Source organism: Pararge aegeria, chromosome 16, assembly GCF_905163445.1.
Source record: "Pararge aegeria chromosome 16, ilParAegt1.1, whole genome shotgun sequence".
Classification (NCBI taxonomy): Eukaryota; Metazoa; Arthropoda; class Insecta; order Lepidoptera; family Nymphalidae; genus Pararge; species Pararge aegeria.
Genome location: NC_053195.1, coordinates 1,572,242 through 1,716,420, shown reverse-complemented (window position 1 = coordinate 1,716,420; position 144,179 = coordinate 1,572,242). Strand labels below are relative to the sequence as shown.

At 35.2% G+C, this 144,179-nt stretch overlaps 1 protein-coding gene across 1 annotated transcript; it reads right to left on the bottom strand.

Moving 5' to 3' along the window:
• Positions 1-45,343: 45,343 nt before the first annotated feature.
• LOC120630548 (protein embryonic gonad-like) lies at positions 45,344-118,028 on the bottom strand. Its single transcript, XM_039899801.1, has 2 exons — positions 117,951-118,028; positions 45,344-46,267 (listed from the first exon to the last, which is right to left on the bottom strand). Exons 1-2 carry the CDS (start codon positions 118,026-118,028, stop codon positions 45,344-45,346), a joined length of 1,002 nt encoding a protein of 333 aa, XP_039755735.1.
• Between the last annotated feature and the right edge of the window lie 26,151 nt (positions 118,029-144,179).

The window sequence follows — 144,179 nt, the reverse complement described above, 5'->3', positions numbered from 1 at the left end:
TCAAACAAGTGGACGGATACATTGTGGTGTGCGGAATTCTGTCCAAAACTTTATCTATAAGCAGTAGACGTTCATTGGTTGGAAATTTATAATCTCTGAATTTTCTCTGATCTGGTCTGGTGGGAAGCTTTGTCCGTGGCTGTCCCTACCGACAAAGACGAGAGGCTAAGCAATTTAGTGTTCCGGTGCGATATTGTGTAGAAACCGATTATGGGTATGACTACCATACTCCTTAACAGGTTAGTCCGCTACCATCTCAGATTGATCTATCACTTACTATTAGGTGAAATTGCAGTCAAGGGCTAACTTGTAGTGGAATAAAAAAAAACGATGAGAGTTATTTTAATAATTATGTGATTTAAATTGACAATATATTATATAGCTAAGTAAAGAGCAATAATAAGTACATTTAAGATTTCTTTTTAAACACTTCGGTTTCTTACAACTTAAAAGATTTAATTTACATAGTATATTTTATTTAAAAGTTGTAGCAGGTAATTTGAAGTAAAGTCTGATATTATTAAATTTCTTGATTACTTTAAAATAAAACGCACATCATACAAAAAAATAACATCTTTATTACGTCGTTTTAATGCAATTATTACGAATTAATGACTTAACAAGAAATATAAACGCCATATGAGGCGATAACATAATTTTATTTATCCACCATTTTATTTACGATATTACTTTTAGGACGTGAAAATTTAAGCTTTTAAAAATACATAAACCGTTTTGTTTTAATATATTCATTTAAAGTAATCGCAGCCATTAATTTGGTGTCTTCTTCAGTTCAGACCACCAGGAGATTTCGAAATTACAATTGCTGTGCAAAGTTACGATATTAATTATTTGGGAGAAAGTTTTAATATTGCAGAATAATTTCCGATAATTTATCATAAAAACATATAATTTAGTAAAAACTTCCGGGAAAATAAATTAAAAAAGACTTTGTAATTTATTTTCATTATTTTGATTTGGTGTTGATAGATATGATTAATTATTAACTACTAAGATAGATTAACATTATGTAGATCTATCAGGAAAATGTTTGTATACTCATTACCTACCAAGTATGCTTAAAAAATACTATTTGTCTGTGTTTTGTAAGTAGGGATAGAAATGACGTGGAAGTAAGATGTTGATCCTTGTACACGATTCATTCCTATACCTACCCTCGAAGTGACAATAGTGTTATTAAAACATTACACGCTAAAATCATAGGTATAAAATTACCTTCGGTATTCTATTATCATTTCAACATGGGGTGCTGCTTCAAAAACAAAGTTTCTAGAAGTTGAAAGAGGTCAAAGGTCTTTACTAAAAGTTATGTTTTTCAAACCATACAGATTTTCAACTGTAGACCTATATAACCATTGTGAGTTACTAACGGTTAGAAAATTATATTTACTTTCATCATTACTAAGAGTACATAAAAATTTACCTTACAATACTGGCAAACTTAAAACGAGGAGAAGAAATATGGTTTTACATTCAACTCCAAGTAGGACTAAATTTGCTTCCCAACAATTTACCAGGAAATCGACTTATCTCTACAACATAATTAACAGTAAGTTAAATATTTATCCATTAGCACTTCATAATTGCAAAAAAGTGCTTACTGAGTGGTTGCATAAATTGAACTATTATGAAACGGAGGATTTGATGCAACAAATGTACGTATGAATTTTGCATCCCATACATTGTCATGAAAAGACACACAAGCACACGTTTATAACTTATACATCCATTCGTTTACACATACACTCACTTACACACAAACACACACAAACACACGCACACGACCACATACACACACACACACACACACACACACACACACACACACACTAACGCACCTCGTGCTAGTAGTCTACACTACAAACTACTAACTTACTACGATGACCCCAATTTCAATGTATTATTTTGCTGTACGAAACGAAATAAATATTTTTAATTTTAATTTTTAATTTAATTTAATTAATGCTTATAATATTGTAACCATTTTGTTAACATTACAGGAATTTATGATATGTCAACACAAACTCATCGGATTTAGGACAACATTTTGTTAGGACAACAAGGAACCTATTTTGTAACTACTCATTGAAGGTAAAATAATATCTCAATCATAGATTTCTTGACTGATTTAGCAACGCACGAAATCGAGAATCGATATTGATGTTCCAAAATATAACTGTGAGGATTCTTCGAAAATGTTGTATTGTTTTTTTTATTTTAATTTATTTTCGTACCATCCGTTTACAGCTACATTTAAAACGTTTCCTTTTACAGTAATAGTAACAAAAAAAAACAAAGCAACGGCCACGGATGAATTGAATTGGAACGAGACAAATTGCGCACAACAATTTCGAAAATCGCAAGCGCCGACAGACCGGCAGAGAGCTGTTTCTTGAGAAACTATAAATTTTCATGAGCCCGGTGTTGCTCCAGTTTTTTGCCGAACAAAACCCGATCCAGTCTGCGGGGCGGCAGTTTTGATCCCCATAAAGTTTTATAGCTCGAGGAACCTTCAGTTCCGCTCGGTAACAATCTTCAACACCCGAAAAGTTAATTACCATTCACTCAAAAACATATCCTATTCAAACTCTGCAAGAGTACGTAAATCGCTTGCATTAACTTCGTTCCCAACTCGTTGGAGGTTGTAAATAATAATAGATGTGTCCACATTAAGGATCGTGAGCAATGCTTTACTTAATGAAAATTGACTGAAAATACTATATCAATTGCCATCAATCACAATTATTAGGTTCAGTTCGAAGAATAAAAGGTATAATTTAAGATGATTAAAATCGTCGTAAAACGGGGGTGGCCTATTTGCGACATTGTATCTTAAATTAATTACATTAATTATTAATACAATTTGGCAATAAAAATGAACTCGATGAAGGTCAGAATTTTTCGGAAAAAAATCTTAAGCGTTTTGCTTGAAAGCCATGCGGCTTTCATTAAAAACGGATAACATTTTTTCCATCATTTGCAGGATAACGCTCAGAGGGTAATCAAAAGAACTGCCTCTGTTGTATTTTATCGGCTTCACAGCAACACGATTTGGGTGAAATTTGTCTAAAGATAGCTTGACGTAGGATAATTTTATCCCATTATTGTGAAATATAATAAATGCAAACGATATTGAGGGCAACAGCAAGTTTTAGATATAGAATCTCAAGGAACGAAAAGTTTAACACAACGAACTAATCGGATTGACAGTGTTTGCTCAAAATCATTATAGGCGTCATCTTAGCAAAAATATTGACGGCCTTTTTACAGTTATTGCACAGTTATTTTTCCTGCCAGAAACAGGGCTTTTTCTTTCTTGTTTTTTTACACTTTTGGTAAGTTTGATCCCTTATTCTTTATCTCTCGAACTTCCTGAACGTGCATTTTACACTACATATTTATCACCAAAGTTTCTGTTAATTATTTTCTACACTATAAAAATACTGTTACTTATGTTATAATTTATAAGCCACAAAAAGAGCGAAGCGGAAATATTTCAACCTATAGACCAATGCTTTAAGCATTACAACACAAAGATGGTATATAGAGATGATGCCAACGGCCCTTATTACTGAATCGAATTTCAGCTAAAAACAGGTTCTCAGGTCAAGTATTTCTCAATCTAAACTTAAGACCAAATTTGAGCTTCAGGTTTATTAATACGGACCAAAAGTAAACCACGATTAAAACAATCGTGGTACATTACAAACCTATACGCATTTTGTTTGAAGATTATTATAAATCCATATTTGCCATGAGATATCAATTACGTTTTGGTGTATAATATGCCTTGACTTCGATATTTAAACAGAGACAATTTATTGTTTTAATTTATTTTTTCTATAGTTACAATTAATGTAAAACAAGGGAAAAAAATATCTTTGATAATGTGAATGTAAGTGAGGTGCTTGTGTTTAAAAATAATCTGAGAAAATACAACCAATTATATCAACTGGACCAGTTACGCCCCCGATTCGGACAAATTGTTTTAAACGCGGCTTCGTAAAAAGCAAATCATCCGGCAATTTGCTGATTAATTGTTTAATTAATTGCACCCTCTGTGGCGACATCGCGACCAAGTCGCGGCAGGTTTTTGTCAAGATTTTGGTATTACAGTTATAATGGTGCAATTTAAAAGCAATTGCGTTTTACATCAGATAGTTGGGTGATAATATTTAATCAATCTGTGAAACCATAATTTTTGCCCACAATTCAAAAACAGCGTGTTATATTATGAAAATTAAGCTTAATTTGCACTCCGCGAAAAGCAGGATAATCTATATGTTGTAATTTATAATTTCTTCAATCCTTATACTCCCCACAAAACTTTACAATGAATAAGCTTAATTTTCATAATATATCATGGATTTCCGCAAAGTAACGCCTGCTTCTATCCAACAGCGTGTTATTTGTTGGACACATTATCTGTATGTATGTCTGTATATAGATATATAGGTATACTTTAAAAAAAAATTGAGAGTTCAGAACGCGCCCTTTTGTCTGATATGAAGCCTATTATAAACTTAGACTGGTATTATTCTTAGCACCACCATCAAACAATCCATTTTCCATTATGTGCTGATAGTCAGTCTTGATTTTCTGCACTCAAAATGTCTGTAATCTTGTCTTTCAAGATATCAGCGCTAGATATCAGCGTAGAATTTAAATAGTGAAAATAAATAACATTTACTGTTTCCTGTGTGAAGAAGTGGTCTTAAATTAGCTAAGTTTTTTTATAATCTTTCTTTATTCCAACTTTGTAAATCATTCCCATAGTTTTTAGTATAAGGGAATGCTTCCTGCACTCTTATACTTGCGTGATAAAGTCCTTCAAAATCAAATGTGCTCTGAATCGAGCAATGGGAAATTAGGTTAAAAATGAATGATGACTCTTGTCTGACTTTCTTCACTTAACCTTTTTTCATATGATATAATTGGATCGCCACTCTCTAGCATTTATATTGCCACATAAAATTAGGCACGACGATGCTCGACTCCGGTACACTGACCGCGGAACGCACCCAAAAGCATGCAGAAATCCCAAAGTTCACAAAGTCAAAGTACAAATACATAAAACTAGACCAAATTAATAAAATGGGGCACGGCAAAATAAACTTTAACACGAATGACGACGTACCAGAATTGTATCGCAGTGTTTTGTGTAACATGGCGTCATCAAGCTACATCCTTGAGGAGTGATCAAGCGTATCTCACGTGCAAATCAGCTACTGCTTGTTAGTGGTATCAGATGACTGGGGGTCATCAATTTTGCTTGATTTGCAAAGAAAAAATGACAGCAGATAAGTACATCTTCCGTTGACGAGATGCCCAGGTCAGACGGTGAATTTCAATTTATATAATACGTCTTTCTATGTCAAGCGGTTCGCTGGAAGCTGACAAAGAGATCACGTATTTGGATTTCTGGCAGGCAAAGGGTTTCTTGAGTGGCCATCAACGTATTTGCTTGTTTTTTTATAAGGAAACCGCGGTTCTAAGTTTTATTGAATGAGTTTGCACTTAGTCCCTCCACATATCTGTATGTCAGTCATAATCCAATGTTTACTTAAGCAGGGGAAATAAAAAGTGGTTCACGATAACTAAACGTTCCTGCTAGTCGTTCATTGGCGTATGGCAATTCTTTTACGGTAAAGGTGGTTAATTTATGGAATGAGCTGCCGAGGGATATAAGACAGTCCAAATCATTAAATATCTTTAAATCGCGGTTAAAAGACTATTTCCTGTCTAGTAGCAAAATATCTATGTATTTTATGTGTATGATATTTATATACATATATATAAATATATTTAAGTTTTTTAACATATAAATAAAAATATTTAAGTTTTGCACTATCCCGTTTTCTCTAATATGTTTCTTCAACCAAAGGTTGTCTGGAGGAGATCGCTTCAAGCGATAAGGCCGCCTTTGTTCATATGTATACTATCATTTTTTTTTAACCTGGTTTTATTTTTTTATGTACAATAAAGACTTTTTCTTCTTCTTCTTCTTCTTCTAAACAGTTTATGTGAACCACTTTTTTGACTATGTATCATCATATTTATTAATCTAAATTTTTCATCAATGCGAAAGTGTATTTTATTGTTTTGGCGCTGCATCGGAGCAACGGATCGACGTACTTACTGTCATGACTTAATTTTTTAAGAGTGTAAAAGCTATTGACTACTTGGGTGCAGGTGTAATTATAGCCACATGAGGCTTGACACCTACGTCCCAGATTGATGCACAAAAGGCGGCACGTTGTAGGACGTGATCCTTGCATATCCTGCGAAGTGTTACGTTTTATAGGCGTTGGTTTTTCACTAACCGTCCAGTTATTATTATAAAAAAAGCGCAGGGTTATTACATATCGTCACACGATAAACAAAAATGTAAAAAAAACCGACTTTCTCATAAAACTAAAAAGCAAGAAATTAATATTATCTACATCATTTTTAAGTCGGTGTCAAGTTAAATGTAGAATGTGTTTATATAGAGACCAGAATAGTACTGGTAGTTTCTACATTTCACTTGGTACCGACTTAAGATATTGTAGGAAATATTTTTTTTTGCTTTTTAGTTGTACAACAAAGTCCGTTCTTCTTTTCACAAAATTTGTTTTGACGCGTGTGAGTGGGTTAGGTTAGCAATCATAATATCTACGTAATTATAGCCAAACGTCAACTGCTCATAACCTTCTAGAAAATATTGCTTTTCCAGAAACCAGGCTTAAGAAGTTCTAAAAAAACATACAACCGAATTAAGAACCTCCTCCTTTTTTGTAAGTCGGTTAAAAATACAAAATTGATGTTCGACAGCAGTTATCGCGAGATTTACGCCTGTCACAAGCCTGTCGTGAAATACGTAACCAACCTGCCGGTCCGATTTGTAAAAATTATAAATCGTGTAACCTCGATCAATGGTCACAAAATGTACAAAGATATCGAAAAAGTTATGACTTAAGTACAATACGGATGTTTCTTTTAATAGAGTTCTCTATTTCCAAGTTGTTGTTCGGTAGCCCTTCGCGGAATAAACATTTATTCCGATCTAAGGAGCGTAAATTCATAATAATAAAGCAATGTTTTAAAGCTGTTAATAGTGATAGAAACGGTTCGGCTACCGTATTGCGTGTTCACCGTGAATCGTGAAAATTAAGTCGACGCTCACGAACTCAGGGGTCGGAAACCTTTTCGATACTCTATTTATAATCATTTTAGATCTTAATTAGGTTCGTTTACTCATTATCATTCAAGAATTTTAATAAATATTAATGAAATTACTCTCACACCTCGTCATCTTATTACATCTACGTGGTTGATCTGATACGTATCGTTTTGACTACGGGTTGGATCCAATTTTGCAGCTGTGTAAAAAAATTATTAGGAAATAGATTTTTTATTGTACAATTCTGGGACTTGTCAGGAGTGAGGTAATTGGTACTGAATACCCCCGTGCCATGGAGCTGACATTCGTTGTTGCTATCACTAAAATGAGTGATGATAGCCCAGGGTAGGACTTCGGCTTCATATTGGTTGGGCTGAGTTCATATCCCTGAACGCATCTTTAACTTTTCTCTGTTTTAAGCAATTAATATATCACTTGCTTCAACTTTGAAGGAAAACATCGTGAGGAAACCGGCATGCCTGAGAGAGTTCTTCATAATGTTTTCAAAGGTTTGTGTAGTCCACGAATCCATTTTGGGCCAGCGTGGTAGACTACGGCCGTAACCCTTCCAATTGTGGGGGGAGAAGACTAGCAGGAATCCACCATTCAGTTCTTATTTATTTCTTGTCACTGTAATGCGTTAATACGCGGATAATATATGACGCAAAATCACATCTTTAAGTCGGCTACCTATTCGTCTTTGCCTACTTAGTTTGCGCCCTCTGACCTAAGTTCACGTAAACTTTATGTTTTGAGCAAATTATATAAATTATCCAAGCTAGATAACTTATGTCTTTATCTTACTTTAAAGATAGGCTAATAATTATAACTCATTGCGTGTAATTTCTAACTAGCTGACGCAATTTCGCGTAAAGCTTCGGTACTTATATATTTCGTAAGAATTATTTTACCTAGATTATGCACGAAGATAATAAAACCAGTCTACAAACGACTTAAAAGTACTTAAAATATAATTTTAATTAGTCTTCTAGTAAGATGCATATCTAACTTTACGAGCGTTTCACCTTTCTTAACCTAACCCGCTAATGGTTGTTGCATTATTTTCCACTCTCGATCCCAAAGTTACTCTCATCGTGAAATACCCCAAATACGTCTTTAACGACCAGGACCTGGCCGGTCCTGCGGAGATTTTTGACTTCATTTTTATGAAAGTTTTATCTATGGTCACAATTCAATACCTTCTAAACCCGAATCCGACAAACCCTTACCGTCCGTACGTCACCCTAAGTCTAGGTCCAAGTATTACAGATTGCGACCGAGTTGACGTTTTGTTTTTAACCCTGGAACGTCAGTCTGGCAAGCTTTGCACTTACCCCTACTCTCCCATGACACTTTTAAAACCTTCAAGGTAGATATCAAATATGTTGGAAGTTAGGGTATCCCTACAAAAAAAAACATTGATTAAAATTAAGAAGACATAAGTTCAAAATACTTCCGTACTTTTGAACTCTGATATCGTAAAGTCCTGGAGCTCAACCTTGGCAAGATTTGCGCTCATCCCGACTTTCCGATGATTATGTGATTATACTAATGAACTAAATACGATATTGTGTTTTTTTATGCATCAATAACGCAGCAACAGAGCAACTGATTGATGTGAATTTGCATAGAGATTGTTTATGGGCCGGAGAGTGACATAAGCTGCTTTTTAACGCGGAAAAAAGCAAAGTTTCTATGGACAAATAAACAAACAAACAACAAGTAGTTGAGAGAACGTAACATGAGTTACTTTTGGTTCTGGAAAAATATGAAAAATCTTCCTTCATTCCGTCCTAACTAAGTAACCAAACGACTTTATTTTTAGCATAGAAATGGTTGAAAGGACGCAGATAAAGGAGACACAAGCGTCCTTAAATAGTGCACTGTTCTGTATTCATGACCGGTGTCCTATTCCTCCTGGAAAAGTGTTCCAAATTACCAAGCGAGCGAAGTCGCGGGTAAAAGCTAGTGTGGTTATAAAACATGTAAAAATATAAAATATTAAAAAAAATGTATCCATAAAAAAAAAACATTTTATTGGTTGAAGGAGGATACTCGATTATAAGAAAGTGTGATGTATATTAACTAAGTAATATAATGGTAGGTATTGTTGTCAAAAAAAATGACATAATAAATGAAGCGTAATTTATAAAAGTTTGCGATCGCTGGCTCAGGTGCGGCGCTCGAAAAAGGCCAACTTTATCACATTAAGAAATACCCGCGACCAATGTTTTGTTTACGTATTGAATAACAGGTAATAAATGCACTTTCTTATTGAAGTCTTCGACGAATAAGATTCTCATATTTTATTGTCGGTGAGTTATAAATTATATGCAATTATAATTTTGTTGTTATAACAATAAAATTCTCATCAGGTGCTGGCAAATACGTTGTATACATTAATTATTTTTGTAACAGGCGTATGTGGTTTATTTTAACCGTCTTAATATCGTCGCTTTAAACCATTATTATTTTAATGCTGTTTTTGATTTTTTTTTTTAATTAATTTCATCTTTACTTTTAAGATGGCAAGGTATATCAAGGTAGGGTTTATACTGCACTACTGGGGTAAAAGCCAAGGCAGTAAGAGTGGTGGACTACGGTCTTAACCCGTTCTCATAGTGGGAGGAGACCCGCGCCCTGTAGAGTGCCGGTAATGGGTTGATATGATGATGATGATGCTTAACTGTAAATAATATATCATTCTTACACATTTGCTACCTAGATCATTAAGCACGCTGTTTAATCCTTAAAAAGTGTTTCTATTAAACCATATCAATCATAATAGTTCCAAGAACCGCACAATCTAACATACTAGAAAATGACGTCCGAGTTTCCCACGAAGTCCACAGTAAATGGCATAGCGCATTAGTATTGAATGCACCTATTCGCCTTTTGATATAAGCAATATTAGCCTGGGAGCTCGTGGATTTTATGAGGCGATACTTAAAGGAAACGTTAGCGACCACGTTTTTTTTTACTCCGCCACAAATTAGCCTTTGACTGCAATTTTGACAGCCGATTGGCACAGTTTGCGGCGATCCTGCTTTCTGAGTCCAATGCCGTGGGTTCGATTCCCACAACCGGGAAATGTTTGTGTGATGAACACGAATGTTTTTCAGTGTCAGGGTGTTTATCTTTATTTAATAGTTATTTATGTATATTATTCATAAAATTATTCAGCAGTCATGTTAGTACCCATAACACAAGCTACGCTTACTTTTGGACTAGATGGCGATGTGTGTATTGTCGTAGTATATTTATTTATTTATATATTTCTTTACTCAAATAGGAACATTGATGGCACTTTTAATGCGTTCATTACATACTAAATGTCTACATAGTAGTAAGGTGATGGCGATAACTTCGTAAACTTAAATCTAAAGCTACGAGGGTTCCAAACGCGTCCTTTTCCAAGAAAAAGCTATTATTTAAAATGATTAGAAGAAGAACCTGGTTAGAGCAATAATTGAGACACAAGCTTTTTATCGTTCATGTTATCCTTTATACTACATAATAGGAATTTTCAATAAGCTTACTTTTAATACAAACTTTGAATTTTTATATAGATCCACTATCCATGATTTCCCATAGTCTTATGAAGTCAGAGCAAAATAGACTGAAAGTGGTAAATTCCAGGGTCGTTCATACATCCCTTCCAGAAATATTACCATTGCACAGAATTTAAATCTTACAAAGAATAAATCAATTTTAATATAATGCTGGGAATATCGAAAATCGTTGAAACTTTCGAGTCGTTTTGCACTAGAAGGAGTATTCGAATAATTCAAAAATAACGCCTCAGGGTATCTCTCGCACTATTCATATTTTCCCCCCATCTCTCCGGCTATATTCGCCTTTTGCTATAAGCAATCCGGACTAATTCCAACGGAACATCAAAGTACAGTCATCAGTCAACTTAAGGTAATGAAGATATAAGAGTGTCGACAGAATTGTAATTAGTTGCTTTATTGAGCTTAGATGGCTGTGATTGGTTTGGCATAGAGTATAAATAATAGTGTAATACACATAGCAGGAGAAGTTTTTGCCTACCCAAGGTTTGACTCTGAGAGGTCTTCGATCGTGTCTTGTTTTGTCTGGGCAACTTACCATTAAGAATATTAGCTAGATTTTGATAAGGACCGCTAAATTGACTTTCTTCGTCTTGTGTTGGCTTTTCGGCATTAAATTTTGAATGGCTTTATTTAAGGCTAACCTTTGTAGAGCAGCAGTTTGTAGAGGAGTGCATTGCACAAATTTGTAATGGAAGTACATAAGAGGTTAAATGCATGGAACCGCACTATTTAGTAAAGCCCAGTTATTGTAAATTCGTTAAAAGGTCGAGCAATCGAGTACGTAACTCTTTAAAAATTATTATAAATAACTGTCCTTTTTGGATTGGCGATATTTGTTTAAATAATATAATTGATGATTTAAGTCTTATCTCAGTAGGCAGGTAATTATGTTGGTATACGATAGTTATAGTCATTAATACTGGTATATATTTAATTGTTAAAATATTATAATAATATTTAAATTGTTAAAAGATATAATAATGTTTTTTTTATTACTATTAATAAACTAAAAGCATAAAATAAGCTCACTACACGTACACGTGAAATATAAATTGTGACAAATACATTAACCTGCATTACACACAGTTATTATAATAAGCAACTGTTATGAAAACACTGAACTTTGAGATAAACTATAAACTGCATTTTAACAATATGTATTTCACAGTTTATTTAAATAAAGACCATCCAACCATCATAGTTAGTACACAGATGCTCTTTCCGCGGGTGAATAATAAACTATGTTATGTGAGGCGAACGACAATAACATTTAAATGTTACCTACTTGTTTTATCTGATAGCAAACTAATCTGTGGTCGGTTAATTAATCGTTGTGCCACGGTTCTACACTTCCGTGGTTCGGAACGGGTTTCCAGTAGAAGATCTGGAATATTTGTGTATAACGCTTTTATGATAAAATATGATACTAATGACTTATGAGCTTCTATGGAAAACCCATGTTTTATGGATGCGCATGACTTCATTCTTAATTTCGTTCAATACGTAATTCCGTAACGATAATAGTTATATTGTATCAGCATGTCTGCTTCATAAAGAGTACATTATTTATAGTACCGTTACAGTTTTCTTTTTTTCTTTTAATAATATTCTTAAACACTTTATAAGCCACACCTCGATGAATGATCTGAACAAACCATATTTTTCAAAAACATTTTTTTATTATTTTGACCTATAATATTTGCAAGAAAAGCTCTGATATTGTACGAAACTATACTCGTCATCGTCATTAGGTGCCGTCTTCATATTGAAGTTCGGAGGTCAGCCGGTGGAAAATCGAACAATGATATGCCATCCTCTTCAATTGCGAATAGGTATGTCCGGTCTTATATCGTCGAACCACTTCTTCCTCTTCCTCGGTCTCCCAGGTGCTCTTTTCCCGGTAATTTTCCCTTCAGGGATCAACCTTGGAAATTCAAATAGGGATCCTCTCTGTAGTTGACCGAAAAACGAAACCTTCCTTTTGGCCCTGCGTAATACTTGAGCGTTTGAGATGAAGTGTCTCCATGATATTTTAAACATTTCATTTAAACTATAATAACTCTTAACTATACTATGTACTCTTTATATTTTTTAATATAACATTTAGTAGTAGCAGAGCTTTTAATGACAGAGCTCGTCGGGGGAAGTACTACCACCTTCCCTTTTTCTGCCGCTAATCAGCGTTGTTTTCAGCTGTGTTCCGGTCTGAATGGCGCGGTTGCCGGTGTTACGCGTATATCATGCACATTAGACTCATGATAAGGGGTATCGATATGACTTATAACTACCATACCCCAACAGTTTAGCCCACTAACATCTTAAACTATCATTACTTACCACCTGGTAAGATTGTAGTCAAGGGATAACTTGTGGAAATTAAAAAAAAAACACATCCACCACAGACCTTACTACCATTTTGTAGTAAATGCTGTGAACACCAATAAGTGGCTAGTCACACTGATTAGAAACAAAATATTTGTAATTTTCCTTTAATATGTATTGTGAACAAGCTGTTGGTGTTCCTTTAATTCAAACTTTAATCCAACTTTTTATCCCGAAAAAAAGCAATCTTCCTAAGGAAGATAACCTTACGCTTACGCTCGCGCTTGCTTGCTTTCTTGCTTTCTTGCTTGCTTGCTTTCTTGCGCGCTTGCTTTCTTGCGTGCTTGCTTGCTTGCTTGCATTTTTCCGGGATAAAAGTAGCCCAAGTAAAATTAAATAAATAATCTCTATGCATATCACGTCAATCTGTTGCTCTGTTACTGCGTGATTAAAGGACAAAACGTAAGCGTAAGCGTACCTTCCCACAGGAACTTTGCATTTTTCCGGGATTACAATGTCACTTATATAACTCGCCGGCCCATAAACTATCTCTGCAAAAAATCACCTCAATCCGTTGCTCTGTTGCTGCGTTATTTAAGGAAAAACAAACGACTAGTTGAGTAGTTAAGAGGACGGAAAGTAAAATGAGCTACTTATGGTCACGGAAAAACATCTAATTCCCATAAGGGTGGTTTATAGGAACTTTGAAAAAATGATGAATGATTTATCCATATTGATCCTCACAAAGTAACCAAACGACAATTTTTTTGGCTTAGAAATATCTAAGCCAAAAAAATTTTGTTTGGCTTAGATATTTCTAAGCCAAAATAAATGTCGTTTGATTAAAAAGTTAAAAGGACGCAGAATAAAGGAGACACAAGCATCCTGAAATAGTGTACTGTTCTGTGCTCATGATCGGTGTCCTATTCCAGCTGACAAAGTTTTTCAAATTACCACGCGAGCGATGCCGCGGGTAAAAGCTAAAGCTAAAGCGTGTGAAATAAAATAAAATACCTCCTTGCCAAAAACTAAATTAACTATTTAAACAGTATAAATTTGTTGTAAGGTACATAAACAACTTTTTGTTATCCGCGTCCTAAACAGAAAGGCTTTCGAGGCATCAGATAAACGGTCGGTCTTTAAACGCCTATCGCGATCCCAGCGCCACCTAGCGGCTCTTATCGGCGGTTCACTTGGCACACGCAATTGTGCTAATTTTGGTGCGCGCTAGAAATATTTTATCAACGGTCCGATCAAAGGTGAAGAGGAAACGAGCGTATCCTGGTCATCTTAGTTTATTTTATAGGTTGAGAAGACACGTTATCTCGATACGGCTAATCAATGGTGTTCATACGTTTAACCTTACTTAAACTATAAATAACAAACCGATATCAAATTTATAAATGGTTACATATTATCATTATGAGGTATTAAGTTATAGCTATAATTGGACATAGGTAGTTTTGAGACATTCAGGGCCTTGCAAAGAAACGTGGCATAACGTTGCAATAGATAAGCAATGTATTGTAAATGTCTCAAATCCTCATAGAGGGTTGGGTACTTTTCGTTTAGATTAGTCCATTTATAGTATGACTTTAAGTTGTACATAAGAGAAAAACGTATAAAAATAAATGCAAGCGTATATTATACCTACGTAATCTCAATCAACTAAAAAATCTGGATTTTGTAAATATACTACAACAGTACACACATCGACATCTAGCCCCAAAGTAAGCGTAATTTGTGTTATGGGTACTCAGATGATTGATGAATATTTTTATGAATACATAATTATACAGATAAACACCCAGACACTGAAAAACCATTCATTTTCATCACACAAACATTTTCCATTCGTGGTGATCGACACCACGGCCTTGGGCTCAGAAATCAGGGTCGCTGTCCACTGCGCCAATCGGCTGACTTAAAGATGTAACAAATGATGTGCATTTTTGCGTTTGCTCTCCTTTTCTGACCACTTTGCTGACTTTTCGGTGCTGATAAATTATGAACTCCATACTATTTTATTTGTTTGCAAATCGCTCAATCACGTACAAATACAATGACCAATGATATCGCCGATGATATATGATATGCGATCTCGATCGACCCGAGATTATATTTAAAAGACATTCGTGTATGTTATAATGCATAAAATTATGCAAATAACTGGCGACGCGGGAAGATTGGTTGCCGATGCGATTGGTAATCTTGTGTCTGTTTTCTTCTTATTTTTTGGACATAATACTATTTTAGCGATTTTTAGGGCTCCGTACAAAAATTGTAAAACAATAATAAATGTACTACGACAATACACACATCGCCATCTAGCCCCAGTGTAAGCTTAGCTTGTGCTTTGGATACTAAACACCCAGACAATGAAAAACATTCATGCTTATCACACAAATATTTTCCAGTTGTGGGAATGGAACCCACGGCCTTGGACTCAGAAACTGGTCGCTGCAAACTGGGCCAATCGGCCGTCAAAAAGCTTATCTTAATAATAAAAATTCAGTTTCAGTCAATGGTCTTCTCGCGAAAAGCTTCGACCAACATCTTAAGAAGCTTTCGCTTGGTTGTTGGTTCAAGGGTCGGATACAGAAGGCAGTAGTCCTTGAAACGGCGCGTATTGTGAGTAGGTTCCTCACTCTGGAGCCCTGACCACCGGTTGCTTGGGCATTCAAAAGCCCCGCAAGCGGAGGGTGGAAGTTTTTTTTTTATAAATTTTAAGTGTTTTTAATTTATTTTTAACCATTGTTAATAATTAAAAAAAAAAATAATAATAAATGATAGAATAAAAATTCATATTCACCTTTTACCTCAGCTGACTTTCATGGACTGTGGGTGATGATAATGATGACAAAAATTCATATTGGTATATGAATTTTTATCATCGTCATGAACGTCAGCTGAGTACAGGATTCCTATCTTATAGACTTACCGATTTAGACTTATTTGTTATCAAAGCGGTGCTGAACAAAGTAAGTATTTTTTATTTATTGTTTATTTTCTTTGCTTCGAAATTCTGGGTGAGATAGTCAAAATCGGCGTTTTTATCCCCTCAATTTTTTTACCATTGAATTTTGGAAGAAATATTTTTTGGTCTTTACGAACCTTTATTATATACATTGTTTCATAAAAGCAATATTTATATCTATTTTTGAAATTGATGGGCATGTGATATGTTTGTACATAATATTTTTAAGTAAAAGGTATTTAGATAGCCATTACTCGGCAAAAGCCTTCGCTATTGTCAAGATTGGTCCCCAACGAGATGCGCTGACCAGTTGAAAAAGTCAAACTAGTGCCGGTTCTATCAAATAGCCCACAGAAGCCGTTTGAGACAATTTACCCACTCGAAGTTGAGGTCTCACGAGGATCACGATCTTCAGTAATAAAAGAACGACCATAGAGAGAGAGATGGTTAGGATAAGAGAACTTTTGTCCAAATCAAGATGATGGTACAGACAGGATCAATCTTACGACAATATGTCAGAAAAAATAATTAAAGTATTTTTTTTTTTAATATATTTATCTTTTTAAAGCTCTTTTAAAGATAAATATATCTTATAAATATAGATATCTTAAATTAAGATTCATATTACCGCCTTCTTTAATCAAGGTATCATCAATTATGTTGGATCAGATTTTCCGAATTTGGCAAACATACGTGATATTTTTTTGGAAACCCTTTGACCCTAATATTTAAAGCTCCTTAAGTTGATGTGATGTTGCGTTGATACCTAACCACATATGAAACTAAATTTCCGAAAATAATAATATTGACCTGGGGGGACCTACTTTGAACCCAATGTTTTTTTTTTAATTTTTATTTATTCTTGAGAACAGCGCTAAGAATAAGCCATAAAACAATGAGAATTTTGGTTCAGTGACATCAAAATCAAAGAGATTACAACATTACAAACAAAACAAAACAACAATTTTCTAAAAAAGATTCAATTTTCTATGTGTTAGGGTGTGTGTGTGTGTGTGTGACTGGGTACGTGTGTAAGATGTCAGGAATAAATAAAAAATATATATTTTTATATAGATCGGTGATAGCCCAGGGATTTGATTTCGGTTCTTCACTTTTGGGGATCTGAGTTCAAATCCAGCGCGCACCTCTGACTTTTCTAAGTTTTGTTATGTGCGTGTTAAGCAATAAAATATCACTTGCTTTAACGGTGAAGGAAAACATCGTGTGAAGTCCACCAATCTGCACTGGGCCAGCGTGGTGGACTCAGACCTCATTGTGGGGGGAGACCCGTGCTCCGTAGTGGGCTGTTAATGGGTTGATTTGATGATGATATTTTATACCGGAGTAATTTTAGCCTTTCTATAATTAAATAACTATGTATTCGGAGCTTTTTATCTATAACGCAGAGTATTCGAAGTCAAACCTATTTGCGCCAATAGACCAATTTGGAATTATTTACTTAGTTTAAATTATTTGTTGAGTATAGATTAATTATTGCAATGATAATAATAACACAAATTTATACACATAAACTTCGACTTATTTGGTCTCATTGGTTAGGTAGGCCACCAGGGGTCTCTGCGGAAGTTTATATTCGTCGCGGGCTTATTAAATATTTACTTTTATTACTTGCTAGCCAATATTTTTTAATTAAAACGCCAAAACAAACCTACGCCATCATAAAATTACCAAAACCTGTATGTACCAATCGATTTAAGTGCTAAAATTGATATGACTTTATTAGCCCGACATGTTAAATTCGATTATAATGTGCGATAGAGTCCACTTTTTTTCGTATTTGCGACACTTTATTGGAAATTTTACATAAATTTAAACACATTTCAAACAAATTGAAAACATATTTAAAGACCCCCTGGAGGCTTGTTATATAAGGCGTGACCTTTGAGTAATTTATGGTTAAATTATGTATAGCTGAAGAGCTAGTAGATAATTGACCAAGCCCAATTTGGATTAGCGATCATTTGGTAATAAAACTTAAGTAGCTTGTAAGATGTTTAGGGTGCATCACATAGCTAAACTATATTATACAAACATAGATGTAATTTTGACTTCAAAAAAGGAGCTGTAGAAATACATAATTATCTTTAAATAACTTTTATGAAACGTGCGTACATGGAACACAGGCTGAAGTTAGTCTGCAATGAGAATGAATTAATTAATACGGTTTTATTGATTTATAAATTCAAAAAATAGAAAAAAAGCCAACATTGTGTTGGCTTTTTCATACACTTTTCAAAATATTTTTTTAGAGTTGTCTGATTGAAAGATGATGAAGTTCTTATCAGTAGTAGTAGTCTTTTATTTTATTTGAGTGTCTCTTTTATTTTAATTGAAATCCTAAAATAACGTGATGAAAAACTAAAATATCTCACGTTACAGTTTCTTGAATGTTTGAACTTCCTCTCTCACTGCTGAGAGAGCTTAAACCCACAACAGTATTCCAATGCCTGTTTGATGGCTCGGACAATGTCCTGCAAATTTAACTTAACGATTAATGAGTAAATTAGTAAAGATAATAACTGGAACCGACGTGCTCTGCAAGGTTAATTGTTTTCAAGAACCTCCATGAAACTTCCTGTTAGCTCATGGACTACATATTATGTACACTGGCACCATGACAATTTTAGAGGTTAGGGAAGCCGTGATATTTCGGCTAGCGGGCATTTTAGTGTACACGAAGTCAAGATAATAGTGAATAAATTTGTTTTTATTAAGTTGTTTAATCAGTTATTCCAATAGTATTAATACGTGAATAGATTCTTAGCATTTAAGTGGCAATAATTTTGGATTTTATTCCTCCATTGCATGTTCCCTTCATTTATACATAGATCCGGCTTAATTTTGTGCTTGAGTATAATGTTAGGCCTTCGATAAATATTTATTGACTTACTGTGGCCGATTTCGGCTACGGCAGTCAATCTACAGAGAGATTTTCCAAATACGCGGGAGACTTTATAGTACACAAGTGTGTGCGCAAACGCAGTTGCAATCTTTATTCTCTCACTCTCATATGAATCTCAGCCAATTTCCAAACTCTGGGCTGGTACCAAGAATTTCCTGATAACAAACAATTCATTGGCCGTCTGAACCCAGGACCTTCTTATCTGCAGTCAAACATGCCCACTATTAGACCGAAAGACGCATTACCCGGCTAAGTTTTTGTGTATATATAAGCATATATAATATAAGCGTAAAAAAAAAAAAAAATATGCTCTTTAAAATTATAAAATTGATAATTCCTCCAAGTGTAGGTAAAAACACTAATTAGAATTATAAAATAAGCAATGTGTCATGTCTTGTTTCAAACGTGTCTCATTGTGATATGGACCTTTGAAAACGTAGATCCAAACTGCAACGTTTCCTACTAGATGACGCTACAGTCGCTATAAGACTGATGTTAAAAGGCATATACTAATTTCGGCCGATGGTTAATGATTTCCGATGGTAAGAGAGCCGTAGCTTAAGTTGGAAAAAACTCTGAGACCGCGATTGCCAGAGAGTCGCAGGTTCAAATCCTGGCGGTTCCGAAAATTTTCATATGCTTTTTAAATTTATAAAATTGATAATTCCTCCAAGTGTAGGTAAAAACACTAATAAAAATTATAAAACTACTTGAAATAAATGTATTTTGATTTTTTTTAATATTGAAACTGTGTCTTTGACAGCTTTTAAGTTTAAAGACCGATCACAAGACCGGCTCACTTTGGGCTATTCACTGGCTTTTGTGATTGCCCCCAAGGTAGACGCTAACTTAAACGGCAAAATGGACGCCGCGTTTGAGCGTTTCATCCACGTCTTATATCATCATCATATCAACCTATTACCGACCCACTATGCACGGGTTACCCCCCACAATCAGTAGGGTTTTTTTTTATTTAAAAAAAAATCAGTAGGGTTTAGGCCGTAGCCCACCACGCTGGCCCAGTGCAGATTAGTGGATTCCACACGCTTTTTGAGAACAGAATGGAGAACTCTCAGGCATGCAGGTTTACTAACGATGTTTTCCTTCACCGTTGAAGCAAGTTATATTTTAATTGCTTAAAATGCACATAACCTTAAGAAGTTCTGGGCAACCCACTGGGCTATCACCGATTCATGGCTTAATTTCTTCGGCGATTTTTTTTTATAATTGACTAACTGTTGCCCGCGACTTCGTTTGCGTATGATTTTGTTTTTTGATGTGGATTTAAATTTAGTTGTAGATCTAAAAAAATTAAAGTATTCAGTATCGCTAAGCCTTAAATGAGGGGTTTGCTGCAGTCCGCTGAGGAGTTCTGTTCTCTATCTCTAACCATAGTTTGGGCAAAATTAAACACATATTATAACCTCTATAGTACAAAAATAATTATTTAAATCGGTTATAATTTGTCGGAGTTATGGTGTAAAATCGTCAAACACTTATCCCCTCTCCCAAAGGAACCGAGCTTAATGTCGGGATAAAAAGTATATATTACTTCTAACAATTCCAAGAATATGTGTACAAAGTTTCATGAGGATCGGTTAAGTAGTTTTTGCGTGAAAGCGTAACAAACAAACCTACATTGACATTTATAATATTAGTAGGGATAGGGATAAGATGAGGAAACTCTTGGTAAATGGAAACCTATCGCCCATAACCAGAGTAACACTTAAAAATAATAAATAAAATAGTTTATTTTTCCAATTTTTTTTGTTAAGCCTTGTTTCTGTTATTACACCAGACCTTCAGACCTTCAGACTGGAACACAGCGATGTTATTAGTGTCAGCAATGCTACTTTGCGGCAGGAATAAGCAAAACTGTAGAAACCTTCGATAAGCAGGTCTTAAGAAGCTTTACTACTAGTTAAAATACCTATTATAACATGAGAAAGACGTACTGTCTTTAGTGTTATTGCCGTAGAGCGATTTAGTGTAGCGAAACCGATTGGAGGTACGGGCTTAAAACTTCTACACCCTAACCGGCCAGCCGGCTAGCATCTAAGAATGCATTGTAACTTAGTATCAGATGAAATCACAAACAAGACCTCACTTGTAGTGACAAAAAAGACGCTCTAGAAACAAAGCCATAGTTAAAATTTCAAAACGGCCTTTGTTATTGTCATATGACCTTTTCATTAGTTTAAATATTTTTTTTATTCCGTAATGAATATTAATATAAAACAATAAAACAGCTCTGTAACTGTATTAGGCAATTTAAATATTAAATTAATAAAATACGACTTCTAGCTTCTTGGACTCGATTGTTATCTTTGGAAAAATTACGCATTATGTTTGGAGACTGATGAGGTAAGCCTCGGTGGAGGGCGGGCCTTAAATTACTTATATACCATAGACAAAACACAAACGTAATTCCAGATAAAGGATTGGAATGTAAGCTTTATACCTTAAGTAACAAAGTTTTGTCCCGGCTCAGTGGAGAGTGCATGTGTACAAACCTGGAACATATCTATTTCGTAACTACTACTAAATATCTGTTAAGTAACTCTGATTTGAGGAACAAAAAGTGAAAAAAAAATTGTTTACTTTGTATTTGTATATAACTGCCAGTCGATATGTTGGGCCAAAAAACTTACTTAAATATGATTTATTTATAAATGAGTCTTCAAAACTTACACCTAAGAAACATTACAACACAGATTTTTTTTTAATTTCTGTCTGTCTGTCTGTCCGGGCATCACGTGAAAACTACTGAACGGATTTAAATGAAATTTGATATAGTGGTAGCTGATATTTTGGGTCAACATATAGGATACTTTTTTACCCGACCAGGTTTCTTCCGGAAAATTGGATGACCATTTTTATCAATTTTACTTCATCGCTCCGTTAAATTTGAACCGATTTTAATATCTCTTTTATTATTTGTAAGTGTATACCTACTACCAAGCATGTATTGCCTTATTTTAATATAGATCTGATAAATATTTTCGGAGATAAAGGGCATAACTCTTCACAAATAACAGCAAGTCGCAAGGCATATGGGACAACGATCGAATGCATGCGTGCCATTCTACTAATAAATAAATATACTACGGAATGCACACATCACCATCTAGCCCCAAAGTAAGCGTAGTTGTATTATGGATACTAATGAATATTTTTATGAATAATATACATATTACATAAATACATATAATATACACCCAGACACTGAAAAACATTTATGTTCATCACACAAACATTTTCCAGTTGTGGGAATCGAACCCACGGCCTTGGACTCAAAAAGCAGGGTCGCTGCCCACTGCGCCACTCGGCCGTCAAACATTATAACTGCGAAGAATATGAGGATAGATGTATGGATAGATGTACGAGTATATATGTATGTGTCAACTAAAATAATGACAACTTACTAACTCAGTATAACAATTAAATAACTTAAAATAATAGTAGGTACATAGCTAGCCGCTGTGATATATTCTAGCTTTTCGATTACCTCATCGAATAGCTGACGAAGTCGCGAGGGTCCGCTAGTAATATATATAATTGTGATTGTTTTAAATGAATCACGACCATTTAACTACCATCTGATCGTAGTCCATGTGCTATTGAATACGGTGATGGCCACGTTTTTCTAATTTTAGATCAAAATAGGAGATAAAAAAATCACAACGAAATGCTTCGAATTGACAATAAATTAAAAGTTTACTTCATTATAATCCCATTTTATATTATAATTTTTGATAACATGAATATTCTTAGCATTATTTACATAAATTAATACATAAAATAATAAATAAATTATCAGAAAAATATGACAAAATAAAAAGGAACACCTTCTGCGTATATTAAGTGTACTAATTATTAGTTATTACGTACTAATTTATGGCTTAATTATATTTATACATGCGTAATACTAATTTTTATTTCTTAGTTCTTAGATAGCTTTCGAAAATTTGCAATTTAAAACTTTTTCTCACATTTATTTTACGAAGCTCACGACAATCTGATTCAATTATTATTTAACATAATTTCTGTAGTTTACCTACACTTGAAGGAAATATCGTATTTATACATTTTGAAATGCATAAAAGCATTTTGGAACTGACAGAATGTAGAAGTAATGAGTATACAAACATTTTCCTTGTAGATCCAAATATTGTTAATTATTAATCATGATATCTAACAAAACTAAACAGGACAAATGTACGAAAAATTTACGATTTTGTACTAAAGTTTCGATAAAATTACATTATTGTATGTTTAGAAAACATCAAATTAGAGTGGGCCGCCATCCTATCGTCGAAACGGAGAAAGTTCTGCCATTTTTTATGAAGCCTTGCTGCAAAAATATTTAGGTACTGCTATTCAAGCAATTCCGTATAATTTCCTTGCCGGCCCTTTCGGAAAGTTATAAATTTTATCTTGACCCTACATCATAAATAACGATAAACGAGAGGTCGAAAATATTTATTCAAAGATGAATACACCAATCAAATAAGCATTACAATTATTTCAAAAGTGCCTTATTATGAATAAAATAAATATTTCAATTTGTATTCGTACTTGACCGAAATCATTTCTAGGGTAACGCAGTCGTATGAAAAATGTACAGCATGGAGCAATCCTTCGCTATTGGATAGAATCAGGCGTTACTTAGCGGAACTCCATGATGTACTCTGAAATTTAAGCTTAAAACTTAATAACTCCGTGGAAAGTAGAAGAATCTGTACCGTGTAATTTATGATTTCTGCAATGCTTATACTCCACACCACACGTTTTACCACGAACTTTCAAAAGTGCTTATAAAGTAGGCCTACTTAAAATAAATGATGAATTTTGAAATTTGAATTTTTGAATTTTGAAATCGGGGCATCCTAAGGAGCTTATGTTGACTTTACTTTTTTTTTTGCTTATATTAGGCCTACTTGAAATAAATGAATTTTTGTTGTGTTTTAGTTTGTGTTTACGAAATATGTAGTTATCGCCATAATTTCAGTACCATGTACACATTTTTTGTTATCCTACGCATTAAATTACAGGTATATATTTGACTGAATTAATTGTCAGAACTGGTGAACGGATTTCAAAGATTCAAAACATTTAAAAATCCGGTCAGGGATTAGAATTTTAAAATGTTTCAAATATCAATTTCACGGAACCCCACTCCATAAATTTGTAAACTCAGTTGGCTTCTCCTTTTTAATTTAAACCGACCGATTCACATAACATTAAGTTAAATACGTGTCATATTGGGGCTTCAGAAGCAATGTTTCACGCATTTTATTGGATGTACAAGTTCTGTATGTTAGCATCACAGACTAATGGAAAATATCAGGTGTTCCATTCCAGCCGATATAAAAGAAGTGTAGTATCTTTTTGTAACTTTTTAGTTTATAGTTTATTTCTTTTTTATTAAACCATTGCCAGCACCCACGTCGGTTTTTGACCTGCTCCATACCGTTTCAAATCATCATTGGGCTTCATTACTTCAAAGCATAGACATATTTATTTCTTTTCATCTATTTCATTATACTTATTTTTTTAAACATAAAGTATGTTTAGTAATGAAAAGATTGTCTACATTTTAAGACAAGTTAGAAAAAATGGAGAGTGTAAATTCAAAAGTGGAACATGCATGATGAGGATGAAAATAATAAGTTGTCTATAAACTTCGCAGCGTAAAGCTATTAACCCTCAGATCCTGCAATGTCCATTCCACGATTAATTTTCATTATATACTGAGGTTAATTAGAGGTCAAATGGATGATGGTCTTAAAACTCGACCCAAGGTGCCTAAAGAGCCACCTGGCTCTTTCTAATTTACTATTACTAATATTCTTTGTGTACAGACCTGAAAATATCTAGATTCTAAGGTATTCAGCCATACTCTAGAATAAATTTAGAAAATAGTTACGTCAAGCAGGTAATCGATTAGCTGAGAAATAGGACCTACTCATGACTTAAATTTAATGAGTAGGTATTTTGTATTCCGTCTACCTTTTTCGAGAGTCTGTGGTATACATAATAATTACTACTTCAGTTTACTAGGCTACACAAAATTGGTAATTCGTGCAAGGGGAATTGTATATAATTTTATAACAATTTGCCAAATAAAATGTTTGAGATGTATCTCAATAAGATCAAAGTATGAAATATATGCAAATTATAGAATGATCTTGTTAATAATATTAAAGATTACATAAACGATAACCAAGCTTAGGTATGAATTGCTCTAACTTTATACCCAAGTATTAATTGACTGTTCGATTTTATCATTGTTATCAACATGATAATAAAAATACAGAGTTTAAAACAGCGCGCGTTTAGAACTAGAGATTTAGTTTTAAGTGAGTAATGAGGCTTTCACAATTTAAGAATATTAGAGTTTTTTTTTTGGAAATATTATGAGGAATAAACTAATTTTTTAATATTTTTATTTAATAATTAAATGATAATGGTAACAGACAGACGTTCAGGGGAGGCTATGTAATAGGGTCCCAATAGCACGCTCCAGGTACGGAATCCAAAAACTAAATTACCATTTGAACCCGGCTGAGTTTCGGTGTAGCTGTACTATAGAAATACAACGTTATGCACACATTTCAAAACAATTTAGCGACTATTTTTTTGAGTTTTGTGAATACTGTAAGTAAAATCAACATATATGGGAACGGGAATCAACACGACGCTCTCGTATGCGGTCATCAGCTCTTCACCCATGTATATTAATTTCTTTTTTATTTACAATTCTGTAATTATTACTTATAATACGACTGCTTTTATTTTTCTTCCATCTATTCATTAATATAGCTTATCTAATATATAATATTAGTTTATTATTTTTATATCTATAACATTTTTTTAATTGTGTAATTTTTTTTACACCACCTATTTGTTCTCGCTCTTGTTGTCCTATTCCAGGCAGAGATAGTTTTTTAAACGATAAAGCCGCTTTTTGTATTCTACGCCAGTCTTTGTGTTTTCTCTATTCGTCCTTTATCTTCCTAACTGTTTAGTGGTGTACAAATAAAGAGTTTAAATAAATAAATATTAAATAATTAAATTAACAAGAAATAATTTATTACTTTTTATAACCAATTTATATTTTATTTTAAATATTCATTTACTATGTATTCATATTCATAATCATAATTCATTTATTGCGTAAATTTAATATGCTCATCATCAATGAAAATTCCACACACTATCGAGTTCCTAATTTTATGAATGTTTTTTTTTTGGATTAATAAGAATTACAAGTTATATCCATGTATCGCGTTATATTGCAGTTATAAGTGTTATACGATTTCAATTTTATACGAAGATATAGAATCTGGGTAAAGTGTACTACCGTTATTTTCTAACAGTTCCCATACATTTACTGTGAGATATAAAAAAATAATGAACCAACTCATTAATCGGTAATCGAGTGGATGAAACGTACAACGTTGCATTTAATTGCGTCGCGACAAATTAAAAACATTAGACCTCTAGAAAAGTATTATAAGAATTTATTAACGAAGTTTTTCTACTATGACCGATATATTCTCCAAGCTACCGTTTCGCTTACTGTAATTATTAAAGCATCTCAAATTTAAATTTCGTTTTAAACCACGAGTATATCTTTTTAATGTAGAAAAGCATAATTAGTCAAAGGACTACTCCACTTATTTTGTTGTATTAAAAAGAGGTAGGTTAAATAAAGTAGCAAGTAATCGCTTGTAAGTAAAAGTGACTCTTTTTAATACATAAACGAAATGTATTTTTGAATTAGTGAATTAATATAAATTGATATTAATATAAATAAGTAAATCTTCTCGAAAAGGTCTAAGCCAATTATCTAAACATATCCATATCTATAACAATAGAAAAAAGAAGGAAATTTATTAATGTAATGTCATGCAGAACATTACAGTACGTTAGCATTAGGTGTTACCCCAGCAATTAAAACAGTGCCGGGGCTATGGTTGACATATCTGGCACAATGTAGTAAACTTAAAACAACTATTTCCATATTAAATAAATTAAAACTTCAAATAAACATAAATTAACAAGATTCTAACCTAATGAGGTGACACCGAAGTCACATGTTTATTTCTCATTTATTGCACCGCCTTTTATCTATGTTTTTTTCTTTTTGCGCCTTTGGTTGCCTGAAAGAAATGGCTATGTAGCGATAAGGCCGTCAAATTGTATTCTCTTGCTCTATGTGTGTCTGTTACTACCTTTTCTTTGGTGTACAATATAAGTGTGTTCATTCATATAGGCCGACTATATGACGAACTGATATCATATCGTTCTATTTTTAAAATTGAACTAGCGCCTCGAACTACCAACTGCAATGTCTGTAACATGACATTCCATTTTTAACAACTAACCCTATTTGCTAGGACTGTGATGCCATCCACCGGAAAAATTACACGACAAACCGATGTTAAAAAAATTGTTTACAAATTTCACTAACGAGATTTTCTCACGACCGCAACGACGACTGCGACTGCGATAAAATCAAATGTATGAAGCGCACGTACAAATCGCCAGTGCGATTGTACGAAAATGGTCGCTATATACTGTCGTGTAATGCTATCCTAAGTTGCAACTGCAGATTTTGAATTCTTTATGATATTATATCGAATACTTCATAATCATAACAGTCCACTGCTGGACTACAATCTTCTCTCAACCCGAGGCCTTTCCTATAATGACCACGCTGGGCTGACTTGTTGTTATATTTTCTTAGTCGCCCCGTACGACACCCGCGGGAAGAGATGTGGTTGTGACAACTGTATTCTCATCTGCTTTCATCGAAATTTATTAACAAATATCACCAGCATTTGGTAAACATCACAAAGTTTTATAATGCAAATGACCAAGTACTTACGAGTAGCTATAAATAGGACATATAAAAAACGTACGTTACGTTACGTAATAACCTTACTATTTAATTTTGTATATTAATATTGTTAAAATTTACGCGCGGACAGTCATTGTATTATATCGCGAACCAATGTGTTCATAAAACATAAATCAATTGCGCCGAAATATTTTGTCTATTCGTGCCTACATATTTTTTAGTCCACCAGAAACTAAGCTAATGGGAGTTAACTCGCGACAGCAATGGCGACAACTGTCGCCACAACACCAAACATTGATTAAAAACTTGCAGGTGCTATTTTGCAAAAGTTATCGCTGACGCAAGATGAATGCAGACAAAGACGTGCCGCTAAGCGATTTAGTGTTCCGGTGAGATTTCGCTTAGAAACCGATTAGGGGTATGACTACCATACTTCCTAACAGGTTAGCCTGCTACCATCTTAGACTGCATCATCACTTGCCACCAAGTGAGTTTGCAGTCAAGGGCTAACTTGAAGAAGTATAAAAAAAAAGTGAAAACTCACTTATAGTGCTACCTTCAAGTAAAAGTAAACATTTGACCACTTGATGACTTCATTAACAAATACTTGAACAACAAAAATCGCTGGCATCCGCTCCACTTCGCACATGTCTATGCGGCAGACGACTTAATAAATCAGGCACCATGTAAGGTTATAAGTACATGATTTTTTGGACGACCGTACGAGGTGTAATCTCAATTAGGCCGATATATTTCCTCGTTAAAATCGGACTGAGTTAAGACTTTTGTACGATACCGTCGCGCGCGAAATTCATTCGAATATTTTAAATAAATAAATATAACGCAAAGGATTTTTATTTTTTTTAAGGTGCCCTTTAAAACTTTTTACGCAATACGGCTTCTGTTTGCATTGAACTCGCGTGCTTAATTATCACAGCATAAAAAAAACACTACTGAATTTAAATGTAAAAGATTCACACTAATTAATAATTAAATGATAAGAAACAGACAGACGTGCTGCGTATTAATCACCAGTGACGCAGCGGGACGTAATTTAAAATGTCCTTTACTAGAGCTGTCCTAGAAAGCAAAAAGTATAATCACGTGCAAAGATCGCATTTTTTAACTATCCCTTATATAGTATTTACCGTATACCCCGTCCAATAAACTATTTTCTATGTGACGCTCAAACCTATCAAGTTCAGTATTTTTTGACAAATGGAATTGACCTTTTGGTATATTTGTCAATGGGGGGGTCAAAAATTAGGACAGTTTGGTGCCTTGATACGTTGCCGTATTCACGAAGTCCCATGACAGGTGGAAAACGTCCAACTCTAGGACGATTGTCATAATTTGTACAATTATATCAAGCAAGGCCTTAACAGAATATTATCACGTGGAGAGTTTAAATGTGTAAGAATAATCAATAAGTCCTAAAAACAAAGATACATATGCAGCGGTCTGAAAACTACAGTCACTACTTTCAAGGCGCTAACAAAAACAACCTAAAAAATATATCAACTCACACCGATAGTTCAATAAGCTCACAACATTCACACGAAGCTAAAGCAGTAATTGATTGATTCAAAAATGAATGTTCAAGAAAAATAAACGGTAATAATAAATACTTCCAAGCATAGATGGTTCAAAAATGCTAAAAGCTCAGACGACAGTACAATTAATGTCAAATTAGAAAATAGCACCACGGACGTAGTATATAATATGTAAAGTATTTCAATGAGACGTTTTACTTCCCTGGTGAGGTGTTTTAAATCACTTCTCTATGCGAGTGTCCGACGCTCAATAATGCAAAGCTCCCATTATGTGCACTAACGAGCAACATTTCTTTTCGCCCGCAACGCCCGGCTATATCGGGGAATGACTGACCGCCGGGCATTCCGAAAAAATGATGATTTGTTACTCCGCCAGCGGCATGACTTCGCATGAATTGAGTGACAAAAATCATAGAGCGAGAGACGTCCGTGATTTATCTTTGCATTGAGCAGGGCGAAAATCAGCGTTTATAGCTTCTTCATACAAATTTTAAAGTGACATTTTTATAAGTCACTACCGTACCCAGCCCGCTTCGCCCGCTAGATTTTGCTTTATTTTAATTAAACAATAAACTTACATCATTAAATTTTTAATTTAAGTCTCATAATATATTAAATCCTTTATTTCTCTCCGTATTCATTCTCTTCTCTTCTCTTCTCGAGCGGGTGAAGATCATTATCTACACCCAACAATAGAATATCATCATAGTAAATAAAAGCTGTATATGACAGTTTGACAGTTCAAAAATAGGAGTGCTCCGATCGTCACCAAATTTTACAGGATTACTCGCCAGGTCAATCCGGAGATTCCCTGAAAGTTTCATTGAAATCGGTCCAGCCGTTTCGGAGCCTATACGGAGAACATACCCACACACTTTCTCTTTTATATATAGATTTTGAGTCATACCTCGACCTCCCTAAAAAGGATTACCTTTCTGAAATAATAGCTCTTAATTAATTCAGATAATACTATTTAAAGCAAGCAAAGAATACTGTTTTAAGCGGTAATAAGCCTAGTGGTTAGAGCTTTGGCCTCCCTATCGGGAAGACCAAGTTCGATAGCAAACATCTCCAACTTTTCGGAGTTATGTGCGATACAGGAGGAAAGAATACCCGTTCTGTAAAGTGGTTCTTTAATGGGTAAATGATGATAAAGACGCTTTATGGTAGTGAGCACCCTGTATAAGCTTGTGATGACTTTTGGCTCCAAAACAAAATGGCCACTACCTTTTGGTTTATCCCGTGACAATTAGAGTTGAGTTGAAGCTCAGAGTTACTCGGAATGCTCCGGTCAGAAATTAGTAAGTACATGGAAAAACCAAATCACCATAGCTCAACGAATCGCAAAACTAAAGTGGTAAATGGCTTGACACGTAACTTAGAGTATCGATTAACGCTGGGATCTGTCGGCGGCTCATAATGTCACCATGACTCTAATAATGCCACTCAACTATTGTATGTACTTTCTTCCTTAGACGGACAGTCTTTTAGTCCGTCCATACATAACTAGCTCCTCGACATTCGTAAAGTATGGACGGATGGATGAGGTCCAGACCTGAAAATTAGATATTTGTTGGAGAGTGACAATTAAATATTAAACCAAATTGTTTTCCAGGAGTTCCATACTAGTGCAAGAATAAACAACAGTGACCTACTGTTGTTTATTCGGCTTAAATAATCTTTATACGTAAAGGAATATAACAACAAAAGAAATTGATTTCATTTTGCTTCCTAATCTTCTACGGGATCTAAGGAAAAAACTCTCCTACCATTCGTTGAAATTGTGGAAATATTGCTACAAGGCGTTTTTTTTTATTTCATTATTAATTCATTAATTTTCTTATGATAATAAAGAATTTTTATTTATTTTTTATTCATTACAACGATTGACATATTTAGGTTGCAAAGAACAAAACTTTTAACATATTGTTTAAATTAGCCATGTGTTATTGGCCTGTTTTGTTATACTAATATTATTAGTTTAACCTTACAGCAACGCAAGATGTCCATGTAGTATTCCCACAATACATTCATATGCCTTACCGAAAGGGTTTGCTTTCGGTTCGCCTACTTTTATCTTTCATGACGAATCAAGGTTTAAACATTGTCTTTGTTACAATATATTCCATAATTATTAAATAATCGAGATATATGACGTCGGTCTCTCGGACTATGTTGTCAAGCTATTGTTGCGGTTGATAAAAGTGTATGTATGAATCTTATATCGTTTGAATAGAGGTTACTTTAATAATATGCTTACTCTTAGGGTGCCTACACACTTTTCGTCACAGCTTAAACGGTCTTATTACACAGAAAAAAACGGAGCTGAACTAAAGAACCTTGTCCGATGAGACCCTTGTAATTATTAGTGGCTTAATAAATTAATAGATAAAGTCTTTTTTTTTTTTTTTAATTCCACTACAAGTTGCCCTTGACTGCAATTTCACTGGTGGTAAGTGATGATCGTAGCGGGCTAACCTGTTAGTCATACCCCTTCGGGACATCGCACCGGTACACTAAATCGCTTAGCGGCACGTCTATGTCGTCGGAAGCCTCCCACCAGACCAAAAAAAAAAAATTATAAATTTCCAAATTGCTCCTGCCGGGAATCGAACCCGGGACCTCCTACTTGAATTCACAGCGCTCACCGCTGCGCCTGGGAGGTCATCAAGATATATCTAGTATTTTATAGTTATATCAACAAAAGAGAGAAGTATGGCTGCGATGGTGTCTCTGATCATTATTATCAGTAATCAGTTATCACTGTTCTTGGATAATCTAAGATTAACACTGCTAACTAAATCGATGAACGCTTATTAACGCCTTTTAGATCACACTGTATAGTTATATTAACAAATGAGAGCAGTATGGCTGCGATGGTGTCTCTGATCATTATTATCAGTTATCAATGTTCTTAGGTAATCTAAGATTAACACTACCTAACTTTCAGTCAAATGAGTGATAATTTAAATGAAAAAATACTCGTAAAATACGAGAGTACACCCATCGCCACAAAGTAAGCGTAGCGTCATCACATCAACTCATTACCGGTCCACTGCAGAGCACGGGTCTCCTCCCACAAAGAGAAAGGGAAGAAGAAGAAGAAACACTTTATTGCACGTATAACATACAGGAAAAGAAACAGTAAGGAGTATACAGTACACAATGTAGACATGCAAAGGTGGCCTTATTGCTGCAAGCAATCTCTTACAGGCAACCTTTTAAGGATTAAGGCTGTAGTCCACCACGCTGGCCCAGTGCGGATTGGTGGACAAGTTCTAAGATGAATGATGAATATTTTTATGAACAATCTTATAATATAATATTTTCATGTTCAGCACACAATTTTCCAGTTGTGGGAATCGAATCCACAGCCTTGGACGCAGGAAGCAGGGTCGCTGCCCACTGCGCCAATCGGCCATAAGTCGTATGGCATTAATCGTAGAAGAACCGTAGAAAGCCTCTATAATCAATAAAGGCTTGTTAAGTTTATTAATTTGTCTTGTATTTGTCTTGTCTATTGTCACTTGTCAGTTATAACTCATCGGGCTATAAGCATAGCGCGGCAACTTGTTTTTGACGTCATCAAACCCAAAGGTGTTACGATTTTTATGCCGGTAGGAGTCTGACTTCACTTTTGAGGGGTCAAGTGATGTTAATCGCACCACGTTCCTCCAACTTTTCTAAGCTAGGTGCGTTTTAAACAATTAAAATATCACTTGCTTCAACGGTGAAGGATAACATCGTGAACAAACCTGCAAGAGAGTTCTCCATAAAGTTCTCAAAGGTGTGTGGAGTCCATCAAACCCCACTGGGCCAGCGCGGTGGACAACGGCCTTAACCCATTCTCATTTTTGGAGTAAACCCGTGCCCTGTACCTTGTGGGCTGGTAATTGTTTGATGTTATAATGATTATGATGATGAGGTGGAGTATACCTTAGTGCTTGTAACCTATAAAGTTGATCCGAAATAGTGTAAAGGCACCCTTAGCAACAAAGGTGTCGGCCGAGGAACGGCCCGAGTTAATAATATCAATTAAATCTGTTAAGGCTTTATTGCCGCCTTATTAGGAGGTACACAGTTATGTTAACAAATGAGAGCAGAATGGCTGCGGCGGCGTCTCTGATCATTCGGGCATTTAATTAAGTAATCAGTTTAATTTTAACACTACTAGGCTGTGGTGTTTTGCCGAACGGACAGAATAAGTTGGACTGAGAACATTGGAAATAAAGAAATACTAACTAGAGTTGGTGAAAAGAGGAAAATAATTTGAATTAAATGATTTCTATTATAAATAAGAAAAGAGAATATGATTGGCCACCTATTATTATTGACCTAAGACATGATATTAAAAAATAGCAATCTTCTAAGTTTCTTGCGGGCTCTTCTCGGTGGAATCTGCCTTTCAATCCGGTGTTAGAGTCACTACAAACAGACTGACTTGACGTTTAAAAAGTGCTTATAAACTAGGCCTTGAAATAAATGAATTTTGAATTTTGAACTTTTTGAACCTACATACCGTCCTGCTCTGCTCCATGGAATTTTTCTGTTTTGTGAGAGATGAGAGCGGAGTGGCCTGCTTCCAAGCAGCCTGGTCGTTAATTAAGTATATGTACACAATTATACTGCCACCGTGTACAGTTGGTACCATCTCTCCTCTTTCTGCGAGTGTCGTACGAGGTGACTAAGGGAAATTAACGGAAAACGTGCAGCAGCGTCCTCTATGCTACTACTACCGTTTACAGCGATCATCAACCCATCTGCCCAGCGAGACGATAACTGACAAACCCTTCCGTGTCCACCAGGTCCACCGTGGGACTGTTATATTAATTATTCATGACACAAATATTATAATCAAAACAAGATGTCACAACAGTCTTACAAAAAAGCGCCTTCTGTACGCTTATTTTAACAAATAAAGATTCGATTTGAGTTAGACTTTAAAAATTGTGACATGTCAAAAGTGCCTTCTGTATGCCTATTTGAATATATACAATTTTTATTATGAGAATAATATCCGAAAGCCCCAAAGATTGTTTAAGAATGCGCGATTAAAAAATCACCATAATTCTCTATGTACATGTTAATTTATTCAATAACAAAAACTACCGTGGAATATCCTGTACATTGTGGGTACGTGTATGTACAATACAAACAGACACGTCTACTGTTTCGATACATTATTCATTTATCTCGTCTATTTGTTTACATCGACACCCACCACAGTTTAGCTATCATACAGTTGGGTAATTATCGGTAGGCTTCGAGGACTTAATCTTTATCGCTCGGTTCACCAATAACGATACATTGTTGACGTTCTACAGTGGCTTAGTGGTGAGTGTTACCTTATAGTTGGAGGTCCAGGGTTCTTTATCCGGCACAGAAGGGTAGGAAATTTATAATTTCTGAATTTTCTGTAAAATTATCATCCTACCTACAAAGACGTGCTATCGTGCGAATTAGCATTCCCGAAACCGATTAGAGGTATGGGCAGATTGTAACTGCCAAACCCATAACTGGTTATCTCGCTACTATCTTGGACTATATTATCATTTACCATCAGGTGAGATTGCAGTCAAGAGCTAACTTGTTGTAGAATAAATATAGTTGGAAAATCCAAAAGTGCACGCCTCATAATCTCAATCAGTACAATAAAATTGAGATTAATTTTAAATAATAATTAAATTACATCTAATTATACCGTGAAAAGTAATAGGCTTCTATTCCTCAAAATACTGAAGCCTATAAAAATAAAACCAACTCGATAATTCAAGTATTTCGCTCGTTATCGTGACCACAAGACCCGTATCTTGCAGACACACGGACGTCCAAGACAGAACTTTTTTAAACAATTTTTTAATTAGATTAAATAAAAAAAGAGATTTAAAAATATCATGAGTGTTAAAAATCGTGTTTTTTCTCAACATTTGTCTATTTATATTCACTTATAAAAGCAATAAATAAGTCGACTATCGGAACAACAACGGTCGAATCAACATTCCACATGGCGGTAATCTCGTGAGCAAGGTCCAAGTATTTAGATACTTTTTCCTTTTCAGCTTTCACCAGATTATCGTCATGTGGAATAGTTATGTCAACAATTATGATGGTATGACGCTCATACCTTGGAGGCTTGGAAGTTCACTTCTGTGGGATGCAACTTGTGTTGCATCCCACAGAACACCCACCGCTATAAATAACATTTTTCCCGGTTTATACTGTAACTTAATGCAATAATGTTGCAATTTTAACAACATTCGTTGAAGTCGAGCTGGTGCCTCATTTAAAGATTTTTTAAAAATTGACTCAAGCGGTTTATGATCACTTTCCACTGTAACTTTGTTATGCCCGTAAATATATTGATGAAACCGCGTGCACCCAAAGACGACCGCGAGCAATTCCTTCTCGATCTGCGCCCAGCGCTGCTCCGTGGCGGTGAGCGTGCGCGCCGCGTACGCCACGGGCCGGCCGCCCTGCAGCAGGCACGCGCCAAGCCCGCGCGCGCTCGCGTCCACGGACACTGTCACCGCCTCTTCGGGGTTGTAATATTTCAATACTGGAGCCGTGCTGATTTTAGATTTTAATAAGTTAAAAGCCTTATCATAATAGTCTGACCACTCAAAATTAATATTTTTACCCAATAATTCACGCAACGGTGCCGAAAGTTCCGAGTACCGGGGTATGAATCTAGACAAATAATTTGTAACTCCTAGAAATCGCTCTAATCCTTTTTTATCCGTCGGTTTCTGCATATTTTCGATGGCACTTATTCTGTTTTTATCAGGCGATATACCCGTCGAGTTAAATATATGGCCCAAAAAAGTTACCTGACTAACCCCAAAGACACATTTATTTTTATTGAATTTGACACCACTATCGACTGCTCTTCTCATTACTTCTATCAGCCGGCTATCATGCTCTTCTTTCGTCCGACCCCAAATCAAAATGTCATCTATGAACACTTCCACACCTTCCATTTTAAATATTTTAACCTGAAAATGGCTCCGTTTAATGGCCTGATTTAAATTGCGAGGATCTAAACAAACGCGAAGTTTTTTATCCGGTTTTTCGACAATGACAATGTTCGACACCCAATCTGTAGGCCCATCTTCTTTTTTAATAATATTTAATTTTACCATGTTGTCCAATTCTTCTTTTAAACGAGGCCGCAATTTCATTGGTATTTTTCGCGAGGCGCTCACAACGGGTAATATCGCTTTATCAACAACTATTTTACAAATAGTAGGCAGGCAACCTATACCTTCAAATACCGATTCATATTTTTCAAGTTCAAGAGACACTTGGTGCACTCTTGCAATTAATTTCAACGTTACACATGCCCTTAAGCCCAGTAAATTATTACAATTATTATCTAGAACGTAAATTTTTTCACAGCATTTCTGTTTATTATAATTTAATAACCCATTAAAATATCCAATCACAGGTAGCTTATTTTTACTAATTTCTCTTAATACGGTATTGCACTTAATTAGCTTAGACTTATCAAAACCGGCTTTTTCATATGAGCCCAAGGACATGACGGATGCTTCTGCCCCACTATCTAATTTAAATCGTACAAAGATGCCGTTTACTTCTATAGTCTCACACCATGAACCATACATTTCATTTGAAGCTTCGATCGAAATATTGTGCATGAGAAGCTCACCATTCTCGTCGTACTCATCCTGACACTCATCCAGCATCTCTGGGTCCTCTACTACCTCGCGCGCAACCCGCACGCGACAAAATTTGGCAAAGTGACCCCATCTATCGCACCGAAAACACTTCACCGAATACGCCCGGCAACGCATACTTTCACTATGCCGTAACCCACACTTTCCGCAAGCACTATCACTGACACGCCGATATGAAGACTCCGCCGGGCCCCGCCGGCCCCGCCAGCCGGCACGAGCAGCGACCGCAGGCGCCGGGGCGGCAGCCGGAGGCCGGGCACGCTGCTGCACGTGCTCGAGCGCCGCGGCCGGACCCGCAGGGGCGCGCGAGGCGCACGCCGCCGCTTGCTTGCCCGCTCGCTCGGCCGCTCGACACCAGGCACTGGCCTCCTCCAATGTTATTGACGATCTCGCTAATAGCTTCTCCCTCATGTGGACATCTTTTAGTCCACGTATCAACTGCGTCAATACGAGACTATTTTTCAAAGATCCAAATTCACAACTTTTACTCATTTTTTTCAATAATCCTAAATATTTTTCAAAATTATTTTCATTCTGATAGGTTTCAAAAAACGTATGTCTCTCGTAGTTGACGTTTTTCTTAGGATCGCAATACTCACTATACTTTTCACATATCTTCTTATAATCATCTTTATCATGTTCGGTGAAATCGAGTTCTTCTAGAATTTCCCGCCCGTACTGGCCTAAGCAGTGCATAAACAAACCATATTTTTCTTTATTAGTCGCTTTATCCTTGCCCGTGGCAATCAAAAAGTATTCAAATGCATTTTTCCATTCTTTCCAATTCGTAGCTAAGTTGCCATTTTGTTGCAACGGGGCCGGCTGTTGAATCGCTGCATAAACGCCATCTCCTCGACTTTCATACGCCATTGCATAGGTTAAGATATTTTGCAATCCTTCCGAGTATTAATTATCATAAACTCACTATTTTATCACTATCACTAATGTATAACCCCACACCTGACACCATGTTATAGTAAGAGGTCTAAATCAAACCATTATTGGAAGATGACTGAATCATTTATTGAATAACCTTAAGGCCTACCCTCATAAGTATATTATTGTAATAATACCCACAACAGATACCCTAGCTGCATCACACATCCAGGCCACTTCGTCAATGGTAGGTGCGGCTGCTTCCAGTGCCGAGCAGGCCAAGAGGCGTAAATATGAAAACCTGGATAGCAGCTTCATTTTTGTGCCTTTTGGAGTAGAGACTTTGGGACCGTGGGGTCCGGAGGCAAGAGCCCTTTTCAAAGAATTATCGAAAAGGGTTATCGAGTCTACCGGTGATCCTAGAGCGGGCAGTTACCTTGGCCAACGAATTAGTTGGCCATCCAAAGGGGCAATGCTGCCAGCATCTTGGGAACTGTGCCTCGCTGCGGTGGTTTCGAGGACGTTTTAGATTTTATTTAGTTTATTTTAGGTTATAGTTATGTATTAATAAAAATTATATTTTATTTGATATTAAATGTGTTAAAATTGTAAAAACAAAAAATTATAAATAAGTGACATTTTAAGTTGGAGAATCACTCGGTGTGCGTAAACTGACAGTAATACCCACCCCCAAAAGGCATTGTCCTAACTACAGCCATCCATAATTAAATGTTTTTCAAGAGAGATTTTTATATTATTTATCCCTTGACAAGGATAGAAATTGCGTATGAAAGTCTGTAATTCTTCAAATTACTAAACTCGGTATTTCGTCTACTGGTAAAAATTAAGACACGAGTTTTATCTTACAAATATTTTCTTCACGCCTGTACATGAAAATATAATCTGAAGCCTTACTGAACTACATGATTCGTATACTGTATCAATACTACGGCAGTAGTTTACAGTAGCTACACAAAATAATTTAAAAATTCAACCGTCCCAAGATCAACCCAAAATTTTTGTCAAGCCAAATACCATCTTACCGCTTTTCGAATGACACCCATTGCCCGCTTCGTATGGTATGAATATTCAAATGCTACCGATGTTATATGTATACGCCCGTAATGGAAATGAAGTTTTGGGAAATGCTTAACTTAGTAGTCGAATGAATATGGAGTCGTGTTGCTTACTTGGTGTGTAAATGTTGTCTTCTGATTAACAAATCAAATTTTTACTGGGAATACTATTTACCTATTCAATGACTTTCGTTTTGTAGACTAGAGTACGGTGGAGATAGACATATTCTGTAATATTTATGACGGCCGATTGGCGCGGTGGGCAGCGACCCTTCTATCTGAGTCCAAGGATGTAGGTTCGGTTCTCAAAACTGGAAAATGTTTGTGTGATGAACATAATTATATTCAGTGTCTGGGTTTTTTTAATGTGCTCTCCAAGGCAAAGGTGACAATCAACAATTTCCTAACTTCAAGCTGGTATTAAGAAAATTTTAACAAAAGAGCCAATAAGCACCGAGCAATATCTGGCTTGTGATCTGCAGTTGAACTTCTTTTCTTTAATTCACTACAAGTTAGTCCTTGGCTGCAATCTCACCTGGTGGTAAGTGATGATGCAGTCTAAGATGGTAGCGGGCTAACCTGGAGCATGGCAGTAATATTTAACCATCCTCTTAATCGTTTTCTACGCGACATCGTTCCGGAACGGTAGATCAGTTAATGGCCGTCTTTGTCGGTAAGGTGGTGACTAGCTACGGCAGAAGACTACCACTAGATGAAAGTGGTCTGTTACTGGTCAGTTTTTTAAATTATATTTTTTCATATACTACGCCATCCAGCCCCAATGTAAGCATAGCTTGTGTTATGCGTACTACGATGACTGATGAATATTTTTATGACTTATATACATAAATACTTATAACATACAGATAAACACCCAGACACTGAAAAACATTCATGTTCATCACAAAAACATTTGTCCAGTTGTGGGAATCGAACCCACCGCCTTGGACGCAGAATGCAGGGTCGCTGCCCACTGCGCCAACCGGCTGTCAATGATGATCATCATTTTAGATTTTTTATCTTACGTAAAAACCAATCGGCACTGAGCCAGTGAAGTGGACTACGGCCTTAATCCATTATTATTGTAGAAGGAGACCCGCACTCTGTAGTGGGGCGCTGATTTTGGGAGGAAACCCGTACCCTGTAGTCAGTGGCGTTCATAAGTGTATGCACATAGTATGCAGATCATTTAAAATGAAGAAAATCTTGTAAGAGTTCTAAATAACTTAACCTTAAGTATTTATACTGCATAGGTAATGGATTCATATGATAATGATGAAGATGATTTTATTTAAAGTATAGATTTCCACTGAGCTAATTGTTTCTATTAGCCGCTATCACTGAGTAATAGTTTCGTATAATCGTACCAGTATTTATTTTTGTCCTGTTGGTTATGTTTATTAAAGATTTAGATTCGTATTCGCTTAGTGACATCCGATATAGGACAGCGAGTGTCCGAACCTTTATCTATAAACCGATTAGGGGTATATGTTCCATTAATAGCCTATAACAGTCCACTGCTGGAGTAAAGGCCTCTCCCAAAGGAACGGTTTGCCCATAAAACCACGCTGGGCAGGCGAGTTTGTGATCGCAGTTGATGGCAGTACCCAGTAGCACAGAGGACGCGTTCTTTGTTATATTCCATAATCAATCAATCTAGTTTTGTTTGTTTGGACTTAGTCCGTTCTAGTTAAAGAACAATTAATAAATAAATTACGCCAATTTTACAGATAGGGGTAAAATAACTGTGAACGGAGTAAAAATATCGATACGCAGTTACATTAAATACATAATAATCTATTTACTTAAAAATATAATAATAATTTCATAAAAGGGATATTAATTAAATAAAACTTTAAGTCTCAAGGCACTCATATTTTATTTTCCTCTGAAAAATATATTAAGATTTTATAAACGTAAAAAAATATATATAAAAACACATCGTCATAAAATATTGTATATCACACTGATAACAAACAACTATAGTTCATAACTTACATATTTCAAAAGTTCATAGGAATTCATATTAATATAACTAAAGTTGAGCCATATTACCTATCTATTGACAATTATTGAAATCGCAAGATATGCCTTTCACATAAATTTATGGCACTGTTATAAGTTTAATGTCCTTTGATGAAGATCTCGCGCTGCGTTCTTTTTTTTTAATAATCATAATTGACGGACTTAAGGCTTCCGAACCGGTGGTAGAGTCACTACAAACGGACAGACTTGACGTTTCAAAAGTGCTTATATTAGGTTTAATTGAAAAAGTGAATTTTGTAGCCGGTTGCCCGCTTGGTAAGTGAAAATCCATCGCTGATAAACGAAGCAACACTTCGCCGGGCATGTAAGTAAAATGTCCTACAAATTGCCACCCTGTGTTCATACATATTCATACCCTGTATTTATACCCTAAGGCGAAGGTTTCAAGCCTCATGTGCTTGAAAGTACGAACCCTTCAGACCAAACACTCTAAAAAAAAATTGGTTATTCCTAACAAGATAGTGATTGTTGTGATCAAGCATCTTGATTCCATACGAGCCTAACAAGAACATAGATACATCAAATAAGATGATAATGATTGTTTATCATAATTCAATGGACTGGGCAACTGTATTGCTCCTATTATTGTTACTTAACTAAGGCATATTCTTAACTGATTCAATTTACGTACTTGTTTAAGCTAAATAATTAAAAATGATTTAATCATACAAAGAAGTAAATAATAATAGAAACAACGTATTTATTTGTTAGAATCAATTAACATACCTACATTGTTAGCTCGATCTATAATGAACTTGCTGCTATAACTAATCAGCTTTTGTTGTTATGTTTATTATTATAATTGTTATAATTTATATAACGTCAACTAAGAGAAAATCTCTCTTAGTTGGCTTTCTTTTTTTAGAGTGAATAACAGAAATGCTTTGGGGTAGAAATAAGCATGACCATAGTACTGTGTCACAAAAAAGAGTGTGTGTACTTATCTACTCGCGTTGGAAGTTATACTTCTTTGGCGTATGGAAAAAAATTACTAAAATGCAGTAGTGATTAACGATGAATATTAAAATTAATCAAAAAGATTTTATTTAAATACAAAATGTTTTATTGACGTTATAATATTTATGTATTCACACTGTTTGTACTGTTACGAAACACGTGTTCTTAATATAAAAATACTAGAATATACAACTTGAACATAGTTTTATGCCACCTAGAACTAACTTTACGATGTAGAATTCAGGTGTCGGTGTGCGCATCGTAAAAATTCACTCTCATCATTTTTCTACATCGCGCCAAGAAGTATAACTTCAGAAACTCTACGACTACTTATTACGACGTCTATCCAAATATGTCGGTTCGGTTAAATATTGAAACCTGTAACTAGCTTAAGTCTAAAAAACTAGTTTAAAAAGAAAATTAAATAATAATAACAGCTTATTGGACTTCCTTCGGTTGAAATTATTATGATCAAGTGATATAATTTAAGGCGAACACATATCTAACGATTTCAATATATTTTCTATTATAACAATAAATTCACTACATAATATTTATTCATATATTTGATGTAGATATCTACTGGATATGAGAAGTATCAAATTTTCTTAAGCGACTGTAGTTTTGCAGAATTTAGATTCTTTCAAATTATATTCACAAATACGGCTGAAGTGCTTTTTTTAAACGCTTTCATTTTCTCCTCACGTCTTCTTCTGATGCATGCGTGTAGCGCATGCGAAAAAAAGCGAATGAAATAAAATGTCTTACTGCTTTTAAATCTCTCAGAGCAATAAACGAAAGTCTATTATATACGAACTATTTGTTATAACTATTTGTTATCGGAGTTTAGCAACATACATTAGAAGCAGTAAAACTGGCACATATACTGACAGAATTTCAATGATAACGTGAAGGTAGCAGTGGACGTCAAGTAGATCTTATGCTTGAGACATGGCGTAATAAAGACATTGCCAACCTAGATCCTACTTCGCCGCGTTTCGGAAGTAATCTTCTAGCATCCGAGCCACCTATGTGTACTTATTGTAATTAAATCTTTCAAGTGTAAGGCGAGTCTTATTTTGGACTATTACGGTGGACAAATAGCTGATACAGAATGACCGCACAAGCAAATTGTTAAGTGCTGATAGGCAAAGAAGCCCACGCATACCTTCGCTATATATATTGATAATTCTTCAGTACTTGCTAAAATATGGGTTACTGAAATCCTCCTAAACGACTTGACCGATTTTTATTGAATTATCTGTATTTATTTTGCTGCAGGCATTGGCATTACATAAATGCATGCGTTTGTCACAAGATAATGTGTGGGATGTAAACGCAAGAGGATGAGAGAGAGATATGAAAGCACACGTATTTTGAAATATATCTAACTTTCTGCACTTTTGACTAGGCATTGAATGCGTGTCAAATATCACCAAAGCCAAAGTCTGAATGAGCAACAAATCACGCTTACGATATGCATTAGGAGAAACTTTAATAATGAGATTTTCCAACAGTTGAACACAATAGCAAAATTTTCTAATAAGTAATCGTTTGAGCATCATTAATGGAATGTATAAAAGTATAAAAAATCTTTAACAAACTAAAACAATCAACGAAATAGTCAAAACGAGACAAAACACATAATTAATTACACTGCGCCTTTTTTTATCGTCATATGTTATCGGCAGAAGCTCCTGTAATCTATCCGTCGATCTGCACGGTTAACTAAATGTATGTTTTTTTTTTGTATAGGACAATTGATTTTTATTTCACTTGGATGTAAATGTTTTGGAGCATTACTAGTACATAATACATCCAGTAAGTTGATTCTTATAATTCTCCTATTTATTTGACTGTAGTATCTAACCGAGTTCGTACTCTTATGCCATTTATTAAAACATTAAATGAATATTTTTTGTTGTTGGTACTCAAAAAATACTTGAAGGACGAAAAAAAAGACGCCGTGAATAAAGGACAATATAAAATACAAATAATTATACTAAGAAGTTCTTAAAGTAAAATGACTCAATCAACTGGCCTAATAACTAAAATAAATACTTAGATAATGTTTGTTCAAGCAAATCATCTAATATCATACAATAATTGATTTCCTAATTTATTTGTACATTTCAATTTTGAGCTTCTTAATCAACTGGCCGCCATCCCACTAAATTATACTAAAATGGTAATACAATAAAAACTGGCATAGTTTTGTAACTGGCACAAAATGTCTAACGTTTTTCCTAAACTAAGAACAAATAGTGTGGTATGATGCAATGAATTTTTGACTTATTTTATCAGAAACGGAATACCTACAAACACGTGCAATATAGCTAGTAAAATATTAATAAGAGAAAGTTTCACAGTGGACACGTTTATGTCATTTCAAACGATTTGAATTTGATTGATTTTAATCTCAAAGAGTCCGTAAAATAATTTGTAATTTTTATATCAATAATAGCATTTTTTAGAATATTTTTATTCTTATTTTTATTTTATTATTATTTTTTGATTTATTAAAGCTTTATTAGAGCTGACCAGGTAAATAACAACCTCGGCATATTGCAGACAAAAAGGGATAAAATATATTCTATACTCTTACTCTGTCAAATTTATCTCCATGCAAATGTGCCGACCACACTCCGTCCGCACATAAACAGGTTTTTTGTTTTCTGATTAATATTTTGAATTGATTTGAAAAACAGAAAAATTTAAATCAAATTCTCGACTAAATTCTAGACTTTTTTTTTAATAAGCAGTTTTTACTCGCTTTTAGCGGGAATATTTAATATTTAAATTTAAAATTAAAAACGTGGTAGCCCAACCGGTCCTGAAATTTTAAATTTAAATATTTTAAATTGCAAATAAAATTTTAGTAATTCATTAGATTATTTTAAGTCAAAAATACAACTGCGATGGACAAATACAATTAATATTTATATAATAGACATCATATAATTTCCACACATTTTAATATGACACTAAATCATTATCACTTGCCACTCCATCTTCTTTATATTAAAAAAGGTAATTTTCTACTATCTACAAAATTTAAAATTAAAACAACTTTAACATTATGGTAGCAAGATCAGGTAATCTAAAAAAAGGAAGGAATGCACGGATTACTTAAATACTGTATGGCAGAGTATTTATAAAATAGAAATTCATCGAAATATCTTTAACTAGCTAGGAATAAAGACCAAAATACGTATTTACATATAAATAACGACACGAAATACATGGCTGTGATAAATCACGAACAATTTAATACTAATTTTAATTTAATTGTCTATCCAGTCATTGGGACCTCTTCCACACGTTTTGTGACGAGGCTCAAGTCGAGTGGATTTTTCATAATATCTTTACCATTATCGTCATTTAAATCGATACTCAGTTCAGGTTCTGAATCACTGACTTCTTCGTTTTTAGGACTTCTAAATAACACAGCTGTAGATTTTATGGATAGATCTATAGGTTGATCTTGTTCAACAGCCACTCCAGCGACAGCGGGAGAATGTAATAACAAGTCTCCTCCATTACGACTTGGCCAAGCCATCCCTGATGGTATCGGTCTAATATTCTGAAGCGGTGATGATAAAAATGGTGCACTTCTTGGTGAGTAACTAGGTGAAGCAGTCATAGGTCCGAATGGAGACGATGGCAATATTGATGTTTTTCTTCTTTTCAAATCTTTATTTTGATTTCTAATCGCGTGTAATCGGACATCTTTCTCACTGCTAGGAGATGAGGCTGGTCTAAAAATACTTAAACCGCTTGTGCTTCTTGAGCTGTTATCATCTTCTGGATCAGCTGACGATGCGCCAGAATCTGATGGTGATACGCTTTGTCGCGTCACTTCTTCAGTAAAGGGATTCTTTTCTGAGCTTTTGTAATACTCCGCTAAAGCAGCAGCTGGCAAAAGATTCGTTGGCAAAAAAGGCGAATTGATGGAAGTGTTAAACGTGGGCGGTGATTTACTTGTCTGCATTTGATGCATATGTTGCTGCTGCTGCTCTTGTAAAAGGCAATGTATTTTAAACCAGTTCGATCTTCTCCCGTACCGCGAGCCCGATTTGGACATGCCGACTAGCAAACATTTCCGTAGCCTGCATGCCTTGCAAGCCGTCCTGTTTTTCTTATTGATGACACATTCACCATTGTTCTTGCATTCAGAAATCGAGGACAGGTTATTGTACGTGCGCCCGAAGAACGACTGTAACAAGAGAGAACGTATATTAATAAAGGAAAATTAAAGAAGGGCATTCGATTTTAGCAAAAACTTACGGCACCGATTTCATGAACGCGACTGCATTAATTTAGTGTAAAATATCGACAGACTTCCGTCGCTTTCGCATAAAAAATAGTAATTTATATACCTTACAGTTAAAGAGTTGCATGTTCACGAGATCGAGACCATCTCTGCTCGGAATTAAAAACTACATTTTTCAAAAAGTCATCATAAAGAGCATTGCGGGGAGAAACGAAATCTGGGTCAGTACAAAGAAGGCTGTATCTCACACTTAATATTGCAGATGCACACTTGCGTCCTGTTGCGCGTTTGACGTAAGTAATGGGAGTGGTTCTCGGATTTTTTTGGATAAATTTCGTTGTTTCCCCGCTGAGACCGGCCTCGACTCATTTCTTACTCAATTAAACTCATACAAAAGCGTAAAATATGTGATTGTGCTACAGTTTTGCCGTGTATCAGTGTGGTCGGTGCGCTTTTTGGTCAAAATTATGATCTGTCACATTATTTGGGATTATTATAATATTTCTGATTGCATATTGCTTTTAACCAAAACCTTGTTTGAATCCTTTGCCCTTATATTAAATTTCTTTTAGGATTTGCATATTCTTTTGCCATCTAAAATTACATTTCCGTTAATAACCATTAATATGACTGTTGTATTCCAAAGTTACGTGCTATATCTGCAATATAATATTTTATTTATGGGTATTATCTTGAAGTGGTGATATCCCAGTGGTCAGGACTTCGGCTTCACTTTCGGGTTGCCGAGTTCTAATCCCAGCACGTACCTATATGCTATTAGAATGCGCAATGTCAGAGGTAAAATAACTGTGTATAGACTTTACTTCATCCGATACTGCAGCCGCAATAAAGATAAACTCTTTATTGAAGCTCCTAAGTACGATAATAGTTTATGGACCAAATTAGTCCAAGGGCTTGATTTAGCTTGAAACGCAATAAAACGTAAGACAATACATTATTTCGGAAGAAAAAATTGTAGCAAAATGCTTCTAAGAAATCTTAAATAATACTTTTTAAAGCACTACTCGGTGTTGCCCACGACTTCGTTCACTCTTGTTTTGGGTTTTTAAAAATGTTTTGGGTCCTAAAAAAAATAACACAAATATTTGTACAAAAAACAAATTGGCTGGACAACTCTTATCACTTATGGTTTGAAAAAATAGATTACAACAGATTCTCAGACCTATCGAATCTACAAAAAAATCATAAGAATCGGTTTAGCCGTTTCGGAGGAGTGTGTTCCCGAACACTATGACATTAGATACGTTGTGACTTGTGAGATAAGGTTTAAAAAATTATAGATCGTATTATAATATGCTTTAAATAAAACAAATGGTTCTATAATTACCTAGAACCTGACAAATTGGGTGTAATTTGATAAAATTGTACCAATTTAGATAAGCATCGCTACGGTGGCATTAACGCCCACAGACTTGCAATCAGATAAGGTTTAGAAAAAAGTTTATTTGTTTATTTATTAAGGTTATTTTTACTTGGTATTCTCCCATTCTTAGAAGTCACACTATTTATATGCACTTTTTTCTTTTGGTCGTTCTAGAGAGACGAAAACATATTTTGGTGGATATATTCTAATAATTAATAAGTCTCAGATAAAATTTTACAAAAGATGATAACTTTAATTGCCATTTTCAATGTCGCATTGAAAATGCACCTACGCTATTACTACACTACTACATTTTGGACGGCCGATTGGCGCAGTCGGCAGCCACTCTGCTTTCTGAGTCCAGGGCCGTGGGTTCGATTCCCACAACTGGAAAATTTTTGTGTGCTGAACATGAATGTTTTTCAGTGTCTTGGTGTTTACATTATAAGTATTTATGTATATTATTTAAAATTTAAAAATACCTTTTCCTACTCTTTGTCAAAAATATAGCATTCGCTTTTGTATGTATGTCTATCCTTCCTTTTTCCTCCCATACCACAAGTAAGACTACATTATGAAAGTACATTAGGAAGACACTAGTGATGGGACCAGATTTATCTTCAATGGCGTTAAACGTATAGATAAGTATGGATAAGGAAACGGTATGGACGGATGTCGTATTCTATCTTAAATACGTTATTTTAATACTTTCTGAATAAATGAAGAGTACTTTACTAAACCATAAACCTCTATTTCATATCAAAAACTCTAATCAAGCAATAATGTCCAGCACAAATTTGCAAACGCATTTTATAATATGAGTCACTAGATTAGAAATTTCAGATAAGTTGTTCTTCGTTATGGGCGCGGATCGCGCGTTACAGATACGACCCTCTAATTGAGCTGCGTTTTACGTGACTCGATTCACTTCTGTTACAAGAATGTATCTAGTCCAAGAGACCGCCTAATATCCACTTCACTTCTAATAATGATCATAAAAATGTTTCAGGAGTTGTACCTTATCACGAGGTTACTACTTTATTGCCTGCATTCATAAGAGCTATTATCAACAGTTCAAACTATTTGGGTATAGTACTGATCATACCAATTGACTATAACATCACGTACCTAAGTAAGCAAGCAAATGACGTAGCAATTAAGCAAGAAAATTCATAAATATTTATTTTTGAACAAGTGTAATATTTGGTACACTACGGTCACACAGTAGAACCCGATAGGCTTTTTCTCTTCTGGTTGTTTTATTTATAATTGATAGTGTGAATATTAATATATTATGCATACACTACCTATATTGAAATATTTAGTACTGTGTTAAAAATAAATAATTTTAAGTAAAGCCATAAAAATAGATAATTTTAAGTATCTGATAATAACAATTTAACCTATTAGTTTTCACTATAATTTGCCTATTAGCATATTAACAAATAACATCATTATCATCATATCAAACGCTGGCCCAGTACGGATTGGTGGGCTCCGCACGCCTTAAAGAACACGATATTTTGCTTCACCGTCGAAGCAAGTAATATTTAGTAATAACGCGCATAATTTTAAGTTAGAGGTGTGCTGGGATATGAATCCCAGCACACCTCTAACATGAACTCGGCACATCAAAAGTGAAGCCGAAATGCTGCGCGCTGGGCTATCACCGTTCCGCAATAAATATGTACTCACGTAATACTGGGGATAATAATTTTAAGATGGGCTCATGAAGTAATGCGATAATTGTGCGAGCCTATTTTTATTGCTCATAAAATTGTGGGTAGATTCTTTTTTTTAGATGATTAATATCTTGAAGCCGGCCTAATGGGGTATTCATATTTTTAGGATCAGTGGGTAAAGTGTAACAGGATTTTATTGTTTCATCATTGCCCTCATAACTTGAACTTTTGTAAAAATTATTCTTTTTTCAATAAAAGGTACACACACAAAAGTATGCATATACGCACATATTCTTGGAGAATAACATACCTCCAAGAATATCTGTACAAAGTTGCATGGCGATCGTTTAAGTAGTTTTTGCGTGAAAGCGTAACATACATTACTACATTCTCATTTATAATATTAGTTAGGAAGTACAGAAGATTTCCTTTTGACTAAAAACTTGTTTTATTGGGTGTGGGTTGTCTTTTAAAAGATCATTTAGTCACGATTATGTTTTGTATTACGCACAGAACGCACTAATTTTAACATTATTTATGTTTTATTCGCTCTTAAGCTAAGTTTCTAAAATCTTGGTTTATTGGTGAATTATTTGCAGTTAATAGTTGGTTACGTTAACCAAAGATTTTAAACTAAGATTTTCGTGGTTAATCCACATTTCATGAATATAGTTCAACTGGTATCAGCCCCCGTGCCTCAGAGAGGCCATTATGTTTATAAAACAGTGTCTTAGGTTAGTTGTGGTAATAACCGTTAAAGCCCACCCACCCGCATTGGAGCAGCGTGGTGGGTCTATGCTCCTTGTGAGAAAGGCCTCTCCCCGTAGTGGGACGTTAATAGACGGATGCTGATATTCTATACCTAAAATACACTCGAATAAATTCTTGAAAGCGCAATAATATTATTTATTTATAACGAGATCAATTTATACAGTAAACTGTAACGGTTTTGATATTATTCACGAAATATGAATAATGGATTGCTGTCACGTCTCGTTAGCCTAGGTGTCGATACCTAAAACAGTGTTGCACGATTGAATTTATTTCCTAGATATCTATCTGACCGCGATAATTGTATTGAATTTTGAAATTGAGCCGTGCTTTTGTTTTTGCCACGGATGAATAAATGATACCAGAGTTTGTTTTGGTCTTCGTCTTAGACAGGGCACTTTTGGAATCCTCGCATCTTTATTTTCATTATTCGTTTTCGTTTTTAGTGCTATGAATTGCGCAATTGAAGTTATTCCTTAGATATCTATCTGACCGCGATAATTGTATTGAATTTTGAAATTGAGCCGTACTTTTGTTTTTGCCACGGATGAATAAATGAACCAGAGTTTGTTTTGGTCTTCGTCTTAGGTCTTCTTTAGTTTCATTATTCGTTTTCTTTTTTAGTCCTATGAATTGCGACATTGCAGCCATTTATCTGGTTAGATTATTTAACGCAAAGTTGTTTAAAATTACTTATTTTATATAACACTAGCGGAACCCAGCGCCATCTGTCGGGCTTATTTGTGAATCTAAACCATCCAGGGTACCGCCCAAACGTATACCGAAAAATTCATTCAAATCGGTCCAGCCGTTTAGGAGGAGTTCAGTGACATACACACGCACACAAGAAATATATATATAAAGATATCATTAAATATACTTAGTTTATATTAAGTGATATACTCGTACATGCAGTGGTCAAGTAAGCTGCGAAACGGTGTTTTTAGCAACCAAAAATGTATTTTTAACTTGAGAAATAAATAAATGAATTTATTTTTAACCAAGCAATTGTTATATGTTTAAAAACGCTAGACACAGTGCGGTAACTTAAATATTATGAGCATTGAATGCCTATCACTTTTAGCTGTGGGAAATTGTTATTTTGAATTACAAATAGCATACTCTGAAGAGTAAACTGTCTGTCAGTCAAGAGGTGCGATTAATCTGTCCATCTCATAGTTAGACCTTGATACCTGATGTAACATTCTAACGTTCGTAATTTGTGTTACCTTGAATGTAAACTTTTATGTAACCAGGTTACCAATTCGGAACTTTTATTTTTATTTTAGTGTAATAACACTACAAGTTAACCCTTGACTGCAATCTTACCTGGTGATAAGTGATCATTGTTAGGAAGTATGGCAGTTATATTAGCCCTACTTTTTTTTCACAACATCTTACTGGAGCCCTAAATCGCTTTGCGGCTCGTCTTTGTCGGTAAGGTAACCATAACCGAAGCCTCGCACCACACCAGACTAGACTAAATTCGGAAATAATTATTTAAGCCCTGAGTTCCTTGTCGGACTTCCAACTTAAAATAAAAGCGCTCACCGTTGTGCCATGGAGGTCGTTACTTCGTTTTCCAGTTAAAATCTACGCCATATCGTGCCGGAACGCTTAGTCGCTTAGGCCGGTTACCAGCCACTAAGATTTTTTTTAAAACACAACGCTGGCAAAAGAATCTTAAATAGATGGCACTAGTTTTATTTGCTATGGAAAACGACTAAGCGAAACTTTCGCCGTATCTTGTCAGATATATCTACGGTGGTAACATTCAAAGTTAACAAATTGATTCGATGCCAAGATATCACCAGCGGAAAGAATTTATTGCGTCCATCAAGTGTCGCAGTCATAGTTCAGTGGGTATGCAAATGAGGTGAAATAACCATTCCGAGTAAACCCACTCGATTTATGTGCCCGTCGTTGATATACAAGAACCGAAGATACACGGCGCCATGGAAATGTGCTAAATATTATAAGTGTATCATATTTTATTAACTGTACCATTCTAAAGGAGGATTTACTGGTAAAACTACTGGACAGACATGAACAAAATTTTTTTTTTGTTTGATTTTGTGGGTACCCACAAAATGTTATGTTATTTAGTTTTTAAGTGTATTCCTGTTGATTTGTATGTAGATGTTTTGTACTAGGCATATCATATGAAACGGATTTTCCCGATTGAAAGCATGATATTGAAATATGATTAAAAATTAAACCTTAAACATTATAGAACAGAGAAAATAAAAGACACTACTGTAGTGGTATTGTATTAGAACCAAAGGAACTGAATATGGTGGCATATAAAGTACTTTATTTTAATTGTGATTGTAAAATAATATTCAGTTCCTTTGATTCCATGACTGTAAGTGTATCAATGGCGTTCGTCTGCAGTTTGTACTATGAATGGGACATGAAAATTACGTAAAATTTGTGTTTCTATTTACTGGTTTTGTAGCTCGCGTTTAAGATATAGGCCTGATGAAGAAGATACAGCTCGAAGTTTATGTTACATAACGTGACACCTTGTTAACTGTACCATTCTAAGCCTCATTAATTATTGTAGCCGTTTGAAATTGTACATTGAACTACGCATCTTACGTTTATTTGAGCGTTTACTAAGTTAAACTGAGATTCTCAAATAGTTTATATGATACATTTACAGTATTTCTGATTTTTTATTATTTTTTAATATAATCATAATTTTGCTGCTTTTATCAATTTAATTACTTTAATGGGAAAAACCAGTGCTTCACTTTATTTTGTTCATTTCTTTATTTTTATTTATCTATTTAATTTGCCGTATCGTCACTCGGGTCTCTGCTGAAAATCAGCGGCATGCATGTACCTAAAATGCATGGCAAATGTTCTGTAGCTGTACACCCTTTATGTCTGGTGTTAGTATCCGTTCACACATACCGGCTCGGACCGGAGAGCAAATTTTGATAGCGATTAAAATAGAGTGTTGGATAGTCGAAATAAGGTTTATTTGTATATATCACCTCTTTTGTTATTGAGAATGCCGGAGAGCAAACCTTACGCTGTTAGTGTATAAAAATAAAGTTAGTTAAACTTTCTTGTACCTCTAGCGTAAATTGTGAGAGAGATTTTCTTTAATATTTATTAAAATTTTGGGATAAAATAAAAAAAAACATATTTTGCAGAGCTTTATAATTTGAATTCAACTAAAAATTGCAAATCACATAGAAAAGTGCAAAAAGCATTTAAGGTCGCGTTTTTAAACTGAATCCATACTACGCTCCATATTCGAACTCTGCCCCTGAAAAGTCGAGCTCCTCCCCACTGGGCTATCACCGCTTTTATTTATATGAGTATAAACAAGGATTATTCAGAATAACCCCGTTGAAATAAAGGTTATTCTTGAATATGAACTATCGCAAAAGCACTCTTATCATAAACACGCATAAACGTCCTAGCGAACACGTATAAAAAGACGACTGCCAACAATTTCGCCGCCGACAAGCTAGTTAGCACAATCTTGATTACAGAGAACATGTTAGCGGGGAGTAATGGAGCACTAACTGATCGGGAATATTGTTTATCGTGTAATGGGTGCCTTAATAGCTGCAACGTACTGTTGAGTTGTTTTAATTTTGCTGCGACGTGATAAGTTTATCTTAAATACAAGGAAATCTGGGGACGAAAATGCTACCCATGTTTATTGGTAGCGTGTCGTGAGTAAAAATGATTTTATTGTTTTTAAGTAACAGTTGGATACACGTGTTTATTATTCAGTTTTAGTTTGTTTTTATATAGTAATAATTATATTCAAATTCAAAAATATTTTATTCATGTAGACCTTATTACAGGCAGTTATGAAGCGTTCATACATTTAATATGTTACACTAATGTTAGTGATGGTGATAACTGCATTCGTTAACTTAAAACTAAAGCTAGGAGGGTTCCAAACGCGCCCTGGTCTAAGAAGAGCCCACAACAAACTAAGCCAGGTTTTTTTTTGTTATCACCATATCACAGTCTATTTAATGTTGAGCTATTAAGTAAGAGCAATTCATACCCAAGCTTTTTTATCATACATGTAATCCTTAATATTAGAATAGGATTTTTCTATAAGCTTACGTTTTATATAAACTTTAAACTTATTCAGAGACATCTCAAGGATTTCTTCTGGTAATTTGTTATAAGAAGATGTACAATTACCCTTAAATGAATTACTAATTTTATGCAGCCTAGTAAACTGCACTGCAGTTTATTTTTACTTCTAATATTAATATTGTTATTATATTCCGACCAAGCATTAGACCAAAAACCTTTAAACGAGGCCTTATGCACAGGGCATGCAAGTAACACAATCTAAAATAGCAGGCCACTGTCTATCTACTTAAGGCTTAGGTGTTAATCCCAACGTGTTTTTTTATATAGTAATAATAACTATTGGCGGACTATGATAATGGCCCACGTGATGGTGGAAATCCATTGCCTAAAGCATACTTCTTATTTTTTAATTATATAATACTTTAAATTGTATTATTTTACCCATAGTTTTTAAGCGTCGCTCTGACAGTGCCTACCGTCCAAACATCACGTCTGGCTTCACGGAAGATCAGCGCTGTGTGTGAATAGGATGATAAGTATTCAAATATAACATTCATCAAAAAAAAAAAAAGATATGATCCGCGGTACGAAGTTCGCCGGGACAGCGAGTATTTAATATTCTTACTAATCACTATTATGTGCGTTTTTATTTAAGCAATTAAATATCACTTGCTTCAACGGTGAAGGAAAACATCGTGAGGGACCACAAACAATTGGTTTTTTCATGGACGATGGTTATTGTCTTTTGGGGCGAGTTTAATAAAATAATAAATAAATAAATATACTACGACAATACACACATCGCCATCTAGCCCCAAAGTAAGCGTAGCTTGTGTTATGGGTACTAAGATGACTGATGAATATTATTATGAATAATATACATAAATACTTAGAATATACATTTAAACACCCAGACACTGAAAAACATTCATGCTATACCGCGTTTATTGTCGTCGTTCAACGCGTTCTAGGACAGCAATGCTCATCACACAAACAATTTCCAGTAGTGGGAATCGAACCCACCCAGAAAGCAGGGTCGCTGCAAACTGCGCCCATCGGCCGTCGGAGTATACAATACAGTTGGTTATGAAGATCTGGAGCATTGAAGTCTCACTTATCTTGAAGTGGGTCCTAAAAGGTGCTTAGAAAGAACATTAAGCCAATTCCTATTGTAGGCTTTTAAACCCCTTAGACCTAGAACGCTACATCGCTTGGCGGACCTTCTCGACCTGTAATATGGTCGATGGCTGCAACCACCAGACATATGCAACAACTTCTACAAGAATAGAAGATCTATCGAGGACCAATATAGCTGCTCTAATTAATTATATTTATCGTCTCCTTCATATCCTTACTCGTGACATAATTGCTTCTAATAAAAGCCATAAGAGAAAACCATAGAGAAAAATATTATTGAAACGCCTCATTATTCAGGGGCCGTGAGAAACTTCGCCACGCCTACACGCACAATCGAAATTCTTAGAACATTTGTCATAGTATATTATGTGAAATATGGCGGTTCGGACCCGTATGGATGAGCGGAGAGTGTGTGGCTTTATTTATGTTCCCTGTTCACGCGATCTGGCGGCTTACCACCATCGCTTAAAACATTATTATTTTAAATCCAGCTGATTAACGCGTTCTTCGTCCACTTTTATGACGGTCTTCTACAATTCCCGTTAAAGTCAGTTTTTTTTATTGCACTTCAAGTTAGCGCTTGACTGCAATACGTCTTGCAGTGATGAAATCTTGAAAGTGATGATGCAGTCTAAGATGGTAGCGGGCTAACCTGTTAGGGAGTATTGTAGTTGACCTCTAGTCGGTTTCTACGCTACACCGCACCGGAACACTAAATCGCTTAGCAGCACGTCTTTGTCGGTAGAGTGGTAACTAGCCATAGCCAAAGCCTCCCACCCCACCAGACCAAGGAAAAATCAGAAATTATAAATTCCCAAATTGCCACTGCCGGAAATAGAACCCGGGACCTCCTATTTAATTTCACAGCGCTCAACGTTGCGCCAGGGAGATCGTCAGTTTATTGCTTAGTTAAGGTGTAATGGATAAACAAACAAACGCACTATCGCATTCATAATAATAGTATAAAGTATTGATTAAAGTTTTATATGGCACAAATGGCGACATCAACATTAAAATATTATTGTTTTAAGCGAATTTGTAAATGAAAATCATCACATAAAACTTTGTAAAATACCTACTTGAAAATTATTTAATCTATCTACGGGTAGGTTTCTAGTAAAACTATGTCCGTTTAGTTAATTTACTTAAAATTCGTTGATTGGAGACGACTCTTTCGCAACTTTGCTATTGAAAGTCATGGTACTTTTGATTTCATTACGAATAAGTAATTAAATCAAATGTACCATATCAGAATCAATGAGAGATTAAATTTCGTAGATTTTGAAATTCTAAACTATTATGTACAATATCATACTGAACTATTTATTTATGCTAATAAAGAAATGATAAGTATTTGTGGTCATTTTATTTTATGTAAATAGAACAAAACATAATTATAATATAGAACGGCAATTAAAATGTTTTACGAGGAACTATCAGACATTAACGGTCCGTAACACGGCCATAAATTTTAAATCGACAGAAAACAAATGAAACGAATTTTACGTTTCTTAAGAAAACTGTATCGTAGTATTTTGACCCTTGACCTGATCACCCACTCTTGGCCTATGCAAATCAACTGACCGTAATATTACGCGTTTGTCCCTATAATGTGTTCAAACGCCATTTTATTCATAGGCCAGGAGCTCGTGAGGCATTTGATTAAAGTGATTGTACCGGTCAAAATATTTTTGATGCGGGTACCATTTTCCATGTGCAAGATCTTATGATGAGCAATTTTCAATGCAACCCACCCAGAGTTAAGAAATTAGTGCCGTTTATTTTCGCACGTTATGATGAGCATGACTTAGAGATCAAGTAACTATGTCGATCTTGGTTATTAATACCTTTACACTGCGACAAGAGCATATCCCTAAGATCCCTCAACTTCACATTGGAGTAGAATGAAGGGTTTCAGGTTTCATTTTGTGAAGAGGGATGTGGCCTGTAGTGGAAAATTAATAGGCTGGGGATAATTTTGACTACTTTTTAAATCACCAAGACTTAGCTTTGCTATCTTCGGTCTCGGAGACTTAAGGACTAATCGCAGCCATCATATCAATACTCTTCTAAGTTATTCTTCATCTTTGAATTTCAATTTAAAATATCTTCTCACGTCTGGATTAAGCACTTTGAAAAAATCGTTCCTCAGCTCTTCGACAATTTATTTTAATGCCCGTATTCATTCTTTAGAAGCTTAACAGAATTCAGAGACAATAAATTACCTTAGGTTGAAAGATATTATGAAATGTCGTGCTTTACCTTTGACCTGCAGTTTTTTGGAATCTAATACATAATTTTATGAATTTTATTACAGCACCTTGTCGCACGAGTCATAAAATTGAAAGGGCTAATGTCAATTTCGGTATAGTAGTTAATACTCCTCCTAACAATAAAGAATGTCTTAAGTCAACCATAACACAAAATATGTTGTAATTTTTATTAGTGTTTTTACCTACACTTGGAGGAATTATCAATTATCAAAGTAGATCGAAACTGCAACGTTTCCTACTAGATGACGCTACAGTCGCTATAAGACTGACGTGAAAGGCATATACTAATTTTGGCATCGACGGTAGGAGAGCATTAGCTTAATTGGAGAAAGCCGTTCTGAAAATTTTTACATGCATTTTAAATTTATGAAACAGAATATGTGTTTTCAATAGCCTAGAAACTGTTCTAGGCTATTGAACCTCCGGAGGTTGCCTAGCCGAAGGGTGTGCCCATAATTACCACGCTGGGAATACTGATTAGTGATTGCATTAGATGGTAGAAGGACGCTGCTGCCAGTTTTCCGTTCTTGTCCCTTAGTGGCCGTACGACACCCTACGGAAGAGTAGGTGTGGTGACAACTGTATTCTGATCTGCCATCACCTCATGGCCGCCATACAAACGTGTGTATTCTATAGGTATTCCTACCCAAGTTCACATCCCCTTGGCATCGGTCCACATAACCATGCACAATCAAAATGCAATCTTAACACAGTATCGGCATAGATAAAAGCCTCGGGACCTTTATAGATAATAAAGATTGCAGTCAGGTACTTGCCCTGACAATCGGCGTCTTTACATGAGCACATGTTTTATAGCTTCTACATACTATTATATGTTACCTTAGTGCAGTGGTTAGCGTATATTTTGATAGCGGATTACGAGATACTAGGTTCGATTACCTGGTTGGGCTATAACTTGTTAGGGATTGTTATTCTTTACGTAGCACTGATAGCCTAGTGGTTATTACTTCAGCCTTCCTTTCGGAGGGACTAGTTCAAACCCTACCTCAAAATTATCAGAGTTATGTGCGTTTTAATCAATTGAATAGATATCACTTGCTTCAACCGTGAAGTAAAATACCAAAATCCAGGAAATTCTAAATTCAAAATTACTTTATTACAAGTAGGCCTGAGAAAATCTACATGCTTGAGAGTTTTCCATAATGTTCTCAAAGGCGTGTGAGGTCTGCCAATACCTAAAGTATTATAAATTATAATAAAGCAGCGCTACAATCGGTTTGATGACAGAAATGTTAGCAAAAAATTTGATTGGAGGATGGGTATAAAACAAGTGTAAATAAGAAAAAGAGAAAGTATAAAGCACTAGTGACAAAACTTCACATTTCCACACAAAAAGTACCACGCTTGAGCTGTTATTGTATTCAGTAGTGCCATACTTCTTTATTTTCGATTAAGCAACGATAAGTAGGTAAAAAATAAAACCATTATAATATGTGTTTTATCCTCGTTCTTCAAGTTCACAATGAAGTCACTCAAATAGCGCACATTTCCGTGAATGGAGCTCGTAATATGCAACGATTTATGTACATACTACGTGACCGATTAATATCTAGACTATGGTTAAATGGAGTAGAAATTCCTATGACTCAACGAAAATAAGTCAGATGAACGCAGAGTCTAGACCAAACTGTCTTAGTCCCAATAACAAACCATCCACACATTAGAAAGTTCCAAGATAAGACTTTTATAAGGTTTATCAATTTGTCTGTATCACTTTTGTATTTTCTATTGGCCGGTTTTCTATAAATTCTTCCTGTAAAATTACTTAAGCCGAGTTTGGTGTATTTTTATCGTTGCCGTTTCTTGGCAGTTCAAACAATTATATTAAAACTAAAAGGCAATACAGGTATTGGCATAATAAAACCTAATATATGAATCATCAAACATTTTCATAACACTTACTTGTCTGGTGAAAATGTATTTGTTTAAATAAGATTGATGATTCGTCTTTGTTCTAAAACCATCCCTGCTATGATAGAAGGGGCCTGTTCGCAGCAATGGAAGGATAATAGGCTGTTGAAGATGAAGTAACATGATAAAATACTACCACAGTATCATAAAGAAATGCAGTAGTTCGAGTAGTTACTCTGCATCGCGATTGCACTATATATCTAGCATATGTGCCATCTGTACCCGTTACTCATCTTTTCTCCATAGTGTTAGACGATAAAGAGAAGATATAATTTTCTCATGGTACCCATGCTAGGCCTGCAGCAAGGATCTTTTCCTCGCCCCGAACTCACCGCAAAAGTGTTATACTTCTAAGTCATTCGGTTTGTTAAACATTTCATGGTATCAAAGGCAAAGTCCAAGTCAAATATTTCTTTATTCAAATAGTGATATACAAAGTGTGTACAGCACAGAATAGTGAGTAGTGATGGCGATAACTACCATCTAAATAAAGCTACGATGATTCCAAACGCGCCCTGGTCTAAGAAGAAGCCCACAACAAATTTAGCCGGATGTTCTTTTTGGTATAACCACATAGTCATTTGAAAATATTTAAGAAGCAACCTAGTTAAAGCAATAGTTTCGCACCCAAGCTTATTTATCGTTTATCCTGTCTTATGTTTATGCTTACCGAGTTCTTAATAAACCCATGACGTGGCGCACCGGCGCTCATGTAATTACTCCAGATTTATTAATTAAGTACATAAATTTATTATTATTATTGAAAAACAACTTAATATTACACACAATTCAGGCACTAGTATGAAACCAGTACAAATTAATCAGTATTTAATTTTAAATATATAATTATAATTAAAAAAAATATGTATTTCATAATTGTCAACAATTTAAATTTGTTTAACTAAACAAATTAAGTTCGATACACAGCAAACAATTAAATTTACACTAAACATAAACTTTTCATATTATTGTTTTTTGATTTTATTTATTTTGAGAGCCTTTCATTCATGCAACTGTTTCGGCACTAGATTTTCTCATCTTGACGGCCGATTGGCGCAGTTTGCAGCGACCCTGAATTCTGAGCCCACGGCCGTGGGTTCGATTCCCACTACTGGAAAATGTTTGTGTGATGAGCATGAATGTTTTCAGTGTCTGGGCGTTTATATGTATATTCTAAGTATTTATGTATATTACTCATAATAATATTCATCAGTCATCTTAGTACCCATAACACAAGATACGCTTGCTTTGGGGCTAGATGGCGATGTGTGTATTGTCGTATTATATTTATTTATTTATGTACTTAAATTTATTTAATTTATCTTGCCATGATAAATGAACAATTTTTAGCAGTGAGCTTAGTCTGTGCACGGTATATTGAACACTGGCGTTTACGTAAACATCCAAAGTCAAATGTGAATTCAATTTATATTTCCAAAAAGGTCTCTCAATTTCCGCCACGCCCGGCACAGCCCAACCTTAATTCGACAGGATTTCGTAAGTCCACACGTCTTAAAAACGGAAATTTATTTTTTGTATTCAACGCGCGGCGGGCCCTGTCAGTTTTACAATATGTCGAACAGTGTAGATCGTCATAAACATAATGAACGCCGTAAGCATACGATTTGACAATAAAGCGCGTGGGCGGGGATGGCTTTATGCAATACAGGTGAAAAGTGGAAACGTACCTTTTTAAATCGAAGTTTTTTCGATTTAAAGGACCTTTGATTAATTTGAAAATTTAGAGCTTTTGGTAACACTGCCGTATAGTGTCTTTAATTGAAATGATTACATGTTGAGGTAAGCATAAACGATTTTATTCCAGTCGCTTAACATCAGGAACTGCTTATTAAAAGAAGACCCAGTAAAGTGCAGATAAGAAATTCCATTAGAGAACAATTAAGGCGTCACAATTCTACAGCGAAAATATGTGATAAGACTATCATTAAAGTATCAGGAAAGTTTAGTGTGTAAAACATCAAAATTAAGTTCCAATTATTAACTGAGATTAACTTAGTAAACTCAATTTAGCTTAAAAATAGAGCAATAGACGTTACGATGCGTACAAAATGAAGGTACAACTGAAAAAAATAGTAGTATAGCTAGAAAACTATAACTTTATTTTTAATTTGCGTATTTGGTGATACGAAATCATCTGTGTAAATATATTCATCTTATTTTTTATATTTTTGTTATTGTATTCTGATGAGAGGTGAATACATTTCTCTTAGAATATAATTATTTCCAAAATGCCACGCATAGTCATATTTCAAATCAGTATTCTATTATAAATTAATAGTTTAAGACTAGACCAATTAATTAATGTTGCATAGCACAGTTCCTAGACATAAAGAATTTGTCGTACGTCAGTGAAATGTCCCGTTCGCGGCCAACGTCAAAATTCTGTTAATTAATTCAGCTCCTGCATGCCTCTCGCTTTTATATATATTCACTTTTTATCTGTGGCCGGCACGGGTCGATAAAATGACGTTTGCTGTTTGGTACAGGTAACAAGGAGTAGCGATATTGACAGTGATTATGCTAAAAAATTTCTTGGTATTTTCCGTTTGTATCCCTTAGCTCCTTGCGACTCTCTTGGTGTCGTTTGTCTAACTGGTTGGAAGTCTTCTAATGCTTCTTTAGTACTGCGGGGTCACCATTCGAGCATCTTTTGACATCATCGGTTCTTAGAGCCGTCTTACAGTGTGTGTTGGCAGTGATGACTTGGAAACGTGGTTGCTAACTATGGGCCTCATATTTTATAACATAAGTTATTTAAACTAGCTTCAATTAAATAAGCATAATTTTAATAAGTTATCAGCTCTGCCTTTTTAGTGATGGAAAAGTTGTGAAAAGAACAGACAAAATATTTCTTTACTTAGCTGAACTGACAGAAATTCAGTTAAGTAAAGGAATTTGCTTATTGCTAAATTATCACCCTAAATTTACTTATATCTTTTTTTTCTACATTCTTTACCGTCCTCATGATATTTCTTTTTTATTAATAGGTTTAAGTAAATTTCTGTTTTACATAAATCACTTCGTTGTGGAAGTTAATTGATATTTTGCCGCTTTTTAAACGTAAACTCTGTTCATTTGTAGTGACTCTACCACCGGTTTTGAAGGCAGATAATATGGGCTAGTGTACTACATTTAAACCTCGCCAGAAGTTTATAGTTTGCGATCGAGAATGTGTTACGTAAGCGGAGATCTTATGGTGACCATTTTTTATTGTTAGGGTCATCGGACACAGCCGGTGTCACATTGTACTTTTTTTATAGATTGTAGAGATTTAGTGCCCTCTGTAAGGTGCGGTGATAAATTTATTGGACCTTATCACGTGGTAATGGTATGGAAGAATAGTATTATAGAATTTTCTTTTTTGTATTCTGGTCCGTTCATTGACTTATTGACTTCAACTCGACTGTAAGTTTTAAGAGATTTCAGAAAAAGTTTTTAAGTTTCCTTGCATATTATAAAACAAAGTCCCCCTCTGTCTGTCTGTCTGGGCGCGAAAAACTCAAAAACTACGGAACAGATTTTCAAAATGTTTTTACTAATGGACATGTTCATGAGGCAAGTTTTAGAACATAATTTATTATGTTTAACTATAAGTTTGCTGAAATATAAAAGACAAACTGGGAGCCTTATAGGCGTGTGCTTCGAAAATTATAAACGATACTTGAAATGAATATAGTAGTGGACATAAAAGCCCGCGAGGCTACATTATGTCTAACTATTATAGTTAGGTCACAATAACCGCGTTTTGTTTAATTTTTCAATCAGAACACTGGTACAATCAAAAGATTATGACATTCCTATCATGATATTAATCCTTATCAAAATAATTATTTTTCATTCCATAATTAAGTTTGTTGATGTATCTGTAAATTTCTGTGTTGAACTATTCTAATTGGACCTATCCTTTAGAAGTTACTACGGGTTGTTGTTTTTGAAAACTATTGTTGATAAATAGAAGTTACGTTCCCAGTTATTGCTGTAGCAATTAAGAATTTATTAGCGCTATAGCTTTAAGTTTGAGCTTTAGCGTTTATGCAGCTTCAATAAAGTTTTTACTTTATTACTCATGCTGTTAGGTAAGAGTTTATTTGATATTTTTTATCCACAATTTCTTTTTTCAAATCCATTTTCAATTTAACTATCTAATATTATAACAAAGTTTTTTTTTCTGACCTGGTCATTGACTTCGAAATCGATTTTAATTATTTTTAAATTGATATTAATAGTGCGAATTTATTCTCAGAGTCATTTTGTATAATTGCTGCACCAATTTGCGGTAATTAAATTGGATATGCGATACGATTTTAAATTTGAACGAATGATTTATTTTTATAGATTACGTTATATTTTTAGGTCGACTATAATAATTCGATATCTCACCTTCTAAAATTTAGTACAATTGTTAATTTTTATAGTCCGTTTTCTCTTTTCGAATTCACAAAACGTTAAGTGAATTGATGGCTGATTAATTAAATTAATTAAACAAATAAATTACAGAGATCGAGAAATAAATATTGATTTATTGGGTGATGGCATTTATTGCTTGGGAGTCTTTGCCGCGCCTAGATCTTAAGCTCGTTTTATATTATTCTGATATATAAATACGCTGAGCTATAAAGCGTTGAACCCTTCCATACTATGACTTATGTATCCATACTATCTTCAGCCTATTATAACTTTGGTGCCACATGCCACTTTCAAAGCATGCAAACCCATTTTAGCTAATTAACTTTAATTATAATTTATACCATTTGTAAAATTATACAGTTAATTTGCTCCAATAGTTTGCAGGCTTTTTTAACCCACGCAAAATGGCGGCTCATGCTGTAAAGCAGCATCAGGTAATTCGAAGACGGACTTGCAATCGCTTAGTGAGAAGATGTTTATTTCTTGCCATCGACGTAGTTTTGTAACTTTACGAAATGTAAAGCCAGTGAACACCCCGCCTGCAATGGCCACTTGCCTTTGGTCTCTTGACTGTCGGAGTTGGTGGCTTTGATGTGTAGAGAGCTGTTGTAAAAGCTTGAGCTGAAGTGTAAATGGTCGGGGCAAATCGCTCGAAGAACCATAAGTAAGTAGCGGCACGAAAAATTGTAGCCTAGGTAACAAGAAATCTTTGGAACTTGAAACTCTAAACTATAATAATTACAAACACATATAATCACACATGCATTTACACTACACACAAGCACACACATTAAAATTAAATAATATAATTTTCATTGGATAAAAATCATTACTTTATTAATTAATGGCTAAATACTATTTATTATTTAAGTAATGATTGTTTTGCCTGCTTGACAGTTCCCATGCGCACCTATCCCCTCCACGTTTCGTTCAGCGCTAGACTTACTTGCCGCGACTTGTACAAGAACGGCGATCTTACACCAATAACCGCAGCGTTGTGAGAAACTAGGTTGCAGGACTACTTCAAAAAAGTCGTACGGAGTCGCTGAAGGCTAACTAACTGAAGACATTTTCTTATTTTATTTTATTCCACTACAAGTTAGCCCTTGACTGTCATCTCACGTGCAAATTATGATGCTGTCTAAAATGGTAACGGGCTTACCTGTTGGAATACATTTCTTCACGACATGGTACCGGAACGCTAACTCGTTTAGTATCACGTCTTTGTCGGTAGGGTAACAAGCCACGGCCGAAGCCTCGCCCCAGGCAATTCTGAAATTATGAATTCCCGAATTGCCTCTGCTGGGATTCGAAGCCGTGAACTCTCAAAATCGCAACAATCACCGTTGCTCCAGATGGTCATCAACAAAATATGTCTAGCAGTAGACGTTTACTAGTCAGAATGTTAATGATGTACTGTAGACTTCTTTATACTGTGAAACATTCGGCAGCGCATAACTCGAGCGAAACGTTATCTGTACGCGCTTAGTGCTTACGGGTCGGCAGGCCAACTGATAAGAAGCGTCTAGTTTGCTAAAGTGTAAGGCGCAAGCCACACAGATATACGTCTCGCGCTGAAGTGGCGCGAACGTATTGCCATCCGTTTTCCATCCTTTAAATACGTACAATGTTTGAGTTGGAATCCCAGCACGCACCTCTAACTTTTGTAAGTTATGTGCGTATTAAGCAACTAAAATATCACCTAAATATCGAAGGTGTGTGGAGTCCACCAATCCGCACTAGGCCGGCTTGGTGGACTACGGCCTTAACTTTTTCTCATTTTGGAAGACCCGTGGCTGGTAATGGGTCCATGTGATGATAGTGGAAGTGTGCAACTAAGGCCACACTGAATCATTTAATCTTTGTTCTTAGTGTCGTCCTAGAGGTTTGACAGCACATGAGTCGGAAATATGCACAGATATACACCTGGTGCTGACATAGTGCGGACGTCTCGTTCCATCCATCCATCCATGAGCATCCTCAGGAGATGTTTACTTAACAATTATTCATTGTAAAGTCAACATCTCCTGAGGATGCTCCGGTTAAGAACCGAAACGTGCGTAGAGGGTACATTGCCGGGGATCTGTTTGGTGTGGAGTATACGGATTGAAGAAATTATAAATTACACCATACAGATTCTCCTGCTGTTCGCGGAGTATAGCAAATTAAGCTTAATTTTCACAATATTGACGTTTGTCTTTAGCTGTGTTGAAGTTTACGTCGGTGTGCGACCAACAAGAGTATTTAAATCCCGCGGGATCGTTTCCCTTACGCTTGTCCGAAATGAAACTTTAACTATGCCCATCCAGGATACATGCGATGTGTGCGCTAAATTTCATTAAAACAATGATTGAGTTCAGTGAAAATATAAATAATAAACAAATTAATAAATAAACTTAAACATAAACACAAGTTCGCGTATATATTTTTTCTAGCCAAGCACGCCCTATCTGGATCGACAAGATGAAGCTCCTATAATATTATAGTTATTAGGACATTGGGTGTTTTAATGTTGGCAATAAGCTTACTAGTTCAGAATCTTTTAAAAAGATTTAATGCATGGAAGTAGATTATGAATTTGTAGAGAGACATAAATAAATCTTAAAATTACTCGACAACGTTAATAGTCAAAATGTAGATCGTAATATCACACACGCGTTTAACTTATCTGTGAAACCTATATCTAATGTGAACGTGTTTCAATTGGCTGCACTATAAATCGCGGCTTAAGTGAGGTGTTATCTTAACGCAGTTAAAGATTACACGAGGGTATGCACCATTGTAACGAGTGACGCGATAAAGTAAATAAAACATGATTCTGGTGGTTAATATTAATAGTATGAACTTATATATATATTATTGTAAACATAAATCAGATATGCTATTTCACTTATTTCTATTTTTCATAGTCTAACAAAAACTCTTTATATAACCTAAGTAGTAAGTCTCTAAACAAGTTTTAAATTTTCACATTATTTTTATATCGTAGCGTATTAAAAATTGTTGTAAATTAAGGGTTATTTAATGCTAATCGATATTATCTTAGCCCTTCATTTTTGCTGAGTTTATAATAATAAGTTTATTTCAATTAACAGTTACACAGTAAATTAAAAATAGTACAAAATAAGGCAAACATAAGGTCATGTGTATCATGAAACCCAAATTCGATAATACTTCTGTAGTGCAAGACTGAGTCGCAGATATTATCGCCCATCTCTGGAGCGAGAACCATACACTTAAATTAAATCTAGTGAGATGAATAAAAATTTTTCATTAAGTAACTATGATAAATATATTTTAAGTTTATAAACCTTTTTTTCATATGAGGGCACTGCGCTGCATTGTTTAAACTTTTTAATTTTATCACTTGTTTGAAAAACCGCTAATCGCTCCGCCTACCAACCCGCTCATCCTATCTCCCATCATTACCTTTGACCGTGCGCTTCGCAGTAAAGGCCGATGCGCAGGCGCAGATAAACCGAACTATCGACTTTCCCTACCTTTTTAATTAGATTACTTTACTTAAACTTTAACGAAGTACAGCATTCCTACTCTTAGAAATTGTTATAAATTATTCGAAAAACGTGCTCGTTATCTCTTGGAAGTATTGGATTTTGGTTGTTGATTACTTTTATTATAGTGACAAATTAGTCTGGGGACCTTTTGTATAAGAGATTATAATCCCTGCCTGTAACTGTACGGGTTTGTGCTGCAGTTGTGCTATGCTCATGTTGTCCTAATCCTAAGGTTGCCGGGCAAAGATCGCTACTAAGCGATAAGGCTGCCTTTTGTATTCTACCCCCATCTTTGTGTTTCTCTCTATTCTTTCTTTATTTCCTATTTCCATTGGTGCGTACAAATAAAGAGTATATATTTTTGTTTTTTATGAAATTTTATCTTGACTCTAGTGATAATGCATGGAACAAGTTGAAGCAACTCATGCCCGTAATTAATTTCTGCACTGCTCCTCACCAGCATTTTAAATTGCTTGATGGCAGTAATATCACAATTAGCTGTAACCGAAACTAGAAGAAATCCGCACTAGGCCAGCGTAGTGGACTACGACCCTAACCCCTCCCCATTCTGGGAACCGAGACCTGTAGTAGGCCGGTGATGAGTTGATATGATGACGATGAAAATCTCATTAAGCCAAATTAACAAAATTTGATTCGAGCTTATTAGATTCTAATAAGAAAATAAAAGAAGCTAAGATAGCCTAGTTACAAGTTCCAGTCTCGTTTTTGTTCTTTCCGAGTTCGATTCCCGGCACGTACCTTTAAATTTTCGGGGTTACGTGGGTCTTTGATGTATGGATGGGAAAACCAACAATATTACATGTACTATATAAGTTAGGATAATATATAAGTAGTAGCACGCAACGCTCAACGGTCTCAACGCACGCAACGCTCAACGCACGTAACGCTCAACGGTCTCAACGCACGCAACGCTCAACGCACGTAACGCTCAACGGTCTCAATGCACGCAACGGTCTCAACGCACGCAACACTCAACGCACGTAACGCTCAACGGTCTCAACGCACGTAATGCACGCAACGCTCTCAACACACGAAACGCACGAAACGCTCTCGACGCACGCAACGCTCTTGACGCTCTCAACGCACGCAACGCCGTTGACCGTTGAGCGTTGCGTGCGTTGATTGCGTGATTGCGTGCGTGAGGCGTGCTTTGTGGTGTTGCGATTATCTCGTCGGGTGTGCGTCAGGCATGAGTTGCGGTGCTGCGATGATCACGTCTGGTGTGCGTCAGGCTTGAAATGGCGGTAATGCTGCTGCGATGATCACGTCGGGGTCACCACTGTACGGGAGCTATGGTGATACGCTCGACCGTAACAATAGGAAGATCTTCCTCCGAGCGGGTGATCGTGCTCGGGGACCGAGGTCCGAACATTCATTTTTGGAAGTTGTATATATAGGCATTCTTCGTGAACACTTCGCTAGCGCGATGTAGGATTTTTAGTAGCGCCATCTAGTTATGTAATGTGGAGACCGCCACAAACTTAACCGTATATAACTAACCCGGCTAAGTTTGTTGAGGGCTTCTTCTTAGACTAGGACGCGTTTGCAACCCTCGTAGCTTTAGTTTTAAGTTTATGAATATGGTTATCTCTATCATCTCACTACTGTTTAATTCTCATGTAATGTACGCTATCAAAAGTGCCAACTATGGGCCTTCTTGAATAAAGATATTTTTGACTTTTGATTTTGACTTTGATAAGTTAGAAGTTAGTTATAATACAGCTACAGTTATAAGTTAGTAAAATTTAATGCATCGTAAGTTTTATTAACGCACCTACTTATCAACAGATGGTTTTTCGTTGGCTGGTGTTGTATACGGGATTAAGCCCATTACACATAGATTCTACAAGGTGTTTATTAGACGTACGTTAAAATGTTAAAATCGGTTTACGGAGATGATAATAAATATTGGCCGTCAAAAAACACTTTACGATTCGTTTTCAATTCAAAATCAATCATACATGTACAAAATGTTGATCCCGCAACGTTTCTCACGATGTCTTCTAAGCTACAAGTGAAAAGCGATTTGTGGAAGACTAATAATGTATATTTCTACTAACACTAATTAGAATCCTGTAATCGTGTATTTAGAATAATTATAAGGTTCAAACTGTTTCTTATTGCTACGCACTGACAGGGCCTAATGAAAGGCATGGATGCAAGTAAACAAATAAAAAAAAAATCTAAAACACTCAACGATTTTTTTTAAATTACCCAAAAAAAAAAATTTCATAATATCTAGCTGTAGCAACGATACCAACGTCCATTTGGCTCATTTTATTCAGAAGAAATCTACATGAAACTCAAATTTGCACCATCCAAAGTTTTGTTTACTATTAAAAATCATTTTTTTTTGTTTTTCTGAGTGATGTGGTGTCGGTGGTGAAAAATTATTCTATTTGGTGAGATATCTAAGCGGAACCAACAGCTTCCAAGCAACCTTGCCATTTAGAAATGTAACCTTCTGTAATTAATGTGTTTTCACACACTACGCAATGTTGGGAGTATCTTTACGTGAACAAATCAGGAATGAGGAGATCCGCAGAAGAACCAGAGTTACCGACATAGCTCAGCAAATCGCAAAGCTGAAGTAGAAATGGGCGGGGCACATCATTCGGAGAACCGATGGACGTTGGGGTTCTAAGGTGCTGGAATGGCGACCCCGCACAGGTAAGCGCAGCGTTGTTCGGACCCCAAAAAGGTTATAGACGACATAAAACGAGTCACTGGGAGCCGCTGGAAACAGCGGCCCAGGACCGTGAATTCTGGAACTTCCTACAAAATACCTATGTCATGATGATGATCGACGATTACGATGTAAGATTTCCTTATTTACTATTAACGATGTTTTACTATAGTATTGATTTTAATTATTTACAATATATTTAGTTTAAGTTTTAAAGAGTTATCTTTATCAAAAGTTATGACTTCAAACCGTTATTATTGCCGATATATAATTGCTGGAGAGACGCTGTCATTTCCGAAGTTTTTATCGTGTATTTTAAATATTATATATATTCTCATAAATCCATTTTTTTCTTATTTCATTACGTAGTAAAGTAGGGAAATAGCGTACGCAAATACATATTGTACAGAGAGGGTGTTGCGGGCAGTGCTCTCATAAATTGCACCACACCACATAACAGTGGTAATTGTTTTCACCGTATATAAAATATAAAACATTTATTACAATATTTCAGCTTGTCAGTCTGTCTATTGAAATTCGAGCGTGGCTTATCGATAATTGGATATCATTACATGGGATTACAGCTGCGATGTGTGTTAATGAAGTGTAGGAAAGTCAAACTGGATACGACTTTTATGTTGCCGCAAATGTAGCTTACCCGGGATGACGAATGATGGTGAAGATCCTTTTTTGTCAGAGTTCAAAATATTGACGTGCTAATAACTTAGCATTATTTTTTAATCAGCATGGTTGGTGTAGTTCTCAGCATGTTCAACTACGGATCACGAGGCTCTAGGTTCGAATCCCAGGTTAGACCAAAATAATAATTGATATTGTTTATTTTCTGTTAAAAATAAATTACAGTACCAGCCTGAAGTTAGGAAATTTGCGATATCAACCTCTGGGCCTCGAAAAGCACGTTAATCCGTCGGTCTCTGTTATTATAATTTAAGTGTAATGTAATATTCGTAAAGCCCACCATCCCGAATTTGGGCAGCGTGGTGGGTGTACGCTCTTAAGCCGTCTTTCCTGTTTGAGACGAAGCCTGTGCCCAGCAGTGGGATGGTAATACGATAATGATTTTTAATCACCAGTGGTTTTATTAGAGTTAGGCCCAGAATTTAAAAGCGTAAGAAAGAAAGAGATCGATTATTGATATGTATGTAAATAATACAAGGTAAAGTCAGCTAAAAATAAAAAGAAGTAATTAGTACAGAGCAGTAGCAATTATTTTAATTGCAGTATCAGTAGTAACAACAGAGCTTTTGTAAGTACCTTTTACCACCATTCTTATTTTTGCCAAACAGTATTTCTGTTGTCCGATCAGAAAGTCGTGGTTTCCTGGTTTCCAAGCAAGCACGAGTGGCTTAAAACCTACACCTTAAGTTTATAGACACATGGGACATTTTGTAGGACGTATTCTTTCCCCTGTGAAGTGTTGCTCTGTTTACTGGCAATGAATTTCCACTTACCATAAATATGTCTTCTGCTGAGATCGTTTTACGAAGATTATTACTACAGAAAAATCTATCTAATCGAAAATAAATTAAAAAAATCATGAAAATAAATTCTTTTTTTTCCTCTACATGTTAGCTCTTGACTGCAATCTCACCAGCTGGTAAGTTATTAAGCATTCTAAAATGGAAGCAGGCTAACCTATTAAGGCAATGGCAGTTATATTTAACCCACGCTTATCAGTTTCTATGTGACATCGAATCAAAAGCAACCAGTTAAAACGAACTAAAATTGTATTATTATTACATTCGGTAAGTACCATTCGACTGGAGTAATTGCCAAAAATTAACATCGTTCCCATAAAATCTAGATTGAAATGATCTCACTAGTTTTAACTACCGTACGCCAAATTGTATAAATTACAAATACAATAAATCAGTAATCACGTATGCCTAATAACAATTTCTATAGAGAGAGAGTCGATTCTCAAGTTGTTCAATACGAGATGTTACAGTGTGGCCATGAGTTTTGCACATTGGTGTAGCGTATGGCAAGCGGCCAGAGCAGTGCCTAAGCTACCTGCCATTAAGAATGCTATAATATAATAACGGGTAATGTAAGTATAGTGTAATGCTATAATAATGCTATAATATAATGCTTGAACATAATATAATATTGCTATAATATGTTGCAACGGACTTAGTTGCTATAAGTTTAAACTAGATGGCGCCACTCGTTCATTGTCTCGCGCTATCGTTATGTCTACCCACGACTATAATGTGCATTTTTAGTTTGAGTAATTAACACATACTTTAACAGTGAAGGACAGCCATGAACTGACAAACCCGATAACTGACAAACCCCTCATAGGTTAGCTCGGTGCCATTTTAGACTATATCCTCACTAGAAATCATGTGAGAAAGACTTATTTCCAGTAGTAGAAAAGACGATGACGGCCCCAAGCCAGTCCACCGCTGATATCGCCAAGCCGTGGCTTTACGTTACTAGTTTTATAAAAGGCTGCCGCGAGCGCCAACAATTATTTCGGTAGCAACTACCTCCTGTTATTAGAGAAACACTTAGATATCTATCTCATCAGATACACAAATGATAAATTACTCAACGCCAAGTATAGATCAGAATTCTTTTATCATTCGTATAATGATAGACCCCTCATTTTTGATAATTGTCTAACTCTTAATCATTTTTTTTTCGTGACGGCGGGTTATTATTTCTTTCTAGTCGCCTTTTTGTGGGAGCGGAGACTTTGGAGCAATTCAATTTCGTGTATGGAATGAGGTTGACACGTTGAACAGTTCATTGTTATTGATATTCATTTGTGGTAATGAAATTTAAAGCATGTGATTGATTGATTCTTTATTTAATTAGGGATATTACTGACCGAAATGTATTGGATACCTATTCACTCTTGAGGTTTTTTTTATATTTTTATATTTAATAATATTTTTCTCAAAAATTCAAATTCAAAAATATTTCATTCATGTAGACCTTATTACACTTATGAAGCGCTTATACATTTAACGTGTTACACTAACGTTAGTGATGGTGATAACTGCATTCGTTAACTTAAAACTAAAGCTAGGAGGGTTCCAAACGCGCCCTGGTCTAAGAAGAGCCCACAACAAACTTAGCCAGGTTTTTTTTTGTTATTACCATCTCACAGTGTTTTCGGTACAGGTCTCCTCTTTTAGCACAGACCAACGCTCCAATGTGGGTTGGTGGGCTTTAACGACTGTTATCACGAGCTAGTGATAAAAGCCGGAACTGACGCTCAAAGTGCACGGTGGATTACACCACCAATTACTTAATTCCAGGCTGTTTCAGTATTATTTAACCGATATCCCCAGCCGGGGTTCGAACCTAGGACCTCGTGAAATGTGGATAAACATGCTAACCACTAAACCAATAGGTGCAGTTAAGTCAAATAATGTCACGCAGCAGAAGAAGTACAAGATTACAACCAACAGTCCCTTTTCAAGGTTCCGCACACATGCAACTTCTTGGAAAACATAAAAGCCAAGAAAACAGTGTAAACACGGTTTACGAGGTTACCGACCGAACAATATTTGCTATACAATAAAGCGCAATATTGCACGCTAGTATGCACTTAGTATGTTATAAAAGCTCCTTGAATAATTCACTCAAAATTATTTACTTTAAAATTAAGCTTGAATGTTTTGGAGTAATTTTGTTTTACTGTTTAATTAAACTTTCTTTTAGCGGTATACCTCTCGTCTCATGAAGACTGAAATTGTTACAAAGGAAAAAAAACCTTTTTAGAAGAAAGGTACCTTTGCAGATGAAACATTTGGTTGCCAAAGAGGTAACATTTTTGCACAGTACGTTCATCATCATATCAAACCATTTCCAGCCTACAGGGCATTGGTCTCCTCCCACAATGAGAAGGAATTATATAGAAACTCATATTATAAAGAGACTATAGTTTCTTTTTTTTTTTAGTTTTAATAATTTTATTTCTTAGTTTTTGAAATTTGTAATTATAGTTGGATATTTATTTAAGTTTTAAATTTTTCTAGTGTTTTTAATTTTTTTTTGTATAATTTTCACAGTTTTGTATTTTTGTTTTAATTTTTGTCATTTTTCAGGGTATTTGGCCTGAATTAAAAGCATTTATTTATTATTATAGCGCCAGGGTGTTGGTAACATTGCCACCAGTGAGCAGATAGACAGTTAATTTTTTTTTTTTTTTAATAGAAGTAGTGTAGGTTAATAGCACTTAGGTAATATTCAATATTTTTTTTGTATATTATGGAACATTAATAAAGTAAATTTACACGTTCTCAGGAGATGTTGACTTAACAATTATTCATTGTGAAGTCAACGTCCCCTGAGGATGCTCCGGTTGGGAGCGAAACGTGTGTAGAGGGTACATTTCTGAAGATTTGTTTGGTGTGGAGTATAAAGATTGAAGAAATTATAAATTACACCATAAAGATTCTACTGCTTTTCGCGGAGTAACAGCACATTAAGCTTAATTTTCATAATATACTCGTATCATGGTGTTCTGCAAAGTAATGCCTCTATGCACGCCACTGCACATAGGCACCTCGTGAGCTAGATTTATTTTATTATTATTTAAAAAAATGCGTCTTTGGCATTGTGATTCATTAAATTCCTACTATCTTTAACGCCATCAATCAGTATGGAACGCCCAATAAAAATTTCCCATGTCGGACCGTTGAACAGCTCAATCAGTGTTAAGCGAAATTATAAAGTAACACTTAATGATCGCGTATATTGTAATTATGTAGTGCCGGTGTCCTATAACCGGTTATTACGTGTATTAGATAGTGATGCAAGGCGCTGTTTTATATTGAAAGCGAAACTTTTTTTTTTGGTTTTGCTCTACAAGTGAGCCCTTGTCTTCAATACCATATGTAAAAAAAACGACTATTTACGAATGTATTTCGAAGTCCGTTGAAGGGCAAGATTTATTTTAATAATAAATAATAAATAAATAAATATACTACACACATCGAAATCTAGCCCCAAAGTAAGCGTAGCTTGTGTTATGGATACTAAGATGACTGATGAATATTTTTATGAATAGTTATTATACATAAAATACTTACAATATATATATAAACACACAGATATTGAAAAATATTCATGTTCATCACTGAAACATTTTTCCACTTGTGGGAATCGAACCCACGGCCTTGGACTCAGAAAGCAGGGCCACTGCGCCAATCGGCCGTCGCTGTAAGACCTTCATAAAACGTTTTGTGAGGCAGCTTATGCTACCAACGCTACTGCGCTACATTTTTTTTTTCATTCCTACAAGTTAGTAAGTGGGTAGGTGTTGATGCAGTCTAAGATGGTAGCGGGCTAGCCTGTTACGGAGTATGGTAGTCATACCCCTATTTGATATCCACGCGACATCGCACCGGAACACTAAATCGCTTAGCGGCACTTCTTTGTCGTTAGGGTGGTAACTGTGGAAAATTCAGAAATCTCAAACTCCCCCGGCCGGGAATCGAACCCGGGACCTCCAACTTAAATTCAGAGCGCTCACCGTTGCGCCAGAGGGGTAGTCAAAACATTGGAATATCCACTAGCTCCAAGCAATGAATAGTATAGATGTCTCCAAACAGTCTAACTGTTTTAGTAGCAGTAGAACTTTTCGTGACAGAGCTCGTCCGGGGAAGTACTATTGCCAGGCTAAGCAGCATTGTTGCAATGCTGTTGCCGGTGTAATTACAGGCATTTGAGGCACTTACGCCTCAAATTTATAGACACAGGGCTGTATGGTGCAGGACGTACTCCATGCCCTGTGAAGTGTTTTTCAGTTCATAGGCGATGTTTTTCCACTATATTATGAAAATTAAGCTTAATTTGCTATAGCAGAGAGAACAGAGAACAGTTAGAAATTATTAAAGATAAAAATGGGAGGTTCAAGTTGCTAAACGAAGAAATAAAATTATCAACTTCACCTCTATTGAATATATTCAGAGGCACCAATGGGGTGTGAGGGGCTTAGATAGATAAGGTAGAGTAGGGGAGTAGGGGTAAGAAAGGTATAGAACGCGACCCATTTGGCTAATTTTTCAGTTAACAATTATTCATTGTAAAGTCAACATCTCCTGAGGATGCTCCGGTTTTGGAGCGAAACGTGCGTAGAGTGTACATTGCCAAAGATCTGTTTGGTGTAGTGTATAAGGATTGAAGAAATTATAAATTACACTACACAGATTCTCCTGCTTTTCGCGGAGTATAGCAAAATAAGCTTCATTTTCATAATATATCATAAATTTCTGCAAAGTATGCTTCTATCCAAGGTTTTCCACTAGCCATCTGGTGAACGATCTGCTTGGTCCGTCAATTATGACGATAAAAAAAACGAATAGCTTGCAATACGACGATGTCCGATCTTATATTATTATGGTATTATCGATATGGTATTAGAAACGCGCGTAATAGTTTTTACTGATCGCAAAGTGGGAACAGATAATCGGAGCATTTAGCACCGTACAGTTACCTGTAATTGAGGTACGATTTATTGAGCCTATATTTTTAAATGAGAAACTGTAGCGCAAGTGTAGTTTGCAATCAACATCGTTAATCTCTTCTGGAGGAGACTGCAAAAAAGGAAGAGTTTCTTCAATACGGTTGTATTTTTTGAAGTTATACTTCTTTTGGCGCGATGGAGAAAAATAATGAGAGTGAATTTTTACGATGCGCGCGCACACCGACACCTGAATTCTACATCGTAAAGTTAGTTCTAGGTGGCATGAAAATCGATAGCTATATTCAAGTTGTATATTCTAGTATTTTTATATTTAGAACACGTGTTTCGTAACAGTACAAACAATGTGAATCAATAAATATCATTACGTTAATAAAACCTTTTTTATTTCAATAAAATCTTTTTGATTAATTTTAATACATTTTATCGTTAATCACTACTGCATTTTTTTCCATACGCCAAATAAGTATACATTCTAACGCCTGTACATAAGTACACACACTCTTTTTTTTTTAGTTTGTTTCCTCAGAAAAACGTAAAAGTTAGTAAATTCACTTTATAAAGTAGCAAGGAAAATACCTCTTAAGACCTAAAAATGTTGGTACTTATTGAACTATACGTTACAAGACCTTGCCTGCGATCTCACCTGATGGTGAATGATGTTGAAGTCTGAGATGGTAACGGACTAACCTATTAGGGGTTTATTTATATATATATATGTTTGTGTGGTACCTACCTCGACCAGACAAAATTCAGAGTTATAAATTCTTAAATTGCCCCTGCCGGTGATCGAAGCCGGGACCATCCATTCAAAATTACAACGCTCACCGCTGTGTCAGAGAGGTCGTTAAAATAGAGGAGGTTTGTAATTTTTTTTTCTTTTCACTATTATTTTACCCTTTATTGCGATCTGACCTGGTGGTAAATGAGTGGAGTCATCTGAAGATTTTCGATTAGATTGATTAGTGGAAGTAACCTCTAACGAAAATATTTCGCAAGGTTTTCGCAGACATTGTAAATAAAATTAGGATAGATTAAAAAAAAGGATTTGGCTATGTTTAACTTATATTTTTTTGCTAAAAAAAAGTTGACATGGAAAAGTTTACGGAACGGCCACGTAGCATTTTAGATCGCTTTTCGATTTGAATTCTTAAATAAGCCAACCTTAGCCGGGAGTCGAATCCAGGACCCCTTTTAAGGCTAGAGCATAATATTATACCGCTACGTTAGGATAGCCTATTAAACAATACAGTGTTACGTTTAACTAAGAAAGGCGCATCTTCAACGCACACATGCAAACTCCTTTTTATAATATACGATCGGAGTGACCTCACGCACACCGATGTAAATTCACCTGTAGCGACCCACTCGTGCGCACTGTCACAAACATAAGGGCTTGTTTACAGTGACAGGAATACGATTTATAATATTACTAAGAAAAAAATCCTTACTAATTCCAAATGCGAAAATGTGTTCGTTTGTCCGCCCTTCGCGCTCTTATTTAACATTTGTCACACAGTTATTTGAAAGAACAGAGGGTAAATTTCCTAGAAAAACAAACGTTTCCCAAGGTTTATTAAAAAAAAACCTTAAAAACGCACGAAGAGTTACTTATAAAAATAACTAAATGTTTTAGACCATAAAAGACGAAGTCAAAATAGGTTTCAAAAACCATATAAACTTGAGGTAAAAGATAAATTTTTGTTGCTATATCTACAAATAATATTATATCTCAAAATGTTTCAAAATTAATTTTATTGATAACTGTATTATGTATGCATGTTTTGGTACTTACTTAAAGCTTTTTGGATACTTAGTACCGAAAACACGATTAAGAGTCCAATATCACATTTTTACAAAAAGTTAAACGATTATCAATTTGTTTACATTTCGATTTTAACAAAGTAGACACCCAATATGCAAACACCCTTACTCACATTGATCAATATATACACGCAATCATCCATTAAATAAAAACTAACCCTATTTTAATGACACCGAAATTCAAATTGCGTTGAACTGCGATTTATAATACAATCTACACACACAAATCTAAGGTGTCGGGATTGTGCATGTGTGAACGAGACATCGGTTTTGAATGGATATATTACATGCTAGATCGATTTTGAACTTTATTCGTATAAATTAAGGTTTATTTAGATTTGAAGTAGGAAGTAAGATTGGATAGCGCACGGCAAAATGTAGCTCTAAGGTCGTGGGAAGGCAGGTCGATTCGGTTACGTTACTATTTTCAGTTATAACGGAGGTTTTTTGACAAGGCGCAATATAGATGGGATCGCTTTTTGTTTTTACTTTTAGTGGATTACCTTCTTTAGTTAATGGAATGTTTTTGATGTGGTACTTCACAGACTATTACTATGCTTAAGCTTTTGACTTTCGAACTTATTATTACTTTTACTTTCGAACTTTTTATTACTTTTACTTTTGATATTATTTTATTTACACAAAAGCTTTTTATTAGTGTTTCTGTTTGCGTTAAGGCATTATTATTTAATGTTGTCTTTATCCAATTATAATAAAAGGATACACGATTGAAAAGCTTAAGTTCGTATTAAATTTGCTTAGATTAGCAAAAATGATTCGAACTTAAGCTTGCTCTTTAAATTCTTGTCTTTTGAAATTGTCACTTACGAGTAGTGACAATTTTAGATGGTAATTTCAAAAATAGAACACAGGACTAAGTTTTTTGTGGGCTCATTCTTAGATCGCAATCCGCAATTGGAACGTTCGCTTTAGTTTAAAATTTACGAATGAAGTTATCACCAACCAAAAAAAATGTGGAAGGATTTAAAAGTGCCTTCTAGATTGAAGAAATATTTGACTTTGACTATCCACTCATTTTATACACATACCTTTCTTTTTTGACATTGAATAGAAGGAGAAACAATTCTTTCCTGTTTTTAACGTTTTTGTATATTTAATGCTTTTATTAACTCTTTTCTTTATATCAAGATTCATATTGATCAGAAAGCCATTAAGTATGGTAATTTTCGGAACGAGACAGCTGAATAAATGGTCGGCTGCAAAGTTTATTTGTTTAAATTATTAATTGTGGATGTTCATCATCATATCAACCCATTTTCGGCCCACTACAGGGCACGAGTGTCCTACCAGAATTAGAAGGGTTTAGGACATAGTTCACCACAATACGAACAGATTGATGGACTTTACCGTTAAATCAAGGGAATGTTCTATAATTTATTGATTGACATTTTTTTTAATTCTGCATAAAAATAGCACTATTAAAAATTAATTAAAAATTCATTCACTTCTCCGCTTCTGGGCTTTCGAATGCCCAAGCATCCGACGGTCAGGGCTCCAAAGGGAGGAACCTCGTCTCAATATAAGGTATATTGTCAGGATGTTTTCCTTCACCGTTAAAGCAAGTGAATATTATCAATTGCTTGGAGATAGGTATGTGGTTTAAACTCGCCCCCACGGAAGTGAAGCCGATGTCCTAATCACCGCTAGCTTTAGGATGTTAGTCAGATTGCACATCGCCAAAAAAATATTCACATGGTATTCACCTTCTCCTTTTGGAGATTGGTTGAGAATGTTCTAAATATAAGTGATAGATCAACTTTAACATACTTCTTAGATGCCGCGCTCGAATAGTACAATTAGAAGTAACTTGTTAATAGTTTAATGGTAGGTTTTACGTATCATGACTTATGCATACTCTTTAGTATGTAGTGTGATGGTATACGTTCGCATTGTTATGATCCGTCTGAGATTACTAAAAATAGTTTAAGAAACAGACATTGGAACTCTTAGTAGCATTTTCTTAGCGATTGCTGTTGCAAAGCTAGCTGTAGCATATAATATCCCAGCTTGATGTGAATGTTTAATTTCAAAAGTCGTTTTTTTGCAAAGATCATTTTTGTTGGATATAATATCTATTGGCAAGTATGAGTAGCTTTACTCGCGTTGAAGTCTTTTGTTGAGAAAATACTGTGATCGTGTTCCACATCTGGTAAAGCAAAGGTACCATTATTTACAAAAATATACGAAAAACTTATTTCAAATTCATTTCACTTATGGTTTACTAATAAAAAATAGCACTCACTACATTTTTGTGGAAAAACAGGTCGCTTAACACTGGAATTAAAACAAAACGAGTTTATGACTTACGCCATAAATACTCTATTGTGTTATAAATTTGATGCATTGAACGTTTATACATTTAAATGTATGGTGACGATAGATCAGATAACAGTTGTTAGCAGCCCTCTTCCCGCGAGTGTCGTGCGAGGCGACTAAGGGAATATAACGGAGAACGGGCAACAGCGTCCTCTGTACTACTACTACCATCAACTGCGCTCACCAGGCCGTCTGCCCAGCGTGGGGATCACGAGCAAACACTCACGTTGAGAGAGGCCTTTAGTTCAGGACTGTTAAAGACAATTGAAAATTAAATTAATTACAAAAAAAAAAACGTTTATGTAAAATGGAAACAGTTCCTCAGCCTTTGATCCGCCCGCCAACTTTTACCCTATTACAAAACAACATTTAATTATTAATTTTTACTTCATTAGTATGCAAATAAAGGTTAGTAGAATGTGATTACGATGGCAAATTAAGTTTGGTATTAATAAAAAATAATTAAACGATTACTAAAATAATCTTTGTTGTTTATGTTTTATATTAAATGGAGGTATTTAAATGGATACTATTGGTTGATTCGATTCTAGTTAAAATTGGGTTAATGTGAGTCGAATTGGTTTTATGTTGTTTTTAAATGGAGAAGGTTTGCTCCCGTGAGAAATTCTAGTAAAAAAGCTAGTTACGATCGATAATTATGTATGATGTTTTTAATGAAATCATTACAATAAAATATAGAACATAATAATTAACTTAAACTTCATCATTTCATTCATTACTTTGCAGCTAATGCCTGCAAGGAAAGGCCTCAAGAATGCTGGCTGTAATATTCTGCCTGACTATTGATGTTCGCATAAATTCTTTCATTTCGTTAGTTAAATGAATGAAATTTACATAAGGTAGATAAAATGGTCAATAACAATAATGACCCGATTGGCGCAGTGGGCAGTGATCCTGCTTTCTGGGTCCAAGGCCGTGGGTTCGATTCCCCCAACTGGAAAATGCTTGTGTGATGAATGCTTGTGAAATGAACGTTTTTCAATGTCTGGGTGTTTATCTGTATATTATAAGTATTTATGTAAATTATTTATAAAAAAAATAAAAAATATTCATCAGTCATCTTAGTAAGACAGGCTACGCTAACTTTTGGGTATTGTTTTAGTATATTTATTTATATAAAACTAGCAAAGGTTAACTAAAATTAATATGCTTTTTCAAGAATATAATAATATGTTCATGAACTTTTGTTTCTTAACAAATTGTTAATCGATGCTTTATATTGGAGCTATTAATACGTCGAGAATTTCTCAAATTATTTTTATGAACTCGGATGTTACAATACTGTGTCGAATCGCTTGTTCTGATTTATTGTTGCGATTAATCTAAAGGCTCTTTTTTCCTTAACATTATATAAATATGGGAGGGAACGTGTTTTGTTTATATAACCGTGATGTGCATAATGTTGCATGATTTAAGGGCCTATGTTTATGCGACTTTAGCCATATCTAAGCTAAGCTAGTAAGCTAGTACTTGATTCGAAATAAAATTGATTTTTACTCTATAAGCAATTTTGAAACATCAAGTCAGTCTGTTTGTAGAGACTTTACCACCGGTTTAGAAGGCATATCATACTGAGAAGCCTCAGCGATTGCTCTCTTTTTTACATTAAAATATATTATTATTGCTTGGTTTTTGTTCACATCTATAAAAATGATATTGCTTTTTAGCAAAAAAAATCAATTTTGTCTTATTACAAAGATCGTTTTTGAAACATCAGAAAATCTAATATTACGTAATGGGCAAATAAGTATAATTTTTTATGTTAGGTATACTTTAATTTACATTAATGTTTAGCATTATTCTACAATGAAACTAAAAATAGGTATAGGATATCAAAAACGAGTATATAAATTTAATGATTTATAATAATCGTAATTAATTTAAAACATTTTATTTCACGCCAATTATAATAGTTGATTGAAATGAGTTCATCATGGTTTTTGTTTATGAGATACGTTGATGTTTTTTATAGCTGTGTTGTTCTTATTTGAGAATACCGTATTGAAATTATAAAAGCTTTTCTGATTACGTTTCACATTTTCTTAAGAGTCTCTCAAGTTTGTCATATAAGGATTTAAAGTGTTATTAAATATCCCTATTTAGTTTTATAACCCTATAAAGTTCTGAGTGCTGCTAAATGAGGTTGAAAGTACTTAAACTATTAATAATCTATGTTATTATTTCAAACTAAATGTTGGTCCTAATAAATGCTGGTCACCTTAATAAGATTGACTTTAATTTACACAGTAAAATAATTATGAAAAATTTTCAGGACGTTTTCTTAGTTACCCTTTAAAATTTTGGGATGAAATAAAATATTTATTTCGATAGTTTTCAATTTTTTTAATGACCAATAATTCATACTGATATTTCCTTAAGTGAAGCTGAAAACACTTTAATAAAAACATAAAATATATTTTATGATGGTATTGACTCCTAGAATTTATCAAAAAAGTTGCAAAAAAAATATGTAAAGGAAAATAATTGCAAATTGATACTGACAAATTTAGTAAAATCGAATTGAATTATTTTTTTGTTGATGCCAACTATATCTATGCCAAACTTCATGATCGATACAAAGGTTGCTTCAAACCTCAGTAATATACAAACAGACACTGAAATTGTATCTGTGTCCTTTATAATATTAGTTAAGATTTTGCAAATCTCCAAGCTAAAAAGTGTATTGTAAGTGGATCGCAAAAAAGTGAAAATAAATAAAAACAAGTGTCTACAGAACACCTTTATATCGATTAGATACGAGTTAATCTTTAATACATTTTTTTGTGAATTTTATTTTATAAAAACGTTTGAACAAGCTAGTATGTCGTTCAAAAGACAAAGGCATTTGAACCGGACACTGAATTACATAAGTTACTCAAAGGTTATGGGTTCGGACCGATGTAAATTTTTGTAAACCAGGCGATCGAACTCGAAAACCTCGTGGTCCCGTATTGAACATGCGTCAGTGTGACACGCAGAGTCCGTTGCTCTATAACATAATAAAACACGTCTTTTGAGTCATCTGCTAGTCAAGCCACTTACAGAATTGTCTTTATTAAGTAAGTCCACATTAAGAAGTGTAACAAAAACGACCATCCTGTTCCGTGCCTTACTGTTCTCGGGCTGGCCTTAATTCCCGGTATCCAACAGGTTTGTAGGCACATGGCCAATAGAAAAAATCAAATAGGAACAAGATACTGTGCTTAATGACAAGCGACCACAGATTACAGACTCTGAGCTAAGCGCTCATTAGTAGAGTAAACAATATCGCCACACTTCAATACAATTTTGAATTTTAAATCTCCAGTTTTAAGGTTGGAAATTACTTGAAGGTGTCAGGCCCTACAGGTTATGACTATATATATTCCTTGTTTGCACCTTTGGCCACTTAGCGGGCCGTTATGTTGTTTTGTGAAGATTCTCTGGCTATGCCCAGCCGATGCGGGAGGTTAGGGCCTATTTAGTAAAATGATAAACAAACCGAAATTTTCGATGTGTTTACTTTGAGTGTGGACTCTTTTATAATATTTTTTAGACAGTTCTTATTTAATCTACTTTTCTTCGGATATACAGCTTCTGTTATGGAGCGTTTAAGCATTCGTCTATCATTCGTATATAATATGCATTTAAGTCGATCTTTTAGAGGTTACACAATTTTTTGGATGTCTAATTAATACTTTACTATTTGTGACTTTAATCAATGTATCAGCTAGCAATAGATTAAGTTATGCTGAGTAAATGCCAACGTGATTTTCTTAACATATCTAAGAATCGAGAAAAACCGAAATTAACAGAGATGGAGTCTAGGGGTATCTGCTAAACTAACCTATATCTCTCTTTTTCGAGCTTCAATGACCGGGGGTCTAAGAGGTAGTAACATATAACCCAATGGGTCTGACAAATAAACAGTTAAAAATGTTGCAACTATGTAATAAAAAATATTATTTAATACGCATATCCATTATGAACTGTATGGTAAAGCTAAACTAAAACAGGCATGATTGCAGCGTTAGCATATCAACACATTGCCCACTTCACGGATTTCCTCCCAAAATGAGAAGGGGTTAAGGCCATTGTCCACCGCGCTGGCCCAGTACTGATTGGCGGACTCCACACTCCTTTGAGAACATCATGGAGGTTTCCACCCGATGTTTTCCTTCACCGTTGAAGCAAGTGATAATTAAATAGGTCAAAATGCACATAACTTGGAGAAGTTAGAGGTTAGAAGTTGGAGGCTGGGATTCGAACTCAGCCCCCCGAAAGTGAAGTGGGTGTCCTACCCACTGGGGTATCACCACTTCAAGCTGGAATGTTTATTTATTTATTTAATTTACTTAAACATCTTTATTGCGTAGTAAAGGAGAAATTAAAAATACACTTTTAAAAAAAAGAAGCAAGAGGCGACCTTATCACTAAAAATGATCTCTGCCAAGTAACCTTAACGATAGTACGCAATAATACATGAGAGACGGGAAATCGCAGTTACAATAAACTATACATAAATTTACACACTAAAGTACACACTACTAATATAATAATTAACTAATATAATAATATTAAAAGAGAAAAATTAAATACGATATATATTAATGTTATTGGTAATAAAAAAAATCTTCCACCTGCCGCTAACGTAACTCGCAAGTAACAGCTTTTTGATTATACAAATAAAAGTAGTTATACATATAAGAACGAACGTTATACGTAAAATTATAACAAAGCTAGAGATTTATGCGTGGGTTAAATACCTGTACAGTGATAACCGCTACATTGAGGTGAAAAAGGTTAGGATTGATCGTAAATATTGGTTTAATCTTTGCCTTCGACCAAAAGAGATAGCGGCCTATGAAAAATTGTTATGGATGGTAAAAAAATAACATATCATTTGTTATTGTATTACAACACGTTCACTAAAACGTTTGTCACTTTGCCGTTCTATGGAAGCATTTGTTTATATGTGTTACTCTCAACTCCTCATTTTAAATAGGTTGTCAAAATCTGAAGATTATTTGACAGTTTAACTAATTGGCTGGACCTTGGAAATTTTTCTTTTCCCCTCTAATATCATCATCATAATATCAATCCTTTACCGGCCCACTACAAGGCACGTGTCTCGTCCTACAGTGAGAGGGTGCAAGCCGTGGTCTACCATGCTGGTATAGTGCGGATTGGTAGAATTCATAGGCATATACGAGTAGTACGCAGTACTTAATGGAGAACTCTCAGGCATGCAAGTTTCCACGCGACGTTTTCCTTCACCGTTTTTTTTTATTTTAAATATTAATTTAAGTTTGTAATTAATTTTTCCATCTATATGTATTATTATGTATACCTCAAATTATAAGAATTATAATAGTAATAATTAATATCACATTAATCATGAAAATACGTTATGGTCGATGTTAAAATACGTTTATACGCATTTCTTCTTCTTAGTCGTTTCAGTCTTGACAGACTGGTCGTGGTCGTCATCTGGGTTTTTTGGCTCGCTTGACAATACTTCGCCACTCTTCTCTAACGGTTGCCTTTCTTGCGCATTCATGTAGAGGAGCCTCGATTGTGGCCTTCACTTGGTCCGTCCATCTCATCGGTGATCTTCCGCGTACGCATACGCATACGCATTTAACTATATTAAATATTATATAGTTCACCGTTTTAAGCAAGTGATATGAAATTAAAACATATACACATAACTCCCAAAAGTCAGTGGCGCGTGCCGGGCCTCGAACTCGGTCTCCACAAACTTATACACTAGCCTATCGCTGCTCCTTGTCTCCCTTCTCACTATGGGACGATAACCTGGCCCTGTAGTGAGCTGTTAACGGGTTGATATAATGATGATAAATGCTATTTACTCAATTGTTTAATTAGGTCTGTTACTGTACAGATAGTGGATAGAAGCAGACGTTACTTTGCGGAAATCCATGATATATTATGAGAATTAAGATCAATTTGCTATAGTTCCACTACAACTAAAACTAAAATTACTACATGGCTACTGCAAATGAGCTATGATCAAACGGAAGAGTTCGTTCAATCAAATATATGAAATCCCTAGTCATCCTTTAGTACGTATCTATAATATAAACACACACACACACCAACACACACAATTTTGTACAATTGCAGTGCCACCCTTGCTAGTATTTTAAGTGCGATTGTAACTGTTCCAAATAAAGATTTATTATTATTATTATTATAACTCAGCTCTTAACCGTTATCTCATCTGCTGGTAAGTGATGATGCAGTCTAAGATGGTACCTACTGGGCTAACCTGTTAGTGTACCAATACGCTTAATCGGTTTCTACGCGACATCGCACCGGAACACTAATTAGTTTAGCGGTACGTCTTTGTCGGTAGGGTGGTAACTAGCGACGCCCTGAAGCGTCCCACAAGACCAGACTGAACAGACACTTTATTTTTTCTGAAAAAAATCAGAAAAAATAAATTCTCAAACTGCGCCCGATCAAACCCGGGACTTCCCACGTATAATTACAGCGCTCACCACTGCGCCAGATTGTAAAGTTTATTTAAAGTGACCTCCTAAAAACTCTGACCTATTGACACTGTCTAGTTTGAGCTAGAAAACAACAAAAGTACCTATTTATCCATCTCTGTTAAAGATGAGCTACTGATAGGTATTCATTATTTAATGGCTTTTGTACTAATCACCTAAAACCTACATAAAGTCGGAAACCCAAATATAAATCAAAGCATCTCTTTGAGAAGGCAATCGATAAAACACTGATACAGTCACCTCTACTCAGCCTATTGTACGCGTCAACAATAATTTACTTCCCTAGAAATATATTGGCTTTTAGAACAACACGTCAAAGCGGATCGCGCATTTGATAACTTACGCACCGCACGTACCAGATTTTTTACACATACAATAAAATAAAATAATTGGTCTCGAATAAAAATAAGTCGCCTTTAAACTGACTATTTTTTTTAATATATTACAATAATTTATTAAAATTATTTCCATTTTCTGCAATATTTTTTCACTTTACAACTTAGTAAATTGAAAAGATATTGCGTGAATAATAGGTACTTCGTAATAAATAAATTTTCTGAGGATATGAGAAAGTTTTTAGAGATTTTGGATCAAACTTCTTATTTTTATTATCATTAGTTTGTCTGTAACCCTTAAAGGTTACATAAATTTGCTATAAGATCCGATTGGATCTTTTGTAAGAATGTTTGTACGCTTTAGAAAAAAAAGAAAATCTTGTCTTGTGTGTTGAAAATCGATGAATTTGTTGAATTAAAATGAAGCACGATAGAAATAAATATTATAAAAATTTGCAAGGCAATCAGTATTCTCAATTGCGTTTTCAACGAAATATGTGCACTCACCTTTACAAATAACTTATCTTAAGAACGACAAATTTAATAGGAACTTGTAATGAGTTCTATTGTAAAGGAGTAAAGTCTAAAATTTATTGTTGCGTGGGTCAAAGTTGATTGAGTTTAGATGGTTCTTCGCATGGGTTATTAAAATACAATGCTGGTTGCAAATAAGCGAATGTGTGACATCAGTGAGTTGAAAGCGTTAGAACGACAATATATTTCTCAGGTTAAGCCACTTTAGGGTTGACAAACTTGTTCTTAGAAATATCTTGCATACTTTATAATATTGCTATTATAAACCACCCCACTTCTCTGGAATGGATTGCCAATAGACATAAGACAGTAAGTAAATCATTAAGAATCTTCAAAAGTCCTTTAAAAGAATATTATTAATCTAAGGAGTCATAAACTTATATATTTGCTCTGTATGTATTTGTATATATTTATATATATATATATGTGTATGTATTATTGTTATATATAGTAGATGTAGTTTATGTTATGGCATATTTTTAAAATGGCATTTTCCCGTTTCCATAATCATTTTCTTCTTTCATTAAGGGTTGTCTGGAGGAGATCGCTTAGTGCGATAAGACCGCCTTTGGGCATTTTTATTCTTCTTATATTTATGTTTTCAATTTATACTAACTTTATTCCTTAATTATGTGCAATAAAAAATTTATCTATCTATCTATCTCTTTCCACGGGTGTCGTACGAGGCGACTAAGGGAATATAACAGAGAACGGGCAGCAGTGTCCTCTGTACTACTACTATCTACTGAGATCACCAACCCGTCTGCCCAGCGTGGTGATAATGGGATACCCTCCCGTTGGGAGATATCCTTTGGTCCAGCAGTGGACTGTTATAGGCTATTGATGGATATAGCTCAATGGGTAGGACTTTGACTTCACTTTTGGTGAGCCGATTTTGAATCCCAGCACGCACTTCTAACTTTTCTCTATTATGTGCGTTTAAAGCAATACAAATATCACTTGCTTCAACGGTGATGGAAAACATCGTGAGGATACCTGCGTACCTGAGAGTTCTACATAATGTTACCAAAGGTGTGTGGAGTTCACAGCACTGGGCCAGCGTGCTGAACCACGGCTGTCCCCTTCTCATTTTGGGAGGAGACCTGTACCTTGTAGTGGGCCGGTAAATTATATGATGATGATGATGACATTATATTTAATGATCAGGCCTACTCCCTCCCAAGCTGTCCTGATCCCCTCCTCACTAGCGCGGGATCCCCAACAATCCCTTGGGGTTGTTGGTAGAGGTCCGGGAGGTATACAACGGGTTCCCTGGGCGTCTAACAAAGCCAATAAAAGGGACATGCCGTGGCGGTTTTTAGTTCGCATATACCCCCTTCAGAGGGGGGAGTCCGACATCCAAGAGTTGGAGGTAGCAATAAAGCTTTTCCACCACGCCAAAAAAAAAGGTAGAGCAATTTAGGCCAGCAGTGAACTGTTATAGACTATTGAAACTATTGATGGAAAGTGTGTAAAGTTTACCTTTGGAGAAATGTAAGCATTGAGAATTTTTGAAGTGTTTTTTTATGTGCTTTGTTTGCTTAATATAAAAGAATAGCTTAAAACACAACACGGCAAAAACACTTTAACACTTTAATAAAAAAAACAATCTTAAATAAGTCAACAATAAATTAACAATCTTTTTTTTTTTTTATTGGATCATTAAACTAGTAACAATCAATGACGTTATCATGACAATAACATAAATAAAAGAGATCTTAATGCAACAATCTTAATTAAGTATGTATACAGTTGTATGCAAAGGCAGTCTTGTTGCAAAGCTCTTACAGACAATCCTTAGTGAAAGACTTAAATGAAAGCCGGACAATAAATAAAACAAAAACAATATTAACTACAATAGAAATAGAAATATATGAGAAATAAACCCAATTATTATCAAACTCTAGTGACCGTGTCCCAAACCGACGGCTTTATGTGTTCTCCAAGGCACAAGGGTGATTTCCTTACCTAGCTAGTACCGAGGGTTTCCAATACAAAAAATAATGGGATACCTAAATATTACTAGTCCATCTGCGATATAACCTAGGACCTAGTGATCCGTGGTGAAACATGCTAGCCACTAAGCCAAAGTAACAGTTAAGACGAATAAATAATAAGTTGGTATAAAACAGAAAGTTTATTAATTTGTAATGGGTGATTTAGTACGGATTGCAGATATATGTAGGCTCATTATTCATACTGAGCTTGAATAATTTGAATTTTTCGTTACGACAGTACTGTGCGTGTGTTCGGACTCTCTGGTACCTATTTCCTAATTAAACATGCGTTATTAATGCCTCTATAATGATGCCCAAGGTGACTTAGGGCAACTGTTTTGATCGTATTGCATCATACACTATCGGTAGTATCATAGTATTATAAGTGTACAACGTGTAAATAATGTTTCAGAGGCTTTAGAGGTACATTATTAACTGCCTCTGAAAGTTATTTGTGAAACCAAACGCTAATAGTTTTTGAGCAAACTTTTTAATGTAAGAAATCAAATACGTTACAGGTACAGATAAAGCCGCTATCATCTCAGACTGCAACATCGCTGATTAAAGTAAAAGACAAACAATAATTTATCACTATTTTATAAAGGTGAATTAGGTGGTCGCAATTAACGCAAAATTTTATTTATTTATTTATTCCCATCTTACATTTTTGTCATTACAGGAAGAAGTTATCCTAATACGACAATACAGCATGTTAAATAACATCGTTATATCAAACCACTCCCGTCCCACAGTGAGAAAGGGTTAAGGCCGTAGTCCACCATACTGGCCCGGTGCGGATTGGTGGACTCCACACACTTTTTAGAACATTATGTAGAACTCTCAGGCATGCCGGTTTCCTCAGGATGTTTTCCTTTGCCGTTGAAGCAAGTGATATTTTAATTGCTTACGCACATAACTTAGATAAGTTAGATGTGTGTGCTGGGATCCGAACTTGGCCCCCCAAAAATGAAGTCGAAGAACTACCCACCGATCTATCACCAATTGTACAAAATAACAACCATATCAGAAACAAACCTCATCATACAGGTAATATAAAAAGCCGAAACAATTATTCATTGTAAAGTCAACATCTCCTGAGGATGCTCCGGTTTCGGAGCGAAACGTGCGTAGAGGGTATATTGCCGAAGATCTGTTTGGTGTGGAGTATAAGGATTGAAGAAATTATAAATTACACCACGCAGATTCTCCTGCTTTTGAGTATAGCAAATTAAGCTTAATTTTTATAATATATCATGGATTTCCGCAAAGTAACGCCTGCTTCTATCCAATATCCAAAAGCCGAAACGTTTATAGATCACCAATGTCGTCTACTAAATGACTTTTAATATCTTAAATAAAAAAAAACAACTTATCGAGAAACAAAACATTACCGAATCGGTAAAATATAGTATGGGTGGTCCCATTAGAGGTGAACACTGACTTACTTGTCTATACCTCGTTTACATATCCAGCCAACATAAATTGTCATTACAACAATCATTCGGTACATTGAATCGATAACTTCAATCGATTCAGTATCGATTCACCGTTGGGCGCCATAAAGGCATGCGTCCACTCTATTTATGACGGGACGGGCCGTTTGTTACTCTAATAACGTTTTTTTAGTAAATTATGATAGTTAGTAGTAATCTGTAGTATTAGTATGTTGTTATTTTTGATTGTCTTTTTGCATCGTAATAATTTTGTTTTTCTTTTTTTTTTTGTAGACCTAAATTTATGTTTGTAATTATTGTTAAGTTATAAGGACGTAGTGTTTGTATTATATTTGTCATTTATGCCCCATTGAGTATGCAAACACTGCGTCAGACCATGTCGCTGCCGGTCCGCGAAAACCCGTGATTTTTGGTCCCTACTGAAAATCAGCGTTGTAGTATTCCTTGGCATTTACTGCCATGGTGCTGCGGCACGGAGCTGAGTGACCCGTTGACCACAACGAAGCAACATACGCCTAAATTATTGTATATTTTTTTTTCTTTTTCTCTGTCCTCTTGTTATTGTTTTTGTTATTATTATTCTATCATTTATTATTTTTCTTTTTTTTTTTTTTTTAATTATTAACAATGCTTAAGAATAAATTAAAAAACACTATTAAAAATTTATAAAAAAAAACTTCCACCCTCCGCTTGCGGGGCTTTTGAATGCCCAAGCAACCAGTGGTCAGGGCTCAAGAGTGAGAAACCTCCTCACAATACGCGCCGTTTCCGTTTTTTTTTTTTTTTTTATTATTATTATTATTATATGGTGTAGGTTTAAATATTTTTACGCTATTGAGACTTTAATATATATAATAATAGCATAGTGGTTAGAATGCGGTGATAGCTTAATAATGAAGGGTAGGATGCATATAGTAAAAGATCACTGCTTCTGATTGCACGTCTATAAATTAGAAATAAAATAAATAAAGCTACTGTTCATTTATGTGTATGTTTTTTAATTCACATTCCATGTTTATAAATTTATTATTCCATACAGTAAAATTAATGACATTTTTATTATATTCAGCCGATTATTTTGATTTTGTTTATTTTGATTGTTTTTTTTTTGTTATTACATAAATGAATTTGTTTAAATTAAGATTTGCATGTCATATATTATGACTAAACATGTATACCTACAATGTTTTATGCAAATAAAAGAATTTGAATTTGAATTTTTTACATAAATATAATATTTTTCAACGACTTGTTTCCTACTTACAAAAAAATATATTTATTAATAAAATAAATATCAGTTCAAATGAATTCAAATCAAAATCCGTTGTATGGTTTTGGAGGAGTTTCATTTAGGTGGCGGATACAAAACAGACGTGGAACGCAATCTTGTAAAAAACTGTGTAGAGGTAAAATTACAATTAAAAATAAACGAAGAATCTCCTAAAGATGATTTAGCTCTTCCAGTGTGTGTATGGTTTTATAAAAACCTGAACTTAAAAACGATCTATATTCATCCAAAATGCGAGGGAAAATTCTAAGTGTTGCCTTTAACGTATTTTATACGCATCTTTATTGGATTTTATCGGTTTATTATCGTAAATAAAGTTTGAGAGTTTTTTATCTAATGCCGATCGTTTCAAACGAGTGGATCTAAACATATATTATCATAAGAAGCTTTAGCCGTAGTTTGTTTATCTTAAGTTTGTTTTGCATCCAAATTGGTATCTGTGTAATGTAGAAGTTCCCATACAATAGATGGACTGAGAGAAGCTGAGATGCTGAGAAGCTGAAATTCGCAGTACGAGCCTGGAGTTCGGAAGTTGGCTTCATCCATTCCTGTGCCTCGGAAATAACGTAATGCCACATTTTGCCGTGCCGTAGGAACCACCTGATGGTAAGTGGAGAACCATCGCCTATAAACAAGGCTGCACTAAGCAGTTAGCTACCCGTCACATCACAAGCCTCTCTACGGTCTGAGGGGGGTTCAAGCTTTCCTGATCCCCTCCTCGTCAAGGTAGTTGAGGTGGCGTGCGCAGGGTTTTCGACCAGGGTATGCATAAAGCAGAAATGCAAATGGAAAAATTCCCCTCCAATACGATTTATATAAAATAATTTGGGTATGCAGTGCTTTTGCGCATGTATGAAGTGCACGCCACTGGGTAGTTGGTGGCCAAAGGGTTCCCCGAACGTCTAACGAAGCCAACTAGTGGGACATGTCGTGGTGGTTTTTATCTTGGGTATGTGGGACTCCGCCCTCTAAAGGGGGTATCCCCTTTAGAGGGCGGAGTCCCACATAACTTCCGTCCTGCCCAAGGGTCGGAGGTAGCAATACAGTTTTTCCACCACATCAAAAAAACAAAAAAAGGCTGAACTAAGCAGGGCGTACAATCACCCTGACGCGTAGTTTTTAAGCCTCATCATCATCATATCAACCTTAAGAAGGGCTTAGACGCTGGCCCAGTGCGGATCGGTGGACTCCAAACCCCTTTGAGAATATTATGGAAAACTGTCAGGCATGCAGGTTTCCTTACGATGTTTTCCTTAACCGTTGAAGCAAGTGATAATTTTAATTGCTTAAAATCCACATAACTCGGCCCCTCGAAAGTATAGTTGTTTTGTTCGGGCGTGAAGGAAGGACAAACAAACAATCGCATTTATAACATTAGTAAGCGATTGAGCGGTGTTACATTGTAAGTTTTCCCGTACTATAACATCGTATCTTAATAACAAGGTTGCTTGGCAGCATCCAGCTCCGCTTTCATCACTCACAAGATAGAAAAATTAATGTTAAAATGAAAATTGTTGATGTTAGAAAAAAGCACCTGCTGAGTTTCTTGCCGGTTTATTCTCGGTAGAATCTGCCTTCCGAACCGGTGGTAGAGTCACTCCGCACAGACAGACTTGACGTTTCAAAAGTGCTTATATTAGGTCTACTTGAAATAAATGAATTTTGATTTTGATTTTATGGCCGAAGTCCTAAACAGAAGGCTATCACCGCTGTTACACCGGAATTTATAAAAAAAGGGCTATTTCTACGGCATCAGGTGGATAAAATCAGTATGCTTTACCTGTCACAGCACCTAGCGCTCGTTTACACTCCGTAGCAATTTAACACTCCGCGTTCGATACGCATTGACAATTCTCGCTGCAAATACGACTTAACGCCAGGATTTAAGGTTGCGCTACTCGCTCATTTCTCTGAGTTTTTGTAAAATTAAATCTGTTGTTTAGAATCTTGAACACATACACGTTTAACTTGTAATAGAATAAGAAAATAAAAGCTTTCGTATATCGTACATATTGGATAGAAACAGGCGTTACTTTGCGGAATTCCATGACATACGAGTATTATGAAAATCAAGCTTAATTTGCTTTACTCCGCCAAAAGTAAGAAAATCTGTATGTTGTAATTTATAATTTTTTCAATCTTTACACTCAACACCAAACAGATCTATGACAATGTACCCTCAACGCACATTTCGCTCCGGTGAATTTTTCATTGTTAATTCAGCATCTCCTGAGGATGCTTCGGTTTTGGAGCGAAACGTGGGTGCACTGTACAGATACTTACTTGCTGTGATAAGTATTACATTAAAATAATGCATCTCGAATAATTATAATTTCTATAGGCTCAATAAATTATTAACGCTTGTCTAGGAGCTACTAGCTAGCGTACTCTTAACACGAGGATTTAAACGGGCCGTTCATCCCAAGCTAACAAGTCTTATCCCGCAATCTATTCTAAAGGAATTTTAAACTTTTCTGCTTAAAACATGAGGTTTATATTACTTTGATTAACACAAAGCGATTATTAGACTCGCCGATGACTGCAGAGCACGCGATAAAAATCAATAAATCGGCGCTTATTATTCTATATGCGAGGATGTTATGTAAGGCTAAGTAGATTAATGGGTCAATCTACTTGCTATTCGGTCGGTTTTTTATTGGTTCGAATGTAATTGAAACTATTTTGCATTTTGCTCACGACTCGAATGCACTTGGTGGTACGTACGCAACATTGTATCCTGGCTCTTTGGGTTTTATAGGGATTACATTTTATGACACGCTATTGCCTTGCATTTAAATATTTAAGAAATCATTGCCATTTCTGGGCGTCAAGTGTGGATTCTTGCATTAAGAAAACTCGTTCATTAGAATTTCAAATGTATTGAAATGAAGCAGCGTCCATAGTGTATCATTTTATAACGACTCGTTAACTCTAATACAAATTAAATTCAATTATTATTTTATATTACCGCATTAAAAGCTGTGATAGCCTAGTGGGTAAGGCTTCGGCTTTCCTGTCGGGCACGCATCACTTTTCGGAGTTATGTTATGCGTTTTTAATTTAAGCACTTTAGATATCACTTGCTTTAAGCGGTGAAGGAAAACATAGTGAGAAAATCTGCATGCCTTGGGTGTGAAATCTAACGCAAATCCCGTATGAGCCGTTTGTTTTCCTATACTACTCTCCGTCCTTTCAACTAATTCTATGCCAAATATCAAGTCAATAAGTTGCTTAGTGAGAGCGTAAAATAAAGACAAACAAACAAACAAACTTTCGCATTTTGCGAGATTAAATGTCAGGTACATTAACGATCTAGCTTCGGCCGTGGCTAGTTACAACCCGACCGACAATTACGTGATCGACGTGATGTCGCGTACAAACCGATTAGGTTAATATATTCAAATTCAAATGCAAAAAATATTTATTCATATACGCCTATCACAGGCACTCGTAAAAAGAGTCATAGAAGTGAGTTGATGGCGATAACTAAATTCGTTAAAACTAAAGCTACGAGGGTTCCGAACGCACCCTTGTCTAGCCCACAACAAACTAAGCCGGTTGTTTTTTTTATACCACTCGTTAACATAAAACCTAACGCTAGGACTATATAACTGCCTAATCCTCTATATAAGACAAGTTTGCTATCATCTTAGAGGTAATAACAAGTAGTGGAATAAAAAAAATGGTGTTACGTAAGAGCCACCTTCGGCCAAGTATCTAAGTGCGGCTTCTTTGCTATTTTAATAATGATGTCATGATAGAATTAATATCAATGTAACCACTATCATTGATAGTCACTGGACGTAGCGTTTGGAATCACTTTGACAAAATAACCTTAAGGCGCTTCGCACACTCACTGCCGCTTACGTGGTGGCCACGGGACATTCTAAACGGGTAATTAATCGCACGGCGCGACTTGTGAATTGCTAATGACTGAAACCTTCACTAAGAAACCACTAGCAGCTTACTACATAAATGAATAAATTTTGAATTTGAATTTCGATATTACAGTCAAGGGTCAAGTCAAGTCAAAAAGAATGCTGTGAATGAATGAATACGCCTTTATTGTACCTACACCAAAGAGAAAAGAATTTCCAGAGATGTACACATATCCTTATATGTTACAAGAGGGTACAATTTGGTAGCCTTATTGTTTATTATATAGCGATCTCTTCAAGACAACCAAAGGCGTAAATGGAAAAAAAACATAGGTATTAGGTGGTGCAACAAACAGCATATAAACATTACACAAATATATATTTTATATATAAAATCTCATCCCATATATTTTCCAAAATCCAAAATCGAAATAAGAGCGGACAAAGTTGCTGGCAACAGCTAGTAAATATAAAATATATATACAAATAAAATTTCCTGTGCTGTGAGCATGAGATCGTACGGTTTACCTCTTTCGTACTCTAAAGTAGCTATCACTATTTCATTATATCTATCATATATAATTATAGTATCATTTTAGATTTAATATGTCATTGCTAACGTGAGCATGTGCACGCTCTATAAGCTAAAATAAATAAATAACAGATGGCGTTCGTATAAAAACAATAGATTGTGTGATCGTCATCGAAATCGATTCATTTGGTTGCAAAAACGCCGCATACATTCTCGATTCGCGCGAGATTCTTTACTTGTGAGCGGAATCACAATTGAATAAATAGAATATCTTTACTAATATTGTATAAAAATAACCAAGCAGATTGCCCATCTAATTATTAATGGATCGCGTATAAACAGGTGTTGCCCTGTTTAATTTATCAGGGTATGCGATAGACATGTTCTGTAAAAAGCCGCCCTAAGTCCACCAATTAGAGGTGTAGTTCTTAAGCCCTATGTACCTTTAATTACACTGGTAACCACACCATTCAGATACAGCAATACAACGACAGAAATAAGGTTGGCGATAGTATTTCCCCATACAACTCTGTCACGCAAAGCTCTATTTTTAACTTAAAAAGTTATCCTCATCAATAGCCTATAACAGCCCACTCCAGCAGGGTGATTACGTATCTTGCGACATGTTTGCGACCGGCGTAAATCTCGCTATCAGTGGTGTCAAACGTCACTTTCGTTTATTGTATGGAAAAGTGCAGTCTGACAGTAGTGATCGCAAGATTTACGCCTGTCACAAACCTGTCGCAAGATACGTTATCACCCTGCTGGAATAATGGCGTCTCCCATTGGATGGATTTCTCCAGAATCACCACGTTTGGCAGATGGGTTGGTAAACGCAGTAGATGGTAGAATTTGCCCAGAGAACGCTGTTGGTCCATCCGTGGGTGTCGTACGAGGCTACTAATGTCCGATTTCGATATTCAGTCTATGAATGAATGAATGAATGAACTTTATTGTACAGCACATAAAAATACAAAGTATACAATTTATCTAGCTGTAATCTATTGATAAGTTGCTAATTGTATCGCATTTATTTCAGACTGCAAAGGTCCATGTGTAAGTAATTCACAAATACAAAATTAATACCTATGTTAGTTAAAATAATTAGTGTTACTACATACTTCGATTCCCACAACTGGAAAATGTTTGTGTGATGAGCATTAAGTGTTTTTCAGTGTCTGGGTGTTTATATGTATTTTCTAAGTATTTATGTATATATAATTCATAAAAATATTCATCAGTCATCTTAGTACCCATAACACAAGCTACGCTTACTTTGGGGCTAGATGGCGATGTGTGTATTGTCGTAGTATATATTTTTTTTTTTTATTTATACTAAAGCTAAAGCGTATCCTACGTTCGAGGGACTTGATTTTTTTCGTATAATTGTGAAGAAGCCATCAACTTGGTTTTCCGCAAACATACAAGGTAGTCCTGAAAATATTATTATATTGGATTCGAACAGCGTTCAGAGAACTTTAGGTATAATTAACCCACAGAGTCCAGGTATGGAAGGACTGACAAAAGGACTTGAACAACGTAACCTTCACCTTCTTTGTATAGTGAGCAAATCTGATAACATATTGCCTCTGACCGCCAACGCCCTTAACTCCCTATCAATGCAACAATCATCTTTTTGGATTCTCTACAATGTGCCCCAGGTAAGTGAACTTGAATACCCTGTTAGGCTCTGTACCGTACAATCTGACAGGAGGAGAAGATGTTGTTTGTTAAAATGGCATGGATATTATTGATAACGGATAGATTTAATATAGAAAACCATAGGGGAATATTACGGACAATCGGAAAATCCGTAATATTCCCTTAGCCGCGTCGTATGTAATAGGTATGTAGGGTACCTAATATGGTAATAGGAGGGTAAAAATAACCTATCCTATCCTATTCCGAAAGTTCAATGGCACCTACAGACGTCCTCTAAGTAAACCACATACTGATTAACAGATGTCATACATAGATGTGCACGCGCTCCACGTATCCCGCCACCTGCTGGGCTACTATAAATTGACGTCCACATATCGCATTGAAGTGTACATAGAATTGTAATAAGCTATATTTACAATTACTTGTACATGTAATGTTTTGGTTGCTAAAACACTATTACGATAAGAGTCAAATGTGCCAGTTGAACACCAATCTCTCTCTTTTTTGTAGTTTTCTGTAAGGTCACTCTGAAAATTAGCTGCACAAGTCTACACCACCTTCTGTGTCGTCTTCTGTGAAGGAATTACTGTGTTTCAGTCTGAAAGGTTGCTGTCGTAATAACAGGCAAAAGAGGTTTAACACATATACCTTGTTGAACAACCTTCAGGCTGGTATCTACAATTTGTTTAACATATCCAAAATCCGGACCCACGAATCGATCTTAGGACCTTGTGAGCCGTGGTTGATCACTAGGCCCATAATGCAGTTATATATGCAGCTGCGAATAGGCCTTCTCTTTTAAAGATCTAGGACCCCCCACAGCGCTGGTGGGCTTCACCTTGTTACATAAGCTTAGCTTAATTAAAACGAAGTAGCTTCTATAACTTACGGAATTCAAATCATTGTAATAAAAATATTAAGGAAATATTTCTTTTATTTTAATTGAAAGAGAAATAATTATTAAAGATTACGGAAATATTTTAACGAAACGAAACTTATTATTATCGTCGAGTAGCCGATAGTCATCTTGATGACTGTTCTTTCAAAACGATTTCAATTAAATTTTAATCTTTTGACCCTAATGACCGCTAATCTTACATTTAGCGATATAGATCCGTCTGCTTTATGAATCTCTCTAACCATATTAGGTATTAATTACTCCCACATTCATATTTTTACATACATAACGAGGCTAGGCTAAGATCAATCTTCTGTTTTAGATTACAATACATGTTATATTTCATAGACTTACGATACACATCTTACCTATGTCTTGCCATGAGTCCCTAAATTATATTATATTGCATTACTTATAACATAAAAATATGGGACAGTTTACAATAGTATTAGGAACCCTAGAGTAAGTTATAAAGAATTATTTCTCCGGGTCCCCAAAATGTATGACAGTCTCTTTTTCTACTTATTTACTATTGTAAACTGATGCATATCTTAATTAAATGTCGTATCAAATCTTTGCCATTTTCGGGTGCGTAAATTCGGTTAAGAATTTAATTTTATTGAACTCTTAACCCTCTAAAATCCTTAACATGTAATGAACAAAACAATATACCGCCCCTGGTTCCAAGACCTCTCTGCGACTCGCTCGATGTCATCCGTCCACCTCGTCCACCAACGCTGCGTTTACTGGTGCGAGGACGCCATTTTAGCACCCTGAGATCGTCAATCGATTCTCCGAGCTATGGACCCCGCCCACGGCTTCGCGACTCTTAGAGCTACGTCGATAAAGTAGAGATACTCCAAGCATAGCTCTCTTCTGATGATAGCTATAAGGTTTGACAGTGTACACTTTCAATTGTAAAAGTCTGCGGGCTCATTCCGGTGATTTAAACCATAGAAAACTTGGTTCTACGATAATTAGTCTATAAGTATTCCAAATTTGTTTTGTCCACTTCTTTAATTATGTTGGAATATTTTTTATTAACTAGATCATGCGTTATAATAATACTTTTCATGTATCAAACAACTTTTTTCTATTGTTAGTGTAGATTTTCCTACAAACTTAGAATAAGGCGAAAAATAATTTTTTTTAAAAGATTTTTATCTAGTTTCGAAGTGTAACTTCTAACGCGTGTACATAGTACACATACGTTTTTTTTTTTTACTAAACTCTTAACGAAATTTATCGGTGGCCTCTCTGCCAATAATATTAGTTACCGCCGATGAAGTAACTAAATTCCTACGCCTATTCTGATTCGAGACGGCACTGAAACTTGATGGGAGTCGCGATAAATCACAACTTTACAACCATGTTCTATAATAATAAAGACTATAAAGAGTCGCACAATTATCGGTAGTAGTATGAGGTAGCTCTTATGTTTTTCCCGTTGATAATTTGATTGGAAACTTTGAAGTAGCCACATAGTAGGTATAAATATTAATATACTACGACAATACATACATCGCCAACTAGCCACAAAGTTACGTAGCTTATATTATGGGTACTAAGATGACTGATGAATATTTTTATGAATAATACACATAAATACTTATATGTAGGATCGGGCGGATTTTGACTTGATCCGTCCGACATCGTGTGGGCAATTTTCAGGTATCGTGCAATAAGAACACCTTTAGATTTGACTCGCTTTGTTCGAACACTGAATTTAACTTCTGACACTGAATTTAACTAATATCGTAATAGCAAACTTATAAAATAATAACCACTAAGAGAAACGTAGGACAGTTCCGTGACGACGTCTTTCTGCCTTGCGTCCCAACTAATTAATAATCCCCATCAAGTCAGTAGACCCCGTCACGACTCTGTCGAAGCGCGCCAAAACTGTTGATGCATGCTAGCCGCTAGCTGGCGCGTTTGCGTTTCATTTAGTTTCCGTACTCATTTCCGGCTGCGACATATAGTATATAGAGAAACACCCAGACACTGAAAAATATTCATGTTCATCACACTAACATTTTTCCAGTTGTGGGAATCGGACCCACGGCCAGGGACTAAGAAAACAGGGTCGCTGCCCAATGCACCAGTCGGCTGCCAAATGAATCATGAATATTTAAATATTGATATTAGCTTTTTGTTACAGAGCTCTTCCAGGGAAGTACGTACTACCGCCATGCTTATTTCTGCTGCAAAGTAGCATTGCTGTGTTCCTGTGTTTTACAGACACACGATGCTTGTCACTAAAGCCAACGTGTTATTTAAATGCCCTACGTAGTGTTGTTCTGTTTAAAACTAATGGTTTTTATCATGAAAGTTAAGCTTAATTTGCTTTCACAGCATTATGCCGTAGGACATAAGACATAGTTTCTACATCTGTCATACTTACATACTTTTTAACCTCGTATGATGCTAAGTCTGTTAGATAAATTATTTATTTGTACATTATTACAGGTACATTGCCGAAGATTTGTTCGGTGTGGAGTATAAGGATTGAAGAAATTAGAAATTACACCACACGAATTCTCCTGCTTTTCGCGGAGTATAGCAAATTAAGCTTAATTTCTTAATATATCATTGATTTCCGCAAAGTAACGCCTGCTTCTATCCATTATCTAATTAATGGTTTTGCACTTAACAGGTGGGCCATCTGCTTGGTTCGTTAATTATAACTGTTAAAAAAGATCTATTTCGCGTAGTTTAATATAAAAACCCAGTGGGTAGGAGCTCGGCTTCACTTTTGGGTGGCCGAGTTCGAATCCCAGCACGCATTTCCAGCTTTTCTAAGTTATGTGCGTTTTAAATAATTAAAATATCACTTGCTTCAACGGTGAAAGAAAACATCGTCAGGAAACCTGCATGCCTGAGAGTTCTTGATAATGTTCTCAAAGGTGTGGGAGTCTACCAGAGTCAGCGTGGTGGACTCATTGTGGTGACCCGTGCCCTGTAGTGGGCCGGTAATGGGTTGATATGATGATGATGATGAATGTACGAACTGTGACCTTGTTACTGGGAGACCCCCTATTTAAGGTTTGTTTAAACGAGATCATCAACATAATGGCCCACTATAGGGCATGAATCTCAGAATAAGAAGGGTTTGAGCCATAGTCCACCACTCTAGACTTCACACGCCTTGGAAAACAAAGGTAAACTGATGTATACCTACAGGTTTCCTTGCGATGTTCTCCTTCAACGTTAAAGCAAGTAATTACAGACTATAACACACTAAACGGTATTTTGACTATCAGTATAACATCAACTAGATATATATTTTGTAATGATACCTAAATTCTACAGATTCTTTCTCTCACGACACTTCTCTCCCATACACTATTGGAAAGCGAAATAATCGAAATAATTCAAAATATAGTGTTGCATTCCACGGAATCATGGCGGTGGGTCGACTTTATCTTATGATTGCTAACAATTTGATACAATTACATCAACCTTATTTATGATGCCCTGTTATTTTCCGAGAAAGGTGACGATGGCCTTCGAAACGTCATGTCATTAAGGATGCGCGCAAACTTAAGCCAGTCTTAATTTTACTATTACTGGGATTTTTTACTAAAGACTATATCGTGACATATATCACGATATATATCAATTGATTTTTATCTTGATATATATCAATTGATTTTTTCCTGTCTTAAAACTGCAATTCAGAGTCATTTAGATTGTTTCCCAAAATGGCAATCTCATTTAAAGTTGGGGAAATCTCCGTTTAACATGTTTGATTAACTTAGTTGATTCATATCACAAACAAATAAGAATAACAGGTACCTACTTGTGTTTTGAAATGTTCGTTAAATTATTCTTTCTCAAATAAACACTAAATACTTTTGTTACTTTTTAAAATAAAATAAATTTGGTAACTTGCCTCGTAAATTTCTAAGTGTTGAATCCCTCAAGTCACTTCTTTTTGTTAGCGTGTACATATATCGGATATATAACAAATAATCAGATTTGGGATTCTTGAAACTTGTCTCAACTCAATACAAAAATCCATACAGGATTTGAGTTGAGTTCTTAAATATTTTAAATGTAGGTTTTCTAATTTTCTATCGTTGAGTTTACGACGCAACTTCTAGAAACAAATGAATAAAGATAGGCGTAGAAAGTAAGTAATAAAGTAATAAAACAGCAATCAAAATTTATTGGAATCAGATAAAGTCCTCAACAAAATTATTTGTTGAATAATTTAAATTATAAACTATTGTCGTAGGTGTGCGCACACTCGATAGGCTTCTCTTAAAAACTGTAGCTCTTAAAACGCCCGCCATAAGGTCGCTTGATCGAGATAAGTACACGGAAATATTCGAATCTTCTTCATTAATAACGAGTAGTAAAAGAATTACGCCATTGATGTTATCAAAATTGAATTAGCATCTTTTAATCTGATTACCACGTGTCATGAAATTAGCATTTACGGCTCGTTTAGTCTTGACTTACTTTTCACGTTTTTTTAAATTATTTTTGAATCCGCTCCTAAAAATATACGTGGTCATTCTAACTCGTGTTTTACAAGTTAAAGATATTTTTTTTTCTCTTGTTTTTAGGATGTGGTAACCGAAAATAATTATATCTGTATTATAGATTGTAGAATCATAACCCCCAAACGACTTCTAATGCTGTCTCTTTTGTTTGAAAACTGACCATCGAAAAGCAAAAGGACTTAACAATTTTCCGAGGTCTGATTTTAGATCTATGAAACCGGTTTTAACGTTACTTCAGGGGTATTTCTAAGACGGTAGCATCAAAAAGTCCGCGAGATACCCAACTCCTCCGGGAATTAGCAGTTAAAGGTTGTTTGCGCTCATAAGTACGATCTCAATGCATAAGTGTTAGATACACCTACTATGATCTTGGCACCGTGGTGGTATAAACTACAATATTTATATTACTTTAGACGTGCTACTGTATTAAATAATTGGGCAATTAGCACAGAAAGGTGACATATATACATACATCACAAACACACACAGGCACGCGCGCGCAGAAAAATAAAAGGCCCAATTCAGATCTGCATAGTCCGCAAAGTTATCAATACGATTAAAAAATAATCAGCTAACGATATCCCTAAATTTCAATCAGTAGAACAATTTTTTTTATCAAAAGCCAATTAACAAGCTTTTGGACAATTGGGTTTGTAATTCAAAGGTCAAAATAATTGCCCACATTCCACTCGTTTACATTTCTCGATTCAAACTACTCGATGCAATAATGATGGATCGATTCTTTAGCACTCGGTCCCATACCACACCGGCTGAACTTTTAATGAGCATTCTATTTGAACACCCAAAATTCAACAATAGACCTAATCAGCGATAGAAAATCACAAACCACTACCGTTAGTGCACTATAATTCGTATCCGATAATCACGATCCGATTCAAAATCGATTCTATGATCGACATTGTGACGCCCTGTCCTGGCGGTCACAAAGGAAAAGAAAGTGTTGATGCCCGTTAACCATGGTTAAATTTGGCGTGGCTGTTGAGTTTAACTACGTTATTTAACTGGGCAAAATTCGTAACATTTCGCTAGGGTCACCATGTCAACGAAATTTAATGGGTACATTGAACATGAAGTTAAACTTGCTATGATAAGTGATAATGAGAAAAGTCACTACGCAGTTAAATCTTTCGAAATACATTATTTCGGAATTTTTGGCTAAAATATCTAATGCTCCAATAATCTAAAAAGATGGTTTGTGAGAAAGCGTTATTCCGAGGATTTACGTGGTGTTTCCTTTTTAATAAAAAAACAAAACTAAACAGATGACTGGTTGGAATGAATGTTTCATCTGGCATTTCTGGAGAATATTTTTCCCTATAATATATTCCCTATAAGAAGGTAAAATCAATATTTTCATTATATTAAGACAAAATCAATCCTCCCACCACTGTTCCTACCTATATGCTATGAGCTCCACTGATCGCGACTGAAACTTCTTGGTACGCTATGCCACAAGCTTTAGTTATTAGAACAGAACAGATAAGTTGCAATAACAGTCTATGTTTATTATAGATGGACGACTTTTCAGGCATTTGTAGTTATATCGAGAAATTTGGATTTCTTAGAGCAGAGTGGTTACCCTATTCCACTAATACATATTGTGTTGACTTTCACTCTTTGCCTTTCATCGTAATCTCTTATATCTTTATATATTTCTAATGACATCAAAATCAGCTTAGTCATCGACAGTAGCTACAACAAATTGCCTGTATAGAATTATAACTAAAAATAAACTCTCGGCGAGGCTATGTGTGAAATTTATTGTAATGAGCGATTTCATTTGTGTTCAGGTTTTTTGCAAATCATTTATAATCGTATACCTACTTACATGAAGCTTTGAGGTGTATTGAATATTACGCTAATAAAAAGACGTGGATAAGTTTTTTTATTTTATTTTTCAATAATGCTGCAGTTCAAAGCGATTCGGGATACGTTGAGATGTTATCTAAATTTTCCATTGGTATAAAGAGAATATTATTATGGCGGAATGAAAAGAATAGCCAATACTTAAAGATGAGGCAAATGAATCAAGTAATATAATGCAATATCAAACAAAAAGAGAAATAAAGAAATTCACAAAAATATTTAATATCTTTAATTGCCTTACTGTTCTGTCTAGCTATCGGTTTTAACAAATCCCATTCGGTCCAGAGTTTGATACCCTATCGGGATCAAAATTTACAATTGTTTTATTTTCGTGACTGGGACCACTGGAGACGCAAGCCATTCTGTAGGTATATTAGTAGGAATTGCGTTCAAGTTCCACACGCACCTCTAACTTTTTTTATATTTTTACTAGCTTCTGCCCAAGACTTAGTCTGCGTTGATTTTCAGAATTTGGTCTTAAGCTTCGCTCGTTGACAATTTCTAATCCTACCGCGAGAACTATTTGAGACATCGGTATAGAAAGTACATGTCCTTTTCCATAGCATAGATGACATGCATACCGAATTTCAAAGCTGTCTGCCCGCGGCTTAGCTAGTTAAACAATTTTCCATTTTCCCTCGGGAACTATTTAAGGAATCGGGATAAAAGATAGCCTATGTTATTCTACATATCAAAGGATATGCATGACAAATTTCATCCAAATCCGTTTAGCCGTTTTTGCGTGATTGACCAGCCACCAGTACGTTGCCAGCTTTAAACTTGTAACTCAAATCACCGACAGTGTTGAACAAGCAATACAGTTGACCATCTAGTGTGTACAAGCTTTACAGGGCCTCAGTTTTTGCACGCCGATAATTTCGCCAGGCCGCGGAAAAATTTAAAGCACATTACGCAACCATATTGAAATTAAAGATCTCGCCGGGCGATGTATTATAATGACGGATAATGTGGTTACGCTTCATGAATAATTTATGGGGCTCCAACTGACTCCGAAATTACTCCACACGGCGAAAGGGTTCTGATTTTAGTAGTTGTCATCAGGACCTTGTATGCTGAATTTTCTATTGTCCGCGAAAAGCAGGAGAATCTGCATGGTACATTGCCGAAGATCTGTTTGGTGTGGAGTATAAGGATTGAAGAAATAATAAATTACACCATACAGATTAAACTAAGCTTACAGAGCAAATTAAGCTTAATTTTCATAATGAACATGAATGTTTTTCAGTGTCTGGGTATTTATGGGTATTTATCTATAACATAAGTATTTATGTATATTATTCATAAATTATTCATCAATCATTTCAGCACCCATAACACAAGCTACGCTTACTTTAGGGCTAAATAGCGATGTGTAAATTGTCGTAGTATATTTATATTTATACATTTCCGATGGAACTGAATCGTTTTGCAATGGCTTTATGTCAATGTTGCATAAATCAAATCATTCGTAGATAGTAGTTTTTGTCAATCAGAGCAAATTGTGTTGCACTCCATTAACCTTTCGAACTGTAGATCTAAATCACTAGAAGAACGTAATCAGAACTACTAGTAAAACGCATGATTCTGAGCGAGGACTCAATTTTGAAATTTTAATTATAAATTAGTAATGTTGTATGGGATTACCTTGTGGTTACGATTTGGGCTTCACTCTCAGTGGACCGAGTTCGAATGCCAGCATGGGCAGCTTTAATTTTTCTTTCTCTAGCTTTAAGTTACGAACCAAGCAATTGTTATATTACTGGCTTCAACGGTGATAGAAAACATCGTGAGGCCTGCATGCCTGAGAGCCCACTACAGGGCACGGGTAGCTTAGTGGATAAGTCATCGGCTTTCTTTCTACCTAGTTCGATCCTCGGCTAGTTAAACATCATGCATGCCTGGTAGTTCTTCCAGGGCTCCCTGCATCTTATTTATGGCATCTGTCTTATGTCATCTGTCGGTGGGGTCTTTCAACGCTGTTTAGTTCTGTTCTGATAAGCCATTCCAGAACCTTGGGTCCATGGGTTCTCCGAACTAAGTGTTTCTAGTTCTGATCGGATCAGATCGGATCGTACGTTTCAATTATTGTTTCTGATTTTTTTTACTAATTTTTTTACTCTAATTATTATTACCGCTATTGTATTATTGTATTGTATTTAAGTAGCATGTTCTAAAATTTATTCTGTTTTGTTTTTTATGTAATTATTATTTTTTCTGTGTGTTAATTCCAATCAATGGTTTGTAATATTTGCACGCCAGCTAATTGCAATACATTGTGACTTCGTAATTGATATTTAAATGACATCTATGTAAACGTGTGTATTATGCAAATAAAGATCTAACTAACTAACTACGGATCTTCTCATTCCTGATGTGATCACATACTAACAATATAGTTCTTTCTATCGCCCACTAAGTAACTCTAAGCCTTCTCAGAATGTGCCTGTGTAAGTAAATACAAAGAGTGTAAATACTATAACCGCAACACAAAGTAAAATTCATCAGCAGATTATCGCTTGTAGCTAAATCAAACGGTCTGTCGAATCTGGTTATCAAACGGTTATCGCCGTGATTGTGACCTCACATAACATCACACCATTTTAAAAACAACTGCCAATTTGAATTGCAAACTGCATGATCGGTAATTTTGTATACAATGCGGACTCCAATTTTGAAGACTAAAAAAATATTGTCTAGACTTTAAGTGTCCGTGTTTTTATAATATGCATAGAAGTCAATAATAATTCAGTCATTGAATAAAAATAGCGACACCAGTGGATCTGCGGGCGGTCTCATATATTTGGGACTGTTAAATGTCACACCTACTACTAACTGATCCTTAAAAAGAAAACCAATTTAAGCTTTTGACGACCTCACTGGCTCAAGGCGGATCCCGGATCAGATCCTTGGTATGGGCAGTTTAGAATTCCATAATTATTGATTTTTCTCTGGTCTAGTCTGTTGAGAGGTTTTGGCAGTGGTTTGTTTGCCGGGGAGCTAATCAAGGACCTCCCACTTATAAGACCAAAGCGCTCACCACTATGCTAGAGAGGTCGTCAAAAACATGTTCAGCTATCACCGGCAAACGCACTGTAAGACTACGATCTTCAGGGCACTGCGAGATTAGTATACAACAATGAAATATGACACCGAACGCTCTAAAAACCTTATCGAAGTATTCTATCGCCCTCCACCCACTGATTGTCCACTGGCTTGTGTTTATTTTAATATTAATTTGAATAAATACTTAATTATGTTAAACATCTAATCGGGCTTTCGGAGGTTTCACTATAAAGGTAAGTTTTGAGAGCGCATTATTCAGACGGCTAAGGATATCTGATGCAAAGAGACTAACATGTTAGAACAGTTACTGAAATCGAGCAGCTTATTTCAATTATATTATTTACATTGCGGTTTAATTTTAAATAAATAAGTTATGCTATTAAAGTAATTAGTATTCTTAAAGTACCAAATATAGTCGAAACATTTGCTAAATTGCCCACACATCTATTCTCGTTTTAACACTATAATAACACTATTTACCTAATCAAGATATACTTTATTAGTTAAACTTTAGACTTAACTTAGACTTAGTTAAATTTTATGCAGGCTATAAATCTCTTGAAAACAGTTTTTCCTAATTATTATTTATCCATTTAAAATACATACAAAAAAATAACGTGATAAGACAAGCTACGGCTATTCTCTACAGCTCATCAAGATTGAAAAGAGAACATATTTAATTAGCCCTGCTAATTAAGTTATTATAAGAAAAATCAAAATAAATGCCAATGACGAGATGAATAAATACTAAACCGCAAATATTTTGCGTGTATTGCGACGCTTTAGTAAAACGCACCTTTAATTGTGTAAAGCATACAGACTGTATGGCGGACGCTAATGTAAATTTAAAACGTGATGTGCGTTAAAATGTCTATCTAATTACTGATATCAAAACAAGATAGCGGGATACATATATATTGAGATATAAGAAAAACACTAGCGAACGAGATTCTATCTAATATAAAGACCCATAAAGACTTTAATGGCTTGGAATATTTACTTCCCGATGGCTGACCCTACATGGTTTTAATAGAGTAATAAAATTTTAAACTAGCATACTACCTACATCTTGCTATAATATCTGTCTTGAAAGGAGAGCAAGTTTCTTAGCAATGCAAGAATTTAAAAAGCCAATAAAAACAAGTATTGTTTTTACTTATTAACGTCACCGTGACGTCCGTTTTCTCGGAAAGTAAGTTAAGCTTTCAGTCCCGGTTATTATTACTTCATGCCCTTGCTTAAAGCAGCATTATCTGAATATTGTAACAGTTTTAAAATTATAATCCTTGTTTTAAGGATGCCAAGATATATCATGTGAAACTATAATAATCTATTCATCAGTTATCTTAGTACCCATAAAACAAGCTACGCTTAATTTGGGACTATATTTATTTTGATAAAATATTACCTATGGAATTGTAATTTAAACCATTCTATAATTAACACGAGTAGAGTATGTATTTAACTCAAATAATATTTTTAACCCCTCGTTTAACGCGCTTAGAAATATAATTTTAAAATTATCTTTCTTGGTGCAGCTCTATAACCCGTGTAAATATGTATGTATAAATAGTATATATTCCTGATTGACGCCTGCAGCCTTATCTCCTCTCTCTTAGTAAATTGAGATTTAGCCTAATCTCGCTACACTATTGCCATTTGGGTTAAGATACATCATATCAACCCATTACTGGCCCACAAACCACCATGGCCCAGCGGATTTGTAGACTCCAAACGCTGTTGAGAACATAATGGAGAACTCTCGGGCGTGCAGATTTCTTCACGATATTTTCCTTCACCGTTCAAGCAAGTGATATTTCAACTACATAAATCGTAGTACTTTTTTATGTTCATAGACGAGCGCTTGACTGCAATCACACCTGATCGTAAGCGATGATGCAGCCTAAGGTAGAGCGCGCTTGCCTAGAAGATGCCTATTCACTCTTGATATGAAGGTACGGTATATTGTAGGAACTGAGGAAAATGGAAGCTGGAAGAGCATTTCAGATCCTAATGGCGGACCAGAAACGAAGATGCGAAGCGCTTCGTACGCGTCCGCGGTATATCGACCACGTAGGGATGCAGATGATTACGGTACCTCGCGGTTCGATGGTAAAAAGGCGAAGGGGGAGCTAGATCAAATAGTTCTTGAGCACACTCTCCGAAATATATCCTATGGAATACCGAAAGGCAGGCAACCTTGCGACGATGTTTCAAACTCTTAAGTTTACTTATAAAAGTAAGAGGTGGGATTTGATCTCGGCCCCTCGAACGTAAAGTTAAAGTCCTACCCACTGGGCTATCAACTCCAAGGGGTCTTTATACTATGAAGAAATCACAGTTCCACGGAAAACCAGAAATTCCACGCATTTATTGCTTGTATGAGTAGTATTTGATTACATTCCGCTAAATTATGTATACTTACCGTGACACAATATAGCCATTATAATATTTTGTTACAAGTATCATAGTTTGTCGTAAAAAAATAGACGTTGATTTACTGCTGACGTCCGCGAGTTATTCTTCCATTCTCCATTGTTAATAAATAATTCCTATGTAATTTAAATTGTGTTTAAACTACGATAATATGAGTTTTTTGTAGTGCTCAAGTCGTAAATTAAGAAAAGCAGGCATAAATTGCTATGTCACATAAATTATTCAGTTTTAAAGTTTCGAGTATATTAAATTATGAATACCGTATATTTAACTTGCTTTTATGTCTATCCTAATTATGTCCGATGTTAAACTCAATGTGGCGTAAATTATAATAAAATTATTTTTTTAAAAATAAACTTATAAAGCTTATTAGGCTTCAATTGTTGGTCAATTAAACAAAGTTTTAAATTGCATACTAGCAACTCGGCTTTTATATTTCTCCCATTTTTGTAAGATATTGGTATTTAGCGTAACCATATATCATATAGCGTCCACCAATCCGCAATGGGCAAGCGTGGTGGATTACGGCCTTAGCCCGTTCTAATTGTGGGAAGGAACCGACTCCTGTAGTAGACCGATAACGATCATGATGTTAAAGCAATGCAATGTTTTCATAATCAGCCGCGGATTAATACACTTGTCACGCTCTTGAGAACAGTATGGAGAACTTTCAGACATACAGGTTTCCTCACGCTGTTTTCCTTCCCCGCAAAAGGTATATAATTAAATTTATAAATCGCACATAGCTCCAAAAAGTTAGAGGTACCTACGTGCTGGGGAACGAATTCAGTCCCTCCGAAAAGGAAGCCAAAGACTTCCCAACGCAATGGTTTACATCTAGGTTAATAACAGATACAGATAAAATAAAACAGCTTGCTATATATACACTATATAGTAAATCTCACAATTGTTTTAGAACGAAAACAAAGATTAGAACACTACAAAAAGTTGAATTGAGAACAGATGATCGAGTACTGATTCAATGGGTTTAATGAATCGTCAACTCGTATCGGCAAAACATTACCAGTCTTCGATTCAACGTGGCAAATGAATCGTGGATCCGTTACAAAAATAATAGAAAAAATATTGACAGCATTGGGACACGTTGTTGCGCAAATTGTTTTTATTGGGTAGAATATCACGGAGCCTAATCCTATCAAAACTTTAAGTCCTTCCTTCAATGAGAAAGGAAGTGTTTCCTCAGCAGTGTGTAAGTTAATAGGCTTAAAATAATGACGATACATTAGCCATTTACCGCACTAGATAAACGCAATCATCATCATCATCGCCATATCAACCCAGTACCGGCCCACTACAGAGCACAGGTCTCCTCCCACAATGAGAAGGGGTTAAGGCCGTAGTCCACCACGCTGGCCCAGTGCGGATTGGTGGACTCCACACAACTTTTAGAACGTTATGTAGAACTAAGGCATGCCAGGTTTCCTCACGATGTTTTCCTTCACCGTTGAAGCAAGTGATATTTTGATAACTTAGAAAAGCTAGAGGTGCGTCCTGGGATTCAAACTCGGCCCCCCGAAATTTAAGTCGAGCTCCTACCCAACTTAAACTCAATATTTTTTCAAATATAAAATCAGTAATCAATTAAAAACATAACTATTAAAAAGTTCGTTTCACAAAAAGTTTACAAGTCCTCGATTCAACGAGTTTAGTGAATCGCCGGCCCGTTACAGCAAAACACTCGGAGGCGGTGCGCAAGCGCACTTAACAGAAAATTGAATCGCGCGACAGCATCGCGACAAAAAGTGGCAAATTGATTCGGGGTAGCAAATTGCGGAGCGACAATGTGCCGCCGGCGTGTCTTGTATCGCGTGTCGTTGAAAGCGACGGGACACCCGTTTAATATGAATTTATTTATTTATACTCGATTTGATTTACTGTAAATGGTTTAGATAGTGTCTGTTTTAATGGGAACTAAAGTGTAGTGTTTATGTTAAGTGCACTTTTGTCTAGCTCTTTTCTATGGTTTATTAAAGAGTCGTGAGGAATTTGTTGAAAGAAACTTTCTTTTTTTGAGAAGTGGGGGGGGGGAATGATTTTATAGTTTAATTTATTATTATAAATAATTGAATAATATATTATTAAATAATTGTATAATTTCAACATTTAATAAATAGTAACAATATATAACATTTAATATATAATACTATTTAATCAATTAAATTAAATTAAATTAAATATTAACGAAAATAAACGATATTTTAAAAAAACATCTATTAATACTCATTAAAATGACAATTTTACAAACAAATAAGGTCTTGATTTTTAGTTTTGATGTAGACGTACAATTCTTACTTTATAGATATTTTTCATAATAACTCGGCAACACCTCCGATTTTATAACTGAGATTTTTTTATTACCCGAACTGATCGAGGCCCCCGTGTTCCGTCAAAAAAAAATCCAAAAAGCCAACAGGGCAGATTATTACATCAAATCCTATTTAACTTATGTGCCATTCATCTAGTTCATCATAGCGACCATCGCCGTCGCATTCACCACACGTAATACAAACTGAAGTCATTAATCATACAACATTACTCGCGGCTGATAGAAATAATAAATTTGATAATAACTGCGATCTACTTCATTTCTTATGTTCTAACATTACCTGTTGGCTTTAGTTCTAGAACATTTGCCGCAATTACCCTACTCTTCATCATCATCAGCTTAATAAATGAAGCACCTTTCAAAACAGGGTTGCTCTCTCATAGAAGTGGTGGTATACAGTAGACTCACCACACTGCTCTAACGTAGGTTGGTGGGCTTAGTTAGCTAATTCTTATATCAGAGGTCTTGGTCTAGCGGTTATCATTAACTTCAGTCGGTCGGTTATTTAACGAGTGTATTAATACATATTGTTTAATAAAGATCTTGGCAAAATTTTTGCACCAAGATAGCTTGCATACACGAGGCTGAAATACTATTTTTTATATCTTGTAAAACTAACTGTTACGGCGGGAGTTAAAAAGCTAAAAAAAAGCAAACGTAGTCGCGGGAAACAGGTATTAAAATATGAAGTTAAGTTTTTAAGTTTATACAATGTTTTGTTATTTTTAGTAACACATTTTTTCAGACTTTGATAACTATAATTCATTACAGTTATTATACAGCTATAATGGCTTAAATGAGATGAATAAGTACTAAGGACCCAGAAAAGTCAAAGAGCATCCACGTACATGTCCCGGCGGTATACAGAATCCTTCTAAAGCGTAGGATAAACCAGTTGATTTATTTCAACTCCCGTCAAGTGTCCCGTTGCCATTCAAGCGTCAATCGCAGATTCAAATGGTTCTGCAAAAGCGGCTGGTTTTACTGACCACTTCCAGATCTACCGCGGGCGCAGGGCGATAAAAAAGGTGCTAAACATTAGTCTGAGGCGACAAAATGTAGTTAAAGAGCCGGTGGCAATAATTTTAAGCTATATTAAGGGAATAAAATATCGTACTTACGGAATCTTATTAATTATTTAACTCATGCGGATACTTGTTGGAGTATTGCAGATTCGTTTTGAATTAATGAGTATGTTTGCGCATTGACTTGGCACAACGCAATCTGCAGTATGTTTTTGCGTTATATTTTATGCCACGCGTCTTATGAATATTTTCCATATCATAATCATTATAAATCCCAATTCTCACCTACAGCGCACTGGTCTCTTTTTGAATGAAAAGTGTTTAGGGCGTAGAGCATCACGCTGGCCAAATGTACATTGGTACATTTTACATTCCTTTGATGTCATTATGGACAATTTTCAGGCATGCAGGTTTCCTAGAGATGTTTTCCTTTAACCGTTAAACGTAACTCGAGTTCAGTCCGTTGTTAAAACTTTTGAAAAATCAGAAAGAAACAAAAATGTCTTTGCAATTTTTTAGGTTTTGAGAGAAGGAGGTCGTGCCACATTTAAAAAGATAAGAATAATATACGCTCCCGTTATTATGATTTCAACGTCAGGAAGTTTTGGTTTTTCGTTAAATTAATAATTTAATACGCAGAAATAAAAAAAAAAGGAGATAAATTTAAGATGTTGCCTTTTATTTTAATAAAACGTTTATTTAAATAAAGATTTATTTTTACATTTTAGCAATAAAACTGCGCTTGATTATTATGTTAAGTTAGACTCATAATTTATCTAAATTGCATGAACATTCAGGCAATTTAGATAAGAAGTCTTACCTAAATTTATAGCCTAAATTATCTTGATGATAATAAAATAGGTTTTCTCACGCAATCTATCTTAGATATACAATCGAACGATTAAATATATTTACGATGGGCTCACTGACTATAATCCGTGCAAGGATTTGTCGCAATTTCACTCACGATTGATTCAGGTTGCACGCACTTTTATATTTTTTTGCAGCATTTGCTTAAATGATCGCAGCACTATATTTGGTGCATTGGGTAGAAAAGTTATTGCCGACCCTTTGATGTAGTGAATTTGAAAAAACTACGCCGGATTTGATAACCGCTGCTGCGTATGGACTACATAAATAATTATGCCGGTAAAGTTTGCGGAATGAATATCGTTAAAATTTCAAATCTTAACCTAATGAGCTGCGACTATTTAAAAACTTATCTTCGAATTTTGTGTACAATTTTTTTTTTATACTACTACAAGTTAGCCCTTGACTGCAATCTTACCGGATGGTAAGTGATGATGCAGTCTAAGATGGTAGCGGGCGAACTTGTTAGGGAGTATGGTAGTCATACCCCTAAACGGTTTCTACGCGACATCGCACCGCAACACTAAATCGCTTAGCGGCACGTCTTTGTCTGTAGGGTGGTAACCAGCCACGGCCAAAGTCTCCCACAAGACCAGACCAGAGAAAATTCAGAAATAATAAATTCCCAAATTGGTCCTGCCGGGAATCGAACCCGGGACCTTCTAATTGAATTCACAGCGCTCACCGTTGCGCCAAGGAGGTCGTAAAAACCAATAAATTTAAATCAAATTAATTTAAATCAGTTTAATAAACGCTTAATAGTATTTTTTTTTTTTTTTTAAATAAATAAATAATATCAAAATTAAGCTTAATTTGCTATACTCCGCGAAAAGCGGTGCCTCATCGGGAGATGTTGACTTTACAATGAATAATTGTTCATTGTAAAGTCAACATCTCCTGATGATGCTCCGGTTTCGGAGCGAAACGTACGTAGAGGGTGTATTGCCGAGGATCTGTTTGGTGTCGAGTATAAGGATTGAAGAAATTATAAATTACACCACACAGATTCTCCTGCTTTTCGCGGAGTATAGCAAATTAAGCTTAATTTTGATAATATATCATGGATTTCCGCAAAGTAACGCCTGCTTCTATACAATAATAAATAAATACACTACGACAATACACACATCGCCGTCTAGCCCCAAAGTAAGCGTAGCTTGTGTTATGGGTACTAAGATGACTGCTGAATATTTTTATGAATGATATAAATAAATACTTAGAACATAAATATAAACACCCAGACACTGAAAAACATTCATGCTCATTACACAAACATTTTCCAGTAGTGGGAATCGAACCCACGGCCTTGGGCTCAGAAAGCCAGGTCGCTGCAAACTGTGCCAATCGGTCGAAATTATAAAATGCTACTAGGATAACATATTGTGGAAACCTATATGGCTGTTCACCATAATGAAAATCTTCACCAGCCAGTGTTGTGGACTATGGCTGTAACCTCCTTACTCTGAGAGACAGACCCGTGCCCTGAAGTGGGTCGGTAATGGATTTGTTATTATAAATGCTTTTATGGATATTATAGCCTTGTGAAATCCAACGCACGATCTCTCTGCCCAGGATTCGTAGGGATGCGATATAGATACCTAGTAATGTTGGGCAGCTTGGACTGATTAATAATACAATTCCGTAGTTCATTGATTTAACTTACCAGTGCGCACAAAAAATACGTTACGGCATCACATCAAAAATCTTTCAATTTCTTTGTTTTTCACTTATATAATACGCTTGTTTACTATATATTAACCTTCGTCGAATGACTGTGTTATATACTATGCGAAGAAGAAGGTAATGTAGGCCGTAAGGTGTCGAATAATAAGATTTAATTTACCTTGCACCCTTCGCATGTGAAAGCACCGAAATGAAAACCCGCTGCCGGCTCGCCGCACACTTTACATTGCTGGTTCATCTGGAAAGAAAAAATCAGAATTCAATAATTTAGTTACTTTGCATACGTTGTTCTAAGAACATTTCGAACGTTTCGATGTGATTTTAATGTATGCCATCAGTCCTAAAGATTGCCATACAGTTAGAATTTATCATAATTTGCTATAATCCGCAAAAATCTTCCGACATGTACTCGCTACGCATATATGCTCAGATCTCGCAGCGAAGCGGCAAAAACCGTCTCCCGATGCCTCATCAGTTTTAAGCATTCAGTTTTCGCGGGTTATATCAAACTAAATATTTTCGCCCTAGCTAGCCTCTTAGATAACCCCCCCTCTACTACAAGAGCACGGGTGGATGGACTACTGGGCCAGCGTGGTAGGCTAAGGCCTTAACCCCCATTCTCATTGTGGAAGGAGACCCGTGCCCTGTAGTGAACCGGTAATGGGTTGATATGATGATGGTAGCAAACTAGCTGTTGTGCACGTGCTTCGTTCGCGTTTATTACGGTTTATTTCAAAGACCGCGAAAACCATTTATTTTTCTGGAATACAAAGTAAAAGTAGCCTGTGTTATTCTCTGTCTATTTAACTAACTCTTTGCCAAAAATCAATTTGATCGGTTGCTTAGTCAGGGCGTGAAGGTAGGACAAACAAACAAACGCATTCATAATATTAGTAAGGCTTAAGGTAAATGTTAAGCTAAATCGTGATCTTCCGTCTTAGAACTTATGTCATTAAGCTTCAACTCTTCTTAAATATAGTTCAACGGGTATACGATAATATTTTGGGATTTGTCGATATTTCTCAACCCCCGTTAAACTATACCTACCCGGTGAACTATATTTAAGGAATGTTGTTTAATCACGAAAATCTTAGTTTAAAATCTTAAGCGTCAACACCACTCGTAAAACTCGCGTTAGATACATATAAATGAACAATAAAATGCCAACTTAAGATAAGACACTATAAATACATTTTGTATTACCCATAATACAAGATTAGGAACCCGTTATTATGCCAATAAGAGGCAAAAATTAAAAAGTTTTATTTCTTTTATATCATTTATTTAGTAATAAAAAAACGCTTTTTTCGCGTATTGGCAAATGTGAAAATATGAGATAAGGCTTTAGAGTATAGACCCACCACGCAATCAAATGTAGGAGAATATTCGTGACCGGCAAAATTATTAGCGTTCTCTTCGAAGCCCAGGAGGGAATATTACGGAGAACTGACCCAGCGTCCTTTTTTTTTATTCCAATACAAGTTAGTAACTGCAATCGCACCGGGTGATGATGAAGTCTAAGATGGTAGCGGGCTAACCTGTTAGGGAGTATGGTAGTCATACCCCTAAAAAGATTTCTAAGCGACATTGCACCGGGACACTAAATCGCTTAGCGGCACGTCTTTGTCGAAGGTTGGTAACTAGCCACGGTTCAGAAAAAGCCTCCCACCAGACCAGACCAGAGAAAATTCAGAAATTGTAAATTCCCAAGTTGCCTCAGCCGGGAATCGAACCTGGGACCTCGTGCTTAAATTCACAGCGCTCACCGCTGCGCCAGGGAGGTCATCAAAGGTCGAGGTCGTTCTATGTGCTACTACTACCATGTTCTGCGATCACCAACTCGTGGCGATTATGGGCAAACCATCCCGTTGGGAGAGGCGATTAGCCCAGCAGTTGACTGTAGACGGCCGACTGGCGCAGTGGCGATCCTCCTTTATGAGTCCATGGCCGTGTGTTCAATTCCCACAACTGGAACATGTTTTTGTGATGAACATGAATGTTTTTTAGTGTCTGGGTGTTTATTTGTAAATTATACGGATTTTTGTATATCGTTCATAAAAATATTCATCAGTCATCTTAGTACCCATAACACAAGCTACGCTTACTTTGGGGCTAGGTGGCGATGTGTGCATTGTCGTATTAGTAGGCTTTTGAAGCTGATGACATTGTATATTTAGTGCCTAGATTACTGAATATTTACAGCCATTCTCGTGTGCCATTCCGAACTCCATCTTGTCAACGTTTCGTAATATTTACGCATCCACCCAGCTCACGAGTTTTAATAGTCCACAAAATTACAACAACATTTGAATTTGGAGTGACTTATAAAATCGTGACACGGCGATAATAAAAAAAAAACTACGAAAATCACTGAATCACTCTATATTCATTTTGTAGTGTTATGATTTTAAAGCAGCCAAAAGTATTGGGTTGTTAGCGTTAAAAAAAAAACCTAACCAAAACATATACGTTTGTACGGTTGCCCATATATTAAAATTAAAAATATGAAATGAGTCCTTATATCGTTGGTGTTAGATGTTAAAGCTGTTTGGAAACTTAACCCTTCGCCTACCGTACGAACTCGAGTAGTTCTAAGTGGTCCTCGAAGGTCGGTTTATTCGAGTACAGAGGTTTATTGAAGATTCGAATGTATGTCACAACTCAATTATTGATGTCATTTTCTCGTCTCGTTAGGTAACAAGCTTTAGTTAAATTTATATAGACATTTGTTAAGGCATCTAATAACCTTGTAATTTTGATGTATTATGATAGTTTGACTAACCGTTTTATTGCGTAGTTTGTTAATCCTTCTGCATTTTTTATCAACAACAATATATTTTGACTGTTAATAGAGTTATTATATATTAAGACCGTAACGAAATTTCTTATAAATCGTGTAATACCGTTCATTTCAAAGCCGAGTGGCGCAGTGGATAGTGACTCTACTTTCTGATTTTAAGGCTGTGAGTTCAATTCACACAACTGGTTTTTTTTTGTATTATGAACATTTATGTATTTCGGTGTCTGAATGCTATATTATTCAAAAATGAAAAAAAAAAATCTTCAGAGTACCCATATCAAAAGCTACGCTTACTTTGCGACTAAACGGTAATGTCTGTAATGTCGTACTATATTTATTTTATTTATTTTAATTTGACTTTAATAATTAACATTTCTATCCAACTGCCGGGCCAAGCAGAGAGGGGGTGTGAACAATGTCATTAATAAAATGACATTGAGATTACCTATTGCAATGCCTGATACTGAGACAATCAGTTTTATAATTTTTTATAGATTCTATCTACGAGTATAAACGTGAACGATTATTATTTTATGACTTAAACAGAACAGCATTAAAAAAAATACATAATACAAAAATGCACTAAACAACGTTGCATTATTTATTGATGATGATATTTTACATGGTTAAGCCAAGAAGTTGTAGTTGTATTTTCCTTAAAACCACATTTAAAAGACCTGTGGTTACTAAGTAAATAAAGCTTTGTTAATTTTTAGCTTTTAGAAGACCTTTTTTATTAAATGTACCTACGAAATTAAATTAGAAAATTAATTCAATTATTCGCTAATAACATAACAGAAAAATAAATTAAAAGTCAATCAAAACAATGTTTACTCACCGTAAATATGTTAACTTGTCATGTTTAATTTTGTTGCCAATAAAAATGTAAACAAATTACGTCCAGCAATCGTGACGCGCAATACATGTTTACATATGACGCAATAGAACCTCGCGCTAAGTTTACACTCTTGTCTCATTAAACTGCATTAGACAAAACGATAGACTCGTATCATTATACAGGGTGAGTATCTGGATGCGGTCAGTGAAGGAAAACGGTATCAATTCAATTACCACCTTTATGATTACTTGCACTTACAGACAACGTCATCGTCAAAAGTCCGTTAAGCCTTTCCAGAGGTAGCCCAGGCAAACTGACATTTTTTTGAAAATGCTTTGATGGAGCCCTTCGTAACAAACGAACGTAACGTAAACAAAGTTACGGGAGTAAAATAAATTCAAAAAAAATATCTACATAAATATCTCAAGAATTAATTAGGATTAAAAATTATGAAGCACACAACTTTCAAATCTCCTAAAAATCTGTACAACCTAAGAAAAAAAAAGTCCAATTAATATTTTGTCGTTATAAGAGAAGGATACATTTTAAAATCTGCAATGTATTTTTCTTGAAATAAATGCTTGACCAACCAAACTCTGATTTTTCTCTAAAGACTTTTCTAAGGCCGCTCCTAAAATCTCACCCTGTATGATCGATTCATTCGAACGTGACAGTAGTTGAAAGTGACACAGCACTATACTGTTACGTAAATCAAACTAGATGACTTGCGCCTCATCAGTGTCTACACATCTTCGGTGTAGTATCACGTGTATACAGTAAATATTGACATGATTGAAATTGCATTAGAAACTGATCTAACCGATCTGCAACCCCATTTAACTAAGCATATGTAATAGGTTGAGGAGATTAATAGCTCAACATTAACTAGACTGTGAGATGGTGATACCAAAAAAAACCTGGCTAAGTTTTTTGTAGGCTCTTTTGGTACCCTCCTAGCTTTAGTTTTAAGTAAACGAACGCTTCATAAGTGCCTATAATAAGGTCTACATGAATAAAACATTTTTTAATTTGAATTTGAATTTGTTGATAGCTAGTTGTTCTCATCATAATCGTTATTCTCAATCATCATCGTTTTTGGAAAACGAGATCAGTGCAGTGGCAGTAGTCAGTGTCAGTAGTCAGTGTCAGTAGTCAGTGTCAGTAGTCAGTGTCAGTAGTCAGTGTCAGTAGTCAGTGTCAGTAGTCAGTGTCAGTAGTCAGTGTCAGTAGTCAGTGTCAGTAGTCAGTGTCAGTAGTCAGTGTCAGTAGTCAGTGTCAGTAGTCAGTGTCAGTAGTCAGTGTCAGTAGTCAGTGTCATTAGTCAGTGTCAGTAGTCAGTGTCAGTAGTCAGTGTCAGTAGTCAGTGTCAGTAGTCAGTGTCAGTAGTCAGTGTCAGTAGTCAGTGTCAGTAGTCAGTGTCAGTAGTCAGTGTCAGTAGTCAGTGTCAGTAGTCAGTGTCAGTAGTCAGTGTCAGTAGTCAGAGTCAGTAGTCAGTGTCAGTAGTCAGTGTCAGTAGTCAGTGTCAGTAGTCAGTGTCAGTAGTCAGTGTCAGTAGTCAGTGTCAGTAGTCAGTGTCAGTAGTCAGTGTCAGTAGTCAGTGTCAGTAGTCAGTGTCAGTAGTCAGTGTCAGTCGTCAGTGTCAGTAGTCAGTGGCAGTAGTCAGTGTCAGTAGTCAGTGTCAGTAGTCAGTGTCAGTAGTCAGTGACAATAGTCAGTGTCAGTAGTCAGTGTCAGTAGTCAGTGTCAGTAGTCAGTGTCAGTAGTCAGTGTCAGTAGTTTTCTATGAATGAGAAGAGCGCCAACGCTGGCCAAGTGTGAATTGGTAGACTTCACATGGCTTCGAAATCATTGTGGCGAACTCTCAGTCGTGAATGTTACCTTACGATATTTTCCCTTACCGATTAAGCAAGTAATATATACTTGGTTAAATGAAAAACGCATATAACTCTTAAAATTTGGGTTACGTGCTGGAGATTGAGCTCGGTCCTCTCGAAAGAGACGCCGAAGCCCCATCCACTAGGCTATCACCGCGTATGTCATACAAACATCTTCATCCAAAATGTATAATTTGACAGAGTCTATTGAATATTACCCATCTATAGAGATGGCAGTAAAGATTCTGAATACTACTGAAGTAACCGCAAAGATATTTAAAATCAAATTTCAGGAATCAATAAAGAATTAAAAAATGTAATTCGACAATACACACATCGCCATCTAGCCCAAAAGTAAGCGTAGCTTGTGCTAGTGGTACTAAGATGACTAATGAATATTTTTATGAATAATATATAAATTCCTCTAATATACAAATAAACACAAAGACAAACAGCCATACCAGACCAAAGCCAAACACATTCATGTTCATCACACAAACATTTTCCAGTTCCAGAATCGAAGCCACAGCCTTGGACTCAGAAAGCGAAGTTTCGGCCACTGCGCCAATCGGCAGTCAAAATTTCAGGAATTACATTCCATTGTTTTATTCAACCGATTTAGAGTTAGGTAAGAACAGGTTTTTAAGTATCGGCCAATAAAAGCTTAAGACATGTTTTAAGGAACGACATAAAGCTAACTAGATGTCGGTTTATTAATAAGGGTCTTAATCAGATGAGATCGCAGACAAGCGTTAACTTAAACTCAAGTCTTTACCGCGGTGGCATCGCGTGCTTACAATGTGTATTTTACTAAACCGATTTCCTCGTTTTAAATAACGAGAAACAAGTTCACATATTTCTTTACAAAAATTAAATAAATGCACGATAATAACACGTTGCAGCGCAAGGGTTAACAGGATGGCGTGACTGAGCACTGTTAACATAAGTATTATACAAATTTTACTCATTTTTATTTCGGCATTGCTACACTCGCGACTTTGTTTGCCAAAATTAGTGATTGTCGTTTTTTAGTCCCGATATACATAGAGCGGTGTTATAAGTTGGAGCGTTTGTGCCTTTTTTAGTCCCAACATAAATTGAAGTTTTGAAAGTTGGAACGTTTTTTTTCGTTTCTAGCCCGACGTAAATAGAGCGCTGTTGTACGTTGGACTATTTATTTATTTTTTAGTCACAACGTAAATAGAAGTTTTATAAGTTGGAACATTTTTTTTTCTTGTTCAGTAAATATAGCGTTGCTATACGTTTGACCGTTTAACTGTATGTTTGTGTCAGCGTTACACTTAGACGTATAGGTCTATTTAATTGTATTCAAGTTGGGCACGGGTTTTTATAGCTAAATATTATCAGAATAGAAGAGTCACTACAAACCGACTGACTTGACGTTCCAAAAGTGCTTATAAACCGGGCGTACTTGAAATAAATGATTTTTTTTTTTGAATTTTGAATAACTTTGATTGAGGAATCCCCAAATATCATGGGAACGGGAATCCCCGTTGGGACTTAAAAGAAATAAATAGCCCAACGTACAACACTTTACAACAATTTTATCTTTCGCCTTATTCTACGTTTGCAGAAAAACAATACTAACAATAGAAAAAAGGTATTGTTTAAATTATTAAAAGTCAACTGTCAAACCTTTTTTAGAAAAACAAAAATGTTGACTACAGCTTACCTCATGGTGTCGGTTTTTTGTGACGGCGTGCGCGCGCATTGTACAACTTTACTCTCACCATTTTTCCCTAACACGCCAAAAGAAGTATAACTTAAAAAATAATATAATACAACGGACAAATTAATAAATATGATATTATTATCTTACCGAGAGATGGATCGGTTAGCATTTTGTCGTCTCGACAGCTTGTCCACTTAATGGATTCCCGATCTTATTTATGAAATATTGTCAAAATATACTTAGCTTGTGATATTTCTTGAATATAGTTCAACGGGTACATACCACGATAATATTTTTGGATTTGTCGATATTTCAACAAAATATTCTATTAATTATATTTCGCAACTGGGTCAGTTGCATGGATCGTGGTCACGACGGGACGGCGTAGGTCCGAGATGTCAAGTTGGATGTCACGGGCAGAATCTGACTACCCGCTTTTGTGTTTAGATATTCAAGAAAAGATGATTAACCACGAAAATCTTAGTTTAAAATCGAGTTGTGTGTATATACGTTGCGATTTAAGTCGCTGTTGCACGCGTTCTCCGTCCGCGTTTATAACGGTTTTATACAAATCCTGTGGGAACCTTTAATTTTTCTGGAATCAATCGCCAAAAGACTATGTTACTCTCGGTCCTTTAAAAATCGACCTTTCTCAGAAAGACCACCTACGTTTACTTATACTATCGCGTGAAAGTGAACTACGATTTATATGGTGTCGAAAGAGTGCCATCTAGTAGCAAGCCTGTTTCAAAGTATTTTAACTAGATGGCGCTCTATCGTCATATTACCCCATTAACGGCCCACTTCAGGGCACGGTTATATTCCCACAATGAAAAGTGGTTAAGTCTGTAGTCAAATACGCTGGCCCATTGCGGATTGGTGGACTCCACACACATTTGAGAACATTTATATCGAAAACTAACAAGCATGCAGGTTTCCTCACGATGTTTTCCTTCGCCGTTGAAGCAAGTGATATTTTAATTACTTAAAACGCACATAACGCACAAAAGTTGCGTGCGTGTTGATATTTGAACTCGGCCCCACGAAAGTGAAGTCGAGCTTCTACCCACTGGGTTATCACCGCTTCACTGGGTTATTCAGGGTGAATTTATTAATACCATGTAAATCGATGTAGTTAGAAAATCTCACACTTGGCACCCAGACGGATAAACTAACATACAGAGTGACCTATCCGTCTGTCTAAAGATAGATAAGTAGAATTACCTAACTAATAATAAGCTTGTTTACCAACGGAACCTTAAAAAGATGAATTATTCCCGTCCGTGTAATTTCGACGCACTTGCTTAATTTTTTCAAGGGTCACTTTAAGCTGTCAAAGACCAAAATAAATTGTTCCGATTTAATCTCGCCGGTCATCGCTGTGCGAATGTACGAATGATATATCAAAGTCTAAAATTTGGGTTGGATTTTTATGAATTTTATATCTGATAAAGCGCGAGAGCACACAGAAGTTTTGTTGTGCGACAATTCTATTGATACCATTTCGTAATACGTAGTAACTAATATCTCACCATATTACCATACTGAAAGAAGCTGCTCATAACACTCTACTTAACAAATGTAAATAATATTTTTTCATAATTTTACTTGACACAGTATAGTTTTATATATATATATATATATATATATATACAACAGACTGTATATACATATATATATATATATATACAACAGACTGTATATACATATATATATATATACAGTCTGTTTTGTATGTTAAATAAAAAAAACAAAAGCAAACTACACACCAAAATGCCTTTATGAAGAGTTATTTGATAGGGTCCCGCAGTAGAAAACTGCTGGCGACATGCCTACTGTCAATACTAACTTATCTAAATTAATGGATACCTGACCAAATAATAAGAATTATTGTTTCTATATTAAGTACTGAATAATGACTGCTATTTTATTATTCGGAACTGTTACTTTTTGCGGGTTAAAAATAAACCTAAGTCCGTTTTTTGTCATTTCCAGAAAGCTGCATATGTGCAAAATTCACTGTAGATCGATTTACTGCTTGAGCCGAACACAGATATAACAAACAGACACTCTTTCTCATTTCTAATGTTAGCCTGATGGACGCTGAGTACTGATAAGAAATATAATGCAGTTGAAAATACTCAATAACAGCTAGTAATTTAAAAATATGTTGGGTGTACTATTGACCACAGGGTTACATGTTAAAGATCCGATTTTTTTAATCCTTAAATGAAGACTTCCTATACGAAATATATATATAAACATTATTAGGAGTTTTAAATATTGATGTAGCGGTCTCCACATTACAGAACTAGATGGCGCCACAAAAATCCTGCATCGCTAGCGAAGTGTTCACGAAGAATGCCTATAATATATACAACTTCCAAAAATGAATGTTCGGACCTCGGTCACCGAGCACGATCACCCGCTCGGAGGAAGATCTTCCTATTGTTACGGTCGAGCGTATTACCATAGCTCCCGTACATTGATCATATTATGTGCCTGGTTCACCTAAATTTTTTAAAATTAGTAAAGGCTAGTATAGTTAATATATTTTTTTATAAAACTGAACTTGAAAATATTTTTTCATCAGTTTGTCCATTGGTATAATTTATCGCTTGCCTGAAAAAGCCCCAGTGATTTTTTTCTTTCTTTTTATCCCGATTACAAACCTAAGGTGTTAAAAGTATCAAGACAAATAGTCTTCCGTGTAAGCCGTTACTAAACCCTCGGTAGCGGTGATGTTAATTAAGTAATTTCTGATGACGTGAAGGCTGCATCGACAATCGTTAATGGTCATCCTTTTTGGAACACATACAAATGATTGTGATTTATCAAAGGGTAATCTTGTATGATCAATTATGCAGTTTTATATCTTGTAAAGGAGGTAGCAACGCGTGGGTCGATTCGGGGAGCAGATAAGTTGGATGGAATATCGACCTTTTTTACCGAAGGGATTATGAATTTAGCAGTCTGTGTCTGACGGGAAGCTTGTCGATCAGGTCTTAAAACATTTAAATTATTTACACAATTTATCTTACTGATATCCCACTGACTGGCCGCAAGGTCTAGCTTTTAATATAGGGATATATTTAAGTACCTTATCTGTTATTTAAAAGGAATATGCCTGACAAGTCGACGAGGCTTACGGGTGCATAGAACCTATATGTTATATCTTGTCTCAATAAATAAAAAAATACATATTTAAAATTCTACCATTTACACACCGATAGAGTATTATTAAGTGTGTGAAGTGATGATGATTCGGTTTGTTAATGATTAACTAAATGGAGGCAGCAACGTAAGAAAAGTTGAAAATATTAAGAGTTGAAAGGAAATTACGAATCTAGTTAGTTAGTTATCCCTTAAAATAAGCAATAGAAAAATACAGTGTCATAATAAAAGCTATCCTTGAAGTTAACTCTTTACCAGGATCACATAAACGAAAGCAAGTTTTACTTAGTAGTAAGTAATGTTATAGTTTATTTCTTCTCGTTAGCTACATCGTATAAATTCAAGTCCTCTGTAATAAGCACAAAATTTACCATTAAAAGGTTTAAAATAATCAAAGTAAGCAAAGTGAAGTAGCCAGATTCCTATAAAATCAGTTTTAAATTTACCAGGATAGCATAAAATTACTATAGAGTATTCCATCACCTCTTATATTACATCTTTGCTTTTAAAAAAGCTCGCAAACAGCATCTTTTTGTTAAAAAAAAAATTACGACCTCTTATTTAAAGGCTACAATGTGCAAAGCCAGGGTGGTGAGATAGCTAGTTTCGTATAAAATCAAGTTAAACTGCATTACAATTACCAGGATAGCATAAACGATTGCCAGTTCACACCACGTCCGCATTCGCAATCGATTGATGCGAAACACATTTCAAGTGTGAAAACACATTTCAAGAAAGGAAAGCGCTCTAAAAGGAATCGCCTCTAAACTTGGCCACCATGCTTTGCATACCATCCGATGTACAATCGCATCAAAACCGTGGAAATCGTCTCACGTAGTGACAGCTGATGGGCTCTATGTATGGACCTTTGACTCCGATGCCTTCCCTATTTAGTTTTTCCCGTTGTGAGTATTTGTATTGCTTTATTTATTTGCTACATTTCTCTGGTACTGACCGGCAATGTTAATGATCTATTTGCATCAGTACCTACTTTAATATAACGCACATTCATACCTATAGTAGAATTATCTGAATTGATTAAACCTCATTAAATCCTAATAAAAAAAATGGAAAGATTTGTTTCTCACAGAGTTATTTGTACGTAATTTAAATCTCGTAAAAAAAAAATTGCGTTGAATATTAAATAATTGAAGAAGACGAAATGAGTGAAATTACTACATAACTTCACACCACGGCCGATAGACAAACCGGCTGAAAGCGCGAGGCACAGAAGTTCAACGTTTTTTTATAATAAAACTATTTTTATATTTCAATGTTATGTTTAGATGGGATCGAATAAAATTATATATTTCAGGTCAGGGAATCATATACAAAGAATATCAAATATGGAGATTAAATATAAATATATATTAACCTAACTCAGATAACTAACAAAGAAAATAAACTCAATAAACACAATAATTAAAATTAAAAAATATATCATTAGAATAGATAAAAATCAATAAATAAATAAATCTCAATTAAAACAAGCATCTCTTTGGCTGTCATGGCTGAAGTATCTCACCTGCATCTAGAACATAATGAAAAAAAAAATGCGAGTTGGGAGCTCGCAATTTTTTTTCTAATTGAAAATATATCTAAATATCTAAATTCATATTCAAGGGCAAGACAATTAATATTAAACATATAGCGCACATGTGCAGTTAGTAACATAAAATGTCACAGAAAAAATGGTTTAAGATTCGCTGATTCATTATGAAGAGATTTGCGATTTACTTTATAGTCATCTATAAACACTCATAAAAAGAAAATCAAGTTACGGTACCATCTAGTTATTTTACAGAAACTAATTAGGGGTCGTTTCACACTACACCGTGCATCTCAATAACATTGATGTAATCGTCAACATTGAAATCTTGACTGCTTTTGTTTTCATTAATTGTGGATATGAGTTTTTTAAATTACAGTGTTTTTGAGAACCTTGATTCTGGGGTAAGGCAGGCATTAATCTTCAGTGCTAGAAGATTATTGAGATTAAGATTGGCTGCCTGCATAAAATAACTTTTGTATTAACAAAATTTTAGATAGGGTAATTCATAAAAAAATAAAACTTATCTTCACAGTTATAGTCATTTAACTGATGCAGCCATCACAATAGTAATATAAAGAACTGAGAAAATATATAATAAAATATAATGATAATGATAATATATAAAGAGCTGAGAAGGAAGCACTTTGACCACAAGATATCTTTGCTAAATTAGATATTTAATTAGTAACTTACCAACTTACCACCTGACAACATTTCCCTTAAAGAGACCGCTTCCTTAGAATTATTTATTCAAGACCAGTAACATCCCGCTGTTGGAAACAGGCCTTCTCTCTCATAGGATACACGATTCTAAATCATAAACCCACTTCACTGCTCCAATTCAGGTTGCGGGGTGAGGTAGATTAAAAGACAATCTAATATTTTGATTTATTGCATTATAATTAAAACTTATTTTGATTGGAAGAGCCAAGTCTATTCACAAAAATATTGACACCATTCCGTCCGTGTAACATGAATCCACCTTTATTCATCTTAATACTCTTCCGTTATATTTAGTTTGATATGAAAATATTATAACAAACTTTATGTAGCAATTTGTTTCAAGTGTCAAAATGAAACACTTACTATTTTTTACATCGGCTTTTTGCTCAAGTGAATGGTTCGAGGGCTACCGGTTTTATAAAACCAACAGTGACAATAATATTTTCGTTATGTTACGTCTATCTATTTCAGATATGTTATGTACACCTATTTAGTTCTATTGCAAAACCTCTCGAATTATTGAAAAATCGATTGGAGTGGGTCAATGACGATGACCAAAGTTCGTTATTGGATCAACTCAACCCTATACCAGTCCACTAAGGGTCTCTTCCCATAATTATAGGGGCATGGTCCACCACGTTGGCCAAATGCAAAATGGTAAACCTATCACGCTTTTGAAAATCTAACGGTGAAATCAGTAGTCAGTCCGTAACTAGATCATCAGTATCAACTTTTTTTTTACCGGCCAACTACTAGGCAGGCCTCCTCTAAGTTTGACGGCCTAGTGGCGCAGTGCGCAGCGACCCTGCTTTCTGAGTCCAAGGTCGTGGGTTCGATTCCCACAACTGGAAAATGTTTGTGTGATGAACATGAATGTTTTTCAGTGTCTGGGTGTTTTCTGTATATTATAAGTATTTATGTGTATTTCATTCATAAAAAAAAAATATTCATCAGCTATCTTAGTACCCATAACACAAGCTACGCTTACTTTGGGGCTAGATGGCGTTGTGTGTATTGTCGTAGTATATTTATTTATTTATTTAAGTAAGTTAAGGGTCAAAGCCGTAGTCCACCACGGCTTAGTGCGAACATTATAAAGTTCTCTCAGGCTCCCCACTATGTTATATGTTTCCTCAATTTCCTCAAATTTTCCACTGCCTTTAAAGCTAGAGATATCTAAATTCATCATCATCATATCAACCCATTACCGGCCCAATACGGGTCTCCTGCCACTATGAGAAGGGGTTAAGGCCATAGTCCACTACGCTGGCCCAGTGCGGATTGGTGGACTCCATATATCTTTGAGAACAAGTCTTTTTTTATGTAGAACTCTCAGGCATGCAGGTTTCCTTACGATGTTTTTCACCGTTGAAGCAAGAGATATTTTAATGGCTTAAAACGCCCGTAACTTAGAAAAGTTAGATGTGTGTGCTGGGATTCGAAGGCGGGCCCCCCGAAAGTGAAGTCGAGCTCCTACCCACTGGGCTATCACCGCTATATATCTTAATTGTTTCAACTAAAAACGCACAAAACTTCGATAAGTTGTAGACATAGTTTCCTGACAACTCCAACTCTGTTGATGAGGCTTAGAGAACACGTGATAAAAGAAATCATTTACAAAACAAAACATATTGTATATCCTTTCTTTAAACATTTTTTCTGTAGCATTTGAGATACTATTTCACTGGTTTTACTATTTTACTCTAGAGGAGAGGGGACGTAAGTTTTACTGTCAAATTATTAGACCACTAGGTCTGAAATAATTAACGGCGTTATATACAATTTTACATTGTTTATAAATTGTGTGTTATGTTTTGTGTGTTGTACGTTGCCATTTCTAGGTTAATTATATTTTCTCAAAATATATGATAAACTCATTCGTTTTATTTAATCTTGTATATTATGGTAGTATACAGTTTGCTTAAAATGTCACTGAAGTTCCATTCATGCTTAAGGTGAAATAGGTTTATCATATCTATAATATTTAAACTGTTTTTCTACAAAAAGGTCTAAACAGGCTCCTTTTTCCTAACTGAAAACTAAATTTAATTGGGAACAGGCACCCGATGATCATTAATGCGCCATGTCTACTTCAAGCTTTATTGCTCGATGCTCTTTTGCGATAATTGAGAGAGCACTCAGCTATATAAACATTGTAGCTACGAAAGTTTGTACGCAATTTGCTTCCACCTATTGACACACAATAAAAGATCTTTGAATAATATTTGATATGCCTTAAGTAGATACTCACTACATGATGTAAAGCTATCTGGGAGCTTAACACCGTCACCTAGCTTTCCTCTCGTGGACACCAAGTTTGAGAACTGGAACGAACGACTTATATTTCGGAGTTATGTGCAATGAAGATAAACATCGTGAGGAAACCTGCATGTCTGGGAGTTCTCCATTATGTTCTCAATGGTGTGTGAAGTCTACAAATCCGCACTTGGCTAGCATGCTGGCCACACTATGGTCTAAAGCCTTCTCATTCTGAGTGGAGACCCGTGCCCTGTAGTTGATCGGTAATGGATTGATGATGATTGTTCACGTTTATTTTAGGGATTATAATCCTTATGCTTATGACCTCAAGGTATGTCGTATGAGCTGCCATTTTAGAATAATACTGCTTTAGGCGATTGTAGTAAGCTCACTGGTACAGTGAATGTTATGAGATGTGACAATAGGGTTAGAGAGTAAAATAATGTTACGTTAAAGCGAGTGATAGTCATCATTATCATTATATCAACCCTTTACTGGTCTACGGGTTTACGTGAAATTACACACTGAGACACTTTATCTATAAAACATTTAATTACAGAGGCATTACAAACTAACTAAAGCCGATCACTACATACTAAAACTTATCCTACGTTATGCCTATATACTAAAAGCCTAATTAGTTTGGACGCCAGGAGAGTTTTTGATGAAGGATCGGAACTCTGCCAAAAACCGGTGCACCTCTACTAGCTGATCTCGGGGAAATAGTGATTTTATGGTGCCGGGGTTAAAAAGGGCCTTTCTTCAGGCCCTTTTTGGAACACTTATACACTTTATTATCGACCCCCATTGCAAATCGATTAACTAACTAAACTACGTAATTATGTCCACCAAATATCGTTCTGTCCCATTAGACAGCTGACCGCTATATACACGTTTATTTTACTTATTTAATTCAGTGGCGAATACGTCGCACTTTCCCAAAAACGGGATCGTTACAAATTGCGGCAACAATTTGTTCACCTTTATGCCCTACCACCTGCCGCAAAGTCGACCCAATTCCAGAACTCGATTGTGAGCATAAATCTTTGGAGGCGTGGACAGTGTTACCGCGATATTTGGGCCGATGAATGGGAAGTCATTAAAGGATAATGGCGATTTACGATAGCCGAATTGCAATTTATATTTCGTGGTACGGGCAAACTGTTTCATGTTCACTTTTAGGGTACCGTACCCGTGACAATGGGACGCTATAACTAAGCCTCCGCTGACTATCTTTTTATTTTTGTTAATTTGCTAAAAGTAAATTTAAAAATTTAAATTTAAATTTTAAATCTGTTTATTATAAATAAAAAATACATGGTTGTTTAGATCTCAATTACATTACGCTAATCTTCATTATAGAAGATTTTTGCACTTGAGAGGGTTGCACAAATATATATTGATTATTATATATTAATTAATGTATAATGTAAAGAAAAAAAAAAAAACAAAAGAAACATTTCTATAGTGATAATTAATGGAATTTGTAGGAATGGTCTGGATGAACTTCCGCCTAGTAGTTTTTGCACGTACCCTGAATGTAATAACGTTTCAATTTGTTTTTGATTTGCTTCAGGTTTTTTTTTTCAATTTCTTCTAGCAAAGGTATGCACGCAGGTCAAAAGTGAACCCTTAACTGTGATTTCGCCTGGTCGTAAGGGATGATGCAGTCTAAGATAGTAACAGGCTAACCAGTTCGGGGTATGGCAGTCGTATAAAACTCATGCCCCTAATCGATCTCTATGCAGCATCCTACCGGAATGCTAAAATGCGTTACGTTTTTGTCGTTAGAGTGGTAACTAGATACGTTCGAAGCCTGCCATCAGACTGGACCAGAGGAAATAACGAAATTACATACTCCAAATGGATTGAACCTGGGACCTACCACTTAAGAGAGCATAGCACTAACCGCTCCGCCAGGAAGGTCGTAAACATCAGCGGACTGTTGCTCATAAAATAGGTAAAGAGCTGAAATTTTCATAGAATGTATATTGCTATCCGTGTATTATGACTTTACATAAAAACAGAACAAAAATGAAAAGTAGTGTTAATAATAAAATAATAAATATACTACGACGATACACACATCGACATCTAGTCCCAAAGTAAGCATAGCTTGTGTTATAGGTACTAAGATGACTGATCAATATTTTAATGATAATATAATATATAAACACCCAAACACTGAAATTCATTCAAGCTCATAACACAAACATTTTTCCAGTAGTGGGAATCGAACCCAAGGCCTGAGACCCAGAAAGCAGGGCCGCTGCCCACTGCGCCAATCGGCCGTTTCTTATGAGGTGTAGTATGAAGTACGGAACCTATCGTGTGAAAAGTCCGACTCACGCTTATCCATGTTTGTAACGGCCTACATAAAGGAGGAGTGTTAACTCAAACTCGTGGGACATCGTAATGGTGAAACGGATGGACTGATTTTAAAATGCATTCTTAGCTATGTTTATTGAATACCTGTTCAGCTGATTTACTATAATGAGCTATTTTCTTCAATGATTAATGATTATTTTAATTTGTTTTTCTTTTCCTTTGTAATATTATTGTTTCATAGTTGTGATTTTCCTTTATGTTGCGTACTTTTTTTTATTAGTGTAAATGGCTACTGGCCGTTTCAATTGATAAAAATAATAATAAATAAATAATAAATAAATAATAGTAGCATAGCACTTACTGATAAGATGTAGTAGATTTCCACGCGATTAACACATCCCATAAGTATATTAAATTATAGCAAAACCTCATGTCAGACGATATGTGGAAATAAAGGGTAATAAAATCCATAATGTCACCTATACGAGTAGCGGAGATAAGTTCAAATAGCAATAAAGTTAATCAATCACCACGGGAGTGACAAATGTCAGGCTGACGTGGATTAACTAGGTTCGCCCTAAATGGCAGCGGCAAGAACAAGTAATCGATGCTAATTACAGTTACATACAACTCTAGTTTATGGTGTCCTGGTAGGTATTTACAGTGGAGCTAAGCGGTAATCTCTACTTTTATTATAAAATATGCGAATGTGTGTTTGTAGGTTCTAGTTTTTTGACCCCCGACGCACAAACAACGGGGTGTTATGTTTGTGTGTGTGTGTCTGTGGCATCATTCTTCCCAAAACTGATGCACCTATCTTGATTTTGATTTTTTGGTTGAAGGTAAATAAGTCGAGAGTGTTCTTAATTATAGGTTTAATGAAAATCGGTCCAAGATGGTCACAAAATGGCGGATTACATGTTTTTTCACAACTTTCATTATTATAAAATGAATATTTCAAATCGAAGATGGCCACCACAAAAAGTTGCTTAGAGATAGTTTATAGGCTAGAGAGTGAAAAGGTAAATCTACTTTTTATCCTTAAAAAAATCAAAGGACTGAGCTAAAGCGCAAATCTGTTATAACCTGTTTAAATGCTTTCGTATGTATAACATTAACGGTTAAATGCGAAAATAGTACATGCGAATACAAAAACGTGGGTGAAGTCGCGGATATTAAAAAAAAAATCTAACGGTTTCTTGGTTAGATCGCTAAGCAAGCGCAAACAAACCTATTTTGGTAATTATAATATTTATTTATTTATTATTTATGTACCATAAATTGTGATTGTGAACATAAGATACATGAAGTGTACAAAGGAAAGCTTATATCTATAAGAGATCTCTTCCACTCCAGGATGTGAGTAAGATGATTTAATTGTGGTATAGGTCAAATAAAGGTACAATATACTTCATAATAACTACTAAGTATATTTAATATATCTAAATAAAAACAAAATTCTACATACTAATACAATAACATTTGAATATACTATATATACAAAATACATAAAAATAATATAATAAATATTTATATAATATAAATACAAATATATATCTATAATAAGTAAACAGTGATAAATATACTATGACAACGATAGATAATTCTCCTTTACATTGTGTTTAAAAGAGTGCACCGATCGGCAGTGTCTAATATGTTCTGGTAGTAAGTTCCGAAGGTGTGTAGCGAGGACGGAGAAAGATTTCTGGAAAAAATAGTATTATATGAAGGGACATCAAGAGGATTATTTGACACGCAAGACCGCAATGGTCTCGTAGGCGGAAGACATAGCTTTATACGCTCACACAAATAACCAGGAGAAGAAGAATTATATAGGATGTTGTAAAGGACAGTTAAAATATGCACATTCCGGTGAACTGACGACAAAAATCAGAAACGTGATGATAATATTAGTAATAATAGCTTTGTTTTGATGGAAATTGATTTAAATTCAGCGTAGCTCTATTTACATTAAATTAATTAATAACGTGACTCATTTCTCAAATTTTATTAATAATTGAAAGTTTAACTACATCAACAAATTTACGACTGAATAATTATTTATAGCCAACCAATTTCCTGACTCGAACCTATAATTATATTGTTACGGATTCAAAACTCTTATCTATTCACGTTCTATCATTCGCTAGAAAACTCATATTTCTCGAAAAGCCGGTAAATATTCCACCCAGATTCTCACGACTGTTCTAACGAAAAATATTTTAAAGAAATCTTGTATTTATATTAAGTTTATGATATTAATTTATTTTATTTATACCACGGCACCTCCCACTATAACTCAGATGTTTGTATACCGTTGATCTTATTATTTATCACGCCCTTAGAAGCAATGATCAATTGAATGAACTAGTGCGTTACTTTGACTGCACTTTGGCGCAGTGTTGAGGAATTTAGTCTTAACAGGAAGAGATTCCCGGTTCGATCCTTGGCAAGGGTAATTTTGGTATTACTACTATCAGAATTTTCCCTGGTCGTCTGATGGATTGCTTCGGCCATTGTTAGTTACGTGTCACGTATGAACCGATTAAGGGATATATAAGGGTTTAATACTACTGCCTTAGCCCAAACAGGTTATCCCGCTATCAACTTAGACTGCGTCACCACTTACTTCAGGGGGAAGTTCAGTCAAGGGTTAGCTTGTAGTGGAATAAAATATTAAAAATAACTTTTCTGGGATTCAAGTCTCATATCCCGTAGGTACCGAGTACCGATCATGTTCTAATTTGACATAGGTGAGCTAAATTTCATTTAAGTTCAAGATTCCGTTTTTAGGACACCTTTACCTACTTTCTTATTTATAATATAAGTTACTTTGGCGTCAAACTAACACTGAATTACAGGTAAAGACACACAGAAAAAAAACGGTTTTTCGTCAATGTCGTCGCTAGGCTAGTAAGTAACCTAAGAGCGAACACGGCTCAGGATTGGCTTATATATTCTTACTTCATAAATAACATAGTTTTCAGTACTTAATGTAGTTATTACAACCATATCACTACAATGTAATAAATTGCGACGCATTAAGGCTAGGATAGGCTTTTATTAAAAAATTAATTGTTGGTTTTGCTTTACTTTATACGATACTTTTTCAGCTCCATTCCGGTTTATGACCATGGACACTGCTATTTTAATTTTGAATAAACAGTGAACATTTTGATCTTGTTTTTATTGAATTACTTTTGCAGGAGTATACATTGCTAGTACTTTTTTTCAGGCAAAGGCACACAGACATAAAGATGCGTAGTTTTAGTTATACATATACAAAAATATTGATTTCTAATTCGTTAATACGTTATTTATGTTAAATATTAATATTATAGATCTCGTTATAGATCGCTCAACTCTAATTTGTATGGATTAGAAAATGTTAATTATTTCAAATTAGACTACATTCCTTTATGACCGTAGCGACTATAAAGCGGTGTTAGAATTTATTGAATTTATAATTTTATTGTCATCCTCTAAATGATTGTGATTTCTTAAATTAATCCAATATTTATTAGGAACATCCAATATTTATTGGGATATTGGGCGAAACTAATTAATGCAATAATCTTTAGTTATTTATAAACGGAATTGTTAAGGCTAGCTCATACTAGCAAGCATACTTAACTCGCATGCCTGGCCCAACCGTATCAGAAATAATCAGGTGGTTACCATCCGTATAAAATCTTTGACAAAGTGGTGAGCACTGAAGTCTTAGTAACAGGTCAGTGGTTCGATGTCTCGCGATTGAAATTTGGGAATTCTCTCTAGACCGGGAGATAGATGTGATGTGGCATTTTTAAAATTGTTATGCTCCGGTTTTAGAAATGTAATAAGGGAAACGAGATGTGTCATATAAAGATATAATTTTAAATTAATATTGCTTTAAGCTATGACAGTAAGCCCCCAGATTATTACAAAAATCCGACACAATGTGTATATTCAACAAGTTGTGAAGTAAAGTGAATATGGTACATAACTTGGAAAAGCGACTCCGTTTTAGAAACTTATTACTCCCTCAGCTTAATTGACATTTTATAGATGTCATAAAGTTTTCTAACCTTATTAAAGAAAGTATCCGCCAAAACAGTGTTACTGAAGCTCTCAGTCTTTCTAGTTCGTTTCGGACACTTTCAACCAAAATTTAATAGACATTCTCGATAGCATTGCACTCATACCACACACAGTAAATGCTTAGGCAAGGCAGATTATCCCACTAGGTGTTCAAATCCAAGAGCATGGGGCAAGGGCATGTGTCCGGAGCGTAGTATCATCTCTACTGAATTTAGCACTAGCAAACTACTGTGACCGATGTACAAAACAGAGACTTGACATTTCAAAAGTAGTAGTAGAATTTTTAGAAACATTACAAGCCGCTTAAGATGTAGGTACAGGTACGTGAAGCTTAACACCTACACCTCAGGTTGCTTGGCTTGCAGTCAATTTTATTATTATACAAAACAAAAATCCTGACGGCTTTTTTTTATTCCTCGATAAGGTAGCCCTTGACTGCAATCTCCGCTTTTAGCCCCCGCTCTTTTAAATATTAACGATTTAAGACTAGTAGGTTGACATGATGATTATGTTGCGGAAAAAGTTTATCATCAAAAGTTGTCATGAAAAAGTATAACTGTCGCCACTTTCTTGTTTACATAAAAGTTTCATTTTAATTTGGCATTTAAGTTAAAATTATTATTGAAACTCATAATTTGCTGCGCTTCGTAAGGGCCTGTCAACTTCTCAATCAAAAAGTCTAAAATAATAGGATGGTGGCCAATTAAACCAATTTCTGATGTGAGGTTGTTAAAATTCTCGAAACGACGCGTGTTTTATAAAAAAATCATATTTAGGGTTCCGCAGTGTCAAACTACTAATAAATTGATATATAGCCTTTTTAGGAAAGCGTGATTGGGCGATAGGGAGTGTTATGTTCTTTGGATCTTTACGTCAACAGAAATGAGGAGGTGAGAGATCCAAAGAAGTACGAATTTTACCGACAAAACTGGGCTGTGAAACTATAATCTTCATAGCGTAACTGTGAAATTGACCTATAACCTCACCTGGTTGTATGTTATGATGCAGTCTAAGATGACAGTGGGCTATACCATTCGGTTTCTTTTTAATCGTTGTTTCATTTCATTTAATAGTAACTAGCCTCGTTCAAAGCCTCCGACTAGATCAGACTAGAGAAATTTGGAAAATTCCAAATTCCAAAATTACCCCTGTCGGGAATCGAATCCGGAACTTAATTTCAAAGTGCTTGCCATTGCGCCAGGGAGATCGCTAAAATATCATAATTATAACATTAGTAATAAGAAGGAGTTTTAACGAGTTTGTGGTACCAATAAAAAATATTAATGCGGAACCCTGCTTTACCAGTGACCCGACCCGCACTTGACCGGTTATTTAATAAAGAAATTCATTTTTCCGAATTTACATTATTATAGCAATATGGCAATTTCACAATTAAGCGTAAATTAACGATCACTATCTGTAATTGAGTGAAGCCAATAAAGACATCAATTGTGTTCGGTTAAAAAACATAATGTTATGAGCGAAAAAATGAAATAATAAATTTAATCCATAAAAGAATTATGTGCATGACCTGAGGTGTTAAAGCATACCTTAAGGCAAATAGTGATAACATTGAGTTAATTTTAAAAAAGAATTTCCGAACAAGACTTCATTTATTATTTTTTTCGAATTATTTTAACGAAAAGTCATATACTAATTTTGGCATCGGTGGTGGTGGTGATTTTGGTATCACAAGCATTTATGAAGCGTTTATACATTTAACATATTACACTAATGTTAGTGATGCTGATAACTGCACTCGTTAACTTAAAACTAAAGCTAGGAGGGTTCCAAACGCGCCCTGGTCTAAGAAGATCACAAAACAAACTACGCGAGGTTTTTTTTTGTTATCACCAACTTACAGTCTAGTTAATGTTATACTATGAAGATAGAGCAATTCATATCCAAGTTTTTTTATCATACATGTAATACTTAATATTATTATAGGGTTTTTCTATAAGCTTACGTAGCTTAGTTGTACAGCACACAGGCTGCGATTGATAGAGTCGCAATTTTAAACCCTGCCGGTACCGAAACTTTTAAAAAAGCACTAGGTTTTCTCAGTACTTTCGTTACTGTAGGTATATGATGATTAATTAAGTTGTCTTTTTTTTTTCTTTATACCACAATTTCAAGCATTCATTTATTTCAAGTAGGCCTAAATATAATTCCAATTAATAACCAGATAATTATAATTACAAACTAAAATTAATATTTACAATAAATATAAGCCGTCTAACTGTTCACTTATGGGCATGGTACCCAAAATGCTGGCGCTATTGCAACTTTGAATTGCTAGACTTAGCCGTTGGGCTAAATAAACGGCTCTTGGGTCACCAGACGTCAAGACCAATTTTCGGTTGGCGTTTTCTATAAGCAATTTTATCTCATCATCATCATCATCATTTCAACCCATAACCAGACAACTACCCCTTCTTATTGTGGGGTCTTCTGCCACAATGAGAAGGGGTTAAGGCCGTAGTCCACCACTCTGCCACTGGTGGAAATCTGTCAAATTCAAATTCATTTATTTCAAGTAGGCCTAATTAATAAGCACTTTTGAAACGTCAAGTCAGTCTGTTTGTAGTGACTCTACCGGTTCGGAAGGCAGATTCCACTGAGAAGAGCCGGCAAGAAACTCAGCAGATTGCTCTTTTCCAACATCATTTTAGAGTTTAACAATCATTAGAATTTTTCTGTTTTGTGAGAGATGAGAGCGGAGTGGCCTGCTTCCAAGCAGCCTTGTCGTTAAGGAATTCATCAATCGTGACCAAAAAGAAAAAAAGTGACGAACACTTTTTTACACAACTCCCTCATTATGGGTATCATATGAAGGGGTTTGCTTGACTAGTAGAATAATGAGAGTATATATTGAGAGTCGAGGGATTGTTTATTTTATTTTTCTTATTTGAGACAGAAAACAATTGCGTATAATAACAATAGCACTTAAATCTATATAATAAGAGTGGGTTTATATGTTATTCACAACACTATCCACATAATACTGTCAGAAGCAAAACGGCGACACATTGTACTAGTTACTCTTACTTTGAGAGATAATCTTATCTGTACCTTAAGTACATAATTAAAAACTGAAATGAGCTCTCGTAGCAAGTTAATGCAAACCATATATATATCCATCTGTATATATTTATATGGTAAATTTTAAGTTTTGGCGGTGGGCGTGATCACTGTTACGCAGTTTCTTACTTTTACAGTGATCATTGTTTCATTAATTAGCGGTTAAGTTATGTTATTGATCACAAATAAATAAATAAAAAAAAACACTCTTAGAGCTTATAAAAATAAAGGAATGGAACACTAATAAAAGTATATAAAAGTTGAATTAAATAAAGAGATACCTCTAACTTAGAAGACTAAATGATGATATTGTAAAAAGCTAAGCGAACGAGAAATACTGTTAATAAACACAAGGTGTGTAAATATGTTTATGACATGCCCTTTAAAGGTACCTAAATATGCCCTTTAAAATTTAATTTATCACAATCTTGTTAAAACGTTGACGAGCTGTGTTTTTGTTATGTCCCTCGGTTACAAAATTTACGTTTTGGTATTGATCCTACATTGAGTAGAAGTAATTTAAACTGACATTTGACTAACATCACTGATACCGCCTCACTTTAAGCGGTCTGTCTTGGTCATTATCATTAATACTTGATAATAATAGTTAGCTTAAAAATGTATTACGTTACCTATATCCATAAAATTACATAAGAGTAGCGCCATAGAATAGGTATAGATATAGGAAGACTTTTTGTTGACCCATTAAATCGTACTATTTATAGGGGGAAACAAAAAAATTAATAATGAAATAAAAACTTGGTGTAAAAGGAGCATTCTATATTGTGTGTAAGCGGAGGTGTGCGGCGGTGATATCAACTCAATCAATTTTATTGATCAGCTACTAACAAAATTTCTAAATGAAGGAAATGATGCTTCAACTTTTTATCACAGAATACAACGTTTAAATGAAAACCGTAAAATACTTCGTAGGCTTTAGAGGTACATTATTTACTGCTTCGGAGACTTGTCTGTGAAACCGAAACGATAATATGTTTTGAGTAAACCGTCGCCATAGTTTTTACTGACAGAAATCAGATAAAGCTCTAACATCGCATGCAAAAGTAAAATCAAGTGATACCTGTCACTTTATTAGATACGCAGTGCGTAGTGTAGGTACTGTGCATGTGTCGGTCTTTTAGCTTCATTAGGGTTGTCACAAGTAAATACTTAGAAAGTTTTGAATTAGTTTAAACGGAAAAATAAAAATATGCTTCTTTTGATTTAATTTTTTTACAGGGTATACACATTCCTTATGAAATATACTTATTCTCCCAATTTTAAACAATATTTCGTAATTCCGTTACACGTTCTATAGTATTAACTAACAATTATTTTGAATGTTTTAAAGTTACGGATGGACTAAAGGGGCTGAAGAGGTGCGATGATGAAGAACCTATTCTGCAGCGTCTTTTACGCTATTGATTGCCCGGAATTGATGGTTATGTAGCGATAAAGACTATGCTGTGATCGCTTTTCTGTACCGTTTTTTGTTCTTTAACGTCCATTTTCTATATTCAATCTATCTGTAATCTGTTGATAAGTTTCTTAGCAAAGTTTTTATTTTTAAAAAATTGTATGGAGGATATTTTTAGGCAATAACAACGTTACTTAGTAATCTATTTACAGACTATAGATAGATTGAATATTGAAAATGAACATAAGTAGAGTATAATAAACTGTCTGGTTAACTGTGCTAATTGGTACATTTGATTGGTCGACTGTTAAAGCTATCAAAACCTATAGGTATGTTATTTTCGTTGACCTAGAAACATGTTAGACAAAAAGCAATTTCACAAGTAAAGGGTAAAGTCCCAAAGTATAGCTTCTAGATTTTCCAAAAAAAAAAAGAAAACACGGACCTCTTTGTTCATACCCTACGAATGCGTATACAGATCGCACTTGAGCGTATTTATAAATTAATAAGATTATTTTTATATCTATCAATAAACAAAAACAGCAGGCAATTAAATACATTAACGAAATG

Excerpts from the sequence above, each read along its gene's own strand:
- LOC120630548 (XM_039899801.1), bottom strand. The coding sequence starts at position 118,028 with ATGAACCAGCAATGTAAAGTGTGCGGCGAGCCGGCAGCGGGTTTTCAT. Across the intron at positions 46,268-117,950 it reads TCACATGCGAAGGGTGCAAG|TCGTTCTTCGGGCGCACGTA; the intron begins GTAAATTAAATC and ends CTCTTGTTACAG.